The sequence below is a fragment of the Rhinolophus ferrumequinum genome, chromosome 10 (genome assembly GCF_004115265.2).
Source record: "Rhinolophus ferrumequinum isolate MPI-CBG mRhiFer1 chromosome 10, mRhiFer1_v1.p, whole genome shotgun sequence".
In the NCBI taxonomy this organism is placed as follows: Eukaryota; Metazoa; Chordata; class Mammalia; order Chiroptera; family Rhinolophidae; genus Rhinolophus; species Rhinolophus ferrumequinum.
The window spans coordinates 49,492,423-49,614,482 of record NC_046293.1 but is presented as its reverse complement, the minus strand read 5'-3'; the positions used below and the strand labels follow the sequence as shown (position 1 = coordinate 49,614,482).

Sequence of the window (122,060 nt, the reverse complement as noted above, 5' to 3'; positions counted from 1 at the left end):
CGGGATATGGACTGTGGTATGCCTGCCACACACTTCTCTTCCATTTAAAAGAATTTTTAGAAATGTAGTGTCCCTCAGTTCTGACTACGTAAGCTTCCAGACCCTTCTCACCTGTCATATCTTGAGGAAGTCTGTGGTATTCTAGCGTAGAAATTCATACAAAATTTTCTTGGTCTCACTCTTACTAATACAGCTAGTTATGCTCTCTCCATACCTCCTAGAGGCCCTAAAAATACCATCCAAAATGGTTTCTATCACTTCCCCTTTGCTGTGAGGTGCTATCCTAAGGCCAGCAAGGCATTGTTAGTTGCAGTTTCGCAGCCACTGTGACGGTGCGCTGTGGTTCTATTCCACACGCACAAATGGGAACTACCCTGGTATTCATGGTGTATCATGGACAGGGCCCCCAACAGTAATCCAGATCTTCCAAATACTGCAGCGTACTGAGGAGAAGGGCCCTTCCCTCCAACTTTTTCACCCAGACCATAAAGCCCGTGTTTTAACAAGTCTTGCATGAAAACAGCTCCTCCATCTTCTGTGGTCAACCATGTATTCACAGGTTATAGGCACAGTACCTGCTTTGTTTTTTGTTTGTTGTAAGGCAAAAGGAAAGTCCCTTTACTTTTCTTTATTCTTCTCCCCAGCAGTTATCAACATCTGTTATACAGTATTTTTACTCTTTGTTTGTTTATTGTCTTTCACTTCCAACTGGGGTATAAGATCTGTTATGACGGGGGGTTGGTTTTGTTCACTGCCATCTCCAGCACCTAGGATAGCACCTGGCGCAATGACTCAATAAATATTTGTTGACTCAAGGAATGAATGAAGCCTGAATCCACACCTGGACAAAGAAACATCTTCCTTAAGGACATGTAGTCTGCAGACCTCCATCTCTGTCTTACCTTAGAGAGCAGTTCAGCTTCTTTAATTTTGACCATCTACTTTGATGATTTACGGTTTATGTTCACACAATTTCATGGCCCTTTCAGTGGCTTTTTTTGAACAAAGAAATACTATAAGACACATGAAAGTCTCCATCTCTTGCAAAATAGAAAAGTGCTTGCAGCTTTGAAATGAGAGTTATCATCTACCTACCCACTCGGTCCCCCAGCAGCATATTCTACCACTATTCCCATCAGTCTCAAAGATACTGGGGCCAAGTTTTAGTCAGAAGTCAAGGTCAGGGGACTGCATGCGCTCCCCTCCCCTCAATATTGTTTGAGAATAGGATGCTGCTAAGTCTGTATTCCCATCCTGTATGTCAAGGAGAACTCCTGACTTATACTCTTATTCTACTAGAGACAAGCTCAAAAAATGTACCCTGCTACTACTGTTTATAAGATTGTTAGCTAACGAAGAAGAGACAATATAAATAGAAGTGTTACTGCACTTCAAAGAGAGTGTTTCTCTTCCCTTTGGGTTCCTGAACTGGTAGACTAGTAATTTAGGATAACGTTAGCCCCGGGTACTTTTTACTGTAATAATATTGAGGCCATTTTGTCTTTTGCTTGTGCCTACCCTACTTCTGTTCTAAAACCAAACCAAACAAAAACAAAAGTTCTCCGCACTCATCAAATATATAACAAAGGACATATCAAGTTCAGTCTTTCCAGGATCGTAAAACCAAATTAAAATCAAAGATGGATCAGAAAAACAATCCTCCAGGAATCCAGGAATTGAGGTTAGTCTTTAAACAACCTTAGCAGCACAACTTCAAGAAGACCTTGCTCTTCTCCACTGTGCTGTCTGGGTCTCTAAGAAGTAGAGGGCGATTTTATGTGACACTCACTGCTGTTTGCCCAGATTAAATGCATGAAACTGGGACCTGATTCCCCTCAGAGGGTGATCCTGAAATCACATATCCAATCTCCTGGTCATCCCAGCTCCTCCATTCCCATAACATACATCTGCTTCCAGTTGCTTTTTATGTTGTTAAAAATCAAATCCCTCTATTAATGGCCTTAGTGGCTTTTGCTGCTCAACCTGAGTACCTCCAAGACACCTCCAGGTGTGATAGATAATAAACTGCCCACAACTTCACATTATTCGAACATTGAAATCTCTGGTGTTTAAGTTGTAATGAGGTCTGTGGGACATAGGCCTCTCTGCTTCATGCTTGTGGACTTTTATTAGTGTTTCAGGGGACATTAGCTCCATAGAAAAGAGTGATTATGGACAAAGGTACTAAGAAGATGGAGATGGAGCATAGAGATGATGCCAGGGCTGTAATTTGAGTCTAAGATCTAATGGGAAAAAAGAAATAATCAACAGAGGTGTATGAGAGAAGGAAAAGCTAGAAAAAAATTTCTCAGTAAATGTTTGGCTCTGAGACAAACTAACACAGAGGACAGAGAGCACCATGGTTCCCTGATTCCACTATGAGGGCAAGAGGCAGGGTGAGGCATTTAAGTAATATTTCTTCAAGTGTTGGTATGTGAGAAGAAGGAGCCTGAATCTCCTTTTTCAAGAGGTCTTGAAAACTGGGAAAAGTCTTTTTTCAGTTTTTTGGGGGAGGAAATAGATTTATTTATCCCTGTCACCAGCTTTGTCCGCACCCTACTGCCCACGTTTTAACCACAAAAGTTGAGAGAGTCCTGAAGTGATTGTGTTTTTCAAAATAAGATTACCATCTTCTCCGATACCCACACATACTTCTCTAATCCATTTCCTCTTCCCCATTTCTACAAGCAAACTTCAGGACCTAGTTATCTCATGCCTGGAGAATTAGTTCCCCTTTCAGCCTTTCCTCTGCACCCTTCTCACTTCTCCCGCCTCCCAATGTCTCTATCTCCTCATAGCAGTTAGAAGAATCCACCTGAAATTCAGATTTGAGCCTTTTCACAACCCATCTTAAAATGTCCCAAAGGCTTCCCATAGCCTCCAGCCTCATATTTTTTCACCCCTTTCTGCCACACTATTTACCCTCTAGATGCACAAATCTCCCTGTAGTTCCCATACACCCGGCACTTTACCTTTATTCATAGTGTTCTCTATGTTTAAAATGCCTTTCTGGCCTTTTTTTTCCTTTTCTTTTGGACTTTTATTAATTGTGAAATATAATACAAATTTATAAAGTGAATAAACATACATGTACAATTTAATGACTAAAGATGGTACCTGTACAATCACTACACAAATCAAGAAACAAGCATCTCCCTCTCCCCGCCACCTGAGGTCCCCCATTCCTATGCTGGAGTCACAACCTTCTCCCTCCTAGGGTAGCCTCTATCTCGATAATCTATCTTGATAATAATTTCCTTGCTTTTTTTTATAGTTTATCAATCACATGTTTACACATCCCTAAACAATAGAGTGTAATTTTGCTTGTTTTTGAGCGTTATATAGATGAATTTATTCTTTTGAACTGTATATGAATGGAATCACAGAATTTATTGTTTTGTGTTTTGCTTTTTCGCAATATATATTTGTTTACTATTATTATTTTTATTGTTGTTATTATTTTTTATTGGGGAATATTGGGGAGCAGTGTGTTATTCCAGGACCCATCAACTCCATGTCAAGTCACTGTTTTCAGTCTAGTTGTGGGGGGTGCAGTTCAGCTCTAGGTCAAGTCGTTGGCTTCAGTGGAGTTAAGGAGGGCGCAGCTCACTGGCCCATGTGGGGATCGAACCAGCGACGTGGGTGTTATGAGCACTGTGCTCTAACCACGTAGCCAACCAGTCACCCCCCACACTATAAATTTGTAAAAGTCATCACTGTTGTTGAGGTACCTGTGCTTTGTTCATTTTAATTGTCCTACTGAATTTCATTGTATGAATATACTGCCATGTATTTATCTGCATTCTACTGTTGATGGACATTTCAGTTGTTTTCAAATTTAAGCTATTACTAGCAATGCTGCTTTGAATATTCTAGTACATGTCTCATGGTGCATATAACAGAAGTTTTTCTAAAGTTTAGACATATGGATGGACTTGCTGAATCATAGGGTATAGTATGCTTATCTTCAGCTCTACTAGAGAATATCAAATTGTTTTCAAAAGTGGTTGTAATAATTTATACTTCACCAGCAGGGTAAACGGTCTTATTACTCCACATTCTGTCTAACAGTCGGTATTGTTAGATTTTTAATTATTATTAGGTTGGTGCAAAAGTAATCGCGGTTTAAAAGGTTAAAAATAATTGTAAAAACTGCAATTACTTTTGCACCAACCTAATTTCTCTCTGATATAATCCCAAGCGCCTAGAACAGTGTGCCTAGCTCATAATAAGCATGCATTAAGCATTTGTTTAATAAATGAATATTTCTTAATTTCCAAGCATGGGACTTTACTAATTGTCTTTTTATTATTGGTTAATAGTTTAAATCCATTTTAGCTGAAGAACACTTCCTGTTCAATATCAACCTTTAGAAATTTGTTAAAACTTGTCCAATACACAAATTTTTGTTTATAATTGTTACGTATATGCATCGTGAAAGGATGTTTTGCATTTGTTGGGTGCAAGGCTTAGATAGTTCCATTAGTACATTTAAAACAAATGTATAAACTATTTATAACAATTTTCTATATCCTAAGTGATTTTGTTTACTTATAAATTATTAAAAAGGGGTTATTATAATCTTCCACTTGCTTACGAGTTTATCCTTGTAGTTCTGATAATTTTTGCTTTATACTATATTCTGGTGCTATATTTAAGTGTAATTTACATTTTTAAATTGTAATATTTTCCTGGTGAATTGCACATTTTTTATTATTAGGTTGTTTTCTTGTTTAGTAATAATGCTTTTTGCCTTAAATTTCATTTTGACTGATATTAATGTACTGGCACCAGTTTTCCTTTGGATGGGTTGCATTATATATCCTTTTCCATTCCTCTACCTTCAACCTCTGTTTCCGTAAGTTTTAAGTATGTTTCCTGTATATAACATATAGTCAGATTTTGTTTTGCTTTGCATTTTACCCATTTTGGCATCCTTTGTCTTTTATCTAGAGCACTTAGTCCAGTTATATTTAACATTAATAAAATTAATATTTGGATTTAAACTATCTTTATGGATTTATCTATTTCTCATTTCTATTAGTTTTTGCTTCCTATATTTTGAAGGTCTTTTATTATGTCTTTAACAATTTAGGATTGTTATGTGCTTTTGCTGAATTCACTGCTTTATCATTATGAAATGATCTTTCTTTATTCCTGGTAATATTCAATGCTTTAATAGTTACTTAGTCATTAATGAAACCCTTTCAGATTGTTTTATTAATGTTTGAATAGCATATTATCCCACTTTTTCTTTTCTCATATCTATTTAAGGTAGATTTCCTATAGGACAGAATATACATGGGTCTTAGTTTTTATCCAACCTGACCATCTCTACCCTTTAATTGAGATATTTAGCCATTTACATTTATTATAACTATTGATAAAATTGGATTTCAATCTAGCATCTTGCTGTTTGTCTCCTATTCATCCCATCTGTTCTTTGTCTCTTTCTTTCTTATTTCCATTCCAGTGTTTAGACTAACTGAATTTTTTTTCAGACTAATTGAATTTTTAAATAATTCTTTTTTACCTCCACTATTGGCTTATTAGCTCTTCCTCTTCTTTTTCTTCTGTTTTATTGTCATTGTTGTTGCTTTAGAGCAGTGCTTTCTCATAGAACTTTCTGTGATGGAATCGTTCTATATCTGCACTGTCCAGTATGCTAATCACTAGCCACATATACTTATTTAATACTTGAAGTATAGTTAATATGACTAAGGAACTGAATTTTTAATTTTTCCTAATTTTAATTTAATAGCCACATGTGGGGAATAGCTATTGTATTGGACAATGCAGCTCAAGAAGTTAACAATATACACCCTTAACTTATTAGTCTACCTTTAAAGAGTATAAGAATCTTACAACAACATACTTTGATTTCCTGCCTTATGTCCTTTGTATTTTTATTGTCACACTTGTTACTTCTACGTATGCTAAAACCCCAAGTGCACTTCTTTTTTTTTCCTTTAGTCATTTATCTTTTCAAGAGTTTAAATTTGAGAAAAATATTTTAAATATTTACCTATATATTTATCACTTTCCACACTCTTTATTCCTTTGGTTGATCCAAATTTTCATGTTATTTTTCTTCTGCCTGAAGAACTTCCTTTAACATTTTATCTTTTGTTTGTTTAAAACAGTCTTTATTTCACCTTTATTTTTGAAAGACATTTTTGCTGGATAAATCTTCTGGGTTGACCTTGTCTTCTGCTTTGCATAGTTTTTGTAAGAAATCTGCTGGCATTATGTTCTTTGTTCCTCTATAGCAGGAGATGGCAAACTTTTCTGCAAAGGGCCAGATAGTAAATCTTTTAAGCTTTGCAAGCCATATAGTCTCTCTTGCAACTACTCAACTTTGCCATCATAACACGGTAGCAGCCATAGCAAATACATAAATGAATGTATGGGGCTGTGTTCCAACTAAACATTTACAGAAACAAGAGGTAGGCCAGATTTGATCCATGGGCCATAGTTTTCCAATTCCTTCTCTCTATATAATGTGTCATTTTTCATCTGGCTGATTTTAGAATTTTTTTTTATCCTTGGGTTTTAGCAGTTTGATTATGATATGCCCTGACAAGATTTTCTTAAAGTTTATTCTGCCTGGATTTCATTGAGCTTTCAAATTTGAAAACTTTTTAGTCATTATTTAATATTTATTTATTTATTTATTTATTTATTTATTTATGCCCCCAGCTCTTCTGAAGCTCTTCTGAATCTTCAGTTATATGTGTACTAAACCACTTGATATGCCTCACAGATCACTTTGCTCTGGTTCTTTCTTTTTAAATCATTTTTTTCCCTGTGCTTCATTTTCTTTTTTTTAACTTTTATTTATTTTGAGTGTGTTTTTCCACGACCCATCAGCTCCAAGTCAAGTAATTATTTCAATCTAGTTGTGGAGGGTGCAGCTCACAGTGGTCCATGTGGGGATCAAACTGGCAACCTTGTTGTTAAGAGCACCGCGCTCTAACCAACTGAGCTAACCAGCCACCCCTGTGCTTCATTTTGAAAAGTTTCTATTTCTATGTCTTCAAGTTTTCTAATATCTTCTTTTATAGTCAACAATTTGCTGTATTTCCTCCTGTGAAAATTTTTAATTTTATTCATATTTTAAATTTGATAATCCTGCTTTTATTCAATATTAAATTATAAAATTTTTGCCACATTATTGAAGTGTTACTTTGACTCACAATAATAGTATACATATTTAAACTTAACTCAATTACAAAATAAAACTGTTCACTTAAGCAGTATAATTCTCCTCTAGTAAAAGTAGCTTTATATAAAAGGTTTGACTTCAAACTTTCATTGCTATTCCACTCTTTGGCCTCCATTGTCCAGACCAGGCACATTTCTACAAATTTCTTTAATGAATATTTTGCAGCAAGTTCCTGAAGTTGTCCAATTTTTTTACATTTATAGAAATTCTTCCAAGTGCATTAAACAATGATACTATTTCTTGTGTGTTAGATAGAATTCATAAGTGGGGCCACTTTTCTGTCATGTTTGCTGTCAATTTATTTGCAAACAAGACTTTCAAAGTAGTGCCCAAACTCTGAGTCTGAATATTGTCCCACAGTTGACATGTAAGCCAACAAACACAGTCCATAATTTTGGAAAGATTTCTATAATGCAGCCTGAAGTCTGCCTGTAATTATCTTGCTTCTTTTTGTTTTCTCCCAAGTAAAAAATGAATCCCATAAAAATGCAAAAGAAATTATTTGACTTTGTGAAGTATTTCCAAGAATAACTTTGTTTTCTGTATCTTAAACTTCATTTACAGTAAATAGTTGAAAATCTGGGTGCCCAGAGAATGGTAATACTTTAGATAAAGTCCTTAATTCTTTTCAGTAGAGAAAATGCAAGTTCTTGAGACTTCTTGGACCTTCCCCTTCAGTCATAATTCCATCAAATGCACTGGTGAAATTCTGTAATGTATGTCTCCATTTCTTCTCCAAACAGGTATCCTGTAAAGGCTATCTTGCACTCAAATGCTCTTTAATGCTTGCGTGTAGTCCAGATATAAGTCTGTAGAATGCCTGCCCCCCCTTTTTACACAGTGACCTTCTAGCTATTGGTGAAAAATGTTCTCTTCACATTTCCCTTGACCAAAGCCAAAATAGTTAAAGGTCTTTTAATTGCCTGTGACTTGAAACAGTTTTCTTCGTAGATGGTTATATTCCCTATCTTCCAAACACCTGGTCTCTTATAACTGTGTAAAGTTTAGGATTAAGAACAAAGTACATGTTCAGTATCAGGGTTTTATGTGTCCTCAGCTTCACCAAAATTGTCTGAGGAAACATCACACACCTGGCCCCCTGAACAATCTTCTGTGTTTCTTCACTCAGGGATTCATCCATAGCTCCAAGTCATTCAGCTTCTTCATATCCTTCAGTGAGATTATCGGTTCTTTAGAATACCTGTAGCTTACAGATTTAATGTAACTTTCACTAAAACACTAAATTTTTCAATTATTTGATTTTACATTTTTATTACACTGAATTTGTTTACTTTAGCATATACTATAGATAAAACAGTTTCACAATACCAGTATTAGTACTAATACTAAAACTACAGAATGAAGTTTAAGGGTTCTTTGCAGTTTATTTTGTTCTTAGAATATATCCCACTAAAGAAGGACAAAGTCCTGTGTCCAATAGTCATTTGAAATAAATCTTTGTTTTTGGTTATGTTACCAATCTCATACACACCTAGTTTTCTTTCACTTGTTTTCAGTTTTAGGGATTGCTTTTTTCCCCCTTTTTGGTTTAATTAACTTTTTGAATATGTAAAATAATTACATGATTCTAAAGTCAAAACTATATAAAAAGGTATAGCCAGAGTTTCCCATCCCCATCCCCTGGTCCCAGTTCCCCCTTTCCACTTCCTATAATAACCATTTTCATTTGTTTCTGGACAATGGTTCATTTTGTCCAAAAAGTAGCTACCATATACACTGTTCTGCACCTCACCTCACATAATACGTGTATATTATGATCATTTTATAGCAACACGTAGAAAAATAGTCCTCCTTATGCTTATAGCTTCATAGTGCTCCACTATGTACCACGGTTTATGTAACTATTCTACTCCTCGCTGTTGATGGTGTTTGGGGTATTTCTAATCTTTTGCCATTACAATAATGCCACAATGAATAACCTTGTGCATTTCAAGTTTGTGTAGATGTACTTTTAGTATATAGATTCCTAGAAAATGTGATTGCTGGCTTAAAGGGTGAATGCATCTATTTGGAATTTTGCTAGATGGTACCAAATTCCCTTCTTTGTAAATGGCTCTTCAGTTCATCTAGGAGCTCATAGCAAAAATCTAGGAGTCACTCTTGGCAATCAGTACCTCGTCACCTCCAGCTTATAATCAATCACCAAGTTTTATCAATTCTTACCTTAAAATATTTCAAACTCACTCACTTCTCTCCCTTTCTATGGCCACTACCCTAGTCCAAGCCCCCATTGTTTCTTGCCTAGATCACTTAACTGCTGTTTTTCCTTTTGCAGTCCTTCCCTTTCTATCATCCATTCTTCATCAGAAAATCAAATGATCCTTTTATAGATGTGATCATAAAATCCATCAATAGCTTCCTACTCTTTTGGAATAAAGTGTAGAACCCTTAACATGTCCCCCAAGACCATGCCTAATTTGGAGCATCCCTACCTTTCCAGCCTCAACTTGTGCCCCCAACCTCTTTATTCTGGCCTCTTCTTCCAACTTCCTAAGCTCTTTGCCTCTTGAAGTCTTTAAATAGTCTTTTTTCATTTGCTAGAAGGCCTACTCCCTACACTTCCTCCACACTTTTGATCTGATCATATCCATCTTCCAGTTCTGTGCTCAGGGAAGTTTTCATTAACCTCCTAGTCTGATTGCTCTACTGAATAGTCATATTGCCCTCTATACTTCTCCTTATCACTACTGTGGTTATTAAGGCATTCAGGTGATGCTTTATTTAATGTTTATTTCTCACATTAAACTACAATTTCCCTGGAGGCAGGGCCCGTGTTGATCTTATTTTCAGATAGATCTTCAGCATCTATCACAAGGAACACAGTAATAGGAATTAATCAGTATTTGTTGAATGAATGAATGAATAATTAATAACTATTAAACTGAGCAAGAAGCCTGAAGGAACAAATGCTCTATTTTCCCTCCAGGGGGAGACATACTCCAACTGGAAATAGCGCAGGCCTCAAGAGAGCACAAAATTCTGAGATCAACCTAACTGCTTCTCAAGCCCCTGAAATTGATGCAGAGAATCTAGTCATTGCCTTGCTAGTAGGATTCTCCAGATCAGTCTGGACCACCCCCTGGTACCAGGCATTTGGGCATTTCCTCTGTTAATTTTCCCCCCTTGAACAATCTTAAAATCTCTCCTGCTAGAGTTGTCCACTGCAGTCTTGGTTTGCCTGGAAATTTTTGCTATAACTGCCCAAATTTGGGGGGAAGTAGTGTTATGTATATATAATTTAAAAACTGTCACAAACACTGTTATTTGTATTCTTACTGTAATGTTTTCCCCAAAATTTCTCAGGTAATCTTTCTCTATGCAGTCTCAAAAGGTTTCAAAATTATTCTGATAGTGAAAAATATTGGTGACATGTAGGGCCAAAAAAATATATATATATATTGATGAAAAACTGATTTTAGGAACACAGTGATTTATAAATTTCCCTGAGCCTTGGGGAAAGTTACAAGAAAGAAGAAAAAGAGTGGAGTTTAATATTGACAGCATGTCCGCTTCTGAGCCGTTTCTGAAAGAAGTCCTTGTTTCATTCTGGTGACACGTCTTGGGAGACTACCCGTGCTGCACATTAATACTGTTCTCTTCTAAGCTGAATTGCTTTCTCTAGGACAAGGTTTAAGTGTATAAGTTTTATGAGGCTGACATATTTCTCTGAAAAAAAATTTTTGTTTTTCTTTGCTGTATTTCCAAAGCTCCCTTGCAGTTTTCCTTTTATATGTGCCTCTCAGTTCTTTCCCGATCAGGGATGAGTATATAGAGGCATTCCACTATTCCTTTCTTTGGGAGGTTAATGCACTTTATGGTAATTCAGTTCACATTTATCTAATACTGTGTGTTTGGGACTGGGCTATGGCAGGGAGGTAAGTGCAGGAAATCTAAGTCTCTGCGCTAGTGCTTACAATGGAAGTGGAAGGACTACACATTTGCTAACCTCCTTGAACAAATATAGTATAATACAAAGATGACATAGATGAGAACCAACATGTATGTAGTTTCTAAAACCACTCTTCACAAATGTGATCTAAGTTTTGTGAAATTCACCCTTGGGGGAGGTCCTGTTACTCTCACCCTGTTGTACAGATGCTAAGACAAGTAAAGTAACTAGAGTTACTATCAGAACTGGAACCTTGGTCCTGATGGTGTTTGCATCATATTACATTGTTTCTAAAATGAGGAATATGCTATAAGCAATAGCCCTAAAAATTGAGAAATTCAAAGTAAATGAATTCAAAGTAAAGAGGAAATAGATTATATTAATGAAAGCAAGCTTATTTTTCCTAACTAATCTGACACTTGGATCTTATTTTTTCATCCTACTTTGTTAATTTTGACTGATCCCCTCTCTCCTTTGCTCTTAGGGTATCTCAAACTTCCTTTTGTTTCTTTTCTTTTTCTTTGGTGATAGGAGAAGGGCTTTTTTGGAAGGAATCACTTCTTACTTAAGTCGCCTTTCTTTAGGAAGGGTGTCAGGAAAACTTTGCCATCAACATTAGCCAGGTGGCCCCTGAAGAAGGATAAAGCTTTTTTAGACAGAAGAGTAAGTAATAAGTTCTGGCCAGAAGCCAGAAAACGGTTGTGAAGAGCTTCCTGTTACCACTTCGAGAGATTGGAAGGCAGAATTCCTCTCCCCCAGCACACTGTCACTTTAGAGGATTGCACTCAAAATCAGGAAAGAATTTGGAGCCAGCAGGTAAAGAAAGGAGTTTTTCACTCCAAAAACGCCTGTGGTCAATAGGTAGCCACAATGCTCAAAGAGCAAGACACCCATATCTGTCACCTGGGACAGCTTGATGGCATCTATCCATGGAGACTGGATACTGACACAAGTTGAACAGTGATAGCAGCAATAATTACAAGCAAAACATTATTATCAAATTTCTAGTTCAAGTTTATGCCAAGGTCTGAAAATAGAAACACTAGTTGCACTGTAAATCAACCCTAACTAATGAATACTTCTTGAAAGCAGAACTGGAATTAGCAGGAGGGAGAAGAAAAAATAATGACTTAAAAGTCTTATGAGAGGTACAACACATTTAGAAGAACTTAGGGAGTCACTTGTAATCAAAACATGAAGAACAGAAATAAACTGAAATATATAGAGAGTTAGGATATTGAATGCAAGATTCATGGGATGTCATCAAAATTCAACTTTATTTTTTGGCTTTTACCATGTTTTAAAAATAGTCATTGGAAGGGGATAATCTCCCCCCTGCCCCTGAATGGAAAAATGAGCATGTTCCCTGACTTTTTGTTTCATTCTTCCATAATTGACAGTCGCTCAAAGTGAAAAAAAAAAAAAAAAAAAAAAAGAGAGGCTTGATTTAGTAATTAGAATGTTGCCAGTCCAAGGTAGTGAGTGAACGCTTCAGTCTTCATTCCAAGTTACTAGGTAGTCTAAGACTTCTCCTTCTCCCGCTCCCCTAAGTAAGGCCTCTTGTGACTGGTGGCTGCCTGCATCCAGCTTTCTGCTCAACTTACCTCCACCCCCACTAACTAACTGCTATTTGATCTGCTGTGTGAAAGTGGAGGAGGGAGGACAGCTAAGGGGCTAGGGCAGTTCTGTTCTGATAGGCTGGGTCTGTACTACCTGTGTCTGGCAGATAGTTAGAGTTTACTCTTTTTGTTGCAGAGTGCTGTTAAAGGTTCTCTGAGTATTGCCATCATCAGAGACCTCTCAACTCGAGTCCCTTTGGCCTAGACTGACACAGATGGTTGCCTGTGACATCCCGTGTAGGTTCTAGGATTCCTGTGTTCATCTCTAACTTCTGATCACTGGGTCCCTCCACACATCTAGACAGCCTTTTTGAATAGATGAATGGCAACCCCGTGCTGACTGTCATGTATGTGGCTCACATCTGGCCCAGGGGAACATTTCCACATTCATCATCCGTCCCACACCTGGGAGTACTGCTAGATCCTAGTGCAGCCACCTCTGCTTTGTGGGACCTCCTTGTTTAGTTTTATAGGCAAGAGTTGGTGCAATTCTCTGTGTTTTCCAAGTATCAGGAACAATTTCTAAGCTCTCTAGTCCCACAGAAGCCCCTTTTTAGGCTTGAGGAAAACATACAGCCCAAGTACTGCTTTTCCCTCTGGGTGTGAGCAGAGTGGGAACTCAACAGCTCAAACAAATTTCTCCCCAAGAAAACTCTTCACAGACCCTCCTTCTGTCTACCCTATCTTGATCCCACCATGAAGTAGAACTATTTTTCAACATTCACTTTGTACATAAAACTTCACTGAAATAATAAACTTTTATTGCAATTGACTATTTGCAAATCTGTCTCCCAACCCTTGATAGAAAGGGAATGTGTCTTTCCATCTCTGTCTACCCTGCATTGCACTGTTGAGCACAGAGCCTAGAACCTAGAACCTAACACTGCCCAAAAAGTGTTTGATAAATGGATAAATGTATGGATCTGAAATCTCCTTTGGTTGTGCAGTCGCTTCTCAGAGACACTATAAAATAATCTGTATGGATCGTCTATTGTAGAGTCGCTGGGAGACTCTAATCATTCTTATATTTATAAGATGCTGGGAGTTTCCCAGAATTTATATACCCCTTTTTTTACCAGCCAAGAAATTTTGAGACATGAAACAACACAGGTAAAAAAAATTGTCTTTTTTCAAGGAAGCAATGGATAAATAAATATGAGATAGTTCAGGTTTTTAGGAAAGTTATGGGATGTCAAATCAAACCTCAGAAAAAAATTTCCCCCAAAGCTGTGGGAAATGTGGATATTGAGTAGTTTATTTCAAAACCCTAAAGCTGGACAAAATAACAAAGAAACAAAAACTTAGATTAAAATATTTAGCAAAATGTTAATGTGTTAAATATAAGTGATGGATATAACAAGTTCATCATACTATTTTCTCTAGGTTTTTTTTTTTTTTGGTGTGCTTGAACATTGTTTTGATAAAAATAACATTTAAAACTTGAAGCTGGGAATTACTACTGTCTTTACGTTGTTTTAGAAATGAGCCAGAAGAAGCAAAAATGGAACAGAAACTATGTAGACTTGGCCATCTTATAATTAAGCCTTCATAGGTCCCATTAATATATTAGTATTATGATAGACATAAAGCTGTTCTTATTTGGACTAGGGAGTAAAAATTTGGAAGCAGGAAGTTTTGCTTGGGCATTAAGTATATTCAGAATTTATAGAAATAGGAGGATATTTAGAGATTACTTCAGCCAGTGTTCCCACTTTACAAAAAAAAAAAAAAAAAAAAAAACGAATGAAAGAACTATCGATCTCAGAGCCAGGACAAAAAGCTGGGTCTTCTGTACTATGGTTTTTCTTTCTACCACCCTGATTGGTACATGACATTGAACAAGAGCCGCCAAAGCATGGAATCTCAGAGAAGGGACAGATGCCACTTTCAACTGTGGTACTTTCCTTTGCTGGGTCCTTTGACTCTATCATTTCTTGTTGTGTACAGGTGGGGACCTCCTTCTTTTGTGCAGTTGTTTTCCAAGACAGAGTAGTGGACCCACCAGAGCTAGACTTAATAAGATGAAGTCCAGAGAAGCAGTCACCAACCCCTCATTATGTCAGTTGTGTGAAGCTATACTCCACTCTGAGAAAACTATGGGTGGTGCCAAGCAAAGCATCACCTTGATCTATAATAGAAAGAGGGAGATTTAGCAGGCCTGGGCCAATGGCATCATGGAATGGAATTTATTACATCTCTGCCTCTCATCTTATTAATTCCGCAGCCAAGTAGGATCCAAGGATTTCAGGGGAGAATATACTACTGGGCTATTAGTGTAAATCACACAGTTCTAGACACAGGAATGGGAGTTTGAGAAGTACTGACTGAAACGAGGTTAGATCTGGACAAGATATGTAGGTAGTTTGATTTTTCTTGATTTTTCCTGCTGGTGGGTAGCCAGGAAGAACTAAGGTTCACAGATGAGCTCCTCCATTTTGGATCAACACCAACACAGGTATGCCTTGCTCCTATGTTTGGAGGTTTAATGTTCTTTAGGGCCCAAATATAGGTTTCTGGTTTAGAAGCAGTGAACACAGAATCAAACCATTTCCAGTTCACTGTTTTGATCAAATGCCTTACAGTAGTTTGGTGGGTTGGGGTGGGGAACTCTAGCTTCCATATAATCTCATTCAGGTTCCTTCAAACTTTCCCAAATAAATCTATAAATTAAAAACAATGTAGTGAATATGTAGCTACAGTTTCAAATCAACTCCCCAGACTCCCTCCCAATCAGAGGGCTGCCCCTAAACCACCCTTCCACAGAGCTGTCAATGACCAAAGCAGCCTTAAATCCAGAATCTGGAATTGGTGGCTTGCAGGCTGAATGTTGACTGCTTTTAAAAACGATTTTTTTAAAAAAAAAAAGTTGCCAACATTTGCAGTTTAGGAAAATTCACTTTTTTAAAATCTGGATTTCAGTTTCTTTTGAAATATTAGACAATCTCACCACAGTAGAGTGGCAGGAAGTGGAGGATACATTGCTGCATGGCAAAAAATCCTTTTCCGTTTGGAATTCAGAGGAGGCTCACTCAGGACACGATCTTTTCCAGTTTGCCACCCCCTCACTGAGGTATATGAATTGTCTGAGCCCTGCTTTACTTTCAAACTGGTTATATTTTGTTGCTTAGAGCAAGCTTTGGGGAATGGGCGCTGGGCACTCTTGGGCAAACGGGCTGCCAGGTGGACCACAGCCTTTACAGTCTGTGTGGGCTGCTTCATTCTTCACATGCACCTCTATGTGCTACTGGCTTCGAAATGTTTATGTTTTGTATGGAAATTACATCACAGAGGCGTCAGTATCTCTCGGGTGGGAAGGGTTATTGTCAGCATGTACCTCTTTTTCAGTCCTCAACATTTGGGCTACTACACCTGTTGGATGGTTATCTTTGGTATAGCTCCTTCTGAGGGAGGGTGGAAGGTATCCAGCAAGGTTCCAAGGAACATAGTTGCGTTCCAATATTATGAGTAACGCTGGAAGTCTCTTTTATTTGCCAAAGACATATCTTACTAACAATTTGTCTCCTAAAATACTGAACCAGTGTAGCGAATTTGGGAATAATCTGAGAATGAGATGCCCAGGCCTGATCTCAGACGGAGACAGTGGGAGGCAGCAGAGGGCACGGATGGACGCACTGCGGGCCTGGACCCACAGATTCGGTCCAACAGCCGGGACCAGTGAGTTTCGTGTCCACCGCCGCTCGGAGGCCGAGAGCGCCACATTGCGCCTGCGCACAAAGCCTCAGGGCAATGCGAGAAAGTGACCGGTTAACTAGACGCGGATAGGACAGCTGCTCAACCAGTCTGCGCAGGCGCGTTCCGCCCACAGCCACTGCTCGGTGCGCAAGCGCCCATCCTAGTCGCCTTCAGGTCCTGTAAACAGAGGGCTCCACTGGAGACAACTTCTGCTTCCGGGTCACGTCTTGACAGCGGCTCTCACGACCCAGATCAACCCCGCGGTTTGGTGAGTGCGGCCCTCTCTGCGGTAATGCCTGCAGCCAGGCTCCCTAGCCCGGTGCACCATACCCAGTAACGCTTCCTCCGCTCCCCGCTCGGGGTCCGCGAGCCCTCGAGGCTGAGACCTCGTTCCCGGCCTTGGGGAGATCCGACGGGGGTTGGTCCGCCTCTGTGGCTCCCCCCGCGCAGATTGCGCGACCCTGTTAAAGTACAGACCCCGGGAGATCTGCGGGGATTGAAGCGATCTTTGGGGAGCCCATGCGGAGAGTGACACCACACGTCCTCTCATTTCGTGCCCTTACCCTCCGCCCCCTGCCTCGACGAGATAAAGCTGTCGCGAGCCCTCTGTCAGCAGGTGCGGTGGGGTTGGGGGCGCCTCTGGCGGGGCCAAGGGTCTCCCCGCCCGGGCGGAAGCCAAGGGCCTCACTAGCACCACAGCTGTTAAATATTGCCTCTCTCCCACTTTGCTACTAGCTTCGCAATAAAAACGCCTTGGTGTTTTCTCTGGATCCGAAGGGAAAGAAAACGGGGAGAGAGGGTTTTCAGCTCCAGCAGAGGCAAGGGGCCACTTGGGGGTCAAACCGTGCACGGGCTGCTGTCCGGAGATCGGTGGAGTTTAGACTTCCTTGACCCTTCCTGACAGTGAATGTGGTCACTGTGCTCTGGGGTTTCACTCTTCACCAGTATCTTTGAGGCAGCCGCAGAGGACCACTGGTCATATTCTGAGTTAGGGGTTCTGGGGTCCAAGAGCGCCCCGAAAATGATTGCAGGGTTTATTTAGCTTCTTCAGATGATCATGGGCTAGAAACGGTTAACAGAACCACTTCAGTCTAAGCCTTCCACTTCAGATGCTCTGTCTTCTGCCCCCATTCTTGGAATCGCTGACTCAAATGCCTCCCCCTCCCCCCATTTTTCCTGGCAAAGAAGAAGTATAAGATACAGACCCTTGTCTCTGAGGAGTTTAGTGGCTGTTGGAGAGATTAAAACATATGCCAAGTCTAAACAATCTAGAAAATTTGAGAGAGACATATAACAAGTGTGTTACCTCATTCACTTATAATAGGGGAGAAGAATTCCCAATTTGAATCATTGATACCTGTGAATCGAATATTTTTAACTTGTAGTCTATTAATTAGTATTATATATATTTTAAACAGATAAATGGCTAGTGATTAGCAAAATAGAAACAGTTTATAGTACATTACATAATATATGAGGGATACTCTTATCACAAAAAGCAAAAATTGCATAGTATGAAATGACCAAAATAATTTTAGGATTTTTTTCCCCTTAGTAATCATCATATACATAACGTGCTTAATTACTGCAAGGCTTGAATTAATTTTTTTATTTTTCAATTACAGTTGACATTTAATATTATATTAACTAATATACAGGTGTACAGCGTAGTGGTTAGACATTTATATGACTTACGAAGTGATTCCTCGGATAAGTCTAGTACCTACCTGGCACCATCCATAATTGTTACAATATTATAAGTCTTGAATTGGTTAGGATCCGAAGTAATAAGCTTTACATTAGTTCAATAGATATTTATTGAGAAGCTGGCATGTACAGGGCACTATTGAAAATAATACTGTATTTACCCCCAAGCAACTTATCGTTTAATAAGAACATAGATTCCTAAACAGATACACATAGAGAGCTGTACTTCATACTATTTTCTGTACAGTTTTTGATATCTGCTTTTTCATTGAAATGCTCTACCTTGTTTGCTGTAATTTTAATTGTTTCCCAAATAGTACTCATATATGGCTGTTACACAGCCAAAACTTTTATCATCGTTGAATTTAAGTATATTGCATTGTTTTCTTCTTCTATCCTAGAATTCTTTGTCATGTTGTGGTTTCAACGTGTATTTGCCCAAATCTGTTTCTCACTTGTTACAAGTGGCCAGTTATTAAAATTTTTAATTCATTTTGCACTCAAATCTACTTGTTTTCCAACAACTGCAAGCATGTGTCATTGGTGTGAACTTTGAATTTTTTTCTAATTTCATATAGATGACTCCAGAATTGTTATACTTTTGCATTCCTTTCTTATTTTAGAATGTTACCTCAACTATTTCCCCCTTTTTTTTTCTTTTCAGGAAACATTTTAAACTATTTTACAAATGCCTTGTCATGAACATAGGTGTATTTGTTCCATAGCCTTTTTTATCTCTTCTCACTTCCATACCTTTTAGCCAGTCAGTCAACCAATATTTATTAGATACTTCTTTTTGTGAGACTCTGTGGATGGCCTTACGTGGGCAAAAAAGTGGAAGGCAAGGACCAGGCTTGTCTTCCAATTTATTATAATTTAGATGGAGAAGCCATATGAACATAACTGTACTGCAAGGCCAAATGTAACAAATAACCTAAAATCGATGCTGATAATAAAAACCTCAAACTTCAGAGGAGGAAAAGAATGTTTTGCGGCATCTTCAGCCTTTAAAAAATCCCCTTCCTTGCATACTCTTGTTGTTGAACCACACAGAACTCCCTGGGGGTCTTGGAGTCTCTTGGGGACATCTTGTGCTAGACTTAGGTCAGAGAGTAGAACTGAGAGTCAGATCATCTGTGTCCAGGTTTACCGGGCTCCCTAAGCAACTATTATTAACCTATTTCCTTATGATTAAGAGAAAGTGATATTAATCAATCATTGATCTTTGAAATCTGCTTGTAGTATCGGGAAGGCCCCAGAGAACGCCTGCCCCTAAGGACAGGTATGCTCAGTGATACTGTGTATGCCTAAAACTTCTTTGTTTCAGGCAGTTTGGAGCATGTGAACATACCCTGAGCCTTGATGAGTTCCAGTATGTGGTATATTATGCAGAGCATTCAGAGCAAATACTCTCTCTCAGAGCGCTTAATCCGAACAATCGCTGCCATTCGTTCCTTCCCACATGATAATGTAGAGGACCTCATCAGAGGGGTGAGTGTGCTGTTATTGATGCCGGAGTCCTTGGGGAGGTGAAGTGGGAAAGTTCCTGGGCAATCCTGATGGATTACATACAGATTTGTAGCTTTGACTCAGCTCAAGATCACAAAGAGTTTTTACAGTCTTCTTAAATGTATCGACTTGACCATTGAAGTGTAATTTTCCTATGTTTTGCTTCTCTTCCCTGCTCCTTTTCACTTTGAGCATCTGATGTTTTTCTTCAGGAAATATGTTCTAGGTAACGCCAGTTTCATGGTCTTTGTAAAATCTGTCTGGAAATGGCGCATATGGGATCCAGCAAGCTCCAAGTCTTCTGTACATGTTGTACTAAGGGAGGAAGGAGATGAGCAAAGCAGATGTGGTTTTCAGACCCTTGTGCTTTATAATGATTACATACACTTGCCTTCTATCTTAACAACTGCTACCACTTCTAGTTCTGTAGAAAATATTGCCAACTCCTAAAATGCATGGCAATGTTTGACTTGAGAAAACACCTTACTATCTGATATCTGACCACTGCTGTTCAGTAATTTTGTTATACGACTAGTGTATCCTAGAAGGTCTTTATACCTTTTACTGTATATTATTCCTGTTGTAGAGAAGTTCCAGGGTAATTTTTGATCACTAGAAAATGCATCCAGATGGTTACTTCTGTACCTTCTTTTCAGCAACTTTCAAATCCTTATTTATAGCCTGGCGCTCTGTATCTGCTTCAGAATTGTGTGCCACAGCTGTGAGAAGAAAAAGTCATAGTCTTAGTTTGTTCTCAGCAAAAGTGGTATCAGAAGGCTCAGCAGTAGAAATTTTGTCATGTTCTAATTCTAGCTCTGCTGCTGAGTCATTCAGTGACTTTGGTCTGACTGTGGTATTTCCATTTCCTTTACCAGATTTGAAACAGAAGTACGAGCAGGGGCTAGGTGGCAGAGAATGCTGGTACTAAGAGGCTACCTTGAAGATGTTTGTAAACAAAAAGATGATGTTAAGATGACCTTACTATCAGTGATGGTTGTCTGTTGACTGACAAAAAGAGTGCGCCAGTTCTCCTGGCTTCAGTCTGACAGACTCACTTTCCTGACTTTTTCAGAGCATAATGGCCGTAGAAAGCTTTTCCAGCTTTCCTGCCTCATGATGAGGTTCCCACTGTTTTTTACACATCAGTTTATGTCCGCAGTGATGTCCAAATAACCTTCTGGCAGGCTACCTTGTGGAGAAACTTAATAACCTGATCTACAGGATTGACAGTTCCTTTTATTCATCTTCAGCGTATTTGCTTGGTTTGGATATTAGCATCATAATGTTATTTAATTAATAGGAATAGGAACTGAGACGGTAGGTATAGCCCGAGTTAGAATCCTCCCCCTCCCCCAATCAGTTCTGAGTCTTATCCTGCTCGATGAGCCGGAGCTGAGCACACTGATTGACGTTTCCTTCTGCCCATAGGGAGCAGATGTGAACTGTACCCATGGCACACTGAAGCCGCTGCACTGCGCCTGCATGGTGTCAGACGCTGATTGTGTGGAGCTACTCCTGGAAAAAGGAGCTGAGGTAATGTTTTACCACTGTCCCGTTAGCGATTCACGAAAATTTGAGCTTCCTATTTTCTTAAAATTTCTTATCTCTTCTCCCACCTTTTCCCACCTTCTAGCTCATGGTAACATTGGCAGCGCCAACATTAAAGCAAAACGTAATGGCCAATATATGAAATGATCCAAAGGATTTCATTCCTTTGTCTTTCTTTCTTAAGCTGTCCATGGCTCCACAAAGAGGGAATTTTATCTCCCCTTTCTCTTCCAGCCTTTATTCTGGGGTTGTTTGTATTTCCATTTAATCCTCTCGGTGCCTCTTAACTGTCCAGGAGCTATTAAGTGCAAAGATCCCTCAACTCTGATTGAATCTAAACTATTTCAAACCTGCTACCGGACATGCTCTTCTAATGCCGCTGTCACTGGGAGATAAATACGTATCATTAGGTAGTCTTATCCTCAGGATTGGACTTCTTGTGCTATTTCTGCCCATTAATTGTTTTCTGTTTTAATATATCTTGTTTTCTGTAGTCTTTCTAATTAGTATGTTAATATAAAAACCACAGATTAATTTATGTTGGCATTAGCAAGAAGCAGCATAGTACAATGAGTGATTAAAAGAATAGACCCTGTCTGGAGCCTGACTTCATTGATTTGAATTCCAGCTTCCAGCTGTGTGACCTTGAACAAGTTAAAGTTTCTTTGCCTTAGTTTCCTCATCTGTAAAATGGGGATGCTAATGATATCTTCTTCATAAGGTTATAAAGTGTTTAGAATGCTGGCATTTAGTAATTGCTAAGTAAGTCCTTGTTAAATAAATGTATTAGTGGTTTTGACTCTTGGTGAGCAATCTTGAATGTGTATATGCTAAGGTGCAATTTGAATCAGACATGCCATGTAGCTGTTGTGCAGGCCCCAGACACACTGGTCAGTAGGCCTAAGGGGCAGCCCCCAGCATCCTCATCTCCACACAACCGTGTTGTTCTCTACTTGTCATCATCTACTCCATAACTTCTGTGAGTGACCCTGGAATGAAAGCCAGTGATTTATGTCAATGATGAAAAGTGAAAATATCTTGGGGGGAAAAAAGAGGTTTTAACTAAATAGAAAGTTTAACTCAGTTAAATATTTCAGTTATTTATTGCATTTTATGGGGGAAGGTAATATACTGTTTAAAAATTTGGGTTTTGAAGTCTTTGTAGCAGCCTTCAGAAATGAGAGGTGACACTGCCTCTTGGCAAGCCAACTGCTTTTCCGGCACGGGGAGCTTTGTGCTCTTTCCTCCACATACTCTCATCCAGGTTCTCTTGTGACTCCACAGCATATTTTTGCAAGGGGTTGACTTGGATGAACAATTTGAGCTTCTCTGCTTGGTTAAAGAGCACAACAGAGCTATGTGGGCAGAGTTCAGTTTGGCCTCATTATGTTTTAGTCTGGTTGCCTTAAGCCACAGGATAGAGTGAGTTAGGGTAGATAAAATACTCCAAAAGCTTTACTCTGCCTAGTACATTCAAGCTGCTTTTTAATAAATGTCTTTCAAAGCAGTTACAAGGACAGACTTCACTTTCTCTGTCTTTAGCCCCTGCTCTAATGTTAGAGATTCTAGTGAATGGTCACTAAGAACATAGCAAACACCTGAAGAATGCCGGCCAGCCACTCAGTGCACATAATAGAATGGTGTTGTTTGCGGACAGATCTTTTCCAGTTTGTTGCTAAGTTCCTGTCATATCTCCACCTTGATCACCAAGGCCCCCTGGGAATTGCTTATTGACCCTGTTGTTGAAAACATTCCATAGCACAGGTAGTGGATACACACATGCAAGCTTCTTTGCCCGCCTGTCGTCCTCTCAGTCGTCTGTCTACTGTAATGTAGCTCCTCGCTCTCTACAGGTGAACGCCCTGGATGGTTACAACCGAACAGCCCTCCACTATGCAGCTGAGAAGGATGAGGCTTGTGTGGAGGTCCTCCTGGAGTATGGTGCAAACCCCAATGCACTGGACGGCAACCGAGACACGCCACTACACTGGGCGGCCTTCAAGAACAATGCTGAATGTGTGCGGGCCCTCCTCGAGAGTGGGGCCTCTGTCAATGCCCTGGATTACAACAACGATACCCCGCTCAGCTGGGCTGCCATGAAGGGAAATCTGGAGAGCATCAGCATCCTTCTCGATTATGGCGCAGAGGTCAGAGTCATAAACCTGAAAGGCCAGACACCCATCTCCCGCCTGGTGGCCCTGCTAGTCAGGGGGCTTGGAACTGAGAAAGAGGACTCTTGCTTCGAGCTCCTCCATAGAGCTGTTGGACACTTTGAATTAAGGAAAAATGGCACCATGCCACGAGAAGTGGCCAGAGACCAGCAGCTATGTGAAAAACTGACTGTTCTGTGCTCAGCCCCAGGAACTCTAAAAACACTCTCTCGCTATGCTGTGCGCCGTAGCCTGGGACTCCAGTATCTGCCCGATGCAGTGAAAGGCCTTCCACTGCCAGCTTCTCTGAAGGAATACCTGTTACTTGTAGAATAGCCTGGAGGAGACGTTTGCACCATCACGCAGGCAACTCTGGGTGAGGTATTTTCCTCCTGCAGTACTGTCTCTCTGTCTTGGAAAACAGGAAAAGCCGTTGTTCCTGTTGTGTGGTTTTTATTTTGAGGCAACATGTCACAACAGTAAGCTCCACACCATCTCCCCTCCCCCAACCAAGCTACCAACCAAACAAAAACCTCTCACTGTTTTCTGTGTACTGCTTACTTGGCTTCTTCTATTGCACCCTGCAAAAAAGAGATCTCTCTTATCTTCCCCTTTTGGGAAAATGTCAACAGCACAACTACATTTCTCCAGGAAGATGAAAATCACTTAAAGAACGTGTGTTTGGTTTTCCTTTGGGGACATAATTAATGTTTCAGAAGAACCCCTCTAGAAGCATTTTAGTTGATCTGTGAACAAGTTTAAGAAAATTCCAGCTAACATTATGGCCCTCAAATGAAAGTACTACAGCCTCAAATAGTGTGCAGATTGAGAATTGGCCTGGGTGGTGTCCCTAGAATGCCACATTATGGGGCATTCAGAAGGGACTGGCCCCCTTTCTCACCAACAAAGGAAACAGTAGTCTTTGCCTCTTTTTCATGGTTGTGCCCAAGGGTTACAATGTCGAGCAATGTTATTTCAGAAAGATTGTCTCCGGGCTTTCCACATAGTAGAAGAGATAGCAGGTCCTAAGCAGTCCTAAGAACTTTTCTTCTAATGCAGTTCTTTCTCTTCCTGAAAGCCGGTTTGCTCTAATGGCTTAGCAGGCATTTCCCGCATCATAGACGAAGGTGTCTGCTCTAGTGGAGGAGGAGTTGGGCTGCCTTTTCCCACGAGTCTTCCTCATTCCCTATACGAAGCTCACTCTGCCAAGAGTTTGGAGTTATTTTTCTTTCAGTTGTTTTGGAAACTTTGTTTTTTACTGATCTGTATAAGACATTGGTCGGGGTGGGTGGGGGAAGAGCATTACAAGAGCTTCTTTTGAGATGGCCCACCTACCCAAAAGTAATCTGTGTTAGTGACCAATACTTAGTCAACAGTACTCTTCTTTTTTCTGTTCCTAAACTAGATCAAGTTGTTATTGATCTTAGATGATCTGTATGCAAATTTGAAAAAACTTTTTTTAAAAACACTGATTGGGAACTACAAATAAAACTGAACAGAATCGGCTGACACAGATAATTTTAAAAAGTATGTCTGCTTTTGCCCTTTTGCTATTGGTGTTTTTGCTCACTTCAAAAAAAGAAATAAACAGTTCTAAAGCACGTCTGGCAATTTCTACTGTTCCTACTTTTCTCCACGATTTAATCACCGAGCCCCCATGTCCTCATCTCTGAAATGGGGCTGTTACCACCTACCTCATAGGCTGTTTTGAGGATTCCATGATAACAGTGCTTGATCTTTATTGTTAATTCCTGTACAAAAAGCATTGGCTGCTTGAATTCTGGGCTCTTATAAGGCTTCTCAGTCACTACGTAGAACTGTTTGTAGGGTACAGCAGTAATACTTTGGACAGCCAGCCAAAGTGATGTACTAGCGATAATCCCTTCTTCCACCCCTTGTAACTTTGAACCTCCTTCCTGCTGCATGAAGCACGTAAGGAAACTGTGAGTTGGAAGGAATATATATGCCTGTGCTGAGAGCCAGGATGTGGTTTTTGGAGGCTAATCTTAAACCTGGCATTGACAGGGCACCATCCTGTCCATTTGGAGTGTAATCTGTAGTCCCAATTCTGAAGACCAACTGCATTACATGGGTACTTGGCTACTGAGGAAGAAGCAGCTGTTATGGAACAGAAATTAAGCTGAATAAGAACTGACATCTTTCCAAAGCAGTGTGTCAACCAACCCGCAAAACCAGGTCCCAGACTTGGTTTCTCAATTTCCCAGACTTTCAAAATGTACATGTCTCCCTGCAAGTCGAGTCTTGCTTTCATCCAGGAAGTAGTATAGGGGGAAAGTTGAGAAGGAAGAACCCTAGGTCATCAGCAGAGGAATGGAGATCATGCGATGGCTAGAAACATGCTATTCTGGTAAAGGGTGTATGTTCAAGAGGTGAAACACAACTTTAGCTTAAGGGAGACTGGAGCATCGTACTGGTTGCAGAGGATGCAGGAGGGGCTAGTGTGGGACGAGGGCGAGGACCAGTGTACTGTGTCCTAGGACCCCGTGTGAGCCAAGAGATGCCGCAGAAGTCCACGGGGCGGTCACCTCGCTGCATTTTCCCAGGTGTTCTGTCTGGGCGGAGTGTGGTGCTTGGGCCGATTGTACTATACTTGTGAAAACGGTAACAGGAGAACCAAAAGCAGTGACCAGTTGGCATTTATTAGTGTAGTTATTGTTTGTCACTGTAGCAAAAGTAGTAGAGGAACCAAGGCTTTGTTATCACAAAGAAATAAATAAAGCTTATTTTTAGGAAAGTTCTAACCGAGTAACTGAAATCTCGCAGTAGCACTAGAAGAGCCCAGCCTTGTGTGACTGCCGAAGCTGGGTAGAAGTCATGATGAATTCTATCTGAAAGGAGCTTCCACTCATTGCCCCCTAGTCAGAGCTGATCATGGCTGCAGTTACCAAATAAAAGGAAACCTAATGAAACATGAGCTAAAACACTTGCGAATCCACGGACTTGCATCTAGCAGGTGAGCTGACCATGATCAGGCCGTCCGTCCCCCTCACTCCCAGATGCTCAGACAGGAGCTTCTCCAGACCGCTTCCGACTGACGTGCTCCAGGTGAGCATGCTCAGAGGTGTCCAAGTCGATCTCATACTTGGCGAGGATTTTGAGGATGGGTCTCAGCTTCAGCCACCACTGTTCCTTGGGGATGCGGTGCCTACAAAGGAATGAGGTCGATCATGATTTCATATTTTAGCACCGTGATGAACTTCTATCAAAGGTTATGGGGAAAAGGTGAGCAAAAAGAGGCTGGATTTAGGGCACGGGCATCAGCTCTGAAGTAGGTACAACTACAGGTGTTACTCCTAAGAGAAAAGGATTGAAGACAGTAAACAGGGTAGGAAAAGAAGTTCCTGAAACTACCAGAGAGGGAACCCCTCCAGGAAGTAGATGTACTCACTCAAAATCGGTCTGGTCCTTTAGCTCAGTCACTGGCTGAAATACCAAGGCTCTCTTACGCATCCCCAGGACACAGCCCGAGTCTGGCGTGTTGGCAAAGATCCGCCCTGCAACAGGGGAAGGTCAGTCAGCTTCCGTACTGGGGAACCAGCCTCTATGCAGGGGGCTCACCCTCTTATCCCACCTACCATTACGGTAACTCTCTTTGATTTTCCCAGTCATCCAGTTCATAGCCTTGGCACCCATCTTAGTGGCAAAATTCCTGTCAAATGGAGTTGGGCTGCCACCCTAGAAAAAGAATCATAAAAATTACATAGCGGATGGACTCTAAAGAAATAGCAGAGATAGCTGAGTACACAGAAAAAAAGGAGAGCCCAGGTTTACAGCCAGAAACAGGAATCCAGAAATCAAACTATGAAAGGAAATCCTGAAACCGTTCTGGGAACCAGGATGAGCTGCCCAGCATATTTGGCCATTTGTCAGGCATATGTTACTAATTAGTTAAAGGGGATGACTGGTCTCACAATGGCTTCTTCTAGCTCCATAGCTCTGACCCTGTTCATTTCCTTCTAGTCTCACTGGCCACTTGGTCACTTCCCTACCCCCTCAGGCTGGCAGCTTCGGTCAGTCATCATTATCAATGACACCGAAGTGTTCCTTATGGCCCAGTCTAGATGGCCCTGGTAACACACCTCAGAATAATGTAAAACATGTCGATTTTCTCTGAACTAAGAGTAGTAAGTGGGAAAGTGGGAAGGAAGGAAAAACAGGAAATAGGTCTTCATACTTTGATCGATTAGTACCCCATTCCTGCCGGGGCTAATAAGCTCATTTAAACTGAGATACTAGGAATTTATTTGTGGATAGAGAAAAGTCAAAGGTCAATGCTTAAGCCACATCAGCTAGGGACGTTTGGGATGGGGGAAGCCTCAGACCACTAGTACCAGCTGTGAGTGAGGCCTGCCGTGGGTGGGCATGGAATGTGGGTGGTTGTGGGGACAGGGCCAGGCGTGCAGTTTCCAGGCTCTCGGCCTCACGTGGAAAGGTGCTGGCTAGGATAGTAGATGGTCATCAGCTGTGACTGCGTGGCCATCAGCTGTTACCGGTTAGCCATTAGCCACTGATACAACTGCTGTGGCTGAGCTAGCAAGCGCGGATTGCAGTTAGCGAGTGAGGTTGGTTGGCAGGAAAGCAGATGGCGGGTTGTGGATCGTGTGGCTCCTGCTTCCTGTGTCTCCAACCCAGCTGCCAGCGAGACTATAGTGGTAAGACTCCCGTCTATGGCTATGTGGGTGTTCCTTTTTGGCCTCACCATGTCCTGCGTTCTTATGCGGGGAGCGGGAGCAGAGACCCCGCATGACACCCTGCAGTGGTAGAAAGGAATTCCTTTCCTCTTGAAGCCCAGTTAGTGGAGATGGAGCCCAGCAGCAGCGAGGTGCCTGTCCTCATTCCACAGGTTCCTCAGGAAATCGGTGTGGTGGGAAGAGCCATGGCCAAGGCTGTCTGGCTCTTACCCAAGACTGATGAATGGCCCTGACAAAATTATTTCTCCTCTCTGGGCCTCATTTTCTTCATCTCAATCAGTGGTTCTCAACTGGGAACAATTTTGTCCTCCAGGAGACATTTAGTGTTGTCTGGAGACATTTTTTAGTTGTTACAACTTGGGATGGAGGTGCTATGAGCATCTCGTGGGTAGAGTCCGGGGATCCTGCTAAACCATCCCACAATGCACAGAACAGCCCCCGCGCCCAAGGATTATCCAGCCCCACACGGCCATAGTGCCGGGGTTGAATAACCCTGCCCTAAATGAACAGGAAGGCCACATAATCTGTAAGGCCATTTCCAGGATAAAGATGTTTTGATTCTATGACTGTAAAAGACGGCAGGCTGGTGCTCCATGGCGACAGCCTCCAGTAGTGAGAGCCCACTGGGAGCCTCGCTGGATGTTGGGGGTGATGGCTGATTGGTGGCGGGCATGACTGGGGTCTTCCCTACCTGCTGCATGTGGCCAAGCACGTTCTTCCTGCTGTCGAAGACGCCCTTCCCCTCCTCAGAGTACAGGTTGAAGACGAAGTCAGTGGTATAGTTCTCATTGCACTTCTCATTCCTGCCAGGTAGACACCAGAAGCCTGTGACTGTGGTGGTCTCCCGACCCCCCACCCCCACCCACTTTCTGCCTTTGTAGGCTCTGTTCTGCCCTCTCGACCGCCTCCTGTGGTTCAGGTTCTCTCCCTTTGTACCCATAAGTTCCTCAGAATGCCCGAACCACGCATCCATGCTGTGGGCCAAGACCACAGTCTGACTATTTTCTCTCTTCACTTGGGGACAAACCGTGGTCGAGGTACCTTAACACCAAGCCCCTTTTCACAGTTGTTTTCATCTTGTGCACCAGATGTTCAACATTTGCCTGAAAATGAAACAGTGAATCCTAAGACTGGCTGGGAGTGAATAAGGTCTGGCAAGTGCAGAGACCTCTTTTTCCCCCATCCGGCCTCTCCAGGAGGGAGAGGGAAATAAAGGAAGCTGTTTACACTCTTGGGCCTGAACTGTGCCTGATCCCTTTACAAAGTTCAGTGCAGACTGAAATTTAAATGAAGTTCCAAATGAGACAGGCAGAACTGTACGAGGGAAAGTTCAAGACTGTCAGTTTTCAGCCCTCTTCCAACCCCTCTCAGTTTTCCTTTCCAGGTGTTTCTGGTTCCCCTTTCCTCGGAGGGGTGACTCTGCTCTCAGTGTCAGTCTTTAAATGCTTGTATGCACCTGGGAGGAACCAGTTCCTTCACTTGTGCTTTGAGTTGAGGGTGGGGGAGGAAGATTCCTGCCCTCACTCCTGACAGGGGCTGGCTGGGTTCTCAGATTAGGATCAGCCTGCGACCCCTCCACTGTGTGATTCTTTTTCCCTCCAGGGAACTAGGATCTTGGAAAATAAGGATCATATGGTCCCTCTGTGAAACATGAGTCAGAGCTCCCCTACCCCCCGGAGGTGAAAGGGTATCCCTCTCAAAAATGGAATGAGTCCCCTTTGGTAGCAAGGGAAATCAGGAGGGGTGGCATGATATAGTAGAAAGTCACCTATTAATGAGATTAGAAAAGCTTTGGACCTCGCTAAACCTTCCTCATCTGTAATACGAAGACAGCATGTCCCTTGCATGTCTGAAGATAAAATGAAAAACATATAAAGGGCTGAGCAGCATGCCACGCCTCAAAATGAATGCTCCAACCGCAGGCGCTGTGGTCCGTATGTGACGTTACACCAGAGAATGCCCGCTCGGTGCTTTCTAGTCTCCTCATAGGACTCCACAGACCAATCTGCTCCAGCCTTATCTTACGCTCTCATGGCACAGGTCGCTGTGGGAACAGTGGGGACAGACTGGGGCAGGGGAGAGCTACCCAGCAGGCTCCGGGTGGCCACCTACCTGCAGGTCTCGAATGGTAAAGGGCTCCTCAAAAATGTAGGCAGCATCGGCCCCAGCTGCCAGTCCTGCCATGGTGGCCAGGTAGCCACAGTAACCACCCATAGTTTCAATGATAAACACCCGACGCTTGGTGCCAGCTGCTGACTGCTTGATGCGGTCACAGGTCTGCAAAGACAATGGGCCACAGAAAGACAGGGTCAGGGATCTCCTTCTCATCACTTCTGTGGCCCTTGTCATAACCCAACTCGAACTATCTCCACTCCAGGCCAGCAGGGCCCCTACATCTCATCAAGTTCTTGCCTTCCGGGATGGCAGGCACATTTGCCAAGCACAGTGTGGCACTTCTCTCCTGGGAAGGAAGGAGTACCTACCCTTTCTGTTGCTTAGAGTAGGGAAATTAGGCTGTATGACCTCAGAAAGGAACAAATATTTAGTATGTAGAGTCCGGATGCATTTCTAGGTTAGAAGACTCACAAGGTGAGGAGAATAAACACCACATGCATGGTTAAATAAAGTCTGTGCAAACGCCTGCACATGAAGAAGGATTTTTCAAATAGTGCCCCTTGGTACAAAAAATATAGCTCCCTTCCGAGAACTGGACTCAGTCCAGGACTTATAACTGAGGCCAGAGGCGGCGGTGGTGGTGGTGGGGGGCGCTCACCGTGCAGATCGTATTGAGTGCTGTGTCGGCCCCCACACTGAAGTCGGAGCCAGGGACGTTGTTGGAAACCGTAGCAGGAATGATGACAAACGGGATGCAGAGCTCGTCGTACAGCTTCCTGCCCTCCATCAGTTCCAGGCCCCCTGTGTAAGCCTGAGAAGGACAAAGTAGCATGGGCAGCAGGGAGGGGACACAGGGAAAGGGGGGCGGAGAGAGGAAGAAATGGCAGGCACTCACCTCAAAGCCCCCAATGATGATAAGGCCTTGAATGTTAAACTTGGTGATGTTGGCACTGATCTGTTCTAAGCTCTTCTTGGGCAGAGTTCTAGTGGATTGGGGGGAGGGAAGGGTATTGGAATTTGGGGAAGAGATAGCAGAATTGAGGGAGAGAAAAGTTAGAATTAGAGGACACTTATAATTTCTCGACTTGTGCCCTCTTCCCTACCCCACTTCTCACCCCTGTCCAAGGACACACACTGGGGCTCTATATTATCAGAGCTGCTAAATGATGGACAGTCATGTCTGCCCTCACTGAAGCAACTGTAACCTTGGGGGTAGAGGACCCAGACAACAGCAATGGTCCAAGCAGACCCTGACCTAATGAACTGTTGCCCAAATTCCAAGTGACACATTTTAAGGGGTGACTAGGAGAAGGTGCTCCTATAATGCCACTTACCTTTTAGTCCCAAGTTTAGAACCACCTTGGCCAATCCAGCCACCAACATAGCTCCAGCCAGCTTCCTCGATCTGCAGGGGAAGGACACACGGGTCTGCATCATGGACTGGCACTACTAGAGTTCTGACCCCAGCCCAACACCTCTCTGGTTGGAAGAGGAACACCAGGGATCGGTTTTCCCCCACCTCATTGAACTTCTTCCACCCTTTTGTTTTCCAAAGGAAAGAAAATATATTTATTGGAATACAGTTCCCCTTTTTAATAATTCTTTTATTTTTTAATTATAGTTGACATAATTATGTTAGTTTCAGGTGTACAACAGAGTGGTAACTTACAAAGGGTTACCCCAATAAATCTAGTACCCATCTGACACCATACATAGTTATTACAATATTATTGACTTTACTCCTTATGCTATATTTTACATTCCCAAGACTATTGTGTAATTACCAATTTGTACTTCTTAATCCCTTCTATTTTCACCCCAAGCCCCCTCCCAGCTGGCAACCATCAAAATGTTCTCTGTATCTATGAGTTTGTTTGTTTTGTTTATTTTGTTCTTCAGATTCCACATATAAGTGAAATCATATGGCATTTGTCTTTCACTGACTTACTCCACTCAGCACAATACCCTCTAGGTCCATCCAGGTTGTTGCAGATGGCAAGATTTCATCCTTTTTTATAGCTGAGTAATATTCCATTATATATATGTACCACCTCTTCTTTACCCATTTATTCATTGATGGACACTCAGGTTCACTCCTGTCTTGGCTATTGTAAATAACGCTGCAATGAACATATGGATGCATATGTTCTCTGAAGTAGTGTTTTGGGTTTCTTTGGTTTATTGTCCTTTGTCTGTTATAGCCTTTGTGTTAAAGTCTATTTTATCTGGTGTAAGTATTGCTACCCCAGATTTTTGTTGGTTTCCATTTTTATGAAATATCTTTTCCCATCCCTTTACTTTCAGTCTGTGTGTGTGTCTTTCAATCTGAAGTGAGTCTCTTGTAGTGCGTATGTAAGTCTTGTTTTCTTATCCATTTTGCGACCCTATCTTTTGATTGGAACATTTAATCCATTTACATTTAAAGTAATTGTCGATATATACTTATTGCCATTTTATTATTTACATATATATTGTTTTCTTCTTGTTAAAGACCCTCTAACAATCCTTTCAATACTGGTTTGGTGGTGATGAACTCCTTTAGCTTTTTCTTGTCTGGGAAGCTCTTTATCTGTCCTTCGATTCTAAATGATAGCTTTGCTGGGTAATCTTGTTTGTAGATCCTTTCTTTTCATCACTTTGAATATTTCATGGCAGTCCCTGCTGGCCTGCAAAGTTCCTATTGATAAATCAGCTGACAGTCTTATGATAGCTCCCTTGTAGGTACCTAATTTTTCTATTGCTGTTCTTAAGAGTCTCTGTCTTTAATTTTAATTATGATGTGTCTTGGTGTAGGCCTCTGAGTTCACCTTGTTTGGGACTCTCTCTGATTCCTGGGCTTGCATGTCTATTTCCTTCACCAGGTTAGGGAAGTTTTCTGTCATTATTTCTTCAAATAGGACCCCTCGCTCCTCCAGGGGGAACCTCCACAGCCAAGATATCCCTCCCAATTTTGTTTTTTTAATTGGGGAATAGTGTGTTTTTCCAGGACCCATCAGTCATTGTCCTTCAATCTAGTTGTGGAGGGTGCAGATCACTGGCCCATGTGGGACTCGAACAGGCAACCCTGTTGTTAAGAGCTCGTGCTCTAACCAACTGAGCCCTCCAACCACCCCTCCCTCCCGATTTTTAACGGTCACATACAGGAATGGGACCAGTCCATTCCATGTCTCTACCCCTCCTGCCAGTCTCAAGGTACTTCTTCTGTATGTCCTTAGTTGTAGGACTTTGTTTCAGCTAGACTGCAGGCTGATTCTCAATGATGATTGTTCTGTTTAGTTTAGTTGTATTTTGATGTCACACTAGTTCCACCCTTACTGCTCATTCAGAAATACCGAGCACCTACTTATGTCAGGAACTGTGCTGAGCTTTGGGATAAGACATTCTTTTTTTTTTTTAAGACATTCTTATTTAAGAATTAAATATGACATGTTGCTTGCAAAAGGTTCGTTTGAGTGGCCCCTGTCTATTCCTAGTGCCCTAAAATTAAATATTTACTTCTGCTCAAATCCTGAGAGAGAAAGGTAGGAGGAACAGGGGAAGGCAAGGGAACAGACAGGTCACCCCAGCTACACTCTAGCCCTATGACTGCTCCTTGGTCCCAGAGTGTCACCCCCCTTTCCTTTTAGTCCTCGTACCTGACCCTTGGCCAGACCCTCGAAGCCGTCATGCACAACCAGGACTCGGTTGCCCTGGATGAGACCGATTCTCACAGTGGAGCGGACGGCAGCATTCATGCCTGCGGCTGGGGCCCCCACATTCATCACGGCCACTGTGTGCAAGCCAGTCTGTAGAGAGAGAAACAGAGAGGGACCAGGAGAAAGAGGGGGACAGGTCAGTAAGGAAGCTGAACTGAGTTCCTTGTGGTCCTGGAAGCAGGACTTCTGCCTGACAACACACCCCGTCTCTCAGGGAACACCAGCACACCTTGCTCCCTCATACTATGGAAGCAATTTTCTTTATCACAGATCAATAAAGCAAGCTGCTGCCCCTGATCCCAGATGTCATTCTAAAATGAATAAGAGACCTTCCAGAGCAGCATTTCCCAACATGGACCACCTGCATCAGAATCCAATGAGGGAGCTTGTTAAATCTGCAGTTTCCTGGCCCCTACCCCAAATCTGAATCCCCTCTGAGGGAGGGGCCCAGGAATCGGCACAGCAACCCAGCGAATTATGATATACACTAAATATTGAGAACCACTAATCCCATGGAAGAGGTGGCTTAAATACACTTAGATGTGATTTTTCCCAGATTTGCCCAGAGGAAATAACACACAAGCCCTTCTTCCCATTCTTCGTATGCTATCTTGTCGCCCTCAACTGGACATGGGTCTTAGGTTAGAGACACCCAGGGCACATTAAGACCACAGGGGTCGTATCTTGGGTGGCTAAGAAAAGAATTATCTTAGTTGGGTCAGGGACTCAGCACTGAATGTGAGTGGGACAAAGAAGCTGGCAAGGCTGTAGGTAGTCGGAATTGGGAGAAGAAGCACTTTGTAAAGGGAAACGGGGGGTGGGAGAGGATCAAGTGGGGGAGAGCAGTTTGCCAGTACCTTAGATACTGGGGGTCTGACATGAGCCAGAAGCTTGTATACCTCCCAGTTGTTCATGAAACTCCTGTAAAAAGCACAAAGAGAGAGAGAGGTCTCTTCAGGCCATTCCCCAGGCCAGCAGCCAAGGGGATCTGGTCTGAAGTTTTGCTCCCAGCTGAAGTTCCACAGGGCAAACCTCTGGGGACATAACTGGGGCAAGAGCAAGGATTGGGCAGGGACTGCAAAGGGGCCACTAATTCATCAAACATTCCTGACACTCTTCCTCCAGGCTCAGCACAAGAGACTGCTGCTTGCCCAGAGAAACTTATAATCTAGCTGCGATCTACATACAGAAATAACAGATTATAAAAGGCCAATCTCAGGGAGGGCATCCTTGGGATGAAATGAGCCTCCTCGTCACCTCACAACTAATTCTCTAGGGAAGAAATTGTTGCAGAAACAATAAGAGGAAGAGGCAGAAGCTCATATTTTGGGTCTGAAGCTATGTTGACTTTTGGCTTCATTTCAACATTTCATTTCTGTAACTTAGCAAGCTTCTGGTCATTTCCTCACCGGCCTCTCAGCTTCATGGCTTCCTCAAATTTCTTCTCATTCATGGCCTTGGTCACCTCTTTGGTCTGAGGGAGGAGCACAGCAACAGTCACAACTCCAGGGAAGATTCTACACAGCTGGATTTCCAGCCCATGGGGAGTTGGCCCATCTCTGGGCTTGTGTCTAGATCCTGCCCACTTTGCACTCCACCGTTTCTATGCCCCCCCCAAACTTTCACAGAAGTGTTTTTGTTTTTCATTAATTTTCTGAGTAATGAGCAGCAAAAGAATAGGGCTGATTCAATGCTCTATTTATTAGAATATGGGCAGTGGAGGAGTGTTCACAAATAAAATAGGACCTCCCTCCACTTCACACTCAGCCTTCAAAGTAGCCTCTGAACTAGTGAGTGAATGATGGAGATCCTGCAGATAACACAGTTAGAGAGAAAGACTAATCCCTGCCCTGTGTTTCCCAACTACGGATTTCTGCTCTGTGAGCCAGTGCGCTAGCTGTGGGGCTTTTAGAGATACCGTTCCAAGCAAGGCCTGTCTAGGCTGTAGATCACTGGGACTCCCGAGTCTGAGAGAGAAGCAGACCACGAGGTAGGGAGCATTCAGGCCCGACACCTTAGCTCCCAGCCACAATGTTCGCTCAGTGGTATCAGAGTGATTCCTCAATAAGAGCCACAACATTTCCTGAGCATTCAACAGTCTCCGGGTACTGCATCAGACCCTTTACATATCTTCTCTCCAATCCTTCTAACAACCCTCAGGGTGAGTGTTAACACTCCATGATGACATGTCCAGGATAGAAATCAGAGAAAGATTTAAGCTACCCAGCTAGACCTTAATAATATTCCCCTGCTTTTAATAAAATTTAGAGAGAGATTGCATTTCTCTTTCAGTAAAGACATGATGAAAGCATTTGAGGTTGGATATTATGAAATGATGGGTCTCATTACTAGGTAAGATATAGAGTCTCCTATCTTCTTTAGGAACATTTCACAGATGGAGACACTGAGGCTTAGTTAGAGAGGGAACAGCTGCTATGCGAAGCCCACTGCGTTCTTTCCCCATACGTCTCTTACTCCACCTGCTGCTTTTCCTTCTGCTCCTATCCCAGCAGCATTGGAAGTTGGTCTCTTTCCCCATAAACTCCAGCTCAGGCACAAGGGCTTGGAGTTGTTAGAAAGAGGTGTTGGGATTAGTACTTACCATTTGGACACACTCCATAAGAGGCAGGCGCACAGCCTGGTTACCAGAGAGGCTCACCACACAGGCTGGGGTGTCTGGGGTCCCCTCCAAAAGTGCCATCACTGCTTCCACACCCATCCTGCTGCCCTGCAGGAACCCAGGGAGAAAAGACAGTCTGGTTCAGGCCTCTCCATCTTGGATTGGCTTGGATAGCCAGGGCACTCAAAGCTCTTACCAACTCACAGGGTTGAGTTCCTCATTTAAGGACTGTAGCAAAGAACTTACTGACTTTGCCTCCCTACCCACATTTCATCTAAAGCTTCATGACTCTTGCCGTAGAAACCCCAAGGATTCTACCTGATTCCAGAAAATCATGTCCCCTATAGTAGTCAAGGGGATCAATGAGGCTTAATAGTATTCCCTTCTTATTAATAAAACAAGGAAGGATATTGCCTCTCTGAAAGAATTAGAGGGATCAAACTGAGTGCCTGAGGGTAGATCTCATTAACTTCAGTAATGCTCGTGGCTCTAAGATATTAGCCCTCACCATTGGGGAATCACATAGTTTCCCATCATTATTTGCAACAGAAGAGAACTCTTGAGTGTGTGGGAAAGGGCCAAGGGCCACGCAGTCCAGAGGCTGGTGGCGGGCAGCATGACTAGTGGGTTAAGCCCCTGTGCTGATGACGTGCAGTCCTGCAGGGGAAGGACAGCGAGTTGAGGGTCCTAAGGCAGGAGGGCCACAGAGCCCCAGGACTTACCAGGATTCGGTCAAAGGCAGATGGTGTCCCACCCCGCTGCACGTGCCCTAAGACTGTGACCCGGGTGTCATATCCCAGACGCTTTACCACCAGCTGAAGAGACCAAGAGAGGGACAGAGAAAGGGATACAGAGAGTCAAAGAGAGAAAACTAACAGAGATGTAGATAAACCATGGACGACTTAGCCCCTTATCTTATAATGATTCCAGGTGGGAGGAAACCAGAGGGGCAGGAAATCTGGGGAGATGGGCAGAAGGACTAAGGGGAGATTCAGAAATCACTAGGGCATGGGGCCGGTGGGGGGTGAGGTAGGTGTCCAAGAACTCCCTGGCTTCATTCATACTAACGTTCTTGATGTCTTCTGAGGTGATTGGTTTCCCATGCTTGTCAATTGCACCCTCAGCCACAATAATGATGTTGAGACGAGAACCACGAGTCCTGGTCTGGTCAAGCACAAAGAGAAAAGTGGTCAGTGGAAGAAACCTGTGGATGGGAAATGGACCATCGTGGAACAGGGTGAGAGATTTTCTTAAGGGCAAAGGAAAGTGCCAGTACCTCGCTGAGCCGGCGACAAAGGTGATCCTCCCAGTCGTCATCTGGGGGACATTCAGGAATAAAAACCCAGTCGGCGCCACAGGAGAGAGAAGTGACAAGGGCCAGGTATCTAAGATGAGAGCCAGAAGCATCACGCTAGGAGCTCGATTCCACAGACAGCCTCACAGTACCCAACAAGTTCGCACGTCCCCAGAGTTGGTGAGAGGACTAAGGATCCTCCGTTTCCTTCTTGGGGTGAGGGTACGAGCACCCTTGAGACAGCTTCTCAATGAGATTCTGTCCCCAAAGAGCACCTTCTATTCATGCTCACCTGCTGCAGTGGCTTCTAATCTCAGAGCACTGTCTGTTCTATCACACTGCCTGTGTGTCTGTGCAAATACACACAGGTACACACATGCAGAGGTAGGTATGAGGGGGAAGAGTGGAGACAGGGAAACGGGCCGCACCAAGAGGAATATGGCCACATCCTGATCTGCTACCACGGGGAGACCTCTCTGGACTCCCCAGGGAAGAGGAAAGGGCTATTGCTGGTCCATAGGATAAATGAATCAAGACGGAAATCTTACCCACAGTGCCGGCCCATCACTTCTAGCACAAATGTCCGCTGGTGGCTGCAAGAGACAGATAATTATACAGTCCAAGTGTCCCTATGGCCAGGATCAAGCTGTCACCCACATTGAGGCCACGTAACCTCTCTAGGAGATGCATTTATGCTGCTAGGCCTTCCAGCAGGTTTCCTAAGAGAACAGGAAGACCTAAGGGAAACACTTTAGCCACAGAGTGTCCTTCCTAGTCCTGAGGAAACACCGCAGTAAAACGTCTCAATACTGAGGCTCTGTTCCAAGGAATGGGGCCCAGGAAGGGAGGGAGAGAAAGGGAAAAGAAGTAAAGAAGAGAGGACTCAACTCACCTGGAATCCTCTAGGATTGCCCTGGGGTCAACTGTTACCCTCCCTCCTCCCATTCTCCCACACTGTCTCCCAGTCGCCTAACCTCTGAACCAGGGTGGTAATGGTCTCTACAACCGCTATAATGTGCTTGCAAAGGGTGGCTCAGGCTTTGGGCTCCCTGGATGTGTCTCCGTCTGGACACTAATCATTTGGGAGACGCCACAGGTATTAAAGACCTTAGAGCTACAAGTTTGGACGGTGGGCTAGACAGTGGTAAGAGGCAAATCTTACAGCATTTAGCGAGCAGTGCAATTTCAGTGCTGTATGGATAATTCCTAGTTAAAAATGTGTTCTAGCCTCAGAAAAGTAGTCATTATAGTCACATCGCTCAAACGCTGACTCTTCCCTCGCCCTTCAGGCTGTCTCAGCTGCCCCCCCACCCGCTTACCTCTGAGCAGTAGTAGTGATGGCATCTACGATCTCTATGATCCGATGCAGGGCGGAGTCAGTGCCAATGGTCATATCAGTGCCACAAAAGTCATTGTCAATTGAGCCAACCAGGCCCACGATGTTCAGGTAGCTGGACTTCTTAGCCTCCTCAGCCGTGATCTTACCTGACAATGGGAAGCAAACCAGAAGCCCCGGGGTGAGGTGCCTGACACGCCTAAGGAGCAGGTGACTGGAGAGAGAAGGCACTGTAGCCGATGGGAATTGTAAGCAATGGCAGAAAAGGGAGGGCAAAGACTGCCTGTTTGTGTCTGGGTAACAGTTTTCCTCAAGGGGAGGTAAGGGGGTACTCGTGTATGTGCAGGCGCACAATACTGTGAGAACAATGTCTCACCTGCTTTCTGGAGGTCATTCAACAAGTCACTCCACTCAGAACGGAAGGTGTCAGCCCCAGTGAGGCTGCCGTCACCCCCAATGACACACAGATTGGTGATCCCAAGCTTCACGAGGTTGTTGGCAGCTCGGAGTCGTCCCTCTCGTTCCCGAAAGTCCTTGCACCGGGCACTTCCAATCACTGTGCCTCCCTTTGGGGAAGAGGTAAAGTCAGCTCGCCAGACGACACAACCACATTTGGGCTCAACAAGCTAAGATTTCCCCTACTCCAACACTGCGATGGGCTGACGTAACTGTCGATGTGGCTCCCTAGGAAGTTCCCTGTCATCTTGAAGAGTCATCTGTCCCTTCTAAAAAGGCAAGGGAAATGATGTTGGCTGGGATGTCACAGCATCATTCCTGTATTCTGCTACACCTCTTGGAAAGTAGCTAAGATCAACCCATTTCCTTCAAGGCTTTGTCACCAAAGTGATTATCAAAGAGAATACACACGTCTGTTGGCTTTTGAAATAATCTCCATCTTTCACATCTTTTTAGAAGTATAAGAAGAATGAGCAGTGACTTCAGTTTTTGGAAATTCTCCCTAATGGCCTGACATTACTGGATTGTGTTCACGTGCTGGTAGTATGTTTCGCTCTCTGCCACATGGTGATTTCTAATTGTAACCAGGCACTGCAAGTCTTTTCCCCCTTTGCTCCTTGGGATCTATGGTGCTAGTGGATGGGGCCATCAAACTCAGGTAGTCACAGGAAAAAATAGCTCTGGGTATAGAAGCCTCATATGTCCAGGGGTTTATAGATTACCCCAAGAGAAGTAAATATATTTAAGGTTTTAAAACGTCATATAAACTCCTGATATCCAGACTTCAGGGGTACTGATGGAGAATTCTGGCTCATTCTCAGACTACTTTATGGCACGCACTATCACCTGTATAGAACCTTCATTATGCACTGCACATTAAATTTCTTCCCAGGGATTTGTAGCGACTGAGGTAAAGAATGGGGATACAAATGTAATTTGTAGATTTTTTTCAGTAAACCAGAAAATGGATTATAATTACTTAGAGAAAGTAATGAAAAGGGCTGTGGATATGATCGGGATATTCTTAGGTTTTTTTGGAAACTGTGAAAGGTTCTCTGGGTTCCTTCCTCCCTTAAATGGTCTGGTTTCAGGTCACCTCATCACCATCATATGAGGACAGGCAGATTTCAGCTCTACTTCTGGCTCTGGCTCCAGTCCTCTGCTAAGGTTATTTTCAGGGCCAGACCTTCCCCGTGGCTCCAGGGCAGGACTTGCTTACGTACCAGTTCCCCAAGTCTTGCCCATGACCTTTATCTAAAGAGCAAACTGTCCTGTGATCACATCCCTACTCCCTATCCCACTCTAGGAAACCAGGGTGGTATTTCCACATTTAAAGAGTAAAGGGCAAACACAGCCCCTGCCTTGTCACTGAATCCCTTCCCATCAAACCACATGGCAGGGAATGTGGGAAACCATGAGCCTAAACCACAGTAGGGTGAGACAAGGACAGCACATATATGAGACAGGAGTCCTCGGGAACATACCAGCTGAAGCATCATTGAAACGCTCTCCCAGGTGGCTTCCCGGATGTGGTTTCCACCATCCACCAGGCCTTGATAACCCTGTGGGGCACATTATATCCATTCAGCGTTGGCTACGATTCCCCTTAAACTCCCAGGATTAAGACAGGATCCCTGGGAAGAGGTTCTCTGAGAATCAAGTCACCTCCTCCATTACTGATTCCTGGATGCTCGTGAAACTACTGTATTTCACAGCGTCCAAGGGAGGCGGCATTAACTTTTTCAACACCCTCTTTTAGTTTCTCCCATTCTTGATTCCTTCCTAATATTTAATCTTAATTCATCTTGCTCTTGGCTCATCCCATTTAATACTATCTGCTTCCCAGGGGATCTAGATAACAGAAGGTTTTGGTAACAACAGAGGGAAAGAGAAAGGGATGGTTCGAGGGATGGAGGGGAATATGACTTGAAAAGACAAGAGACCATAAAATTTGAGAGAAGAAAGGCAGGGCGACCTTTCCTAAAGAAGAGTAGACACAGAATGAGAGGGAACAGAAAGAAAGCAACCAAAGAGGAGTTAGAACCTCAGAGATTAGGCAAGTTACAGAAATCTAGTGAGACTCTTCCATCCTAAGGCTCTCTCTGTGGATAGACTCAATTTGCTATGAAATACTAATTCATTTCAGCTTCTCTCTCTGTTTTGGGGGAGGTGGAGGGAAGACAGTTACTTCTTCCCTTAAAATAACAGACAACATGAGGACCCAGGGTGCCACCATCGTTACAGGAGCCAGGAGAGGGGAGGAGTAGACTCATGTAGACAGGGAGCCACGACAAATCAGACGTAACGATGTAACGGAGAGGTAAGGAAAGAGAAAGTGGGGAGACGGAAGAGGCAGGGTAAGCAACACAGAGAAAGAATGATGGAGAACAAAGCAGATAACCAACCTCATGGACAAAGAAGACACGGGCACCAGTAAAAATACCAACTCGAACCACAGCCCTGACAGCAGCATTCATACCTGCAAGGAGGGAAGAAAGAAGTCAGGGACAGGTTACTTCTAAGAAAAGCAGTCCTGGACTTTTAAGATATGAGACAGTGCTTTTCTAAGGCTTTTCTCTGAATCTAGAATATTCCTCTCATCCAAGTCCTCTGGCCTCCCCATTAACACTGAATTACTGTATTCAATGTTAATGTAGCTCCAGGTACCAGCATTTATCTTCCATCTCCCCCAAATCCTGTCTTTCCTAAGACTTTTCCTTGCCAGGGCAACCTGGAGAATAATAACCTTAAATAGTTATTGTGTTAAACACTGTTACGTGCTTGTCAAACATCATCTCTTTGAATCTGGAGTTGCCTCCATTTCACAGATTTCAAAACTGAAGTGTGAAGAGCTAGTACTCTTAAAAAGCTCAGATTGGAATACAATTCCAAAAATGCCTAAACCAACACTACTGATCTCCATGTATGCCCTCCTAATCCCAATGGCTGTACTAAATTTTCCCTTGCCTTTTGCACTGAATCTAGACATCCAGCTTTGGTAAGCTTTTGGGGACACAGACGTGACTCTCTGAGGCTCAGTGAGCTGACCAGTTAATTACAATCTGTTCATCAGTATGTCCATTACTTGTTGGTGGATTCTACCAGTCGCCACTCATACACAGTTTTTTAGTGTCATTTGAGTTGGTGTACGAGGTGTAATAAAAAAAATACGGTAAATGTTTAAATAAAAAAAATTTATTACAGTAAAAGACACATTGCCATTAATCCCTCTCAAAATACTCCCCCTCGCTTCAAACACACTTATCCCATCATTCTTGCCATTTTCTGAAGCAGTTCTGGAAGTCCTCTTTCGTGAGTGTCTTTAGTTGTGCTGTCGTGGCTGCCTAGATGTCCTGAATCAATTCAAAACGTTTATCTTGCATGGTCATTTTGACTTTGAGAAAGATCCAGAAGTCGTACAGTGCCAGATCTGATGAATAAGGTGGATGAGGACATACTGTAATGTTTTTATTTGACAGAAATTGCCATACCAGAAGTGATGTGTGACACGAAGCCTTTTCATTGTGATAAAAAAAAAAATACGGTGACTGCTGCTACTGAGCGCCATCCAGTGGAAAAGCAGGGATCTTCAATAGGGGAAGCAGCGCGTCAAACCTTAGTAAGAGTGACAAGTTTCAACTTGTTCAGTGCAGAGTGCAGTCAGTCAGATGTGAGGTACAGTTGAGAGAAGGTGTGTTTTAAAGCGTGCTGTAAATGATCCTCCATCATACCAACACTCGGTGTCACACATCGCTTCTGGTATATGGCAATTTCTGTCAAATAAAAACATCATGGTGTGTCTACATCCACCTTATTCACTGGATCTGGCACTGTATGACATCTGGCTTGTCCCCAAAGTCAAAATGATTCAGGACATTGAGGCAGCCACGAGAGCGCAACTAAAGACACTCATGAAAGATGCTTTCCAGAACTGCTTCAGAAAGTGCAAGAACGATGGGATAAGTGTGTTCGAGGTGAGGGGGAGTATCTTGAGGGGGATTAATGGCAGTGTGTCTTTTACTGTAATAATTTTATTTTTTAATTTAAACATTCACTGTATCATTTGATCACACCTCGTATGTTCCAACGTGTACCACAGTTGAGGTTCTCGGGCTTGTAATGTGAGGAGGGACTCGCAGTGATGTTCAAGGAACCTTAGAGCAATAAGAGATCTACTTCTTATGAATCATTCAAGATACTCCAGTACATATTTTTTTTCAATCTAAAATCCATTCCCATGGTCCTTAACACTACCTGGGGAAATACCACATACCAGTGAGCACTAGAGAAGCCAGTAATTTAAAAATCTGCAGTCCCAGACTAAAATCTATCACAAACTACTGCATAATCCAAAGCTATCTGGAAAGGAATAGAATAAAAAAGACCAGAAAGTCTGTTTTGTTTTGTTTTCAGGCTGACCGAGGGTGGTATTATATGGCTATTAGCTCCAAATCAAATTGAAGGTCCATTTGCTCATTGAACAAATATTTATTGAATATCTATTATGTTCTGGCACATGGTAGGCACTGAGAATATAGCACAGAATGATACAGAGTCTGGAGACACAGAGATAAAGGACTTGGTCATGGTCCTGAAGACCTGTAACATGGGAACAATATGGATCCCTATGAAGGACATTTATAAAAAGTGCAGGGGAAACAAGGAGAAGAACCATCTCAGCTGCCAGAAGGAAGTTTGGAAAGGCTATAGAAAAAAGAGCATTTGTCCTGAGACCTAAGGGGCAATTTCCTTTTAAATCTTTTTGTCAGCTGGACAACTTGGGGGAAAGTGTTCTAGGCAGGGAGACTAGCCCAAATAAAGGTGAGTGTCAAGCAATAACCTTGAGTAATTCAGTATTATAAAGAATAAAATATTAGGTAGGAAGTGGTGAGAGATGAAGCCACACAGGTGGGCTGACACCTGTATGCCACATGAAAAAGTCTGGCTTATATTCTGAAGGCCAGTGTGTGACTAAGGATCCATGGGTGACGGTTTTGTGGGCATGGGCTTTTCTTTTGGGAGGTCTACAGCTTTCATTTGATTCTTAAAGAGGCCTGTGACCTAAGAAAAAGGAGTTGCAGACAATGGAGAATCATTGAAAAATGTTGAGTAGAGAGACAGGATGAGATCTATGTATCAGAAAGATCATTCTGGCAATCAGTGTGGAGGACAGACTGAAAGAGGTGACACTAGGATTAGGTGGCTATCAAGTAGCCTAGACAAAAAATGATGAGGGCCTGGACTGGAAGAGTGACATTTGTGACAGGACAGACATACTGGACAGGAGACACCTAGGAAATAGAAGCAACAGGACTTACATCTAGTCAGCAATGTGATTAGATTTCAAAGTTTTGGAGAGGAAGAAAGAAATGCCCGTGACTGACTTATGCAAAGGGTAAAACTGTAGTGCAATTAACTGAGCAGAGGCAGGTATTGATTTGGGAAGGGGAGGTTGGAGACGACATACTCATGTTTGGATACGTTGAGTTTGAAGTTCCTGTGGGACATCCATGTGGACGTGGAAGAGACTGTCTCAAGAGAATATGTAGAACTAGAAGGGAAAAGGGGAAGGAATGGAACCCTGAGGAAACCAACATCGAAGGAATGGGCAGGGGAAAAGGGGTTCCACGTAGGCAACTAATAAGGAGCAATAAGAAAGATAAAAGGAGAACTCGGACTTAGCAAAGTCTTAGAAGCCAAAAGGGAGTTTCAAGAAGTTGGAACAGTGTCAAATGCTTCTGATAATTGATTTAACGTAAGAACTGCAAGGTTGGGCTTGCCAACAAGAGGTCATGGGTGAGTTCTGATGTCAAAGCTTATTTATGAACGACATCACGAAGGCAAAGCCCCACGAAGGCTACAAGTCTAAGTTCACACCCTCATATTGAAGCAATCAAAATGGAAGAATCTGGGAACGGTTACCCGGGAGACTTCTCAGAAGCTTTAGGAAAAGCCTGTGTGCATGAAAGGCACAAGGTCAGAGTCCACACAAAGCCATCGATGCTTTAGGAAAGATGAATCAAATCAATTTCAGTAAGATCAGGACAGATATGAAACTCCGTATTGTTTATTTTCTAGACTTTCACGAGGTCTGTCGGATTTTTTATTGCATACCTGGAGTTCTGGGGTATGAATTTATAATCTTAAGAAACAAGGAAAAAACATTCTTCTGAAATGTATAGCTTGGAATGTTGTTTCTTGCTCTTGAGCTGACTAAGGGTAGAGGAGAAAAGATTTAAGAAAAACAAATGACCTAAGAGGTTTTAACTGTAAAGCAAAAAAATAAATGGTGGGCATGAAATATCCAAGTCTATTAGGCAGAAGAAAAATCCCACAAGCAAAATACATTCTTTCCCTTCTCTCCTCCCTCTGCCTTCTTCTTACCTCAATTCTATCAACCTTCAGAGGTCATCCTTCATGCCTCTAAATTGGATACCTGTTTTCCCAGAAATCAAGCTTTAGGACTCCCTTTATGCTCCTGGACGTCTCAAACCCCTACTTCCCTAGAAATCAGACAGGGATGTATAGAGAACTTATACTAGGGAGTCCCACTCATTCTGTGGACTCTCCTATCCAACCTCATTGGCCTATTCTGGCCCCAGGCCAGTCTTGGCCAGGCTCCCCTTGGCTGTTCCACGTTGCCCTAAATAACCGTCTATGAGCAGCTGTGTGACTTATTAGAAGCAAGATGAAGGATAAGATTACAGGCATCATCCAGGGAGTATTCTGGGTTCTGGAGAACATCAGAAGCATGTACTTTGGAGTCTCTAATTACATATAGCCTGTTGGAAAGAGGCTTTGGGGAGAACTATGGGTGATGGTGCTCTGTGAGATGAGATGGAAAAAAGTAATAAATGACTTGGTCACTACCTTTTTGAAAGCAGACGCTAAAAAGTTTCTACCTTAACTGAACTTTGATAAGAAAAAAATTATTTAATTCCAACATGAGGAATAAATACATGATTATTAGATATGAATTACACTTTCGGATAGATATGTAATTAAAAATTATAAATCCTAGAACAACAATCCAGAGACATAATAGAATCCCTGTTCCTGCAAACATGTAAAAATAGGATGAATATGCATTTGGGATGGACTGCCTCAAATGACTTGAGGTCCTTTCCGGCAGAATATGTGGATTTCATAAGGCCAAATGTGGCATGGTTTGGGGGGCCTGGCGCCTGGAATGAAAATTAGGATTTGGTATCTAACCAGCCTATCTTCTGAGCTCAGGATGTCTCACTCCTGACCACTCTTCTACTTTAAGAGGTTATTAGCTTTGCTAAGATCAGGGAATGACAGAGCTATGGCCACTATGGATCTTACTTTCCCACATGGCCCATAGCTTCTAGGGAAAACATATTTCTGTGCTCTGTCTCTGGGAGAACTAGGGACCATTAAACTTATCTCTGGGCAGGTTGCTTCTGATTTGAGCTACTCCTTTAGGTGGGACCTCTTAGCTCTACTTTGAGTTTTCTACGTTGCTTCCCGGCCTCCCTAGAATTTCATCGTCTACCACTCTCAGTGCCTACTGGCATGTGTCTGTGATGTTATGTGGACTCGCAATGGGATATCTCCCTGGGTACACTGTGTCTGTCACAGAATGCCAAAGGCCTTGTCCCAGCTGGGCACTCCAAAAACCAGTTTATCAATATGCCCCGCCTCCATGGAATATGATCTTCCCCTTAAAGCAGGTGATGGTCGTCTCTACACTCAGAGGGTTTCTCTGTTCAGGATTAGAATCTGGAAGAGCCCTGCTGCTCTTTTCTTTAGTCCTTTTTGTTTTACCTCTTTCCCTTCCCAAAGAGCTCTTCCTTTTAATAATTTCATAACTCTGTGTGGCTCACTTGGATTATTTAGCAGGTTCTTGCTTCCCCCAATCTAACAATCCAATTCTATAGGCCTTCCTACCAAGGTTTTAGGAACAACACTCAGAGTTTATGTTGAAAAACCCAGTATAGGCATGGGATTCTCTCCAGGAGGCAAGAGAGAAGCGACAGAAGCCAGGTCAACAGTCTCTACAGCCTCAGCTAGGGGCTGCATTCCTAATCTGGCCACTAGTCTTAAACTCACACCTCTGTGCCCTGTTTCCTCATTCTAGCATTCTTCTGTTCATAATATATGTCACAATTATAATGAAATATACAAAAGACTGGTGTTTCCTCAGACAGCGTTGGAAAGAAAGAGACTAAAATAGACGTAACGTCTAGCTTTACGAATATACTCATGAGAAAGACAATGTGTGACTTTTTCATTAATGTATCCATCCTTAGTACCTACTACCATCCTGCTTGGCACACAGCAGATGTTCAATAATTCACCTTTATTTAATTAGCAATACATTTATGGAGTACTTACTATGTACCAGGCACTGTTGTAAGCACTTTAGTTGAACGAAGTGTTCAGTTTCCTGAAACTTACCTTCTCTGTGAAGTTTTCCCTCGTTAATCCAACCAAGGCCTATCATTTCATTATATAAGTGGATTCCATTTTGATTAAGGCACACTTGGTTATTGTTATTTCTGTGTCCCCCCCCAAGAATTCTAGTAATGTATGCTATCTTGTCTCATTAAACTGTAAGTTCCCAAAGGAAATCAACTTCTTCACAACATATGAGAAGAACATATGAGAACATTTGCTCCATACAAAGTGGGTGCAAAACACAAAGTCTAGGAAAGCCTAAGGAGAGCGGTGCAGCGGGAAGGGGAGATTAGCTGAAATCTCTTTCTCACCACATTCTCTATGTCCTGGTATCCCTTTGAAAGAGATTTTGCCTCTCTTCAACGTAGTATAAATGAGAATCTACAAGATCATCAAAGGAGCAAAAAAGTACAATGAGGCACACCTCCCCTATCTCCTGCTTCATTTTCCCATAGACCTGATTTTTCTGAGGCCTGGGTTTCTTAGCCTCAACCCAGAAATGGGTTTTCTCTGGCTTTTCGCCCACTTGCCCACCCCACCACAGATCTGCACTGAATAACTGCTGCTGTTCTGTGTGTTCAAGGGCTAAAGAGATGGGAGGGGAAGAAAGGCCAGAGGAAACAGAGAACGAGCAGAGCTGTGCTTAGTAGAAGAACATGAGCTATAGGAGTAGGTGCCTGACCCTGGTCCGTGCAGGAACTCGGCAGACATCCGAGTTGGTACTGCAGAGCTAGCTAGAGCCCACCAAATACCAACTCGGGGTCTCCCCTCCCCCGTCATTTCCAATGAACTTGAAGGGAATCCACCTATTGCCTTCTCAACAATTTTATCTCTTTAATCTCTTTCTTTCCAATATTGTCTGAGGAAACACCAGTCTTTTAGGTACCAAAGGACCCAAATCATCCTACATCTTCAGAGAAACTTGGAAAGAAGTTTTCTGAAGATTTGGGTAAATAAAAGTAGAGCAAATAAAATCCAAAAGCAGTTGAGGACTTAGACCTGACAGAGATTTTTTCAGGAAAGCCCAGGATTCCAGTATGAATCTATAGCAGGAGGCGATTAAGGAGGACAGTTCTGTTCTACAGGCTAAGGGGGCCTGTCAGCCATGTTTTTTTGTCACTAATCAAGCAGGGCCCTCCTCCTTACCTTGGGCATCTCCACCAGAGGTTAACACGGCGATGGCTTTGCCGACCCCCAGGGTTCTGGCTGCATGGTGCTCTTCATGGGTCATGATCCACTCTAGAATTCAAGAGAATGATCAGTTAAGACACAGCTGGATCAAGGTGCTCCGAGCTCTGGCAATGGCTCCGCTAGGCTGGATAGAGCCACCTCAGTCAGGCTCTCCCACTATACTAAGTCTGGGCTGTGCAGCCTGAGAGCTTGGACTCCTTCCAGAGGAGAGCCCCACCCCCACAGAGTGACAAGCTAAAATGTCACAGTAATCATGCCCAAGACTGCAAAAGTCCTGGCTAATCCTTCCCACCCCAATTGGAGCCTATTTGGATAATAAGCAAAGGTCAAAGAGAAGGGCGGTTGACTGAACAGAAATGAGAAAGGAAGGAGGAAAGTTAAGTTAGCTCAAGTTAGCTCAAGGATTCCTCCCTTTTAATGAAGGGGGGGAAGGACTGGTGCAGAGGACAGGAATCAAATGAGAACCAGCAAAGTGGAAACAGAAAAGCAAGGGTAGGTTGGGTTATGGTTAAGATTAGGGTTGGGTGTTACAGAATTGGGCTAAATTGGAACTGGAGTTTGAGGTTATAAAGGCACATTAGAGCTTGGGCAAATGAATGGTGTCAGGCTCAGGAATGGGTAGGGAATTTTCTATGGCTTTTCCCATTGCTCTTGAGCATCTCTTGAGTCCCACCTCCCGAGACATCTCTTGAGCCTTTGTTTTCAAGCTTTGCCCCTCACACTACATATGATCCAATGAGAAGAGTAACACAAAACCACCGTCACAGATACACAGGTATGTACACAGGACATGTGAATAACTTCGTAGTTTTGTCTTTAGGGCTTATCGCTCTCAAAGGAATACACAAGACATATTTTTGGATCCCCAAAATGCCAATAGAATCATCACTCTCCCAGTTATCCAGGCTAAAATCTGTTATTTTTAAATTTAGCTCCTCCTCACTCTCAGAATCAAAAGTTACCAAATCCTATTATTCTCCCTTCTTCTTATCATCCCTTTTCTGTTCTCCTCTTTTCTATCCTCACTGCCTCTTTCCACCTGAATTGCCTACCACAATGGCTGGTCTTCCTCTCCTTGTGTTTCCCTTTTCCTCTCTATTAGAGACACAAAATACACCTCCATGGGAAGGTCATAGACCCGAGGCCTCAGTGGAAAGAGGATTCACTCACACGAACAGGGGCTGATGACCTAGCATAGCTCATGTTTCTGCTGGGAATCTGGGGAAATCAGCGCAGAAACACATAGATCCACACATATGCCAATGAAATACATGCAATGAGACACTCATGAACACATACGTACACAAACACCCATAGGGTTATTAAGAGACACAAATTCACAGACATAACTTCATATAATCAGTACTGACAGACAAAATCCAAACTTCTTAGTTGGCATTCTTTGGTTGGCATTCAAAGCTTCCATGATCTAGCCTTTTCCTAGAGCTTCAACTTTTGCTCCCATGAATTCTGTTCCATCATCACCTGAACATTACTCTACTCCTCCCCACTTTCATGTCTGGGAGCACTGCATTCCTTTTCCAGAAGGCTATCCAGTTCCTTATTGATCTGTGGGCCTTTTCCACAAATCAATACCCAACTCCATCATTTAAGACTAGTCTTAGTCGCACCCCTATTGAACCTATTACGGCTTCACTGATTACCACAGGCCAAGGAGGGCTTCTTTTGGGGCCTCCTCTAATCACTTATTGTCTGGAACAGGATCATGCATGTAGTGAACTGGATCATTCACTTAACGACTACTTTATGTAGTATTTTAATTGCTTGTTACATATTGAAAATGTTAGACCAGGGGTTAACCAATTACAGCCCATGGGACAAATCCAGCCCTCCTGCCATTTTGTATGGCAGCTAACTATGAAAGGATTTTATATTCTTAAATAGTTAAAAAAATTTTTCCATGGCATGTGAAAATTATATGAAATTCAAATTTCTGTGTCCATACCACTCTCATTCTTTCACGTATTATCTATGACTGCTTTTGTGCTACAACAGCAGAGTAGATTGTTGCGACAGAGACCAATAGCCTACAAAGCCTAAAATATTTACTATCTGGCCTTTTACATAAAGTTTGCAGAACTATGGACTAGATGATTGCAAAAGTCATTTTCCCTAACTAGACTGCGAATTCCTCTAGGAAGGGATCACGTTCATTTTTAAAACTCTCCCACAGCCTATCAAAGCCTAGCGAAGTCTATGCACATAACACGAGTTCAATAAATACTTGCTGAAAGCATTAGTGAACTGACCGACAATACAAAAATGCACATAAATATATGAAAAAATTTAAATATGTTGATACAGCTCCATATTCTCTGCACTTCTAACACATACAGATACAAATAGAACCTAAGAAAGCATATAGTGCCAAATAGTGAAAGAAATATAAACCCACATGAATAGAGACACTCTCTTGAACTAATATTTATGTCCAAATTTCTACTGTTCTCAAGAAAGGAAAGACTACATGGCTACTGCAAACAGGAAGGCAAAAATTTGGAAAGAAAAGAACAAAATATGAGTATGCTGATCTCTTTTCCCGAGTTTTTTTTCCTTCTCATCTACTCTGGGAGCTCATCATTGATAGAAATCCACACTCCTGGATCTTCCACTCCTGGAGACTTCAGTGAAAGAGGGAAGTCATAGTAACAAGAGGTAGGTTAAGAGTGCTGACTGCAAAACACAGCTCATTTTCTTCTCCTGCATCTCTAAGACAGTTTTTGAGGCACAGGACACAGAAATACACACAGATTCATAGATAAGCACCCTTTAGAGATCCACAGTGACACGCACGTAGAAACAAAGATATTAAAACATAAACATAAAATCACGTGTGTAGAGAAGCACGCGTGAGGGAGAAATGCATAGAGACAGCATCATACGTGCACTGATTTGAAAAGGATGAGTACCAGGGTAGGAGTCGGGCGGCCAAGGGCAACGAGGTGCGAGCACCACCCACCCACCCGATTACCAGGGAATGGGGCAGTGCTGCAAGCCGAGGGACGGGAACCAAGGGGCAAGGGTTCTTCACGACTGCTCTACCCATCCCCCCTATTGGCTCCTGCTTCTGATGCCACAACACCTCTTCTTTTCCCTGCTGCTCCTTTCAGTTCTCCCCACCGCCTCCTCCCTGCACGCCAACCTCGGTCTCGGCTTTCCCCCTCGCTCGTTAAACAAGGACCCCTCTTGCCTTTCTCTTTTAGCTCTTCTCGACCGCGGCTTCCTTGCACACTGTCCTTGGGGAAGGGGGCAGGGGAGCTAGCGCGCACAGGGAGGAGCCAGGTGGAGGCAACAGGGAGGGGAAAGCGGAGAGGCTTCCCAACCCCCACTGGCTGATTCTGGTCAGGAGGCTCCGCCTCCCCCTGCTCGCCTTTCTCCTCCTTTTCCTCCTCCCCCCAAGAACGCAGCTCAGATTTGTTTTCGGCTTAGTTTCTTCACCCTCCAGAGGGTTCTCGGCCCGATATCAACCTCCGGAGCCTTCAGCTCCTGTATACAGTGGGAATCAGAAATCAGTTAGTTGCTTCCCGTCTTGTCAGCAGAGATACCTCCCCTAGCCGGGACTGCCTGAGGCGCCTTGCACTCAAGCATCCTCAGCAACTGATGGATGATAACCTCTCCCTCAGGCCCTATCCATTGTCTCTTATCTCTATCACTCTTTGAACAAACACGCTTTGGAAGGCTGTGTGCAAGGTTTTAGGTGCTAAGAGATGAAAAGATAAGTGAAACAGAGTCTTTGCCCTTGAGGAACATTAAACACTGGTATTTACCGTTGAGGGACCTCAAAAACTACTTTTCCATGTATGTTACCTTTCAGAGAAAATATAGAAAAACTGGCTAGCAATGGGAGTACCTAGAGGCAAGACCCCTGCGGGAATAACCCCTTCTCACGCCTGCAATACGAGAGGGTGCAGGATCCTGGTGGTGAAGCCAGCACGTCTGCGGGGCTACACCTGGGCCGTGGGGCAAGGACTCCCAGAGCAAGAGGGGCATCCTTTACTAGGAGCCTCTTTACTCCTTCCTCTGCTCCACCCATGTCTTTGCTTCAATGCCTCTCCACAGTCACCTCTCTTCTTGCTGCTTCTACTGCCCTTCCTCTTACTTATTTTTTATTTCTGCCCCTGCACACTCTGGCCACAAACAATAGGAATGCAAATAACTAGGAGATAAAACCACTTGACTACACAAAATTAACTTTCGTGCTGCAAATGCTACTATCAAAAAATTGAAAAGACAACCCACAGGATGAGAGAAAAAGAATGCAAATGTATATCTGATAAGGATTAATATCTGGAATATATAAATAACTCTTGCAACTCAATAATAAAGATATAATAACCCAATTTAAAAATGAGCAAAAGATCTGAACTGATACCTCACCAAAGAAGCCGTACAGATGGCAAATAAGCATATGAAATGATGCTCAACATCCTATGTCACTAGGGAACTTCAAATTAAAACAGTGAGATACCGTTACAACCTATTATAACGGCCAGCAAACAAACAAAAAGCCTGATAATACCAAATGGTGACAAGAATGTGGAGGAGGATCCTTGGTGGGAATGCAAAATGGTACAGTCACTTTAAAAGACAGTTTGGCAGTTTCTTATAAAGCTAAATATAGCCTTACCACATGATCCAGTAATCACACTCCTAAGTATTTACCCACATGAGTTGAAAACTATATTCACATAATAACCTGCACATGAATGTTTATAGCAACTTTATTCATAATTGCCCAAAAGTGGAAGCGACTAAAATATCCTTCAAAAGAGGAATGGAGAAACTGTGATGCATCCATACGATGAAATATTTATTATTCAGCAATAAAAAGAGAAAATACAGAAAATCTAGGTAGGAATGAGAGTTCCAGGAGGCAAAACCCCTGCCATGATATGACCCATCAAGCCAAAAAAAGATAATGAGGAAACTTAAACACATATTGCTTAGTGAAAGAAGCCAGTCTGAAAAGGCTATATACTGTATGATTCCAACTATATGACATCCTGGAAAAGGCAAAACTGTAGAGACAGTAAAAAGATCGGTTGTTGCCAAGAGGTTGGAGTAGAGATAAACAGGTGCAGCACGAGGGATTTTTAGGGCAGTGAAACTATTCTGTATGAATCTATAATAGTGATTACATAGCATCATGCATTGTCAAAACTTATAGAACTGTACAACTGTAAAACACAGTGTTAGTAACGGGAAAACGAGCAGAGAAGAGAGATGATGTATGGAAACACTCTGTACAATCTGTTCAAATTTCTGTAAGCCTAAACCTGCTCTGACAAATAAAGCAGATTAATCTTAAAATATTCTATTCGATGAAATAGCAAATGAAATTGTGATATTAAAACAAAAAAATGGGCAAGGGTTTGAATAGACATTTCTCTAAAGAAGGTACACAAATAACCAATAAACACATGAAAAGGTTCTCAACATTAGGGAAATGCAAATCAAAGCCACAATGAGATTCCTTTTTACAGCATGAGGATACCTGTTATATATTTAAAAAGTAAGTGTTAGAGATGATGTGGACAAATTGGAACCCTTGTATATTAGCCAATATGAAAAACAGGTTGGCAATTTCTCAAAATTAAACAGTTACCATATGACCTAGCAACTCCATTCCTAGGTGTATACCCAAGGAAAATGGAAACATGTACACACATAAACGTGCACACAAATCTTCACAGCAGCTTTGTTCATAATAGGCAAAAAGTGGAAACAGTCCAAATGTCTGTCAACTGATGAATGGATGAATAAAATGTGCCATATCCATACACTAGAATGTTACTTGGCAATGAACAGAATGAAACATGCTGCAACATGGATGAACTTTGAAAACATTATGCTAAGTGGAAGAAGCCAGTCACAAAAGACCACATAGCATATGATTTCATTTACAGGAAATGTACAGAATAGGCAAATCTATAGAGACAAAAAATAGATCCCCAGTTGCTCAGGGCTGCAGTGAAATGAGGAGTGACTGCCAAAGAGTATAGGATTTTGTGTGCGTGTGGTGGGGGGAAGGGGTGATGAAAATGTCCTAAACTTGGAGTGATTACATAAATCTGTGAATGTGCTTAAAAACTGCTGAATTGTATACTTTAATTTTAATGAAGTCAAGCTTATCAATTATTTCTTTCATGGATCATGACTGGTGTTGTATCTAAAAAGGCATTACCATACCCAGGGTCATCTAGTTTTCTCCTATGTTATCTTCTAGGAGTTGTATAGTTTCGTATTTTACATTTAAGTCTATGATTCATTTTGAGTTAGTTTTTGTGAAGTGAGTGAGGTCTGTAGCTAGATTTTTTTTTTTTTTTGGGCACATGGATGTCTAGTTGTTCCATCACCATTCGTTGGAGAGACTATCTTTGCTTCATTTTATTGCCTTGACTACTTTGTCAAAGATCAGTTGACTATATTTCTGGGCTCTCTATTATGTTCCACTGATCGATTTGTCTATTTTTTCACCGATACCACTTGTCTTGATTACTAGAGCTTAAAGTCAGGTAGTGTCGGGCCTCCAACTTTATTCCTTCAATATCATGTTGGCTATTCTGGGTCTTTTGTATTTCCATATAAACTTCAGAATCAGCTTACTTATATCCATAAAATAACTTGCTGGGAGTTTGATTGGGATTGTGTTGAATCTATAGATCAAATTGGGAAGAACTGACATCTGGACAATATTGAGTCTTTTATCTATGAACATGGAATACCTCTCCATTTATTCTTTTATTCCATTCATCAGTTTTTTACTTTTCCTCATAAAGATCATGTATATATGTTATTAGATTTATCACTAAGTATTTCACTTTTGGGTTGCTAATATAAATGGTATTGTGTTTTTAATTTCAAATTCCACTTATTAACTGTTGATGTATAGGAAATTGACTTCGCATGTCAACCTATCATACAACCTTACTATAGTAGCTTAGTTCCAGGAATTTTTTGTAAATTCTTTCAGATTTTCTACATAGATGATCATTCCATCTGTGAACAAAAATGGTTTTATGTCTTCCTTCTCAATCTGTATACTTTTTACTTCTTTTTCTTGCCTTATTGAATTAACAAGGACGTTCAGTAAAATGAGAAAAAGGAGTGGTGAGAGGAAACATCCTTGCCTTGTACCTGATTTTAGTGGGAAAGCTTAAAGCTTCTCACCCGTAAGTATGACGTTAGCTGCAGTCTTTATCAAGTTGAGACAGTTCCCTTATATTCCTAGTTTACTGAGAATTTTTATCATGAGTGGGTATTGGATTTTGTTAAATGCTTTTTCTTCATCTATTGATATGATCACATGATTTTGCTATTTTGGTCTGTTTATATGATGGATTATATTAATTGATTTTTGAATGTTGAACCAGCCTTGCATACCTGGAATAAATCCCCTTGGTCATGGTGTATACTTCTTTTTATAAGTTCTTGGATTTAATTTACTAATATTTTGTTAAAAATTGTTGCATCTGTGTTCATAGGAGATATTGATTTGTAGTTTTCTTGTAATGTTGTTGTCTGAATTTGGTGTTATGGTAATGCTGGTCTCATAGAATGAGTTAAGAAGTATTTCCTCTGCTTCCATCTTCTGAAACAGATTGTACAGAATTGGTAAAATTTCTTTCTTAAATGTTTGGCAAAATTCACTAGTGAAACTACCCAGACCTGGTGCTTTCTTTTTTGGAAAGGTACTAATTATTGATTCAACTTCTTTAATAAGCATAGGCCTATTTCTTGTGTGAATTTTGGCAGATAGTGTTTTTCAAGAAATTGATCCATTTTGTAGAGTTCATAGTATTCCTTTATTAACCTATTAATTCCCATGGGATCTGTAGTGATGTCACCTCTTTTCATTTCTAATATTAGCAATTGTGTCCTTTTTTCTTCTTTGTTAACCTGGCTAGAGTCTTATAAAGTTTATTAATCTTTTTCAAGAACCATTTTGGATTGATTTTCTTTACTAATTTCCTGTTTTTAACTTTATTGATTCCTGCTCTAATTCTTATTTATTTTCTTCTGCTTACTTTGGACTTAATTTGCTCTTCTTTTTCTTGTTTCCTAAGGTGGAAACTTAGATTACTGATTTGAGATCTTTCTTTTTTTCTAATATATGCATTCAATGCTATAAATTTCCCTCTAAGTACTGCTTCTGCTACAAATTTTGGTCAGTTTTCATTTTCATTTAACTCAAAATATTTTAAAAATTTTCTTGAAATTTCTTCTCTGACACATGTGTTATTTAAAAGTGTGTGCTGAATCTCCACATATTTGGGGATTTTCCAGTTATCTTTCTGTTAGTGATTTTTAGTTTAACTCCATTGTGGCCTGAAAGTGGGCATTGTATAATTTCTGTTCTTTTGAATTTGTTAAGCTGTGTTTTATAGCCCAGAACATGGTCTATCTTGGTGAATATCCAATGTAAAATGTGTATTGAGAAAAATATTCTGCTATTGTTGGATTAATTGTTTATGTCAATTATATTCAGTTGATTGGTGATATTGAGTTCAACTATGTTCTTACTATTTTCTGTCTGCTGGATGATCTATTTCTGAGAGAGGGATATTGAAATTTCCCACTTTGATAGTGAATCCATCTATTTATCCTTGTAGCTCTATCACTTTTTGTCTCATGTAGTTTGATGCTGTGTTGTTAAGTGAATACACATTAAGAACTGTTATGTCTTCTTGGAGAATCAATCTCTTTATCACTATGTAATCCCCTTCTTTATCCCTGATAACTTTCCTTACTTGGAAGTCTACTCTGTCTAAAATTAATATAACTACTCCTGGTTTCTTTTTATTAGTGTTAACATGGTATGTTTTTCTCCATCCATTTATTTTTCATCTAAATGTGTCTTTATATTTAAGTTGGTTTCTTATAGACAATATATAGTTGGTCATGTTTTTTTATTCACTCTGACAATTTGTCTTTTAATTGGTGCACTTAGACCACTGACATTCAAAGTGATTATTGAAATAGTTGGATTAATATGTACCATATTCATTATTATTTTCTATTTGGTGCCCTTGTTCTTTGTTCCTATTTTTGCCTTCCACTCTTTTTTCTGCCATTTGTGGTTTTAATTGAACATTTTATGATTCCATATTCTCTCCTTTCATATAAGTAATACTTATTTCCTTTTTTTAGTGGTTTCCCTAGAATTTGAAATAAATGTCGATATCTAGCCCAAATTCACTTTCAAATAACATCATACTGTTTCACAAGTAGTATAAGTACCTTATAATAACAAGATAATCCCAATTCCTCCTCCTGTCCTTTGTATCATTAGTGTCTTTCATTTCAGTTACATATAAACATACATAAGCATATGCATATAACATATACCTGAGTATACCTAATCAAATATATTATTATTTTGAACAAACTGTTACCTCTTATACTAATTAAGAATAAGAAAAATAAAAGTTTTTATTTTATCTTCACTTATTCCATTTTTGAATAAGTGATGCTCTTCTTTTCTTTATGTAGATCCAAGTTTCTATTTTCCTTCTCTCTAAAGAACTTCAATTAACATTTCGTGCAAGGCAGGTCTATTGCGAAAAAATATCTTCAATTTGTGTTTGAGAAAATCTTTATTTCTCCTTCACTTTTGAAGGATAATTTTGCAGGATACAGAATTCTAGGGTTTTTTTTTTTCTCTCAATAACTTAAATATTTCACTCAACTCTCTTCTTGCTTGCATGGTTTCTGAGAAGTCAGATATAATTCTTATCTTTGGTCCTCTGTAGGTAAGATTTTTTTCCTTTGTCTTCTTTCAGCATTTTTCTTTATCTTTGATTTCCTGTAATTTGAAAATAATACGACTAGGTGTAGGGTTTTGTTGTTGTTGTTTTGTTTTGCTTTGTTTTTTTGCACATTTGTCTTGTTGGTGTTCTCTGAGATTCCTGGATTTGTGGTTTGATGTCTGACATCAATTTTGGGAAAATTGATTATTTTTTCTCATTATTTTTTCAAATATTTTTTTCTATTCTTTTCTCTCTTTCTTCTCCTGGTGTTCCCATTATGTGTATTTTACATCTTTTGCCATTGTTACACAGTCCTTGAATAATGTTTTTTTTCCCCCCAGTCTTTGTTCTCTTTGCTTCTTGGGTTTTGATGATTGTATTGATGTATCCTCTAGCTCAGAGATTCTTCCCTCAACCATGTCCAGTCTACTAGTAAGCCCATCAGAGGCAGTCTTCATTTCTGTTGCAGTATTTTTTATCTCCAGCATTTCTTTTTGGTTCTTTCCTAGGATGTCCATCTCTCTGCTTACATTGTGCTTGCATGCTGTCTATTTTACCCATTAGAGCCCTTAGCACATTAATCATAGGTGTTTTAAATTCCTTATCAGATAACTCCAACATCCCTGCCGTGTCTGGTTCTGATGATTGCTCTGTCTCTCAAATTTTTTTTTTTTGGCCTTTTTGTATATGCCTTGTAATATTTTTCTTGATGGCCAGACATGATGTACCAAGTAAAACAAAGTACTGTAAACAGACCTTTAGTAATGTGGTGGTAAGGTGTTGGGGGAGGGGAAACATTCTATAGTCCTATGATTGTGTCCCAGTCTTTTAGTGAGCCTATGCCTCTGGACTGTGAACTTCACAAGTGTTTCTCAGATTTTTTTCTTCCCCCTTTAGGTGAGAAAGAATGGCTGAAGTGGGCTGGAATTGGGTATTTTTCTTCCTCAGGTCAGAGACTAACTGATAATACCCCAGCAAGGTAGGCTCTGGTTAACTACGTAGTTTCCTGAGGACAGCCTTTGTTAAGGATAGAATGCTCTGGCATATTTCATAATGGCTTCTTTTCTCCTCCTGCAGCCAGAAACCTCAGGAGATTTTTCTTTGATGTTTACTGTGAGAATTTGGTTGAGGCCCTAGAAGGAAATCTCACGATATTGTGGAGACCTCCCCTTGACTCGGACCCCCTTGTAGTTTTTAACTCCCAGAGTTGTCAGCACTGAGCCTCCAGCAATTATCAATTACAGTTCAGGTTTTCCTACCCCATCATTGGCTCCTGAGGAGGTTTCTGCTGGTGAGTCTGTGCTCCAGTAAGCTGTGATAAACTGTAGTTGCCTGTCTGTCTCTCCAATTTTGGGGTCAGCAGTTTGCCCTCTGTACTCCCCTCTCTTATGGATCCAGGAAGAGTTGCCGATTTTTCTGTCTTTTTACTTTTGCTTGTTAGGGTGAAATGGTGACTTCCAAGCTCCTTGGAAATCTTAAGTCCAAATTATACATGATAAATGGGTGAATTTTATGATATGTAAATTTTATCTCAATAAAGATGTTTAAAAATTTGGGGAAAGTAAAAGCTAAAAAAGCTCCCTACACATTCTGTGGTTTGTAACTCCAACAATGAAAACGAAAGCTGAAATTGGAGAGGCAATCCATCCCTTCTCTCCTCTATCCACTACCAACTCCTATGTCTTCATTGAAAATGTTCTTAATAAATTACTGCACTAATGAGTCTACCTTAATTAGGTAAAGGCAAGGAAATGTCAGTTAGTTACTCATTGCCTTATCCCCAAGACACTTGATCCTTTAGATCCCTTTTTCTGTCTAGGATCGATGATCCCCAAGAGTTCTTGGAAAACTAAATGAGCACAAATCAAGGATATATCATCTCAAAAAGGCACCTAGGGAACCTTCAGGTCAGTTAGGGTTGGGAGTTCCAGAAAAAAAAAAGTTTCTCAGAAGTACTTAGGCCTTGCCTATGATTATATTAGTGTAATTCCCCAACTTGAAGATGTTACTTTCTGAAAGTTAAACAAGTAAAAACCAACACAAAATAAAGAGTAGTTAATGGAAGAAATATGTCACCTTAAGAAATAGCTGAAAATATCTTCCTGATGATAATCTTAACAAACCTCTATTCACTATTAATTCATTCATACATTTAACAAATATTTATTGCGGACTCATTATGTGCCAGCCATTGTGCCAGGTACTAAGGAATAATAAGTTCTCATGGAATTTATAATCTAGAGGGACTATAAAATGTTCATAGGAAGCTTACATTTCATTGGACCTGGGATATAATTGAAGAAATCAACAAATCAATTAACAATTGTAATGTATCAAATTCTTATAGCATGAATATGTTTGTTGAGGGTAAATAGAGTAAAAAAATTGGACCTGGATACTATGAATTTTGTAGTGTTTATTTAGTACTATTTAAGAGAAAGATACTGGTAAGACATAAATATTCCAGCCTTAGAGAAATGGATGATATGAGGAAACAGTCATAGATCCTTTAAACTGGATTTTCTTTAATTTTGTTCCTAACCTACAAATGATACATTTCACTTTTTCCTAATTTTCTGCTTATCACACAACTTTTAAATTTCAAATATAGTTTCCCAGGAATCTTAGTAACTTGGTTTCCCAGGAATCTTAGTAACAAACTATGGTTGACTTATGAATCAAAATTTGGATGAATAATTTGATGGTGGACTGATGATAAGAGAATGTTTAATATCTAGGCAGTTCTAGAAAATATATGTCCAATCCTCATCTCTCCAATGGGGAGGCTGAGAAGCATCCCTTAAGGTAGGGTGTTGGTACATGAAGCCTCCAGGTGAACACAGTATTGTAACTAAGGAAGAGTGGGCTGAGGAAGGGGTCTAAACATTGCCATACAAGCTAGGGTGCCTAAGGAAAGTGGTAGTAGTAGGGTTCACAGCTTAGCAAAGCTAGAGAACCAGGAATCACAAGAGCAAAGAAGTAAGTTAGAGAGTCAAACAAGAGATGGTGCCGACGAATTCCAGAGGCAACCAAACTAAGCCAGTAGCTGAATTTGTACTCATTCCAAGATTATTTTTATTGCTGGTATAGTTTAATGGGGCTAGAAATGGGATACCCTGAATCCTTCCTCCAGAGGAGAAAGCTGAAATGTTCTGGGTTTGCACTGGAAAAGAAGGGGCCATCTGATAGACCTCTCAAGAGAACTTAGGTCCATTCTAATGGCTCAAGTATAGGAATTAGCTAGGGCACTGAAGAAATCTAGAATTTTGTCCCAAATATAATCACCTTTCTTCAGTTGTTGAGGTTGGTAGCTAGAATTCAGGGTTTAGGGAACTTGAAAGAGAGTGAAAGGCAAAAAAAGGACTGAACCCACAAGAAGGTCAGTTGGACCCAGAAGGCCATGTGATTAAAGTCCATCTTTCCTTTGTCTTGTACTACGTAGCTGCTGGTGGTCTTTCTGTTTTCAGCATAGCAGGTAAAGCTAATGTGCACTGAGGAGTGTCAAATGACATTTAACCTCATGTGTCATACCCTGGTACCCAGCAATGAAAGGCATATTCTTTATATTGATCCTTTCAGTGTATAGGAAGGCATTTAAAAGGTCCTCTTAGGCTTCCCAGAGCTGTCTAGGTATCACTCAGCTATTAGGGTGTTGGCATGAAATCCAGGCAAACAGTAGGGACAAATATTGTAATATTATGAAAGAAGGCATTCTAGAGGAGAAAAGTATAAGAATATGTTTGAAAAGAATTCTGCAGCAGCTAGAGAGGAAGAGCACTTAGGTATTCTTAGGTAGACCTGGTTCATATGCTCTGACCATTAACCCTGTAAGTAGTGGATAGGGAAATGAAGATGTAAAGAGCTTTGGACAGTATCCTCCAAACCAGGATAAGACTAGACATTACTACCATGAAGTTGAGTAGTTCATGAGGACAGACGATCTCTTTGACAATGATTATCAAAGGCTGGCATAGATGGAGGGCAATAAAGGGGATGTTGTATGCCATTCGGATGAATCCATTCATGCCACCAGGATGGTATCATGACTATGGATGGGTACAGATCTATATTTAGACCACTGTGATGACAAGGTGAAGCTGATGTTGAGGATAATAGTTGTGGCGTACCAGAACATTTAGAAAAGAGAAGTAGGCATGGCAGTCACCCAGGTGTGATTCTAACCCAGGAGAACAGGAATTAGCACATTATAGGTTTCATAATGTATTCAGTCAACAAATACTGAACACCTATTACATGTTAGGCACTATTCTAGACTCCAGGGGATCCAGGATTGGAAAAATAAAAACTCTGTCTGTCCTCATGGAGCTTACATTTTAGTGAGGAAAGCAAGCAATAAACAAATTAGTTAGTAGTGATGCTTTGAAGAAAAATAAAGCAGGGCAAAGAAGCAGAGCGACAAGAGTACTATATGAAGTAGGCTGGACTGGAAAAATCTAGCTGAGATGACATTCTAAGAGGTCTGAACAAATGAGAGTGAAAACCATGATACCATTTGGGGGGACAGCTTTCAGATAGGGAGAATAGCAATTGCAAAAGTTCTGAGGCAGAAACAAATTAGGAGTGTCATACAAGAGGATCACTACGATTTCCTCTGGGCTAGAATCAGAATTGTAAATGGGTAATTATGACGTGGTGGGTTGATGTTGTGAAACATGGAGCAATTAAGTATGGGCCTTTCTCTGGATTGAAACAAATATACATCTGGTCTTCTCATTTGTATACAAACCCTGGATCTCATCTAGTCATTACCTAACAAATATACTATTGTCTGTCTTCCTCCACTAGAATATAACCTCCATGAGGACAGACCCTGAGCATAGGCATGAAACCATTGCCTGCACTGGAGAGTCATCTTTTGCTCTAGCTAGGATAGGATGACCCCTGGAGACAGTAGAGCCTCCACCAACCACTAATATTAAAGTTTCTGACACACAGCACCGGCTTAAGACAATGGTTCTCAGTTCCAGTCCAGTAGATGCAGCATAACCTGGATACTTGTTAGAAATGCAAATTCTTGGGCCCTACCTGGGACCTCCTGAAATTGGAAAGACTGCGGGTGGGGCACAGCAATGTGATTTAACAGGCCCTCCAGGTGATTCTGATACATGATAAAGTTTGAGAACTACTGTTCTAAGTTGTGTAAGTCCAAGAAGACTATCACTTGAAGAATAAATCTGCATATCTCAAAGGCCTGGATAGCTCCTAAGAAGTCATTTCCACTGATTAGGATCAACTTCTTGAGAAAGCTAGCTCAGGGAAGAGGTCACAGGTAATAAGATGATCCCTACTGCAGGTTGAAGGCAATACTTTCAAGTTTTGATTAGGGCAGAGGTAAACGAACTCTTCAGCTGAGGTATGTATCCTCAAGCTTGGACCGGATACATTTTTTTCTTTCCTTGAGGAAGTAAACTTTTGGGGATATCAGAGCAGAGAAGACATAATCATCATATAAGACGATCCTGCGAGTCTTCTACTCATTATATAAAATGATCCTGTGAGTCTTCTGTCTCAGATCTGCTAACACCTCAAGCATGATGTGAAAGACTTAGCTATGTAGTAAGTATATGGGCCAAGGAATATATCTCTAGGCTCCTAGATACACTTCCTGGGTTAACTGAGAGGTAGTTCAACAGAGGACTGCCTAGCATAGGGTGGTCCTAGAGGATATTTAAGATCATCTCTATTAATCAGTGGAAGGTGAAAAAGTGTTCCACAGGTCTACTGGTATCCCTGCATATTAGCTGAGAAGCAGAGCATCTGTAAAGCTATTTTCCCCCTCAATGACCTTCCCAATTCAACTGACATTATAAGGGCCCTGAGAATTTTAGCTTCATGGAAACCCAAATTCTCTGGAGCTGGTCCTGGAAGATTGGGATCAGAAGCTCAACATCGGGATTAAGGCAGTCTTGATAGAGACAGAACTCCCACTGATTTTCCTTCAGCAAGAGTGCTGGTTCTTAGAACACAGTGTCTAAATGGAGAATCTTGTTTCTGATGCAGAAAGCAAGTATACCTGTTTGGAAGGAACTCTGGGCTGTGGAGAGCAATTATCTCTACATATCTGTTGCACTCACAATATTAGGGTAACTGCATCCTGGTCTGCATAAACCTCCTAGGTGTGAGTGTACTGTCAAAGGAACAGAAGGATGGTGGGGGCATGGAAAATGCTGGTGACTGACAGCCTACATGAAGTATAGAATATGAGAGTAAGGTCTTATGCTTCGGGGGAGAAACTGTGGCACTGGAGGCACGTGGATGTGACACTACTTACTATCTTGGCATGATCCCCCGTTGACAGCCCAATAAGAAGTAGTCTTAGGAGTCACCGGTTACCAACCAAGGCCAGTTGCCCATTAGTGAATAGGAGAGATTTTTGCACAAGGAGGCTTTAGATAACAGTTGGATCTGCTGGACCAGAGCCTGGCTGACAAAGCTGACTCTGAGCCGTTTTCCTGGAGGTAGTTGTCCCCCAGTCATGGCTATCTGGGAATGCTAACCACCTTTCTTTACAAAGGTTAGGGGCCTAGGTGACTCACTCCCTTGCTGTGCCCCAATGCAGGACCACATGGCTTCCTTATGTTGGGGATTGATCCTCTATAGGCCAGACACACACACACACACACACACACACACAGAGAGCCTTCCTCATTACAGAACAGGCAAAGTACTGTCTATACCGTTGACTGGCAGGGAGTTGGAGAAAATAGCAGCTGTAGCTGCTTCCCTGCCAGGTGTGAGACTAAAAACAAAATGTATTCCTTTTCTTGAGGACTAGAGCTTGGCATCTTCAGTCAGAGCAAGGAGCAGAACATCCTGGAGGGAGTCCCTCTGAGTTTTCCAGGCTGGCAGCAGCAGCAAAGGGACATTAGGCCAGGAGTCTGGGGTGTTTTGGCATCAGTAGCTCTGGCCTCACCTCTGCCAACCATGCTACTTGTGGCATGACTTCTTCATTCGTGCCCTATAGAAATGCATTGCCTACATGCAAGGAATGGAGCAAGGCAGTGGCGTTATCCATCCTACCAGAGCAGGTAACCACTCCTGACCTTTCCAATCCGTCCTCAAACCAGGAGCCAAAATGACCTTTTAAAAACACAAACATCATCCTGTCACTCTTCAGTGACATAGCTCGAGAATGGTAAGACTTAGAATGCATAATATGATTTGGCTCTTATACCATCTTTCTAGTTCACTCTCCAGCTACTCTTCCTCTCACTCAAGTTGTCCTGGCCTTTTCTACTCCTCCAATGAGCCAAACTCCTTCTCATTTCATAGCCTACTGTCCCTTTCCCCAGAAAGCTCTTCCCCCTTTGCCTGGCTAATGCATACTAATCTCTCAGGTCTTCCTGAGAGAGGGTTTCTCTGACTTCTAAGGCCAGATTAGGCCCCGTTTTATACTCTGATTACATGGTAGGTATTATTTTCTTTCATTGTACTAGCACCATTCGAATTATCTAACAATGTGATTACTGTCTTATTCCCACAAGGCTATAAGTTTCATAAGGGTAGGTAATGCACCTATTTTGTTTACAGTGCCTGACATAGTATGTGCAAATTTTCTTGGAAGGAACAAAAAGAAGGAGGGAGGGAAGATGGAAGGAAAGGAGGAAATGATATAGGGAAGCAGGCAAGGAGAAGGCAGAAAAGGAGGAATGGAGATCCCAGGGGGGCTAATTGGGAAGATATTTGATTTTCCGTCTCTAGTAGGAAAGCTGGAAGGGTTAAATGCAGGTCTTACCAGAGGCTTCAATACTTAAAGGCTGAAATTGAACATCAGAACATTGAACATTGAACATTGAACACTGTCCAGGGGATAATGCTGAGTTCAAACCACAGAAGTTCAAATGAATCATCAGAACAAAGGGGGTCTGAGATGAGTGTTAGGTACAGAGCAAAATGATACTGGGAAAAGCATGGAAGATGAAGGCAAATAAGAACTAATCTATACATATTCAAGAAACTGTAGGATAAGCTACCAGCTGGGCTTATTTCTTGTACCTAGTGGCTTTTTTACGCATGAGCAAAGCACATCTGATTAAAGGGACGGGACACAGACCAGACACACAGTTGCCATATATAGATCTGACAATGTAAAGGTCTGAAAATTAAGTTCGCGAACTTGTTGCACCGATGTTGCTAACCTTTTTTGATATCAGAGGGATTACTCATTATGAATGTGTACCAACTGGACAAACAGTTAACCAAGTTTACTATTTGGAAGTGCTGTGTGAAAAGGCTGCGTGAAAAAGTTAGACAACCTGCAATTTTCACCAACAATTCGCCAATGGCTCTCACATCATGACAATGTACCAGCTCACACAGCACTGTCTATAAGGAAGTTTTTAACCAGTAAACAAATAACTGTATTGGAATACCCTCCCTACTCACCTGATCTAGTTCCCAATGACTTCTTTCTTTACCCGAAGAGAAAGGAAATATTAAAAGGAAGACAGTTTGATGACATTCAGCTCTGATGGCTATTCCATGACAGCTCTGATGGCTATTCCAGAAAAAGAATTCCAAAATTGCTCTGTAGGGTGGACTAGGCACTGGCAACGGTGCATAGCTTCCCAAGGGGAGTACTTCAAAGGTGACCGTAGTGATATTCAGCAATGAGATATGTAGCACCTTTTTCTAGGATGAGTTCGCGAATTTAATTGTCAGACCGCATATTGCTCCAATAGCTTAATAGATTGGTATTCTTGTATATAAACCATTTTTTTGTGAGTCTGGTTAACTCTTGACGTGCTGATGAGGCTGAATTAAGTTAGATTTTATGCCATTTCAAAGCTTAGGACTGGATTGGACCATGGTGCCCTGCCTACACGCTAGAGCTCAGTTAAACTCTGCCTAAGCAATCGGCTGGCTCCTCCTTTTCCTATATCTCTATGGCATCCTCTTTTGAAATTCAACATTTTGAACCAAAGTTATCAAACTCTTAACTTACACATTGTCTCAGACTATGTCCTTTCTTTATAGTCGGCTCCTGGGGGACAGGGAGTATCTAGTTCATTTTCTCATCTCCTACTGAGCCTCCTACAATGACTTAAAATATTAAGTGCTCAAAAAAATTATTGAATAAATACTGCTATATATTTCTTACGTGCTGTGAGTGATCACTCCAATGAATTGTTAACTTCTTGAGGAAAACCTTTTTAGACATAAATTCCTTCTGACAATATAAGGAGTTGGACTAAATAATCTCCAAGACATCTCCAAAATGTAAAAAATTGGGACAATGACAAGGTTATGACATATATATATATTCTCTCTATCATTTCTCATATATTACTGGACACATAGTGGGAACTCGATAAATGTTTGCAGTGAACTGACTCCAATATAGATGTATTTAAGTTGAGAAGAAACACAGAGATGTGTTTCTGAAGTTTCATATAAATCACTTATGAGTTGAACACTACTTCAAATATACAAGAGACATTTGTTATTAAAGGAATTCCTAAGGTGAATATTTTTTTTTACAATATTTGGAATCACTATGCAACATAACGCTTCAACTTAATCAATTTTTAAGTCTCACATTTTTACATATCAAGGTTGCTGGTAATACGATAAACCAGATTAGGAGCTTACAGTTATGAGGGCACCAACTGACTTACTATTGAGTAAATCAAGCTGTTCTTCAGAGAGAACTGTCCCTCTTTCTACAGTTTCCCAGATAATCTATTCTCTCTCTCTCTCTCTCTCTCTCTCTCTCTCTCACACACACACACACACACACAGACACACACACACACACACACATTCTCCTTTGCGTTTTACCTCATATTTCAAATTTGGTAGGTCTATCCTAAATTATAATGCTATGCATAAACATTCCAATACTCCTTTCCACATTCCTCGCACTCATTTAACTACATGCCTCACCATTTCCCAAAATAGGTGTTCTTTCCACGGTGTCTGGATCATCCCAAGTATCTAGACTCTTCAAGGCATCTGTCTCAGGTGGTGGCTTTTGTATGAGCATGCTGGAAGTTGAAGCTTCCCCATCTGAGAAGCAATATCTTTAGGTCATCCTCAAGGCGGGATTCAGGAAAGGCAGTGCTCCTTATTCTCTTTCATTTTCTCTATGACTCTTGCCTGTCCAGGGCTTTCTCTCCATAAATCCAGTAGAAAATTAGAAAAGTGATGACTTCTCAACAATTATCTTACCTTAAAAAGGTTCTATTCCTTTGACACAAATGGGGAAAAGCAGAACTCGTAACTAGATTCTTTGAGACTGGGGTAGAAGAGAAAGCCAGTTTTCTTTGGGACTCTATTTTATAAGTTTTGGAGTATCAATTATAACGGCAACAAAGACTCCCACAGAAAAGGTTGAAATGATTCACAAAGAACAGAGAAATTAACTATCAGCTCACGTGCTATAAATCTTGTTCTCCCTCAATTCCCAAGTCCTCCTTACCTGCCTAGGGCTTATTCCCACATATCAGGCCATAATCTCTCCTGATACTTGTACCAGGGAAAAATATAACTCAGTAACAAATATTTTATCATAGTGAGGATGGAATAAACAATGTCAGTTGACGCCTAAAGCCTGAATTTACACTAGTAAGTTTCACAGCCTGTATAGAGACTCCATGTAAGAGAACCCATTCTGTCACTGTGTGATTGAGATAACGGTACCTGGTCTCTGAGGAGTCCTGACTACCTGGCGAGATTGAATCACACACATGATAAATTTCAGATGTAATTCCTCTTTACGCATGGCTGTCTCCTAGAAATAGACAGAGTTTAATTTAAATGAACAGATTTGTGAAATGATTAAGATGGACAAAAGTGACATGGACCAGGTATGCTCAATACTAATAGGCCTTAGGACCTGACAGTCTCAACATCAGCATATGAATTGATACAAATAATCTACTTTTATACATTTGACAGGTCAGGATCCCCTGAATTCAGCAAGCATCTCCTTTTCCCAGCTGCAAGAGTAGCTTAAAGGCTGGGGGCCTCCATTCTTCAGGAAAGAATAGAGGCTTCTTCAAGAAGCCTCCATTCTTCAAGTCTGAACTCAGACTGTGGCTGTCACCAGGGTTTAGAGCATCTACTCAGAAGAATTTCTCCAAGACTTCTAGACAGGACCTAAGTCCAGAGGCCCACCAAGTTGAGGGGCTTGGTAAAAAGTCTGAATGAACATATTTCTTTCCATTATTTTCTCTTAAAAAGTATAGCACGGATTACAGGTTAATCAATTTGGTCCCAGGAACAACACCAGGGCCATTTAGTTCTTCAGAGGGCAGACTCCTGGGACTTTTCCGATTTTTACTCAGAAAAGTAGATCTCTGGTGGACAGCTTTCCTCACACCGATGCCCATGTTTCAAACTCCTCCAGAGTTGTGGAAGGTTGGACATGTTATAGTCTAACCTATAGCAATCCAAAGCTGCTGCCTCTCGCCCCCTTTCTTTTCCCGAATGACTAATCAAGCAGGATGCGGTGCAAAGAGTACAGGACTGCAAATTAAGAAACTTGTTTCCTAATCCCAGACCTGCCATGCGCTTTATAACTTTGGGAAATGACTTCACTTCTCTGGAACTGTTGGACTAAACTATCTCCAATAACTTCTCCAAGCACCAACGTTCTGTGATTCTCAATAAAACATGAAATAGCCTGAGCTCGATTTAGCTCTCAGATCTACATCTGTCAAGGTGGTCACAGATTCTCACAGATGAAGGGCCACAGAGAAAGCTGCCATGAAAACCAGAGTGTAAGCAAAAATCGCCAAGCGGAACCAGAAATCGGCGGGTTAGGGGACCGAGGGAGCAGAGAAAAGCGAAGGACGAAAGGCACACTAGCAGTACTCCGAGAACAAGAAAAAGCTCAAACTGAAACGGGAACTGGAAAATTCTGACTACGGTCTTAAACTCTCCCTTGGCTTCTTGGGCCTCACCACACTGCGCAGGCGTTTTGCGGGTCATCTCTGCTCTTTGACCTCCCGCCCCACCCCCCTCCTCCGCAGTCACCGAGCGGCTCTTCCGGTGTTGTGGAGGCGGTTCCGGTTCGCGGCGGTTCCCGGGTTTTGCGTTCCGCGCTCGACCGGAAACCCCTTCGTATAGCAGCCGGTTCCGGTTCGGTGAGTGGCGGCGGGAAGCTGGGGGAGGGGTGAGGATGGAGGGAGCCCGGGCCCGGAGGCAGTGCTGCTCGGGACCGGGCAGCCAGGGCTGGGCGGAAGCGGGGACGGCTGTGGGGACGGCGCCTTTTCCTCTGCCCCGCCCCCTGGGACCACCTCCCCTCCCCACTGCTGTCCGCGGGCGGCGAACTGGCCGGCGGCCGTTAGTTAGGCTTCCCGAGGCCGGTTATTCAGGCCTCTTTCTTTTGGGTGGTGGAGAGCCCGTCTCCCTGCCGTTACGCCAGTCCCCATCTCAGCGCCCAGCCCTCCTTGTGGGGAACAGGCCAGTTGGGATTTCGAGGCTTTCCCGGCAGAGCAGGGTCGTCTCAAGGGAAAGCTGTTTTCGTCGGGAAGCTCTGCTTTCTGTTACACCTGCTTCACCTCCCGCTTTCCTTGAGACCTGAATGATATTTCTCGACTACTTCTGCGTCTCACGTAAACATTTCTCCAACTCTTTTACTCGGTGGTACCTCCCTGAGATGCGATATCGCTAGTGCCACCACCGGAAAGAAACGTCTGGACCCTCCTGCCCAGGTTATGAAAATCCCCTTAACTGCCACAGTTTGCTTACCTGGCTCATCGCCTCCTGGTAATTCCTTCCCTTGAACCGTCTCTTTCTTGGTGTGTCCTAACGTGGTCTCTCTGGATATATGCCCCGTTTCTCTTGAGCTTGGTGATTTCTGTTTATCGGTGCCTCTGCAGTGTTTGCACTATCTTATTGGCAATAACTTGCTCCTTTATCACTTTCAACTCAGCCTTGTTAAAGCCGTTTCACTTCACGTTGGGTACACTTATTATATTTGGGGTGGTGGTGATTCTTATAAAAATTATATAAAGCTACCAACGCTGTGACTTAGGGCCCATGTTCTAATTGGATATTCTGGATGGAATAGATGGCCTCATCTCCTAAAGCTTTATAAAGATAATTGGTGTGAAGGATGCGTACTAAAAGATACACTAAATTTGAAATTACAGTTACAGTGAAACCGTAGCCATCTCTTGAAGCACGATCCCTTAGCTTTCTTCCTATTTAGAGATTCCCTTCCTTTCCCGCCTCTGATCCAGTTCCATTTTGGAAGCGTCCCTTGTTTTATCTTCAGAAGCCTCATTCATTTTTACCTTATTCCAATTAATTATCCCCCTTGCAAAGATGGTCTTCATATCACCTGTCTGATGAGTTAAATCTAGAGGGAGCAAGTGGATTAAAAAACAGGTTCTGCTACTTCAGGCCAAGGTGATGTAATTCTTAACTACCGCTTTGGAAGTCTTTCCTTTTCTTTACCTGACTCCCACACCTACCAAATTGCACCAGGTTTATTGTCTTGCTGTAAATATCCATTTATGTATCTGACTTCCTTCTGTAGACAGTGAGCTTCTCAGCAGCAGGGACCAGTTCTTACTTTTTTTATCCCCAGTACCCTGCATGTAATTGGTGTACAGGAAATGATTGTGTATGAAAGAAGTTGACTACTTAGTGTTTAAGATGTTAGGAGTCTAATTGGGAGACAATACATGTGAAAATATGAAAAACAGAAACGTGATGATATAGTACAAATTGTATCACATTTTCAAGAGTTCAGAGTAGGGTGATTCACATGATCACTTCCACGCCCTTTTCATATCATAAGTTGTTCTAACCACGTCTTGTTCTTGGATAAAGCTAATTGTACAGTGTTTCTCCATAGTGGGTACTTTCTCGTAGCTTCGTCACAGTTCTAAACATTCTCTTTTATAATCACCTCTTTGCATGTATGTAAGCTTATAAATGTTTTACCAGACTTGTTACATTCTGTTACTGTCAGGGCTTTGCCATGTTTTTTGTCTTTCAGATTTCCTATTAACGTTCAGCTACTAACCTGTCTTCTTCACCTGCATATCTGGAACTGCTTATGTTCTTTCAGTAAATTAAATGACCAATATAAACTAGGAAATGAAGTACTAGAATACTTTTCTTAAAAGGGAAAAAAATTTATGCTTGCAAGAATTTGGTGGCATCAGTGGTTCCAGATCCAGCATTTCGTGTTGAATATTGGGGTAAAATATTCTCCCAGTGTAATTGCAAAGTGGCAAAAAGTACCATAAGTACCCTGAAGAAGCTGGATGTATTTATATTAAAATGTAAATTTAGGGCTTTATTAAAATTATAAAACGTTTCCCAGAGTTAGCTAGAGTTCCTTTTATCTTGTTAAAATGTATGAATCCTTGAATAAGGGTATGTTTAAGGATGTAAAGTTTTGCGGTGTTTGTTGAAAGCACATTTGCTTGGGAGTCAGTATACCTGAATTTTTGTTTTCCCTTTGCCCCATCTGTGTGATTTTAGGTAAGTCACTTAAACCTTTCTGGACATAATCGCTAGAATTCTTTGATTTCTTGTTTGCTTCCCTCCTCACATCTATCTCAGCAATGCAAAAGAAGTTAACATGGGACTGTTTGACTAGGCACCAAGTTTTCAAATTGGCATTCTTAATACAACAAAAAAAGCTAGAGATGACAGTTAGGACATGGCCTGATAGAGTGAAATGTGAAAAAGCTACTGCTAATTTATTTGTTGATGGGATTTTTACCCCCTTAATCTGAGACCCAGGGAATTCTGCTTTATTAAAAAAGGAGGAAGGGGAAAGAGTAACCTGGAAAATTTCCAGATAGAAGCGTTTTGTTAAGTTGGGCATTTAGAAACATATTTGGAGCCTAAATCTAAGGCTTAAATATTTGTGGGACTCCTCCCTGGCAAGACTAGGTAGGTAATCAGATGTAGTCTGCTTAGTTTGTAGCTATACCAAGACAAGCTGAAGCAGCCTTTCTTTTTATGCACTTCATTGTCGTGACCATCAAGAATACCTGTTAGCACCAACCAGTCCTCTTAGTAGATTGAAGCCCTGACATTGCCATGTAGTGGATGAAGTACTCAATCTTTTTAAAAATATGGTGATAAGATTATGAGTAATATAAGTGTGACTGTTTTCCTCCCTAGTCTCTTGGAAATATGCCAAGAAGCATGTGTGCTGAGGGTATGTTTATTAACCTAATTCCAAGCAGTTAGGCTTCTAACTTCCTTTTTCTGGGAAAATTAGATACATCAGAGGAGAAAATAATTTAACATAGGCAAAGGGGCTTTGGTTTTTAGCAATTTGATTAATGATGGGGGAGAAAGTACTTAGTACAACAGTGAAGTGTTCCTTGATTGTCCTCAGAATATCCGTAGCTTTATGTTTGGCCACTGAGTAAGCTGTGTATGGAAGAGAAGTCTTAATAGGACCACTGCAAGATCTGACACTTGTTTGAAATGGTTTAACATGAGGTAATAGAGCAATGGATTGGGAAGAATTTCTAGGTTGTAATTTCAGTGTAGTCACTAACCAATTTTATGCCCATATGTAAATTAATCTCCAAAGGGTTGGCTCTCCCAACTTGCTTCGTGCTGTAATAGTCTGTGATCCTGTGGGTAGCCCACAACTGCTGTTTAGTATAGCACATATTGCAGAAATGTTTGGAACTACCTCAGGCCAGTTTTACTTCGTATTCTCTTGCCATCAAGTCAACTCTCCTTACCACCTTATATTTTTCTCCACTAGAAACACAAATGTCACTTCTGAGTGGCTTCCTATTTTATAATTGTATGAAAGAGATGTTTCAGTATGTAACACTTCTGTTTTCTGTCTTCCTTTATAGGACGCTGTATCTCTGCTAAAGTCAGTGATGTGAAAAGACCTGACATGGGTAAGACTGACTATGAACTAGTCCTTCGGTCCTTTTAGTTACCCTGATTACTTAAGCAGGAGTGAAAGAACGGGTTTTCCTAACATTTTTAATATTTGCATCTTTGTGCTTAATAATGTTAAGAGAGATCTTGTCCTAATTATGTTCTACTGTATACCAAACAATTTTCTTTTGGTTGAGACATTATTTATGGCATTATTTGGAAGCATTTTCTCATTCATTGTGTTGAAAAGTCAAATACACATTAGCTGACGTTTACTATGTGCCAGGCCCTGTTCTAAGTACTTAAAATAGACTCATTTAATTTTTTACAGTCACGTTAGAAGGGTACATTATTATCCCTATTATATCAACAAGAAAACTTAGACACAGAGGTTAACAGACTTGCGTAGGGTCACAGAACTATAACTGGCAGTGCCAAGATTTAAACTTAGGCGACCTGGTTCCAGAGTCCTTGTTCTTTAGTACTATGTTATTCTCCTATATGATAAATAATAATTTGATTAAGGCAAATTTTTTTTTATTTCATTTTGATTAAGGTAAATTTTAAATTTTATTTAGCTAGTGGCACTGACATTTGTGATTGGAACATTTTCCGCTATTCATAGTACTTCATGTCTATGAAGGGAATCGGTATAAGGTAAGGACTAGTAGCCAAATTAGGAATAGACAGAAAATCTATACAGTTAGAGCTTATAACATCCCATATACTCCTTTTCAATTCACATTAGTCTTCTCTCTACTTCGGTTTTTTCTTTTGCTTTGTCTGCCTTCTCTCTCTCTCTCTCTCTCTCTCTCTCTCTCTCTCTCTCTTTCTCTCTCTCATTTGTTTCCTTTTTTTCTCATTGCTGATGTCATTGAATTCCCTTACTTTCATTTGTTCCTATTCCAGCTCTTTTATAAGAAAGTAACAAAGGTCTCAACAATGGTTATAGTAAGGTTCTGCCACAATATTATAGTGATTGAGCTGATGTCTGTTAAGAGCCATGTGAATAAATTATGCTTTTTGCAGAAAAAAATTTCCAGGTGGATTAATTTTTAAAGCACCCCTTTGAATTAAAACAATAAACCAATGTTAACAAGTGTTTTTATTTGAATGGTGAATATTTTTCCCCATCTTTTTATACTTAAAAAATTTTTCCTACTGTTAAAACATTCAAAAATTTCTTTTGGGAAAATTTCATTGTTTTTAAAGCTTTAAATTAAGCTCTTGTTATACTCGTACAAATTTTGAACTATTTAGTAGATGATCTCAGTCAATTCCAAATGAGCCAATTCCTGTACATGGGCCTCTTTTTTTGACAATGACATTTTGAGATTTCTTGCCAATGGTTATTTATGAAGGAGAGCTTTTATTTAACTGTAGAGCTATTCTTTGGGAATCATTTTTGCTAGGTGAAAAGATTGGTTCATAAGAAAATAGTTATTAAATAATTATGTAACTTGAACTAATCCGGACTCTTTCCCCAGATGATATTGCTGATAGGATGAGAATGGATGCTGGAGAAGTAACTTTAGTGAACCACAACTCCATATTCAAAACCCATCTCCTGTCACAGACAGGTTTTCCAGAGGACCAGCTTTCTCTATCTGACCATCAGGTTTGGAATAGTTTTCTTCCCTTAATTAATGAATTATTTTGGCTTAAGTTTTCATCTGATGTAGTTTAAATGCCACACTCAAAACTATAAGCATGTATATAAACTTTTTACAATCAATAAATCTAGTGTTTGGAATTCTGTTTCATATATTAAAGTTAAGACAAGAACCGGGCTATGTATGAGTTCTTTGCGAACAGTACCTTTGAGAAAACTATTATTCCTCTGGATATTAGTTACCACTACCCAGATCTGTGTTGTTTTAGACTAGTCTCTTGAAATTGCTGAGCATTAAATGGGTGTGTGTGTGTGTGTGTGTGTGTGTGTGTGTGTGTGTGTAAATACATAGCAGCTTTGAGATTTCTCTGCTATGAAGCTGAGGTTCTTAAAGGATCCGCAGCATCAGCGTCACCTGGGAGCTTGTTAGAAATGCAGAATCTCAGGCTTCACCCCCTACCTACTGACTCAGAATCTGCATTTTAAAACATTGCCAGCTGATGTATTGGCACATTAAGGTTTGAGGAGCGCACTATTAATAAAGCAGTCTTTCTCAGTAGGAAAGCCATTATTAATTTGAATGAGGCCATCCTTTGCTGTGTGAATCTGGCCTAAGCATAACAGAATGTGTAACATCCTTGGCCCCTGGGTACTAAATACCTATAGAATCTGCCACCAATAATTATTTTGATAACTGAATATATATATATTCACACATTTCCAGATTTATACTGGGGTGCAGCATCACCCCTGATTAAAAACTCTGTAAAGTTTCTAAAAGAATCAAAACCGGATCGATTTTGCCCACCTTTTTGATATATGATGCAACTGGCTTTCAGAACAGGATATAGTAAGTGCATATTTGCCTTCTGTTGAACATTCTTTGAATTAAGTTGTGTAACAGATTTTTGCCCATTTTCCCCTTGAAGCCTCAACCATTTCATCAGATTGTCTGTGTATTTTCCTTTATTATTAGTATGCTGTTTAATTTATAATATATATAAATTATATTGAGTTCTGAAATATGTCATAATCTTGCTTAATGATACATTTTTCCTAGTATAAATTTTTATTCCATTTTATTGTCAACCATATGATTTAATAAAAATCTTCTGCTTTGTTTAGACACTACCTTCCAGGCAAGGAAATTTGGACCGATCTTATACATGTTCTACAAGAAGTGCAGCTTATAGTCCAAATTATTATTCAGGTATGACACATTACTTGGAGTCAAGACATTCATACCATTGAGATTTCTTCCTACCAAATCATTTGTGTTTATCATCTCTAAAAGTATACAAGCATTGTCAAAAGCAAAATAGTGTTTTCTCAACTAAAACATCATTTTAATGAGCTCTGTGTACGTGTATGTGTGTGGTTGCTTTACTGATGATACTTTACTGATCTAGTATCAACGAAATATTTTATAATGGAAAAGTGTATTTGAAGTCTATTCTCCTGCTTGTTCATTATACCATTGTAAAAAGCACTACAGCTTGTTTTTTAGATGTGCATTTAAAGGATAGTTGTTTTGTATTGATTTAAAGCACAGATCTAGCCTATTTCTATTCCACTTGAAACCATGAATCCTGAACATTTATTTCTGCCCAAGTTTATCCCTCCATCAGGGCAGGAAATGTTACCTACATGTCTCTATCTAGCACCTGCCACAGCCATGCTTGCATGTTCAAGGGCTTGCTTATTCCACTTGTGATCCATGACAGAAGTCAGCATTCTCTAGGCTATCCTAGCCCCTGGCCTGCCTGACTTTTCATCTCCCCTTCCTAAGGTTTGGACTTCCAATGATCTTCTGGCTCTGTCTTGGGGAAACGAAGAGTGTTTTTGTTGGTTAGCCTCCTGGTAGTATGACCCAGGAAGATTATGGTGTCTTCCCATGTCTTTTCACTCCTCCTGTTTCAATCTCCTCATCTTGCCACAAAGAAGGGAATATTAGCAATACCACTGAACCTGTCTCAATGGGATTTTTATGAAGATAAATTGAGATAATAAATATGAAATGCAAATAATAATTATTGTTGTTATTTGGCTTCCTCAGGATTCTTTGTCAACAAGATGAGATCTCCTCCCCTAAAAAGACGTTAGTATGTTCTTTTAGATTTATGTTATGTTTAAATGTCATTTAGGTGTGTGGTACTTTACCCTGGGCACTGGATTTCCTCTCCTGGGATGGAAAATGGTCTCTACATAGTATGTGCATACTTTGTACAGAAAAATCAGTTACTTTGCTCCAAAAGTAACTCTCCCATAATTATTATTGAAAAGGCCTTCCTGGTGAGCATAGAGCCTGAAATCTGGTTTGATAGCTCATTATTAATCCTAGGGGAAGGACAATTGAGTGGGTAATGAAATCAGGTGATTAATATTTCCATTTGAACTCAGGTTGTGTTTCCTTGTAATTTCATATGCTAATTTACCATTGGACAGAATATTTGCTTTTAGTTTAAAATAATTACTCAATAATAAACAGTTATATCCAAAATCTCTTGACCATAACTCAACTCTTTGTGGTCTTTTCTGATTTTTACCTGTGTGTACATGTAAAGTACACATTGTATGATTCGATACATATGATCTTTTTTTAGCCCAATATTTTACTTTCCATCTGTTTACATGTTATGCTTCATAGTTACCTTTTCTGTTGATTTCTAATAATCTATGGAATTGATATGCACATTTACAATCCTTTATGTGCAATTCCAAAATCCAAAAGGCTCTGAAAACCAAAATTTTTTTTCATAATTCATTTAGTATCAAAATTTGACCTAAATTCTTTCCTTGGCAAAACCTACATGAACTGAAATGAAGCTATTTATATTTTGTCTTTCATCTATCTCTGTAAATATGAGTACTTACATTTTACTACATATATATCAATATGTTTGATTATAGCATGCTGCGTCAGATTATACTTGGAAGTGTTACGTAGTATATTCCAGGTCATCTTTCTAAAATTCCAGAATTTTTAACTCAGAGACTGCTGAACCCAAGGGGTATGATTTAGGATAATGGATCTGTGCCTTTATTTGCTTCATTATTTTCTCTACAATTTAGGTTCCCTTCACCCTCTCCAGGGTGATTTTCAGCTATCATAAATAACTTAAAAACATTTGTATATATAGCATTTTTTCTTTCAAATTTCAGTACACCCTTGATATTCACAAAGGATATATGTGAAGTCATCTTAAATCATCGTATCTTACTGGTGATACTTGACCAGATTCCTGGCTTTCTACTCAGTTATGTGATTCTTCTTTTTTTAGTTATGTGATTCTTGAGAGTTACATTTTTCCTACGTTTGTCCTCATACCACAAGTTGATCCCCTTACTAAAATTTTAACACCGAAGTTTTATTTCTCACTTGAAGGCCATCATTTTAGGAAAAGAAAAAAATATTACTTTATAACTGTTGCTGAATAATGATGATGAAAAGAGGGTAACCACCGTGAATAGTAAAGCCACATTGAAATGGGGGTACTTAGCTACTAGATTTATCCTCTAAAGTACAGCCTGAAGCAGAGGATTCATATTTGTGCCTCTATCAAATTTCGTCTAACCCCTGACCAAATATGGCATGTCACCGACCTCCAAGGTCACTCCCTAACAATCAGAATTTTAAATCTTGAATGCCAAGGATCTATAGGTATATATACTTTTTTCTTACAATAAAGTCTTTAATTCAAACCTACTTTTTACTGTGTACTTCTTAAAACTTTGTTCCTTTGCCACACCCATTCCAATTAATTGCATGTCCTGCAGAATTTTGTCTCTGCTATCTCCTTTGGATGTATTCTTTTCTGATAATCCCTATATTGATTTCTGTGGTCTGTCACCCCAAGCCTTACCTTTTGATTGGGCAGGCCTGGGTCCCAAGTTTACCTGCCCTAGTCGTCTCACTCTGACTCTGTTGGTATTTGTTTCCTCTTTCACCTTGTCATCCTTTCCTTCACCAATATGAAAACAAACACAGGAAAACCCCAAACTTTAGAATCTAGGTTCTGGAGCTTCCTATTTACTGCTTTACTGGATCTGCTTCACTATATCAAGCTTTTAAAAAATCTGCTTCTTAATCCATTTAAGATTAGACTATTAAAAAACATTTATTTAAAAAAAAATTTAGCAAGCAGAGAATAATAACTTTCACTTTAATAACTTAGTGCTGGTCTGACTTCAAGACCTCTTGAGGTTATTAAGAGTACAATTGAAAAGAAAATTAAAACATTTTAAACCCTAAACAAAGAAAAGTAGATTAAGATGAAAAGAAATGATTTTGCTCATGCTTAGAATCTTAATCTTCCCTTTGGAAAATACAAGTATGTTAAATTAGGCTGCCAAACTGGCATTTAGTAGGTAAGATGATTTAAAGCATCCTGCTAGTTATAATAACTAACTAAATCCTTAAGTTAACAGGAACAACTGTTGGTTACTTTCATAGTAAGTAATTGGCTGATAACACTTTTTTGAAGATACAAAGTTTACTTAATTTTGTCCATAAAGGTATTACCTGTCCTTGTAGAAAATTTACAGAGAAAAGTAAAAAAATACCCATCATTCTATTAGAACTCAACCAAAATTAAATTTTTGTGTATTTCCTTATAGTTTTGTGTGTATTTATTTGCACATAGTAAGTAATCTTATTTGTGGCATTTGCAGTCTTATTTTTTTTTTTTTTTTTTTTAAATTTTTATTGGGGAATATTGGGGAACGGTTTGTTTTTCCAGGACCCATCAGCTCCAAGTCAAGTTGTTGTTTTCAATCTAGTTGTGGAGAGCACAGCACACTGGCCCATATGGGAATCGAACCGGCGACCCTGGTGTTAATAAGAGCACAGCGCTCTAACCAACTGAGCCAACCGGCCACCCCATGCAGTCTTATTTTTTAATGATAGACAGAATACCAGGTTAAACCATTACTAAAAAGAGAATGTCTACAACACCCTGTTGGTCTCCTCTAGCTTTGCTTGATTATATCAGCAGTAGAGGACTATTCAGTGATTTCATTGAGTGGGGTTGGAACCACCTTATTCTGGTTAAACAAACTGCTTGATCCTGTGCTTTTCCCTTGCATTTTAAAGCAGAAGCCTCTGTCACATGCCATTGAGGAGGCTACTCTAGCTTATCCTTAGTCTCAAATTTCACACCTGTCAGGGTAATTTGCATTTTTTGTAGACATCTCTAGTTGGATCATTCCCTAATCAAATTTAGCAAAAAAGTGTAAGAAACAAAAATTTCTATTGTTATTCACATTTAAAGATAATTTTCTGGTCATAAATGAGACTCATTTTCATTAGCCTCGTGTCTGTGTCCTCGAAGCAATGGTAATAGATGCTAAGCATAGGTAATGATTCTAACAGAAAAAAGTTATAATTCATTTTGAGATGAAATTTAATTATTAGATTAGATTCATCCCCTGGGAAATCAACTGGTACTAATACCATCCCTCACTGCTGCTTTTTTTCTGTCTTATTTATGCTGAATCCTGATCAACTGAAAAACAGAAAGCCACAAAACTTACATTTTTGTCAGTTGTCTTACTTTTTGGATAGAGTATCAAAAGCTACATTAAATATTTTAAATAACAAATATATAATACTGTGCAAAGTTCTATAGTAATATACTCTGAAAGAGGACCTTCAAAATGATGTTGACAGTAGATGAAAATTCAAGAAGTAGAGAATTGTCATTCTCGTTTTTCTGCTGGTACTCCTCAAAGTGCCATAGCCCAACATCTGAAGTTAATTTTGAAGGCGCTGTTTTAAATTGGCCAATCCTGCTGATAAGAAGAGGGTGTATAAATTATTCTACTCCTAGCTGAAACTTCAGGAGATTTCTTATCACCCCAACTTGTAAGCCACAAGTCGGAAAATTCAAATAATGAACAAAAAAATCTTCACTTAGTCTGATTGTAGTAGCAAACATTGCAGTATTGATGTCTGTTGATTATGGCACTGACTGAAGGTTATCGTACCAGAACCAGATGCATTTGATGGGTCATCCTGCCATAAGCTGGCCAGAATAAGCAGCCTTTAGGTTATCTCTGCTGTTAGAGCCCCTGAGTTGTGAACATGGTAATTAAAAACAAGAGACACCAGCTGCTTATTAAACAATAACTGTTGTTCATTTGCATTACAATTCTCCTTGGCCCTCCACCTGCTTTCTTACTGGTCTGGCCTACCTTCTTTCAGGCCCAGGCCTGGGAGTGCTTGCAAGATATAGTTGGGGTAAAATGTTGACTTTTGGTGGACACCACGGAGTCACATTGATGCAGATAAGGCACATGGCTGTGGCAGGATTCAGCTCCTTCAACAATTTTCAGGTTAGTATGGCTGAATCACTTCTAGTTTGTAGAAGTTCCCTTACTGCAGACTTGACTGGCAGTTGAGACTGGGATCTTCCCTGAGAGACATGGTGATACGCCACATTGCTTTGGGATGCAATGTTGGACCTGGTTGCAGTCATATGGAGAACCACCGTAGGTATTTGTTTAATTTATTGAAACTTTTATTCTTTTAGATAACCCTTCCTCAGACAGTTTTCTTGGCTCAGGAGATGTAAGAACCTTTGGCCAGAGTGCAAATGGTCAGTGGAGAAATTCCACTCCAGCATCAGGTTCAACTTTACAGAAATCAAGAAACAGCCGAAGTCTTTACCTCGAAACCCGAAAGACCTCAAGGTAGGTATTCTGGCTGCTTCGCTCACAAGCCCTTCCTGCCATATAAGAGAAAATGGCTATAAGATAGTTGTTACATTGGCATTTTAAAAGAGTAACACCATTTTTGAACTTTAAACCATGGAGATATGGACAAGTCCATTTTAAACTTTCAACTTTTCATTTCCTTGGTGCTGAATTTTGGTGACAGCCAAATCTTATTAGAGGAGAGAGTTTTGAAATCTTTGTGGATGTTGAGTATATTACTACCCTTCAGGATCAGTATGGCTAGTAAGAATCTTAAAGTGAAAATCACTCAGTTTCTACAACTTCAGTAACAAAGAAACTAGCACCTTTTGTGGGCTCTCACATGAACAGAGACCTTAAACCAAAGCAGCTCTGCACCTCATGACCTTAGTCAACTAGACCTAAGCTACTTCTGTCAGAAAGTAGCGTCACAAAGAACTTGATCCTATTTAGCTCAACTTCATAAGCTCTACCTATTTCCTCACCAAGCATATACTGATTCTTAAAGGCACATGACGTTTGGCTTAGAAACTTTTCCCTCAGGTACTTTATTGTATTAGTAAAATATTTCTTTTTTAAAATAGTACTTATGACTTCTTAAATTTTACTCTGGTGATGGATTTTAGGAATGTGGTATGTTTAATTTCCTGCTTAGTCAAGGCTAAGCTTTCTGGTGTTGACTGAAACCGGTAAGATGGCTTTTATTTTATTTTATTTTTTATTTTGTGATTATCAGAACATAGACTCTGTAAACATGTGTCAGCACTCCCAGGGGTCGTCTTCCCACTTGTTACTATTTTTAAAAATTACACCAGAATTCATTAATACATTCACATTGTAAAAATTAAAACATTACTGGCAACGATAAAGAGCCCTTGACCACTAACTAATACACAATCTTGTTCCCCTCCTTTTGGTATGTTTCCTTCCAAACTTTTTCCTATGCTTGTTTCACTCTCTCTTACTTATACAGAGAGTACCAAAAAATATAGACACATTTTAAGAAAGGAAAATATTGAAATTGTAATACTCAATATATACTGATAACAAAAGATTAATACAAGTCACATTTTGACTTCTGCAATTACAAGAGCTGCTCAAAGTGGTTACCATCAGCGTCCAGACACTTCTGATTACGGCGAACTACTGCTTGAGCAACGTTGACCAAAGTGTCCACTTGTATACATTTTTTTGGCACCCCTGGTATATAGCATGATATGTATGCTATGTATGCTATGAAGCGTATAATATTTTCTCTTCCTTAAAGATGTTTTATACACATCACTTGGCAAGTTGCTTTTTTTGTTCAGCAATGCCATCCTGTTATTTTTTTTAAGGTAACATCATTACAGAAACAGTACACATGCCTTGTAAAAAATTGGAAAATACTGATAAGCAAAAATAAAAGCATCACATTTCCTCTAGCTAGAGATCACCTCTGTAATATCTTAGTATATATCCTTCCAGATATTTTTCTCTGCAATCACACATTTTTCAAAAATGAGTTTATACTGTGCCCACTCTTTTGTAATCTCTTTTTTCAGTCAATTATCTCTTCTATTCAGTAAATTTTATTCTGTACACTCACTAAATTATATTTAAATTATTCTAGGTGACCCAAAAGTATCTTTCTAGCTAATTTGTCCAAACTAATATCCAATCTAGATTGCCCCTGGTGGTTAACGCTCTTAAGTCTCTTACAATCTAGAACAGCCTCTTTTTTTAATATCATGACTTTTTTCCTGCATAATTTTAGACATCTTTTGGATTTGACAGATTTCTGCCTCATAATATCATTATTTTGTCCTCTATTTTCTGTATATTTTTGTAAACTATATTTTTGACTTTAATAAAAGCTGATGTTGTGTTATATCACACTAGCAAACCTACAGTATCTGGTTTTCCTATCATTAGTGATGCTGGATTGACCTCTGGATTGGGGAGATAACAGTCTGGTCCTCATTTGTACAGTTAGGTTTTTGCCCCCTGTGTCAAGAATGTAATCTAAATGATGTTACTTTGGCATTACATGAATGACCAGTTTCACATCAGCCTGAAAGTTATTAATATCAATTGATAATCCTTATCTGATGATAATTTTTTAAAACCAAGGTATAATTGACATATAACATTAGTTTCAGGTATATAACACGATTTGATATTTGTATGTATTGCGAATTAATCACCATAATAACATCCATCAACATACATAGTTACAAAATTTTTTTTTCTTAGAACTTTTAAGGTCTTATCTTTTAGCAACTTTCAAATACACAGTGTAGTATTATTAACTATACTCACGATGCTCTACATTATATGCCCATGACTTGTTTATTTTATATCTAGAAGTTTGTACCTTTTGACTCCCTCTGACCTGTGATAATTTTATTAGAGTTAATGAAATAGTACTTTTATAATTTTATCATTTTTTTCTTTACTTATTAATTGGCACTCTGCTATATATAAAGGAAGGCTTTTTTTCCTCATTAGCTGGGGCTATTTGGTTACCCTGAAATATATTTCCTACTAGGAAGACGGGGTATATGATTAGATCTTTCTTTTTCATTACCAATTTTTAAAGTTTTTTTAAATAGCCACTTCATGTGGTTCAAATGAATTTTCTTTTTTTTAGTGTTATTATGGATTCAGTGTGCTTCAATCCACTACAATCATTATTATTTTAATACTTACATTCTCACAACTTTGACCAGTGGGAGCTTACTTCTGTGTCTGGCCCAACCCTGTTAATTGTTGGTAGCACCCTTGCTTTCCAGCATTGCAAGATGCCCTCATACTGTTTCCTTAGAAAACAGAATCTTTTGCATTAAAAACACAAATACAGCACACACTCGCTACGAAGCATAAATACAAGGACATTGTGGGGAATTCATTATATCGTTAGCAAACAAATTATATTGCCCTTGCCATCCTTTCCTAGCTGCCTCCACCCATCCTAAGAAAATCAGCCTGTTCCTGAAATTCTAAGTCCTTCGCCTTTCCCCACTGTATACACATAGAAACCGTTAGCGTTTGAAGAGTTAGAGAGTATATTTGCTTTTTGATTTTCTTAGACCTAGTCTGATTTCATTTGGATCCAGACCACATGTACTGATTTAAAGAGTTGATTTTATTGAATTCAGTTTAGTCAACTGTGTAGCTCTATTTTGCATCCTCAGCAAAAAAAAAAAAAAGAGAAAATTCATTATGTCGATAGCAAGTACCTCAAACTTGCTGGATAATGATGAGAAAAAGCACCTAGAAAAAACTTTATTTACCTAGCCTTAGACATAAGACTGGGTTTTGAGTTTACAAAAATATTTTTTCTGCCAATTTTTCTCATTATTGGGGCACAAATAGTATAAAGAAACCTTACCTCTAAGGCTAGGTAAATAAAATTCTCCTTCAGAGGAGGTAAACAGTGAGGCCAAAAGGAGCATTTACAGAGAGTGATGCAGCCTAATAAAAAGCCTTCTGGTTGTTTTTAATGAAGGATGGGAGCCCTCTGTTGGTGTTTTAGGAAATTTTAAAACTCAGTTTAAAAGCTTAGCTGAGAGGCTTCAGTTTTATCCATCTTTGCATATTTAATCTTAAACTAATGCCCTAGTAAGGGCTTGGGGCAGGGGGCTGTGGGGAGTAAATAGGAAGTGTATGTGTACGTTAGCATACATAGAACCTAGGATTTCTGAAGGAGTCTGATCTGATAAGCTTTCTGCCATCCCACACAGGTCTATGGTTCCTGACCAAAGGAACTTCATGAAGTTAAGACATACAATTTTAGGTGTTTGCTAATCATATAGTTTGGCAATTTAAGACCTCTTAGTGACAGAATCTGATGCAGCAACCTATGTGTCATTTATTGTATATTTCCCTCAAATGGTACATCTGTCATTCTACCTGCTAATTTTTGTGTTTGTTATTTCTTGAAAGTGAAAATAATCACTAGGTTAGATTTTCTTACCTACTGTTCTTACCTTTTCTTACAATTTTTTTTGTTGTTTTTAGTGGATTATCAAACACCTTTACAGGAAAATCAAATCATCACTGCCATGTATCTGCATATGAAAAATCTTTTCCTATTAAATCTGTTCCAAGTCCATCTTGGAGCGGTTCATGTCGTCGAAACCTTTTGAGCCCCAAGAAAACTCAGAGGCGACATGTTAGTACAGCAGAAGAGGTAAGGAAAACCTGCAGTGAAAGCTGTTAAAGGTTAGATTTTTCCCTGCGTACCATTTGTTCTTTCCAATTTAGATGTTTATTAACCACTTCATTTATTTAGCCCTTTCTGTGTTTTTCTTTCTTAATTACTTTTTTTTTAGTGCTGTCATTTGTTCGTAAGAAATTGGAGATATATTAGTAGAACTTCATTATTTTCCTTACTATGTTCTATTCCTGTTGGACAGTAGACTTAATCTTCAGTGTTGTCTGAATGGCTACTCACACATCAAACTCTTCTTTTTTGGACCCTTTCTAAACACTTGTTTCATGTGACAAAATTGTTAACCTTGCTGAATTTGATAAAATACCCACTGTTACTTCTTACTAGGACAGTTTTTCCTCAAAATAAAAGAAAAATCAAGAAGTCAGCTATATAACTTACATCCTTTCATTATGAGTAAGATCTTTGAGATCATAGATTTTCCCCAAAAGAAAGATGTTCTCTTGGCACTGGGTTGTTATATTCATTAACCCTAAATTCTGTCAGTATAATATATCATATGATTTATACAATAGCAATGTGTTTATACCTGTTCAAGTAAATATTTATTATGCTTCTGGTCGGCTTTGGACTGATTGCTGTGGAGATACAAACGAATAATAATGACCTTACATTTATGTAGCGTTAGCGTTTCCAGTGCGCTTTCCACATGTGGTATGGTTTAGAATCCTTTTAACCCGGTGATTTAGGTAGAAATGAGGTAATATTCATATTTTGCAGATTTGGAAAATAAAGGTCAGAGATCACCAAACTAGTAATTGGCCAGCCTGCAACGCAGGACTTCTGAAGGAGCCTAGTCTAGTGTGCTTTCTGTTATACATACAGCCTGGTGGTATGGTTCTTCTCCATTGGAGCTTACAGATCGTGGAGTCAGAAATAATTATCTAATTTGGTAATGAAGGTCTCTTAGGTGGCAAAACTTGATTATTTGTGACATGGTTAGTAAAAATGCTGTACATTTTTTTGGTTTGAAGTTTGTATGGAATCTGAAATATTCAAGCAGAGGGTGGCAGATGTAGTAAATCATATTTAGTAAGAAAAAGGATAGACAGGAGCTTGGCAACAATTGGTGATAAGAGCTGAGCAACAGGTACAAAAAGGAGAGTTATTTTTCACTGTACCTTTTGTACCATTGAGTTTAGTTAGTACCATGTATGTATTTATTACATGTGTGATTTTTTTTAAATGACTGGAGTTACGGGACTTGTGCTTCTGCTGGAGCCTAGGCAGCCTATGGGGTACAGAGAGACTTGTGGAGAAGGAGACAGCAACAGCGTGGCAGCTGGATACAGGCCTTCCAACACTCCCCTGTCCCATGTGACTGCCCCTGGAATCGGTAGGGTCCTGTAGTGTTCACTCACTAGCCAGCTAGGCCTTTGGACGACTCAGCCCCTTCTCCTTTTGCCTCCACTTCTAGCCTGAGGACTTGGGCTGGCCGGGTCACAGACTGGGACACTGAAGGACATGAAACAAGCGTTCATCTTCCTTCTACAGTAGAGTGAAGGAGATTCCAAGCATTGAATCTGTCCTATGAAACGAGATGAAGGAAATTTTGCCTCAATTGATTTTAGGTCTATATTCTGCTATGAAAAGTGGTAGAACAGAAACATGGAATAACCCATATAATATGAGTAAGACAAAATATTGGACCAAACTTAATTAAATCAAACTTTCAACAGATTATTTCGATATTGAGTTTTGGATATTACAGATAATCTAATTAAAATATAATCCACACACACACGCCCCCCCCCCCCCCTCCCGGACTAAAGAATTTATTTATTGATGGGATCTTACAGACTGGAGGAAGAGTTATTTTCCATGGAAATGTTGGGATCCCGAAGGAAGATGCAGGTGCTTACCTTAAGGAAAATTATGTATTAATCTTATTGCTGGATTTGTCCATCACCTTCAGGAATATGAAGCCATCGACACAAATAACATGATGATGTCACCACTGCACTGTTCAGTGTTACAGCAGGGTTTGAAGAGGATACATGAAGAAGAATTTGGAAATAAGCAAGTGGTGGCTGTACCACTGCTTGTCTGATGGCTGATTCAAGGGTGGCATTTAAAAACTAGCCACATGTGCTATTTAAATTAATTCAAATTAAATAAAATAAAAATTTAGTTTCTCAGTCATACCAGCAACATTTCAAGTATTCATTAACCACACATGGCTAGTGACTACTATATTGGACAGTGCAGATACATCTTAATGTTTTCATTATCACAGAAGTTCTTTTAGCGCTGTTACAGAAGATGCGAATTTCTTTTTGGGAAAGAGAAAATACTAGGGACAGTAAAAATGTTAAATGTAAGTACACAAGTAGTTTCTTTTCAATTATATGTTGCTTCCAGAGATGCTTCTCTGCAACATACTGAGCAACATTTTAAAGTGTTGGACTTCCTTAATAAATGCTTTTTTTTTTTTAATACAATTTTATTATAAGCCAAACATTTTGGACTTAAAAACAGAAAGTTGTTGAATTATTTACTTTTCATACTTGGAATTTATATGGTATAAAGCTGTTACTTTAAACAAAATCAAAATTGGGGGATTTATGAAGTTATTTGGGTGATTTATAACAGAAGAATTTACTGGTTTGCTAAAATTCATTTTGTGTTCTCTGTTAAACTTTTATAATTTTACAATTCATTTTTATGATGGAGCCCTGTTGCAGAAGCATCTAAATGCAAGAATCTGCTCCATTTTTTTCTTAATAGAATTCCACATCTTAATTACCATTATACAGTTTTAAACTTTCCTTCGTCCTTTATTAGGTTTAAAGTGTAATGTTAGCCAACTTCCTTTACTTAAACGTATTATCCAATTATTGCTTCCTTTCATCTTAATTTCCTAATTGGCTTACTCAATAGAAAACAGTTTAATAAATAATGTAAAGAGAAAGATGATTTCGTTTACAATATCACAAAGGATTGTGTTTGAAATTTCAAGTGACTTTTCTCTTTACATTTGCTTTTGGTAAAGCCAAATGTTGTATATGTTCTTTTTAGAGTTGCCTAGACTATCTTTTTCTTTGACATGGTTCTAAATAAAGTATAATATACCCAGTGTATTTTGTTTTAATGAAGCCCTTGCATCATTTTTTTTTAAAAAGATAGTCTTGTGACCTCCAAATTAACATGTAGAACAATGAAAAGTTCTTAACTTTTTTCTGTAATTTCTTTTTTAAATCGTACATTAGTTTAAACTGAAAGCATGAGGCTTGAAGAGACTTCAGATCAGTTTGGAATACGGAACATTTATTCCTGCTCACTTTATATTATCTAATGACTGTGAGGTTGTTTGGGCTCAGACAGGAGCTTTTCTTTGAAGATATATTTATTAGGGAAAGTGACTTGTGGGGGACTTGTGTGTGTTAAATTGATTTTTAAAAAATAATTCTTTGTATTGAATTAATCTAGATTTCTCATAATTTGCATTAATTGAGTCAGTTAATGGCACATTGGTTCTTTATGTTTTATTTATAAGTATAAAAATTTATTCTAAGAAAACATTTTGCTTTGTGGTGTGAAGGAGGAGGGAGGTGTTTTTAACTTTATGGTTGAAGTCTTTTAGGCTACCATAAAACAAAGGTCCTTTCTGTTTTACTGTTCTCTTGAGGTCTTTATGAGAGAAGAATATTTTTTTTACATTCCCTTGGTATGCAAAGTAACCTCTTACACCAGTTTACTGCTTTACTTTCTTTCCTATGATGTGATAATGCAGTCAAAGCCTTTTAAAATCTAATTTTATGGGACAGTGTAAATGAACTAAAATGACTGGTTAATTAAGAGTTAATATCCATGACCCCGGTGGTATTCCTTTTCTAATTTTTGTTCCCTTCTTCTGTTTTACCATCCCTGAAAGCAAAATACAGTTGACTCCACTGTATTGTGGATTAGGTTATTTGGAGTGGGAAAGTAGAGTCAAGATTTACGTGGGGCGGGGGTGGAAAGTGGTATTCAAAAGTTCTGGTCACTAAAGGGTAAGATAACACAGCTTTCTTTTCTGTATTTAGATAGATCACTGTGGAGTTGGTTGGCAAAGATCTCTCTTGCAATCTAATAATCTGTAATGTTGCTTCATTCTTCAGACTATCTTCATAATAGCAAACTTCAGTTTTAATAAAGAGGCATTTATTTTAATTATGGTTTTTAAATTTGTTTCTCAAATACTTGTATCCTCTCTAGTAGAATAGCCCCAAAATACAGATTTGGTCATTGATGTTAATTTATACCTGGTAATTGTGTTTTTCTAAACATAATTTTGTGCTGTCCCTGAAGTGCCTGCCCAATACCATAGACACTTTCTTCATAAACACTAGAAAAGAGGACTGCCATCAACTGGAATAAAATATTAATGTCGAAGGGATAAAATAACGGGGTTTATTTTCTTCACATAGAACATTACCAATTTGTTTTTTCTCTTGGGTTTATTTTTCCACCAAATGGGCTCAACTAATTCTAACTTTCCTTATCACTCAACTATTCAAATTTAAGGATAGCTCTTTCTCATTAGTAATTGTCATACATCACAGTTCAAGGTGTATCCTGTTAGATCAGGAACGTTATACTGACAATGTAATTGAAATTAACTATGTAGCAAAAAATGATTCAAAAAGAAAAATTTAGTATTTCTTTACTTTTACATGGATCGTTGCTTAATTCATGATGCCTCTAACAAACATTTATAACTGAATAAAATGCTGTGTGCATATTGAAATGTCACAATGCAAAATGCTGCTTGCCCTGGCACAAAGTATTACAGTTATTTTGTGAAGTTCGTGGTTGTAGTAAGATGTATGTAAGATTTAAAGAAAAAATAAGTACTGGGTGTATTATTTAGTGAGTGCAGCCCTTTGCTGTAGGGGATCTGAATGGAATAGACTCTTTACCATGGTTACAAGTCCTGTGTAATCTGGTTTTCTGCTAAGTGATCTCATTTCTTACTACTCTTGTCCTGACTCACACTGACCTTACTATTCCTTGAACACATCAAGCACATTCCTGTTTCAGGGCCTTTGCATTTGCTGTTCCTTTGTCTGGAATACTCTCTTATAAATTTCTGTGACTTACTTCCTCCCTTGATTTAGGTTTCTATTGAAATACCACCTTTTTAGAGTTGTCTTACCTGTGTCCTCTGTTCCCCTTCCATCACTTTCTATTATTCCCTTCTTTATTTTTATTCATTTTACCTGACTAGTTTTTTGTTTGTCAATCCTTTAACTGTAATGTAAGCTCCACAAGGGCAAGAACTTGGGACTTAGGAAAAGTGAAATAAATGTTGGAGATGAAAACCATCTCTGGAAAATACCCTCTTAAAAATTGAATAGAATAGGAAACTGTTAGCAAGATATCACACTCAGATCTTGACTGTTCTGGTTACTGCCTTACGATTTTTCTAGCAGGTATCAGGAATCAAGGGGTTTTTTGGAATCTTAATTTAGAGGTCCTCACGTGTTTTATTCCTGGGACTCTTATCAGTTTACTCAGAAGTGATTGCCTGCTGGCCTTCTGGTTTCATATCCTATAGCTTCTCTGCAGTTTATTTATGTGTGTACCCTATAATTTTCCAAAATATACTATCTGATATTTACTTCACTAAGCTCCTCTCATATGTACTTTATAATTTTGTAGAATATCCTTAATGAACCATAATACTTAATTTTCTTGAGGACTCTGCCTGAGCTTTGGCAGGGCTTGTGGAAATCTAGATGCTACTTTGGGAAACACTTGCTTCATTAAATGTATGTAAGAGTTCTTTTCTCTTTTATAGACAGTTCAAGAAGAAGAGAGAGAGATTTACAGACAGCTGCTCCAGATGGTCACAGGCAAACAGTTTTCTGTAGCCAAACCTACCACGCATTTTCCTTTACACCTGTGAGTCACAGAAACATATTTCAGATGAATTTAATTCTACATTTTGTTCCATGATATTAAAACTGTGTTCTTCCCTTGCTAGTTCTCGATGTCTTAGTTCCGGTAAGAATGCTTTGAAAGACCCACTGTTTAAAAATGGAAACTCTTGTGCAGCTCACATCACTGGCTCTGACACTTCATCATCTGGATCTGCCGGCATTTTAACTACCCAGGAGCAGCTGTCCCACAGCGCGTGTTCCTTGTCGTCTTATACTCCAGATGCTTCCTTCGGATCCAAAGATTCCGACCCCCTCTTCGCACCCCAACATCACCAGTCATTTCCACATCAGCTAGATAACTTAACAGCTTCAAATACACAATCTGAAGGTAAAAATGCTGTTATAAATGTATTTTCCATGTAATTCAACTGTATTTCCTCACAGCCAATTTAGGGGACATATGTGAATTACACACTAGGTTGTAATACACATGTAACTTAACACATAAATAAATAACTTAAATACATGTAATTCAGTTAGCTATGCTATGAGTAAACTAAACCTACAAGTAACATTTTTCTTACACGGAGATGCCAGTGATTTCATATAGTATTTTATTTAAAAGATTAACTTCCTAAGCAGAGTCATAGTATGTTCAGCCCAATCACTTCAGTACTTTCTTTGTTCTAGTGCTTTACAATGTAAATTAAGTACAGTTGACCCTTGAACAATGCAGGTGTTAAGGGCACCACCCATATCCCTACCCGTGTGCAGTCAAAAATCCATGTACTGTATAACCTTTAACTCCCCCAAAGCTTAACTACTAATAGCCTATTGTTGACCAGAAGCCTTAACAATAATATAAACAGTAGACACATATTCTGTATGTTGTATGTATTATATACAATACTCTTAAAAATAAAGTAAGCTAGAGAAAAGAAAATGTTAAGAAAATCATAAGGAAGAGAAAATACATCTACAGTATTTATTGAAAACAAATTTGCATCTAAGTAGACCGCTCAGTTCAAACCCATGTTGTTGAAGGGTCATCTGTACTCTGATGTTCTAGGAGTTTTAGAACATCAATTAAGTATTGAAGTATAAGTTCTTAATCAAGTAATACTTACAAAATCTGTATAATGGCTGTATGCATTTTAGAATGGTCATCAGCAAGTTTTGGAAACAAAAAGAATTTTCTGCCTCACTTTCAGCTAACCAAAATATTCTGTCTTAGCATTCCAGTTAATTAAGGGTTTGTCATCATAATTTTCTTTCTTTGCTTAGTTTCCCCTTCTTTAGGTATGTGTTATGTGTATACTTCTGGTGTGCACTTAGGTATGTAATTTAAAACAAATTTTATGTTAAGTGTTTAGACACTGGGAATCTTTTGATAGATGGATTTCTAAGGCTCTCCTTCCTAGGACATTTGATTTTTTTTTTTTTAATCTGTTCCTCGCTTTCAAAAATTCTCACAATTGTAATCCTCAATTAAAATTAAAATTATTGGTGGCATCATTATATAGCTACACATATTCATGAAAACTTGTATTAAATTTAGTGAGGTGACTTAGAGCTATCATTTTTTTTAAAAGCTTTTAACTTCAGAAACATACATTGTATGGCAGATGCTTAGATACAACTAAACTGGGACAAATACCTTTTTTCCGCCGAAAATAAGACCTAGCCAGACAATCAACTCTAATACATCTTTTGGAGCAAAAATTAAGACCGGGTCTTATATAGTATAATATTGGGTCTTATATTAATTTTTGCTCCAAAAGACGCATTAGAGCTAATTGTCCACCTAGGTCTTATTTTTGGGGAAACACGGTATACTAAGTATCAAACTGTTTAATTACTTTTCTATTTAATAAATATTCTAAATAAGGTTTTAATCATAGTGCTTTAAAAGGACATGATTTTTGCTTTTATTAATACAGAAAATAAATGACAGAATGTGATAGAATTCGAACTTTTTATACTGCTACTTCTCCTATAACTGTTTCATTCTGCTTTCCCTTCCCTTCTTCCTTCTCCTTTGCTCTTTCACCTTATTCAGTCATATGGTAGTTCATGAACTAAAGATTTTTGTTCTTCATTCCATCTTCCACCATGTTCTTGTTCCCCAGGAACAGAGAGAGGAAGCACCAGGAACAAGCACAGCCCAGGAGTAGATGCTGAAGGGCACGTATACTTGTATTTTAGAATCACTGCTTTATTTGCAGGCTCTTTAGTAAGCCCTATTCTGGGCTCAGTGAAAATGAATGTGCCTTTCTTTCTCTTCCATCTTCCCTTTATCCTCATACTAGGTTATTTTTATGGAAATAGAACATAACAAAGTATGGGAACTTAAACTACAGACATCTAGAATATATAACTGTGTGGAATTCTATTAATAATGATAGGCTCTTGTGTTTCTTTGTTTAGGATCAGACTCTGTGATTTTACTCAAAGTGAAAGAGTCCCAGACGCCAACTCCCAGGTAAATTTTAGAAAAAGGACATTATTAACATACGGTTTTCCCTCTGTTTAACTACATTTTTTTTCACTAAGAGTTACATAATATAAAACTAAAACTGCCTCAATTCAGACTTCTGTCATGTGTGTTTGAATTATTTCAGTGACTTTCTAAGTGGTCTTCCTTTCTCCGGCCTCCATTTTGTTCTTCATTCCATCTTCTACCATGTTCTCTGATCCATTCTATGAATTGTTCTTTAGTCTTTCATTATGCAACCAGAGTGATCTAAAATGCATATCTGATCATTCATTAAATTCCCTCAAGGATGGCTTATCAGACAGAAGCACTTCCTCCATAAACCTGGCCTCTTATCACACATTCTTTCCTTTAACAAGTATTTATTAATAGTCTACTGTGTGCCAAGCACAAGTCCAGACACTGGGGATAACAGCAGTGATCAAAATGAAATCCCTGCTCTCAAGGAGCTTACATTCATGGTGTTGCTCTAAGTTGATACAGTTTCCCTTACTCTTTACCCTTTAGCTCCTAGGGAATGTGACTCATCCAAATCTAGAATATTTCCAGGAATGCTGCAGGGATGGAGTGAGCTGGAGATTAAGATGGGTGACTTGAAATCTGCACACTGGTATTTAATTCAAGAGTGTGCAATTCTAGTTAGTATTCTGCAAATATGGAATATGAATAAATAGATAAGATACTATATAGAAACCAATATATAGAAAGTAATAAGTTTTATTTTTGTGGTACATTAAAATCAAATTCAGATAAAGATTTAAAATCAGCATAGCCAGAGTAACCATTTGATAGGTATGTATAAATCTATGTTAGAGGTGTGCGAACACAAATTATGGAATGCCAGAGCAAGTTGATTGAGGCTGCTTTTTCCCTAATATAAATAATACACAGTGCTGCAAATACTCAATTACACTCAACTGAACATAGTTAAAAATATTGGAATATATTTAAAAAAATAATTAAGTAGTTAAAAGTATCTACAATACTAGTTCAAAGTGCACAGTATTTTTGCTTTAAAGTGCACTAATACAATTTGCATTTAATAAAAAAGGAGCTTATCTTCTAGTTGTAAGGAGTGTAAGGGGAAGAGTGGGGGACAAATAGTGAACAAATAAACATATATGCCTGGTGGTGATAAGTTCTGTGAAAAAAAATAAAGCGGTAATATGTCGATTGAAGAAGGGGATGCTATTTATCAAGGATGGTCACAGCAAGTCATAAGGTGATAATTGAGAGACATCACAGAGGTGAGTGAAGGAGCCATATGGAAATATGGGACTCTTTCATGTGTTTATTATATGCTGTGCTATAATATGATACATACTTTCTTACCTTCACTTTCAACATTCTTTCTGCCTGATATGTCCCCCCAGCTCAACTTGTCTATCTGGCAATAGTTGCTTTCTTATCTCTTAAGCCTCAATTCCAAGTTTCTATATGAAACTTGACCCCCTGGGAGGTATCAAGTACTTCTTCCTGTGTAATTCAATAGGGTACTAGTTAGATTGCTACATCTTTGCCATATATGGCCTTAGCAATTCAATTGCTAGGATGCTGATAGTATCAGTTTTCCATTGAGAAGATTAGTGATGATAATAAATGTTCTTTCTCATCTCAGTTCCACTACTTCTTTGCCGCTCCCCTATATGTTCTAAAGTTTAGTATTTATAAAATATTATCTGTTTCTCAAGGAGACTTTACAGTTTGGATTCTTTATACTTTTTTTTTCTTTTTTTTTTAGAGTCAGGCCTGGGTTCTGCTCCTGCCTTTTCCAGGCTTCACGTAACTTTTAACACTTTACTCTTCTGAACCTCAGTTTCCTTATCAATAAAATGCCAGTATTCGTATCTTATTATTGAATTGTTGTGAAGATTAACTTCCAGGTAAAGCACTTAGAAAGGTGTTTCACAGGTAGTGCACAAAAGACAGTATTCTTTCTTGGGAAATGGTCCATCTCCTGTGAAGGGTGTTTTCAGTTCTGTAGTTGTTTTTTACTAAATCTGCCTTTCCATTATGGAGGAGTTCTCCTAGTGGTGACTGAAGAATGAGATAGAAGGAGAAATGGTCTCTTGGGTAAGGCTGATTGGATAATGCTGTTTATCGAAATTGGAGGCTACTGTCCCAAGGCGTGGTGGATTGGCTGTTTATTCTTAATCTCCTACGAGCAATGAAGGTTTGCCCTTATTTCCCAGACTATGCCATGTCATTTCATGCCTCTGTGTCATTGTACATTCTGATCCTGCCGCCTGGAATTCCTTTTCTCTTCTTGTCCACTTGTTAAACTCTTTATTTTGCTTTTTGAAATCTGACTCAGGTTATTTTTTCTCTGACTTCTTCAGGTGGCATTCGTCTCCCCACCTAGAATTTCTGTCACTGTACCTTGGGACCAATCATAGTGCCCGATACATGATGGGTACTTAGTAAATAAATCTTAGTTATATAAGTGAATTTCCTAGAAGGCCTGCAGTGCTCTCGAGTAGTTCAAGTACTCACCATCTTCGTTTTGGCTTAATGCTTTGGTTTATTAAAAGGTACTTTACATTTGTAGAGAGAATGCAGTCTTTGAAATTGGACAGACACAGTTTCTAATCCTGGCTCTTCCAAGACAAATTATCCTTCTGAACCTCAATTTCCTTTTCTGTATACTGTGAGTAGTAATTCCTTATACCTATTATACGTGTATTGAGGTTTAATTGATATGTGAGGATTAACCTGAGGCTTAACTAATATGTTACGCACCTAGAGCAGAATTTTACAGATGGAGTACAAAGTAGGTGTTCAGTAAGTTATTGTAGTTGTTACTGTGTGCTTCAGTTGTATGAAAAATAATATATAACCTTTTTGAAAAGCAAAGAGATTTTGCTTCCCCCCACCCCTGAATTTTGTGTTCCTAAGCCAGCAGATACCTCCATCCATTGAAGAAAAGTCTTGTCCCCTGCATTATTCATTTATTCAATAAATACGGAGCGCCTGCTATGTGCCAGGCACTATTCTTGGTGCAGAGGATACAGTAGTAAATACAAAAGACAAAAATTTCTGACCTTATATGGTGTATATTCTAATAAGGGAAGTAGTCAAATGTGAATAGCATGACCCAATACTGTGCAATTCTGGGTGGTTCTTGTCAACTTTTCATATTGTGCAATAAATGCGTTCTCATGTTTGTTTTTGTATCACTAAGTAGATCCTAACTGCTACCACTGATCTCTGTGGCTTTCTGTTTTAGTTGTTATGTCAGTTGTTCACTGCACCAGGGGGATAGACCACTTCCTCCTACGTTCTCCTCTTATTAACCTCAGTGCCTGTGGGGAGGCAGTAGAATAGCATTTTCATTGTCAAACCCCAGCCTAAGGATGATTGGGTATACTAATTCTCAAAAGATAGGCTAAGGAGCAAGGCTGCCTTCTGAGCCTTTGTTCTTGCCTTCACCAGGACAGATTGTAGCGATTTAAGAACTGAAAGGGTCTCTAAGAACTGAAAGGGTCTCTAACCTCCATATTTTACAAATCCAGAAATTAAGGCTCACGGGAGTGAGGTGACTTTCTCACAGTCACCAAGCTGATCAGGGACAGCTCCAGGAGATCCTAGTCTCTTAACTCCCAATTTGATGCTATATTCACTTGTGCTGTGTATCTGAAAGTTTTCTTTGTGAAAGTGTCCACTCTTCTTCCATTTGTTTCTGTGAGAGATCCTTCAGTTAGGGCTTGGCAAGGAGATGAGGAAGTGGAGAACAGCAAGAGACTCTAGGGCATGCACTTAACCTGCCTGTGACTCTGCTAAGCATTTATTCACTCGGGTTGTCTGTCAGCAAGAGCCGCACAGAACAGAATTGATCTCTCATCTTTGGAATGGAATTGAATTGTCGATTCTCCGCTTTGATTTATTCATTGACGCATTAGCTGTTTGATATGGACTGTTCTGTGGGTGGGGATTTTCATTATCTACTGTGATTTGGTTGAATATATTTTTTATGACTTTTGTTTTAATTTTTAAAAATTTATTTTTCAATTACTGTTGACATACATTGTTATATTAGTTTCAGGTGTACAAAACAACATAATGATTAGACTTTTATATACCTCATAAAGTGATAACCCTAATAAGTCTATTACCCATCTGACATTGTACATAGTTACTACAATATTATTGACTATATTCCCTATGCTGTACTTTACATCCCTGTGACTATTTTTTTCAATTATAGTTGATATTCAGTATTACTTTATATTAGTTTCAAGTGAACAGTGTAGTAGTTAGACATTTATATAATTTATGAAATGATCCCCCTGATAAGTCTAGTCTCTACCTGACACTATACATAGTTTTTACAATATTATTGACTATATTTTCCATACTGTACTTCACATCCCTGTGACTATTCTGTGACTATTAATACCAATTTGTAGTTCTTAATCCCTTCACCTTTTTCACCCAGCCCCCCAACTCCCCTCCCACCTGGTAACCATCAGTTTGTTCTCTGTATCTATGAGTCTGTTTCTGTTTAGTTTGTTCATTTATTTTGTTCTTTACAGTCTACATATAAGTGAGATCATATGGTATTTGTCTTTCTCAGTCTGACTTATTTCACTTAGCATAATACTCTCTAGGACCATCCATATTGTCGTATGGTTGAATGTATTTGATTCAAGTAGACTGACAAATCCAAGAACCTGTAAGATTTGATTAAATCATTAATAAATCTGTCAGTCTGAACCATTTGGGAAGAATAATGTTCTAGCTTAATGTATTATCGTGACAAGTAATGTACTCTTTCACATAATGTAAGGAAGGAGCTATGCTAAACATAATTTCTGTGTTGAACTTTTTAACCAATATGTATGCTAATGACTCATTTGTATTCCTTTAGTTACCAGTTACAATTATTTTTTGTAATTTGGGTTCTTTTATTTATTCTGTATTTGTAAAGCATTCTTGTAAATTATTTAAATGATTGGTTTTCTTGGTGAAGATATTTGAATTTTCTCATAAGCCTCCTGCTCATTTATCACATTTTTCTTTTCCCACCCATAGTCCTACTTTTTTCCAGGCGGAGCTGTGGATCAAAGAATTGTAAGTTACTATTTTTGGTATCATTTTTCCTTTTCCATCACTTTCTTTTCAGTTAGAAGAAATCAATGAGCCAATCATCCTACCTATTGTTAGTAAAAATTCCCTATTTATAGCTATTTATAAAACAACTTTTAAGTTGTTGGGTTGCTAAATTCTGTTGGTGTTAGGACATTTCTGTGTTCAGGTTTATTAAATTTATAACAATTGTCAAAGCTAACTTGAATTGGAAAAATACTTCCAAGTTAGCAGTTATATAGAAAGGAAAATAAATGCCCTTATTTTCACATTGATAAAACTAATTTATTGACTAATTTCTATTTCTGGAGTTTACAAAATCATTGAAAGCCTTTAGTCTTCAGTTTTAAGAACTCACTTTGAGTTATCCAACCCCCCTGGTCTTGTTGATTTTTTTAAAGAAAAAAGTAAACCCATATTTCTTCTTTTGGTTAATAAATGCAATATTTTAATTAAAACCTCAATGATATCTTGTATTATTTTCTCCTTTGGGATTCAGTCTCATTTTTGGATTTCTAAAATAAAGCTTTATTTTCTCTAGAATCTTAGAAACATGTTTTTAAAAAGGACAACATGTTTACAAGTATCCACAAAAGTCACCTGTTCACATTTGGTCACAAACTAATAATTTTCATCATTTCAATAAAAACAGTAGAATGATTTCAATAACACCATGTGGTTTCACTCTGTCTTAAAATATAAGTACAGTGATAAGTTGGTGTAAGGATTTAGACTTTCTGTAGGAGGATTTTATATTTAATGCTCATTGTGCATCAACAGTGTGCTTGATGCTAAGAGAGTGATCTGCATTTGTCACATTTCTTTTCATTTCCTAGAACTAGTGTTTATGATTCTCGAGCACGGGAAAGATTGCGCCAGATTGAAGAGCAGAAAGCACTGGCATTACAGCTTCAAAACCAGGTAAAAAAAAAAATTGGGATAAGATTATAATAACATATATAATCGTGTGTGTGTGTGTGTGTGTGTCTATATATGTGTATATATATATACATATATATATAATATAAATAGCATATCCAAGTTGAAACTAATTTGGAAGCTTACCTGGATTTGGCGTCAGAGCTGTTGTAATGCAAGATGGTATGATACAGCATTGTGTGGTAAGTGGTATATGTTCTTGGTCTATCCAGCTAATACTACTCAGTGTAGAGAGATAGCATATTTCTTTATCCCACTTATCTGAAGTTCTGTCTTTCAGAGATTGCAGGAACAGGAACATTCAGTACATGATTCAGTAGAACTTCATCTTCGTGTACCTCTTGAAAAGGAGATCCCTGTCACAATCGCCCAAGAAACAGGAAAAAAAGGTCATAAATTAACTGATAGTGAAGATGAATTTCCTGAAATCACAGAGGTAAATTACATAATATAAATTCCTGCACTAGCAAGTGTTGTGTTTAGGAAGACTACTTTGGAGGAATTTAAAACATAAAAGTAGTAGAACACCTGATATTTACATTGTATTGTGTGCTCCTGCTTTCATTTGTATTATAGCCCAATATTGGCTTTATTTTTAAAGGATTGAAAATTGAGGGAAAAATTATGGGTGGCTTTTAATGACTTCAGTGAAAAAGCATTTAATAAACTTGTTTCGTTTGCTTTTTTTTCATTTCATTTGCATCATAAACGTGCATTTTTACTTAATGCATGTCTATAGTATTTTGATATCAAATAATAAACTGAGGCTTACTTTTTTTTAAGTAATAAAAACTCAGTATAAAATTTGGAACATATATAAAAGTCTGTGTACATTTTAAAATAATCTGTTCCTTAATCCAGTCTTCTGCTTAAAAAACTATAATATAGCTAGTGAGTATAGCACATTTATTATAGTTGTGCTCTATTACATATTTTACATTAAAAAAATGAAATTTTCCTGGAAAGTGTATCTAAAAGAGACTACCTTTACTCCCTGACTACCTTTTAGGAAACATTCTATTTCTCAGGAAGTTGTTTAGACCAGAAATATAAAATATAATTAGGTCTTCTTATGGACTTAGAAAATTCGAAAGCAGCAGGTTATTTCAGACTTTAGGAATAATATGAAACAAGGGTCTGAAATGTGCTGAAAAAAGAAAAGAGAAGACAAGATGGGATGGAAGGAGGTAATCAGGAAGGTCACTGGAAAGAATAGAAACCAAAACGTTAGAAGTAAACAGTGGATTGATGATAAATAGTCTGGGGATTGTATGGGGCTTAGTGAGAAATCAGGTGTGTCTGAAGCCATGTGTGCTTGATCTCGGATACCTCTTCTTGGTTCTTTAGGAAATGGAGAAAGAAATAAAGAATGTATTTCGTAATGGGAACCAGGATGAAGTTCTGAGTGAAGCATTCCGCTTGACCATTACACGCAAAGATATTCAAACTCTAAACCATCTGAACTGGCTCAATGATGAGGTAATCTTGCACCCATTTTTATATTCAGATAGTGGGTAAACATTAAATGAAAATTAAGTCAAGGCATTGTCTCACTATTTCTCAAAGTGTGGTCCTTGGATGACCTGAATCAGAATCAGCACTCACATGCCTCTCCTGAATAAGTATGAGGCAGTGTGGTAGAGATACGCATTTTAAAAAAGCATCTCAGAAGATTTTTATATACCTTAAAGTCTGAGAACTGCTGATTTACCTTTTTATGTATTGACGATTTGGACACTGAAGGAGAGGACATTCACTCACTGGTATTCTCACTCTCTTTAAGGCCCCTACCCTGCAGTTCACATCTTCTGAGCAAATACTTAATAGCTGACTATGTTGTAGCAGGAAGGAATACTTTCCATGTAGGAATCCATTTCTGCTTCCCCTTCTATCTCTACTTGTTCTAGGTCACAGGTTATGACTTTCTAAAATAGCCTACATTTTATACATGATATTTAAAAAACTGACATTAAAAAGTTATGTTATTAAATATTTGATGTACTGGGTTAAAAACAAGTTATGGTCCTCATCTCCCAAGGGTTCTAATTATTTTAAGTAAGTTGATTACACTGTAGTTTTTAAACTGATCTGTCCTAGTCCTAAACTTCTAGGAGCCTGTTTTATTTCAGAAGGATATTTTCACAACAAAAGAAAACTGGGGTGGAGTTTTTTTTGTTTTTTTGTTTTTGTTTTTGTTCTTTCCTAATTACCTGCTTCCCTTCTTAGGCCCACTAGGAGCATCCCTGCCTGATATTTCTGGGTGTACTCAAGCTTTCCAGCTATGGAGGACTTTTAGATACTCAGTATAGTAAGCACTAGATAGTCTAGATACCTGTGTTTTGGTCTTGTATGCTTAGGACCTTCCAAATAATAATATTGGCTAACATCTATTGAGCATTTACCTCATGTTAGGCACTATTCTAAGTTTTCTACACATGCAGTGGTCACCACAACCTTTGGAGGTAGATACTGTAATTTTATCCTCTCCATTTTATAGATGAAAAAGCAAGGCGTAGAAAGATTAAGAAACTTGCAAGATTACATGGCTAGTAAGTAGCAGAGCTAGTAAGTAGCAGGATGCAGACCCAAGCATTGGCCCTTATGTCTGATATCATACTGCCTCCGAATCTTAAATTGGATCCTGGTGTATGGAATTTGAGAGGCATATGTCATGCCCAACATGTTGATTTTCTCTAGGGCCGGTTCAACTACCCCATTCTCTTTGCCACTGGTGAGTTTATAAGATAAAAATTTCAGAAGTTCATTACTCCCTGAATAATATCTTTGACCAATAATAGCAAGGAAGATATGGTTCGATACTGTCTTGCTTTAGTGGAAACCACCCTTGCTTCTTTTGGCTCAGAATAATGATATTAGGACATTGGATCAAATAACAGGAAAAAAAGACCTTACCAAATCAAAGGACAAAATAAAAATCAAGGACAGCAGAAGTATCTACCAATTAAATGTTTTTGATTTGGAGACATTAATCTGAGGTCCCTTGCCGTTTTTTTTTTTTTGGCTGCCACTGATACATGGGAGGGGTTAGTTATTCTACAGGGATTGTAGCCTGTTTGTTGTGAATTATGCAAAACCTTCTAGGGGGCAGCAATGAGTAGGGTATGAGCTGAGTTCTTGGTAGTTATTTACTGTGGCAGTTACCTCAGTGAGATCCCTTACAGAGGTGGCATTCATCAAGACATATTTTCCATTCCCTAGGCCCATCAGAGGCTGGATTTTTAGCAAGCAAAGTTAATGGAAGTTACATTATTTAGAACAGATGAGGGGAAGGACAAATTCCTTGTCTACTTTATCTCTACTACACCTATCCATAATTTTTGTAGGGAGTGCTTATCTTCTGAGTTCAGAATAATGGTAATCTTGAAAGCAGGTGCCAATTCACGTGTCCATGATGATGAGAACCATTTTCAAAGTGCCACACTTCCTAAGCTTTCAGAGTTATTGCCCTTGAGAAGCTGACTTCTGATGGGGAATTAGTAGTTATCCTTAAGCATTTGTACTCATTTACAAATACTTAATTCTGTTTCTCAATTGTGGACTCTCAATTGTCTTTTGCAAGTCAATTTGTCATCTCTTCAACCCTATTCCTCTTCCCTCAAATAGATATTTTCATTAATAACGACTTCTTTTCTTTTTGTATCTCCTGTCAGTTTTATAGACTTCAGTAAAACTTTTTCCAAAATAAGGTGACTGACAAATTATTCTTAACTTTTTGTAGACAAGGATTATAAGATCCTGGAAGTGAAAGGGATCAGATTTAGTCTATAAGGAAAATAAAATCCAGAAGTTCTATATTTGGGATATGTACAGAAAGCCATTAGGCTACCCTTTGTCTGGTCTCTTTCCTAAAAGAAGAGTAGTCCACAGTGCCTGTTCATCCAGTAGGCTTTCAAACATATTTTCATGAATGGATTTTTATGTGGGTGAATAGTTAAATTCTGTATAGCTTCAAAAGACTAATGATTGACAGGATTCACATTTCACCTTACTATAAGAAAATGAAAATTTTTCAAAAGTGGAACGTGGGAACTGGCTGCCTTGTAAAGAATAAAAAAGGAGGCTGGAAGAGTGACAACATCAGGGACATTATAGATGGGGGTTTCTATACTGGGTCTGGTGATTAGTTATTAATAGAAATATTTAAGAGAAGGAAGACCGGGATAAAGAGAAGAGGAATTAGGTGCAAAAGTAGATTGAAAGCCAATCAAGAAACAAATGGAAATATTTTAAAATGGATATCAATACTAGAAATTGTTTATTAATTCCTAGAGATTGGATTGGCTGCCTTCTGGAATCTACCTCTAAGATTCTAACCCTTAGATTCTAATGATCCTAAGGAGAGAGGACTGCTTTGGGCTTTATGTTTCTCTTTATGGCTTGATGGTTCTGCATAGAGTGTCTGAGAGTTGTGTTTTAAGATATCAGATAAATTTAGGAATACATGAAAATTATTTAGGCATATAAATAAATGGATCTGACTTCTCCTTTTGGTCAGGATACAATAAAACAGATCGGATTTACCCTCACAGCTTAACTAGAAAACTAGACAAAACATGAAACAGCAATTTTCAGACATTGGATAACAGTGATCCCTGAAAGAAGGGAAATGAAAAGGAAGAGCCTATGATTGCCACAGCTTCCTGGGTTTGTGTGTTGAGGGTGCAGAACTGGTAGAACTTAGCAGTGCCTGACAGTCTTGCTGCATGGAGGAGACAGAGTTTAGTTCGGGGAGGCTAAAGTAGCTGAGATTTGTGAAGTAAGATACTGGAGGGGAGGTTGCTGCGTGAAGGGAAAGCTCCAGGAGTTTGCAGGGCCTCCCCTTCTTGAATCTTTGGCTGAGGACTCATTTGTACATATTTGGGAAGCAACTACCAGAGGCTGGGAACCACCAGGAAGAAAGAATCAGAACAAGCCTCTGAGCTAACACAGGTGCCAGAAATAGTTCATGCTTCGACCAGCTAGAGTGGAAAAGTCATGATTGACTAGAATCCTCAAAAGGGTTATTGCTTCAGGAATGGGGCCAAGCTGGCCCTAGAATAAAGGCTACTCCAGACCCATGGTAACAAAGCTTAAATACAAGTCTTAAAAGCTTGAAACTGATCCGAGTAACTTAACTATATCACAGAACAAACCCCAACCATATTTAAAGGAACACGACAAATTCTAGTAACAACAAAACCTAACAACATGAAATTCACAATATCTAGCGTGCAATCAAAAATTACCAGGCATGCAAAGTGGAAGGGAAATACAACTTGTAACAAGGGAAAAATCCCATCACTAGAAATACCCAGAAATGACAAAAATGATAGAATTAGCAAATAAGGATATTGAAACAGATATTCTAAACATATTCCGTATGTTCAGGAAGGTAAAGGAAAATGGACAGTATGAGAAGAGAAATGGAGGATGTAAAAAAAGACCCAAATTGAACTTGTAGAGATGAAAAATGCAGTATCTGAATTGAAACATACGTGAGATGGGATTAACGGTAGATTAGACACTGAAAAAGGAAACAAATAAATGAATCTGAAGATACAGCAGAGGAAGCAAGTGAAACACAGAAAAGGGCTGAAGAGAGATGACGAGAGCATCAGTGAGCTGTTGGACAATATCAAGCAATCTAAGCATGTAATTGGAGTCCCAGAGGAGTGGTGGGGTGTAAGTGGTGTCAGAAAAAATTAACAAACAATGGAGGAAGATTTTCCAAATTTGAAAACTTATAGCAACAGATTCAAGAAATTCAGCATACCCCAACTAGAAGAAACACTACACTAAAGTATATAATAATCCAGATTGCTGAAAACCAGTGATAAAGAGAAAAATAATAAAAGCAACCAGAGGAAAAGAGACATTATGTACAGAGGAACAAAAATCTGCCAGAAACCATGTAGGTCAGAAGAAAATGTATGTAGTTACATCTTTAATGCACTGAAGGGAAAAAAAATTGACAAACTAGATTCTATACCCAGTAAATGATCTTTCAAAAAGCAGACTACTTTTTTAGACAAATGCTGAGAGAATTCATCACGAGCAGACTTATACTATAAGAAATATTAGAGGATGTTCTTTAGGAAGAAGGAACGTATGAGGTGGAAATTTCCATCTACACAAAGGAATGAAGAACAATGGAAACCCTCTCCTTTTTTTAATATCTCTGAAAGACAATTGACTAATTAACGCTTAAATAAAATAAGGTACTGCAGGATTTATAACATGTAGAAGTAAAATATATGACAATTCATAACACAAAAGGGGTAAAATGGAAGTATATATTAGCCTAAGATTCTTGCACAGTACATGAAGTGGTATCATGTTATATGAAGATAAGCTGTTAAAGACATATATTATAAATCCTAGAGCAACCACTGAAAAACAAAGAGTAGTTAATAAACCAATAGTGAAGGTAAAATGGAATTAAAAAATCCAAAGGAAGGCAGGAAAAGAAGAAAAACTATACAAAAAACAGATGAGACAAATAGAAAAAAAAAGCATCATGGCAGATTTAAACTCAGCCATATCAATAATCACATTAAATGTAAATGATCTAATCCAGCATATCCAATAGAAACGTAATGTGAGCCATCTATGTAATTTTAAATTTTCTAGTAGCCACATTACAAAAAGTAAAAAGAAACAGGTAAAATTAATTTTAATAATATATTTTATTTAACCCAGTATATCCAAAATATGTCATTTTGTCATGTAATAAATATTAAAATATTAATGAGATATTTTACCTGTTTCAAATGTGGTATGCATTTTACACTTACAGTAAGCACATTTACACTTAACAAGCACAATTTGGATTAGTCATGTTACAAATGCTCAATAGTTACATTTGGCTAGTGGCTACCATATTGGGCAGTATAGACTAAACATCCAATTAAAAGTCAGAGATTGTCGGATTAGGTAAAAAAAAAATTGTGTACAAGAAATCCATTTTAAGTGTGAAGACACAGACAAGTTAAAAGTAAAAGGATGGAAAAGAACGATGCAAACACTAATCAAATGAAAGAGGAAGTAACTATATTAATATCGCACCAAGTAGATTTCCAGTGACATTTCATAATGACAAAGAGGTAAGTTCATCAACAGGACTTAACCTAGATATGTAACCATCTAATAACAGAACTTCAAAATACATGAAGCAAAAACTGATAGAACTGAAAGGAAAGAGAGACACATGTCTAATTACTGTTGGAGAGTTCAGTACCTCTCTCTCAATAATCAATAGAATAAGTAGACAGAAAAATGATTAAGTATATAGAAGACTAGAATAGGTAGATGGATGCCATGTACCTAAATGTTTGTGGGCAGGAGACACTTTGTCCTCTACACAACATATATGCCCTATTCTGTGTGAAGAAACAGAATGATACGGCATTTCTTGTCACTTTATTTTCCCTCCAGCACCCTATCATTCTTTACTAGTAATTTGGATGGATTGGAAAAATAGCAAGCAGACATGTCTTTTTTTCTGGTTCTGTTTTGCAAACCCATGTTAATCATTGCCAGTTGTTTCCAAAATGCAAAAGCATTGGACTGTTGGAATACTGTATTTCTAACTGTACTCGCTGAGGAAAGGCCATGGGGAAAAGACTCATAGCAAATACGGGGAATGAGGGAGTGCAGGAGAAATGAAGGTAGAATCTACATAGCAGACTGTGACTATACTAATGACAGCTAACCAGGCAGACTAATTGCCTATTTTGTAAGTCTCCTCTCTGAAAGGAAAGAGATGTCTTAGCTATTCAGCCTTACAGTAGACTTTTGTATAGGGAAAGAATTCTTACTTGATAGTGGAGAAGTAAGAAGATTTTATAAGGGATATAAACCAAGGTCACCTGATTTTTATTGCAGAATCAGAATCTGGAATCAGAGCACATAAATCTTTGCCTAGCATTCTGACTTTCAGAACACAAATGTTTGATGAAAATAGGGAATTGGTAGTGGTTATAGCTTTTTAATTGTTTCCAAGGAGCAGTTAAGTTTAAGTGATACTTAGTAAAGAGAGGAAACAGCTTACAAAACATTAAGTCCAACTAGACAAACCTAGCACAGGCAGTAGATTTTCCTTAGGGAATAAAAACTGATTGCTTAAGGGAAATAACTAGACAAAATGAGATAAATTAGTTAAGGGAATGTGATAGGTCTACCATATACTATGCGCTCTTGGCATGTGGAATAGAATGATCAGAATGGAAGTTGTAGCATTTCTAACATGACTCTTTGGGTAGATTTCACATCATTGTAGTTTACCTCTTTAAAGTGTTTCATAGTAAAACTAGCCCTTTTGATTAACCAGGAGGTCACAGGGAGAATAGTTATTGTAGTTGTCATGACTCCCTAAAAATAGGTGTTGCCTGCCTATCTTTCTCTAAAACTTTAGCAGTAATTCTAATAATTTGTTGCTTGAATTTGCATGCGTGAAAAATCCTGGGTGCATGTTTATAGTGAGGAGTATAATATAATACACAGAGCTTACCTGAAGTCTGCCTTCTTGGATTTTATAATATTATTAGGCTAAATCTTAGGAGTGAATAACTTTGACTCATGATATTCTAGTGCTGCTGCTTGGTTAGTCTTTTGGGCTTTGTGGTTCACAAGTCATATTGAATTTAAAAAATCAGAGTGGGAAGATCAGGGTGAAAATCTAGAGGTAAAATAGGGGGAAAAACAGCACCCCCTCGACCCCCGCCCCACCTAAAAGTTGCCTTGGTCTCTGCTCAGGAGCACTGTCATGCCCAGGACATTTAGAACATTTTTTTTCTAAGCCTGTTAGAAGGGTTCAGAGTGTAAAATTGAGAAGAGTTAAAAGTCAAGATTTTACTGTTAGTAAAATGTTTTACTTCTAAATGCATGAGAAAACCATAGTTTGGCTGGTGTACTGGGCAAGAAGGAAGATACAAATAGCAGTGGTCATTTCTGTCATTGTGGTAACATTCAGGAAAAGGATTGAGTCCTCAGTTTGAAAACATTGTAGGCTTTTCTTTTAAAGAGGAGCTTTTTTTCAGCTTCAGCCTGGCAGCTCTTCAAATAAAATCACAAAGGAACAAGACACTATAAACAAGCGTCCCACCCCCGGACAGGACTGCATAGACAAGCAGGCGCTCATGGCCAAGGCTGTGAAGGCGGCAGGAAGGGCAGCGAGCAAACAGGCTGTGTGAGCCCCAAAGAGGGACAAGTGGACCAACGCTGGCAGTCGTCCTCAGATGCTGATATATTGGCAAGACTGACAGTAGGCCCAGGGCTGATTTATTACTTTTAGCCCCCTATTTCAAAGGGAGTTCAAGATCTTTGGGGGCTAAGAGAGTCTTGTGAGCAGAAAGGCTCTCGCCGTGGGAGGGAAGGGACCCTTGTCTGCACAAAATAAAAGCAAATGCTCTGACCATCACTGCTTCTCTTTCATCTTAAGTGCTGTGATCCCTTCTCTCATTTCTTTTTCCTTCATCTTTAGCCCTCTGTGAGATGACATGTAGAATTCTTTTTGTTCTCTATCTCCTAGCTTGTATTTTTGGTATGATTGTGTTTTGGCTAAACTATGGCACTTTTCCTCATTTGGACAGAGTAATAGCTGAAAAGCTGAGGAGAGAAACTTGGATCTAAATTCTGCCTCAGATGTCAGATTACACATCCTCAGCTAATGGGAGGGAACGTTGAGGTCACCAAGCTCCCTCTTACTGGGATATAGAGGAAATGAAAAAGAACCCAGATTACTCCTTAGAGCTAATTAATGAGCTGACTTTGGAGGAGGCCATTTTCCTCTCAGTGGAGACATCTTGGTTGGAGGCAGAGCTAAAAAGCAATGGAAGAGGGATTCTCAAAGGAAACAGTGTGGTATCCTGATCGCTAGGTTTCTGTTTTGGTGAGCTGGGTCGGTCTTTAGCTTTATAGTCCAGTCTCTCAAAATAAATAAAAATAAAAAACCAAATAACCCAGGCTGTGTAAGTCTAGCTAAACTTCATTGGTTTCTAGAATTCTTTCTCCCTGAAAAAAATAGGATAGTCATGTGTAGCTTGACACACATTTATGTCATTCTATTTTACTTCAGGATAATTATCCCAAAGGTCATAATTAACCTTTACGGGCACCTGGAGGAGAAATATCTCCATGGCTTTCATGTACTCGGCTGCTCGTATCTCTGCCTGATTCCTTCCACCTCTCCCTTGAGTCCTTATTGCCTGTTACATAACTTGTCTGCCGTGGAAGGTTTGGTTACAGTGACTGGCAGGTCATCTGCCTGTTCACTTCACCCCATGGATTGAAGGGTTTAGCCTCATAATATGGCCAGTATTGTGGGATGGGTAGAATACCAGAGGAATCTGTCCCTGCTTGCTGACTTTCTCTCACTAGAGAATGTAATTTATAGCCTAGAAATCTGTGCTTGCTGGGCAGACCCTCCTGTGTTCCTGCCTGTTTCATTCCTAGAAGCGTCTTTAGCACCATTATCCTTGGGGTCAGTTAGATTGGAAACCGAGGTGGAGAAATCTATTATCCTAATTGTGTCTTGATTCATTATCATTGTTTAAAATAGCTGAGCTGTAATTATATATTGGATATCACACTAGGCAGAGAATTAGCCACAACCCGAATCCTCTGGGCCTGCTGGGCCTTTGCTCAGGCTTCAGAGATGCAGGCAGAACAGTGTCTGTCTTCAATCCCAGCTTTCCCCTGCCCCCCTTGGAGCTCTGCCTCACGGCGACTGTGGTTTCCCTGCAACTGCCTAGGCATCCTCATCTATAGGCCCTTTCTCTAGTCTAGACCATGCTCCGGTGTGTTCCTGGCAGTGGTCCCTGCTGCCTGCCTGGTATGTAGTTGCCTACTGTTGGGCAGTAGCTCATTGCTCTGGCATCCTAGTGTGTAAATATTTGTCAAAGGACGGGGGCATTTTCCCATTCCCCAAAAAGCATTCTGAAAAATGTGCCTGTTTTCTTAGTCATATTTCCAAGCCATGGATCAGTTAGCCCATTCATTCCTTGCAGTTGACAGACACTGGCCTGGCCTCATCTGACCACATAAAGTAAGTATGCAGCAACTTCCGGCCCAGTCACTTTCAAGCTTTAATACCAAGGAGTCCTGGACCTAAAGGAACCTAGACGACATAGTCAGTATTAGATAACACATTGTTTCATTAACAGAAAGAATCATATATTTCCTTTATCAAGCATTTTAATTTCTTTCACTCATACTTGATATTGAAGGCATAAATGGAATCAACAGAAAAGAGAAAGCTAACCATACAGATTCTGGGAAGAGCGTCACTCTTCGTGTTTGTGACTTTCCTTTAAGTCTCATGTAATACAGGTTTTTTATGCTGCATGTCTGCCTCTATGAAAGGTGACAGTGCTGAGCTACTGTCAGTTTAGAGGTTTTTTCCCCTGTGCAATTGATGGTTTATCCTGTCACTCAGGTCTGCTTGAGTCCAAAACAGTTTGCCTCTGCGAGGTGGCTTATTAGGCTGAAAAAGCTGTCTTTGGCCATGGAACCAAGTTTTCTATCTTTGTGTATAACCCACATGTAAGCATTGAACTCTTGGTCTTAGCGTTGTTAATACTAGACTCTGAGCTCAGGATTTATTTAAATTGTTCACACAGTCCCAATAGGTTAAGCTAATTAATGTGCCTTGTGAAGCTGCTGTACTCCTTCCTTTCTTCTTCTCTCAGTCTCACCTTCTGTAGCCCCCCTTCCACCTCATCCTGCAGTCTTTTGACCTAATCCTCAGTCTTCTGTCCGGCTTCTGCCCATATGTATATCCATCCCCATTATATGTATATCTCAGCTTTTTCTTTTTCCATTGTTTATAACCGCCTCAACCCTTCTCCCTTCTAGTCAGAATTTGATATAGAGACGTGAGGCTGTTGGGTGTTAGAGTCTTAATTGAATTGATTAGGAAACAATACTTACGCTGTATAATACAGCCACTGCTTTCCTTCGTATAACAACTATTTTGAAAAGCCTGAGTATTTTAATATATATAATTTCTTCCCACAGATCATCAATTTTTACATGAATATGCTGATGGAGCGAAGTAAAGAGAAGGGATTGCCAAGTGTACATGCATTTAATACCTTTTTTTTCACTAAGTTAAAAACGGCTGGTTATCAGGCAGTGAAACGTTGGACAAAGAAAGTGGATGTATTTTCTGTTGACATTCTTTTGGTGCCCATTCACCTGGGAGTGCACTGGTGTCTTGCTGTGAGTACCCTTTTGTTTTTGATAAAATTTAAAATAAATCTATAATTTTAGAATACACAGAGAATAGTAATTAGTTCTAGTGCTTCGTTAGCTAAAAATTGGAGAGATCAATGAGTTTCCTGTCAAGAATGGGAGATACTTAGGCTTTGAAGAAAGCTGTGGAATTTCCTTTTCTGGAAACATTTAAAAAGGAGTTATAAGACATACCTCTAAGCAGCCTTGAGGCAAGGCATGGGAAGAAAAAGTGACTTCTTCATGATGCTGCCAACTCAGAGTCTGTGATGACTGTTTTCTGTTTAATCATGACTTGCTTTGTATAATTGGTAATTTAATATTTTTATGACTCTGAGAACATGGATATGTTAGCTTAATGTATTAATAAAAATGTAAAAGTTATTTCACAGTCTGTTTTGAATTACATTTGAAAAACAACGCCAAAAAGGAATTCTCCAGGTATAAAAGCAAAACCCAGAATCTGTGACCATCTTTCTGAAACTGTGTGGAAATGATCTTAGTCATTTTACGTTCTCTGAAGAGCGTGTTGTGTCTCCACTGTTGCCCACACTGTAGGTGGGGAACCTGAGTACAGCAAAAGGTTTTAGGGCAATTAATGGGACCACCAGTTGATCAGTCCCCACCATAGTTCTATATAAATAATCCTGCTGTTCTTCTGTCCCCTGCAGATTAAACATGGTATGATGCAAAATACCAACAACTTGTCATGATTTCACAGGAAATCTGACAAAGGTTCTAAGTTCCAGGGAAGGGAAAAGCTAAGAAACTAGTCTTCTTCACTTTATAAACACACAGATTTTTCTTTTTTTTTTTTTATTCCCAGGTTGTGGACTTTAGAAAGAAGAATATTACCTATTATGACTCTATGGGTGGGATAAACAACGAAGCCTGCAGGATCCTCTTGTAAGTAGGGAGTTTGTAAGACAGAAGAGTTTGGTGTCAGATATATGTTGTATTTTCTAGCTATTGCCCTCAGTTCTTTTATAACTTCAGTGGAGTGATTAATAAAGGAAATCACCATATTAAGTAAAAATGAATATTTCACCTCTAAGTAAGTAAAGTTTAATGGTAATATAATAATACCAAATATATGCCCTAATGGGGACAATTACTATCCTAGTGCACTAAAATATAGAGTGGATATATACATATAGATATAGAAACTACTTAGAAATCATCTAATTCATCCTCCTAATTTTTCAGATGAAGATACCAAGACCCACAGAGTGACTTTGATTTGCCCAGGTCCTACTAGTTAGTGGCTCAGCTGAGAACCAGAATGCAAATCTTTTTATACCGCCTCTGTTTCTCTTTCCAAAATGCTTATTCCTCACTGTACCACCCTGGTGGGCAGGAGGAGGTAGGTTCCAGAATGGTGAGCAGTTTGCACTTGAGTGCTCTGTATGAGGTATGCATTCAACAAATTACTGATTTGGATTGAATTTTTGCACAGGACACTCAAGGCTAAAAATGGTAAATAAATACTTTGATATTGCTAGAGAAGCATTCTTCTTCCATTAGATTGAGTTCTAAAGGATCATAGAAACCAAGGAAAAGAATCAAAACTCCTTCCTCAGGAGTAACAGTAGGTAGAAGGGACCTGGATGTCAGAGGCAGAGGCCGTATTTCTCTTGGGCTGACAGGGGGGCATGGATTGGGCAAGTTGCGAAGGACGCTTAGCAGTCCAAAGATAACTGGACCAGCATTATATACTGTTTTCCTCAGAAGTGCATATGAAAACTCTTCCTGAGGATTGTCAGCCCCATGCTTTGGGTGGCAGCTATCGTCAGTGTTTCCCACAGCTCATCTCATTCTCTCCCAATACTTTTAGGCAATACTTAAAGCAAGAAAGCATTGACAAGAAAAGGAAAGAGTTTGACACCAATGGCTGGCAGCTCTTCAGCAAGAAAAGCCAGGTACATTTTATCTTGATGAGATAGAAAGCCCGACAGTATGGTATTTGGGAGGAAAGGATTCTCCTGCTTGATTCCCAGGGACCGTGCTATCTTAGTGTCTAGCCTGGCTTCGACTTGGTTGTTTGGTTCCTTGGGGAAGATAGAGCAAGCTATTTGTGGGAAAACTGGTGGTGTGTTTCTTATGCAGAACTAGGTTTCCTAGATGCCCAGCTATTTTGCCAAGCTTTTCACTCCTGTGGGACATGTTTGCTGATTGTTTGGCTCTTGTGAGAGGGACCAGTTTTTATATCCTTAGGTGCCACGGAAGTCTGAGGTAGTTTCCTATGTGATTAATATGAAGTACACAGGCCCCACTAAGATGCTGTATTTTTTTTTCTCTGTGCCTGTGTTGTTCTGAGTGGGGAACAAGGGTCATCTCTTCTGTAACATTTATATCCTTTGGTTCTTATTTATAACCTAATAAGAAGGAATGAATCTTGGAAAGATGTCACCTTTTTGTCGTTTTTGGTCTTTTAGGAAATTCCACAGCAGATGAATGGAAGTGATTGTGGGATGTTTGCGTGCAAGTATGCTGACTGCATTACCAAAGACAGACCGATCAACTTCACACAGGTGAGCTGAGCCTTCAAGAGGGAGCTCTGTGACCACCCTGTCTCTAGGCTGCCCGATAGGTGTTTTTCTCTCCACTTGCTCTGCTTAGAGGGCTCTTCTTCAGCCTATAGCTTATAACACTGGTGGTTACTGCCTGTGCTGCATCACAAGAAAAAGGAGGATAATAAGCCACATTCTGGGTTCCCATATATTCCATGTTGAAGTCAAGGAATCCTGGTCAATAGCAGGGCCTTCTTCACTGCCCATGTCCCCCACCTACCTGAAATCCTATAAAACACAGAACTGGGACAAGAGCACATTTTCATCAGTTTCCCTTTATTTGGTTAGCGGTCCGGTTTGGGAACATGCCAGCCCTGCATCTCCTAGTGGAATGTGTTATGCTGCCCTCCCCCGTCCCTCACTTGATGGCAGCTGCTCAGGCTTCTGTCAGTTTGTGATTGGTGGTTTCTCTCCATGTGGTCCTTCAGAGACCCAAATGGATTGAGACCAGAGGTTATGGTTTATTCTGTGTCCTCCACTTAACTCTTCTGTTTGAATTAATGGCTGTACCGGATTTTTCCACCATAGTCCTTGAATGAAACACTCTTGAAGTTCCCATAACTCTTTACCTAAAAAGTGACTTTTGGATTTTCAGGCCTCCGGTCTCACACCCTCTAAGATTTCAATGTAGAAGATTTGATAGACTTCATTCTCAGAATTTTTGGAGACATTTGGGTATCCCCTGGGGACACCTGGCAATACCCAATAAAACATCTAAGGCTACAACAATGGAAAATAGCAATAGAAAAAAGCAATGGAAGGAAAACAAATTACTTGTAATCAAGAATGAGCAATTTGAAAGGCCAGAAATGCAACAGAGATTATTTTAGTTGAAGGAGGAAAGGAGTATGGGGAAAGGAGTATTGGGTGTGGACAAGAAATGAAAATTAAGATGTCTCTGTGTCCCTATAGCAACACATGCCATACTTCCGGAAGCGGATGGTCTGGGAGATTCTCCACCGAAAGCTCTTGTGAAGCCTGTCTCAGCAGACGTTGACGTTGTGGGGGACCAGCTCTTTGTTGTCTGCAGCCAGAGACCTTGGAAACAGCTGCTCCCAGCCCTCTGTTCTTACGAAGCCCTTGATCCTGGACCAGACCCTGGCGAGATGCATTCACAAGCACATCTGCCTTTCCTTTTGTATCTCAGATACTATTTTTGCAAAGAAACTTTGGTGCTGTGAAAGGGGTGAGGGACATCCCTAAGCTGAAGAGAGAGACTGCTTTTCACTTCTTCAGTTCTGCCGTCTTGTTTCCAAAGGGCTCCAGCCTCACTCAGTCCCTAATTAGGGGGCTGAGAGAAGCTTGGAAAGACTCTTGGTTTCATTTAAACTCTTGTTGTTAGGCCTTACTAAGAGGTAGGAAAGGGCATGGTTGAAAAGGTAGGGATAAAAACCACCAGCATATACACGCACATATACATGCACACATGATTTTCAAGATGTGTCATCAGGAAAGTGACTCAACTGGGCTTTGGGGCACATACATAAGTCCCTCCAGGACTGTTCCTATTTATATGCCCCTTTGTGAAATCCGTCTGCTTCTATACAGGCGGTGCTATCATCCAGCTTCCTCCCATCCTGAGGCACAACACATGAGCCCTGGGTGGACCCCAAAGTCTCAGGCAGTTCTTTCCGGAAAAGCAGGGGTTTGCATGTACTCACAACTAATGATATGGGGAAGACCCACCCAGGGAGCGGTTTAGTGGAGCAACAAGGCACCACTTTTACTGCCGCCTACTTCTGACCAAGAAGAAGAAGGACCTCAGTCTTTAGCATAAAATTCCAGCATTGGATGAATGCGAGTCTAGTTTGGTCTGTGGCTAGTTATTTTAAATGTTTCTAACCACAGAGAATTTAAAATATATATATACATATATATATGTATTTCACAAGGATATGCATTTTTTTAAAGGCTGAATGTGTTCACCATTTTAGCCTGTAGATTTATTTCCATTTTCTAAATTTAGCTCCAGCACTCACAAATCCCAGCCCCTATATGTAGGGTGTTTGAGGACTTCCTAACAGAATATTTTGAGGCCTGAATGAACTTTGGCTTAGGGGTAGAGGTTACAGAGGGAGGAGAGATTTTCAACTGGAAAATGGGTAGAATTTGGACTGATCAACTTGAGATTAAAAAAACTGCTATTTGTTTTGTTCTTTCTAGCATCTCCCCCACCCTCTGAGCGTTCCTCAGGCTAGATAGTGAAAATGATCCAATGCCAGTGTCATTTTTGTACTTAAGTTCCAGAATAGGAACGTTTTATACTTTTTTCTGTATTGTAATAGGTAGTTTTGTATGAAATCTTTTCTCCTCTTGTACCCCATCCTTTTCAGCATTGTGCTTTCTCCCTGGGCTTATTTGAAATTTTACTCTGTTTTATACCAAGCTTGTTTAGTACATTTTTCTATGTTTTACCACAGGTTACAATTTGAAAAGAAAACTATTTTTTTTAAATATTCCATTGTTAACTGAATGTTACTGTTTCCACTCCAGCAACTAGATGTCCTACCTTTTTCATAACTGCCTGCCTTTTGGGGGAAGACCAGCTTTTGTTTGTTTTTTCTTTCCTTTTTTTTTTTTTTTTTTTTTTTTTTTTTGGTGTTTTCTGTAGGAAATAAATAGCTTCCTATATATATGAGTTGCTGGGACCTTTCACATTCTCTTTTAGAAAGCAATGGCATGCAGGTTTATTGTAGGACTTCTGAACATTGACTCTTGGTACTTAATGTATTTAAGTGACAAGTTGAAAGGTGGCAATATGGTATAGGTTTTGGATTGTCAATCAAAAGACCTGAGTTTTTCAGTCTCTCTGTTGTCTGGGGGGCTCAGAACAAGATAGTTCTCTGTACCGATTGTCCATTTGGATAACATCTGTCTTTCCTCCCTCACAGACTTTTTGTACTGACCAAAGCAACAAGTATTTATTGCCATGTATAGCAGAAAATGAAACGTGCAACAAAATCACTTTGAAAAATACATAAGGAATTGTTGAGCCTGTCTGAACGTGGCCCCCCTTTCTGACCAGTGCAGTTTTATACAACGTTAAGAGTTAGGGTCCTTGAGACCCCCATTCATGGTAGGAGTGGGCCAAGCTGAGACCTGGGTTATGGCCTAGGTGGCTCAGTGGGAACCAAATACAGACCGTTATAGGGGGCCATTCTATCCAGAAGGCTAGTCAACACGAGCAGGACCAGCATCTGGCAACTTCCTGAGGCCTTTATTTAAGGGTGGGCTTTAATGACCAGGAGCAAAAAGGCATTTCTGTATTCCATGACCAACGGCATGTTAACCAATATCTCGTTTAACCTGCTTTAAACTAAATAAGCCTCTTGCTTTTTTTCTCTTGCTTTTGTTCAGTGCTCATAGTCACCTACCCCCCCCCCCCCGAAAAATGAACATTTGAGGGTTGATAAGCTCTAGCTGCCAGATACAGAGCCTTCAACAGAAACCATAGTCCCAACAATCACTCCTGGGCCCTGCATAGAGAAAGTCAGATAGACTGTTCCTGCCCGTTGGAAAATACACGGTGAAGGCACAGAGGCTAGTTCCATCCTATTTGTCATCTGGGTCCCACTGTTGCTCCTGAGAGCCCTGTTTAGGTTGAATGGAAGTACTTTTTCCTCATCCAGCCTGGAGACTTGGTGTAAATTGGGTGCTTTATATATGAAGTTCTTCATACTTCTCTCTGATACAAACTTCTGTCTTCTTTAGCCTCTGTCATCATGCTAGCATCTACCCACCATCCCTGGCAGCATTAACCCCATGTTTTAGTGGTCTTGGGGTAGAAACAGAGGTAACCTACAAGAGCACTTCCAGTACCCCATCCCATAGCCTGTCATCACCACCATAAAAGGCTCTACGAGGTGGAGAGGAACAGGTTCATTTACGAGCCACAGTGTTTTTTTTCTTTTTTTTTTTTTAAGGAGGGCGCAGCTTACAGTGGCCCATGTGGGGATCAAACCGGCAACCTCGGTGCTACCAGCACCATGCTCTAACCAACTGAGCTAACCGACCACCCCAAGCCCCAGTGTTTTTAATGTTTCAGCCTGTGGTCCTCCTGTGCTATCCCTCCAGTTCTTGCCAGAGTAAGAGACATTACTGACACCTGGGCTTTGTCTTCTCCCTTACTCCACCTGGACGCGCCAAGGTGAAGTGGAATATGCTTTCACCCTGTGACTTTACATACCTGAGAGAATCGGGAAAAGAGGTGAAAAGCTATCAGGCCCTATGGCTTACTCAAACGGGCTACATGCGGAGCTGGGAAAGTTGCCATGTTTCTCAGGGACACTCCAGAGTTTCAAATTCATCCTAAAATTTTGGAAGCGATAAGTAAGGCAGGCTCAGCCCAGTTCCTTACAGTCCAGGGCCTTACTTTACCTGTGCTGAATCCTAACATCTGTCGATTAAGAGCCCACAGCTCCCATTCCCAGCTTTGGAGGTGGGAAGGGTGTATGCGCATGTCATGCTGTCACCCACTAAGATAGGAGAGAGCTTATACGTGAATCCCCTGTGGGAGAGAAAAGAAACTAGGAAACTTGGAGCTAGAAGTCAAACCTTGAAGTGTTAGTGTGAGCTGCCTCTCTGGCGTGTCACGGATGGGGTAGGGATGATTCCAGGGTCTCGTCAAAGTCTAAGATTCTGAAATGTCAGCGCCACGGTGCTGTTTGGAATAGAAATTGGTCAAGGTAGAGATTCAAAGCTAAAGTTCAAGCCCAATGTTATTACTGGCTTGGTCTTAGCGTTAAGGCTCAGATCAGCATTATCCTCGTGGGACATATCATAGCTGCTGACTTTTCTCCATTCTCAGCTGAGGAGAAGTCATCAACTGCTTGACTTCTGGAGTTGTCCTTCCATCCTACACAGAACATAAGTTCTGGAAAGGGGAAGTGTGTGGCAGAGAGGTGCATAAGGAGCCCAGAGTCTTCAGTCTGCGCGGTGCCTCCTCATTCAGTTACTCTTTTCTCTCACAAATACTACAGAGCACACACACCCACACCCTGCCTCCTGGAAGCCCTCCATGGTCACATTAGCATTTCTTATCTGGACTTCTGCAGTCCTTACAATCAGAGAATAAGGTAACTTCTTGTGGTATTGGTATTGTAATCTGTCTTTTACATCAGGGATGGACTGGGATGTGGCACCACTGAGGGCAGGTGGATGATTTGGTGCCTTTTTGTGCAAGCCAGGAGTGTAAGCTCGCTCTGGCTTGTCGGGGAGGAGTTAGGGGTAACTCGCTGAAATGTTTTAGAAAGACAGTATTGCGGCGCTTGGGGGGAGAAGGACCACTCACGACAGCCTGTGTGGGGGGGCTGCACCTCCTTCAGGGTTCCCAACCGTGATCTCTGATCCCAAACCTCATGCCCCACTCTGCCCTTAACAAAAACAACTTCCTCAGCAGTTCACGCTCTTCGGGGGTCTCGACCTCTATCCCCAGGGGCTAATCAAAGTGTTCTCTAACCACACATGTTTCTGTTACGTACAGTTTTCTCCATCTTTATTATTTCCAGTGATATTGTACATCACTTACAGATTGAGG

At 39.9% G+C, this 122,060-nt stretch overlaps 3 protein-coding genes and 1 pseudogene across 9 annotated transcripts; 2 read left to right on the top strand and 2 right to left on the bottom strand.

The window, feature by feature from the left end:
• Positions 1 to 7,372: 7,372 nt before the first annotated feature.
• Positions 7,373 to 18,188, bottom strand: LOC117028796 (ERO1-like protein alpha; annotated as a pseudogene).
• Positions 16,294 to 25,067, top strand: ASB8 (ankyrin repeat and SOCS box containing 8). 3 transcript variants are annotated; one of them, XM_033117282.1, is made up of 4 exons: positions 16,294 to 16,715; positions 19,482 to 19,645; positions 21,092 to 21,196; positions 23,065 to 24,102. In XM_033117282.1, the coding sequence occupies exons 2-4, from the start codon at positions 19,517 to 19,519 to the stop codon at positions 23,695 to 23,697; spliced, it is 867 nt and encodes a 288-aa protein (XP_032973173.1). In that variant the 5' UTR covers positions 16,294 to 16,715; positions 19,482 to 19,516; the 3' UTR covers positions 23,698 to 24,102. The 3 variants fall into 3 exon arrangements, with proteins under 3 accessions (XP_032973173.1, XP_032973174.1, XP_032973172.1); XM_033117281.1 differs by having other exon boundaries at positions 16,295 to 16,715; positions 19,486 to 19,645; XM_033117283.1 differs by lacking the exon at positions 19,482 to 19,645 and having other exon boundaries at positions 23,065 to 25,067.
• A 934-nt stretch (positions 25,068 to 26,001) lies between these two features.
• Positions 26,002 to 71,854, bottom strand: PFKM (phosphofructokinase, muscle). Of its 3 annotated transcripts, none has more exons than XM_033117276.1 (23): positions 71,692 to 71,854; positions 49,160 to 49,252; positions 41,995 to 42,068; positions 41,074 to 41,151; positions 39,510 to 39,699; positions 39,117 to 39,282; positions 38,346 to 38,390; positions 37,780 to 37,888; positions 37,572 to 37,667; positions 37,226 to 37,318; positions 36,486 to 36,611; positions 35,293 to 35,357; positions 34,741 to 34,804; positions 33,824 to 33,973; positions 31,523 to 31,593; positions 31,084 to 31,171; positions 30,847 to 30,999; positions 30,186 to 30,350; positions 29,115 to 29,176; positions 28,765 to 28,876; positions 26,958 to 27,057; positions 26,771 to 26,876; positions 26,002 to 26,527 (listed from the first exon to the last, which is right to left on the bottom strand). In XM_033117276.1, the coding sequence occupies exons 2-23, from the start codon at positions 49,242 to 49,244 to the stop codon at positions 26,383 to 26,385; spliced, it is 2,343 nt and encodes a 780-aa protein (XP_032973167.1). In that variant the 5' UTR covers positions 49,245 to 49,252; positions 71,692 to 71,854; the 3' UTR covers positions 26,002 to 26,382. The 3 variants fall into 3 exon arrangements, with proteins under 3 accessions (XP_032973167.1, XP_032973168.1, XP_032973166.1); XM_033117277.1 differs by lacking the exon at positions 71,692 to 71,854 and adding an exon at positions 52,368 to 52,584; XM_033117275.1 differs by lacking the exon at positions 71,692 to 71,854 and adding an exon at positions 52,416 to 52,560.
• On the top strand, positions 70,963 to 119,891 carry SENP1 (SUMO specific peptidase 1). Of its 3 annotated transcripts, none has more exons than XM_033117278.1 (18): positions 70,963 to 71,084; positions 74,790 to 74,837; positions 76,308 to 76,438; positions 77,558 to 77,642; positions 82,963 to 83,122; positions 87,128 to 87,299; positions 93,124 to 93,227; positions 93,310 to 93,593; positions 95,633 to 95,687; positions 100,731 to 100,769; positions 101,621 to 101,705; positions 102,004 to 102,159; positions 103,071 to 103,202; positions 113,739 to 113,942; positions 114,781 to 114,860; positions 115,789 to 115,873; positions 116,390 to 116,485; positions 117,437 to 119,891. In XM_033117278.1, exons 2-18 carry the CDS (start codon positions 74,834 to 74,836, stop codon positions 117,497 to 117,499), a joined length of 1,935 nt encoding a protein of 644 aa, XP_032973169.1. In that variant the 5' UTR covers positions 70,963 to 71,084; positions 74,790 to 74,833; the 3' UTR covers positions 117,500 to 119,891. The 3 variants fall into 3 exon arrangements, with proteins under 3 accessions (XP_032973169.1, XP_032973170.1, XP_032973171.1); XM_033117279.1 differs by lacking the exon at positions 70,963 to 71,084 and adding an exon at positions 71,117 to 71,654 and having other exon boundaries at positions 117,437 to 119,890; XM_033117280.1 differs by lacking the exon at positions 70,963 to 71,084 and adding an exon at positions 71,529 to 71,709.
• Positions 119,892 to 122,060: the final 2,169 nt, after the last annotated feature.

What these genes read in the sequence shown, in the direction of transcription:
- PFKM (XM_033117276.1), bottom strand. Translation starts at nt 49,244, where the DNA reads ATGACCCATGAAGAGCACCATGCAGCCAGAACCCTGGGGGTCGGCAAA. An exon ending in TTTCAATGATGCTTCAGCTG is followed by an intron (nt 39,700 to 41,073) that starts GTATGTTCCCGA and finishes TCTTCCCCAAAG; the next exon opens with GGAGGCACAGTGATTGGAAG. An exon ending in ATCACTACTACTGCTCAGAG is followed by an intron (nt 38,391 to 39,116) that starts GTAAGCGGGTGG and finishes TGTCTCTTGCAG; the next exon opens with CCACCAGCGGACATTTGTGC.
- SENP1 (XM_033117280.1), top strand. Translation starts at nt 71,658, where the DNA reads ATGAAAATCCCCTTAACTGCCACAGTTTGCTTACCTGGCTCATCGCCT. An exon ending in GAGCTGTGGATCAAAGAATT is followed by an intron (nt 100,770 to 101,620) that starts GTAAGTTACTAT and finishes TTCATTTCCTAG; the next exon opens with AACTAGTGTTTATGATTCTC. An exon ending in GAAGCCTGCAGGATCCTCTT is followed by an intron (nt 114,861 to 115,788) that starts GTAAGTAGGGAG and finishes CAATACTTTTAG; the next exon opens with GCAATACTTAAAGCAAGAAA.
- ASB8 (XM_033117282.1), top strand. Translation starts at nt 19,517, where the DNA reads ATGAGTTCCAGTATGTGGTATATTATGCAGAGCATTCAGAGCAAATAC. An exon ending in TAGAGGACCTCATCAGAGGG is followed by an intron (nt 19,646 to 21,091) that starts GTGAGTGTGCTG and finishes TTCTGCCCATAG; the next exon opens with GGAGCAGATGTGAACTGTAC. An exon ending in TCCTGGAAAAAGGAGCTGAG is followed by an intron (nt 21,197 to 23,064) that starts GTAATGTTTTAC and finishes CGCTCTCTACAG; the next exon opens with GTGAACGCCCTGGATGGTTA.